The 142,671-nt window shown below is 47.2% G+C and overlaps 1 protein-coding gene across 1 annotated transcript; it reads left to right on the top strand.

Annotated features, from left to right (window-relative positions):
- Nucleotides 1–26,938: 26,938 nt before the first annotated feature.
- On the top strand, nucleotides 26,939–92,937 carry LOC147703687 (perforin-1-like). Its single transcript, XM_086932045.1, has 3 exons — nucleotides 26,939–27,151; nucleotides 35,412–36,026; nucleotides 89,929–92,937. The coding sequence occupies exons 2-3, from the start codon at nucleotides 35,452–35,454 to the stop codon at nucleotides 91,004–91,006; spliced, it is 1,653 nt and encodes a 550-aa protein (XP_086788171.1). The 5' UTR covers nucleotides 26,939–27,151; nucleotides 35,412–35,451; the 3' UTR covers nucleotides 91,007–92,937.
- Nucleotides 92,938–142,671: the final 49,734 nt, after the last annotated feature.

The raw sequence follows: 142,671 nt of genomic DNA, 5'->3' as shown, positions 1-142,671 counted from the left end.
GCCTGCATTTCATCCATCTGTCTCTGTAATGTGGATGTGTCCTCAACAAGAGAGGTCACTTTAATTTCCATGTCTTTCAATTGCGAGTTCATCAAGCGCATGTCTGCCCGAATAAGGGATACTTCAGTGGATACTGTGTCAATGCGCGATTCCAAGGATGTGCGGACTGCCGTGATGGCTTCAAGGATGTCTTGCAGCATTGGTTCCTTTTGTTTCCCGCCAGGATCTGGCTTGTCCAACGTGGCTGATCCTCCTTTTGTGCTTGCTCCAGGGCCCCCATCCCATGCGTATTTTGTTAACTTGGCCTGGAGGGCTGCTTTAGAGCTGCGGCCGCCAGCGTATGTGGCCCAGTTGGATGCGATTTAGGCCTGAAAGGGCAGGGAGACTGGGCCCGATAGAAGCCTGGTGACCACGACTATTGATCCTACTCTGCTAGGGCCCAGTGCAGCAAGATCGTGTTGAAGCGCTGTAGGCTGAGCACCAGTGGCAGGTTGTGTCTCTTTACAGGCGGATGTGGTGAACTGTGCATGCCAGGCCAGCTCTAGCACTCATAGACCCCCAGGGTAACAGGGTCCTACTCTCCCCAGCAGCGCTGCATCACTACATTGCATCACTATATTCTCTGGGCTCAATCTGGCCGCCAGGCACCTCGAGCACCGCCCCCAGCCATCGACAAAGCAAATGTCTCCATCCCCGGCGTAGGCAGCGTCCCTCCGGCCCGGCACCCAAAAGTCAACAGTGCTGTCCCTGGCCGGCAATCACGCGGATGGCGCAGCGCTACAGAAGGCTCAAAGGCCGTGGCTCACAGCGGGTGTCTCTCCGGGATCCAACACCGGCAGCGTGAAGCAGGACACAGTCCTCCTCGCGCCAGCCGAGCAGCTCCGCGTGGCTCCAGGCCTCACCCCGCCAAGCCCCCTCATCTTCAGCCCCAACAGGATAGCAACGATCCCCCAGTGTTAGTTGGGTCGGCAGAGTCACCGAAGGTGGTCCGGGCCGGGAGCACTGGCCGTGATGCAGGGAGGCCCAGGCTCCGAAGCAGGCAGCCGCCCTCAATGATGTGCGTCGGCAGTCCGAGCTCCGGATCCGCCAGTCGGGTTGAACCGAGACTTGGCTCCCCTAATCCCTTGAAAGTGCTCGGCTTGTATTTATGCCATCTGCCGGATTTCTAAAAGGTGGATTGTTAGAACTGGGGGTCTCTAGTTGGCAGAGGTAGGTACCACTGTCCAAATACGGACCCTTGCTTCTAGTCAGGGCAAGGAGATAACCCTCTGAGATAACCCCTGCTCACCCTCTAGGTAGCTTGGCACGAGCAGTCTAGGCTAACCAGAGGCAATGCGTAAAGTATTTGTACCAACACTCACAGTAACACAGTGAAAACACCACAAACTGATTCCACAACAGTTTAGGAAAATAAAGATATTTATTCTAAACTACACAGGACCAAAACGACAAAAAAAAATCCAACATACACAGTTCAAGAATATGGTTTCAAAAGAGTTCCTAAGGTTGTAATCAAAGTTCTTTAAGTTGCGATAAAATAATCCACAGATGCGTGAAAAGTTCACAGTTGCGCCACATTCACTCACAGTACCTTTTAGATGCAACAAAGTTCCAAACGCAGAAGCTGGTGCGGTGGAAAACAAGCGATGCGTTGCTCCTGAGACCCTGGGGAGGCGATGCGACAGCCCCGCTGCAGCAGCGGGCGTGTTGCGACGAATCCGGTCTGTATGGGGAGGAAGGCCACTTGTATGGATTCCGGTGCGTAGGTTCCGTAGGAAATTTGGTCTCGCAAAGGCACGATGCAACGATCTCGTAGGGGCTACGACGATTTCCGGGCGACGATGCGTGGTCCAATGATGATCCTCTCTCTCGCAGCTCCTCGATGCGATGGTTCTGCGACGATGCTCGCAGTGACGTGATGCGGTCCGGCGATCTCACCCAGTGACGACAGGCTCTGCGTCGACACTCGCAGCAATGTTCGGCGTCCCGCACCGATCGGGTGCGTCCCGCAAACGAAGGATGCAATGGCTCTGGCAGCGGCGTCAGGCGCTGCGACGATCTCGACCTTCGTAGCGGCGGGAAACTTCTCGCACTGTTGGGGATGCGCTCCGCAAGCGAGCGATGCAACACTTTTTAGATGCAAAAGTCTCTCAAGTTTAGTTTCAAGCTTCCCAGCACAGGTACAACTTCCAGAGGCCCCACAACTGGATCAAGCCCTCTAGGAAGGACAGAACTCTCTCAACAGAGTTCAGGGAAGTTGGGGTGAAGTCCCTTTGTTCCTGGGACTTCAGAACAGGGAGCCAGCTCTTCTCAGGCCCTTGGAGATTCCTTCAAGACAGGGGACACAGCACACAGCAAAGTCTTTCCCCTTTCCTTGGCAGCAAAGCAACAGCAGGTCAGTCCAGCAGAGCAACAACAGGACAGTCTTCCTTCTTCAGAGTCAGCTTTCTCCTTGGCAGAGGTTCCTTCTTGATTCCAGGATGATCTAATTTTCTGTTGTCAGGGGTCCTGTACTTATACCCCTAAAGTCTTTGTTCTCTTAGTGCATGTGGGCCCTGAGCCTTGTCTGAACCAGTTCTGGGTGGATCCTGAGTACTTTGTTTTGCTGGCTGCTTCTTTCCTTTCAGAGTGAGGGGCAGGGTCATCAGCCGCCCAGCAGGAGGTGGAGCCAGCATTGTGGCAGGCAGGCACAGCCCTATTCAGGCCCAGGTGCCTTCTCCTCCCACCATTCAGGTTGCAAATGCTGTCATTAAGCCTAGGGCTGACTCAGCCAGCCTCCTGGGGAATCCCCAGCCCCTGTCACTCACAAACCAGGCAGTCAATACACAAACAGGCCAAGGCACACAGAAGGGTCAGACAAGAGAACAGCAACTTTCTAAAAGTGCTGTTCTCAAACACACGATTTAAAAACAACCTTTCCTAAACGATGTGTTATCAAATTCTGAGTTCAGGGATACTAGATACTTATGTCCAATCTTGTTCCTATGGGAAGAAATGCTGGAAGCCACTGTAGCCAGAATCCCCCATGTTAACCAATGGAGCAAGATAGCCTTACAATAGTGAAAAACGAAAATGGCTGTAATTCACTACCAGAGCATGTCACCTGCACTAGTACATGCTCTACCTTTCACATACACTGCACCCTGCCCAGGGGGGTACCTTGGGCCTTCCATAGGGGTGACTGATGTGAACAAAAATGGAAGGGTTAGGCCTGGTCAGTGGGGACACTGACCAGGAGGACATGGCAGTTTCGAAACTGCCCATAGGCACTGCAGTGGCAGGCCTGTGACACCATTTTAGAGCTACTCCTGTGGGTGGCACAATCAGTGCCGCAGGCCCACTAGTAGAATTTGTCATCACCAGCCCTGGCACACCCTGTGCACTTTACTAGGGACTTCATGGTGACACAAATATGCCAAACATGTATATCCAATCAGCATAGCAATTTACATTGGGAGTACTTACACTCTGGCACTGATCAGCAGTGGCAGAGTGTCCAAAGCATCTAAACCAGGAAAAACGAAATCCAGAACAGCATATAAAATACAGGAGGTAGAGGCAAAAATATAGGGGGAAACCACGCCAAAGATGCCAGGTCTAACACGGATATTCACTTGTACGGGCGCGCTCGGACAGAGCCACCTCAAGAAGTGGCCATTATGCTCGGTGGTTGGCTAGCCCCTGTAGTTCCATTTTGAATGGTCTCTCATGGGTTGCATAATACATGCTTCAGCCAACGGGAGACCTCTGGGGTACCTATGCCCTGAATGCATGGGTACCATATACAAGGAACTGACAAGGGTACCCCAGTATCCAATCTGGGGTGTACCTAAGTACTGTACACAACAGTTTAAAGAGAAAGCAGAAAATTGGAATCCTGCTAATCAGGACCCCGTCAGACTAGTCAAAAACAGCATTGGATCCTACTTTCCTACAGCCACCAAACCTATACTCAACCTTCCATTATTTAATCTGCTAACATCCTACTCCTCTTTTTACGAGAAAAAAAACGCAACCCTTACATTTCACTCTATCACACATATTGCCTCTTCCAGGAATCATATGTAACACAAACACAACTCTTATCCATCCCCTCTCACATACCACAGACGCTCATTTTGAAAACACAGCACCACCCCATTTATCATTCACCTTCCACTCACCAACAATACTTTACATACAAATACCTCAGAAAACAACTACATAATCATCACATCTCATTACTCAAAATCAAAACATAACACATACCAGCACAACAAAATCTCACACACACACTACATCAGAATACTTTACATGACAAAATAGAAACGTATACCCACTTCCATCCTCCTGGCTACACAAAAAATACACACCCTGATATAATTGGGGGTTTCTAGTTGGCAAGGGCTTGCACCTTTGTCCAAGTAGGGACCCTTCTTCCTAGTCAGGATAAGGGAGTTACACTCCTAAATCAACCCCTGCTTACCCCCTTGGTAGCTTGGCACGAGCGGTCACGCTTATCTTAGAGGCAGTGAGTAAAGCATTTGCACATAACCATCAGTAATACAGTGAAAGCACTACAAAAGGACACCACACCAGTTTAGAAAAATATCCAATATTTTTATACACTTAAGACAAGACCAAAAATGATATAAATCCACAATACAGTACTTGGAGATCTTCAGTTATCAAAATAAACTTGAAATAAAGTTCCTTGATGTCGATATCTCTGTCCGGGACTATCACTGCATCGTGAACAACAAATTCCAAACAGTTCTGGCTGACCGCGGCGTCACAGGCCAGCTATGGGGTCGGGAAGACCCGCAAAACAGTACTTTTAGAAATGCTGGGTGTCAGCGACCTCTCGTTGAGCTCCGTTAGCACGGCGTCCACAGTCGTCAGTTCCGGAAGTCGATGCAGGAGTCGTCAGGCACTTGAAGTCACAAGCGTTGCAGATTGAACTCCTCGTGGTTGAAGTCTGGAGCGCTGGCGTCAACAGGGGTAGGGCGTTGTAGTGTAAAGTGCAGTGGCGCAGCGTTCTGAGCCCTCAGGTCACGGTGCAGGCAATAGTTCGAGACGGTCGTCCAGAGGCGTTGGTGAGACCCGGGCTGTGCTGCGAAGTGATGTGGTGCTCGTCATGGTGCTGGCAGGTCATGGTGCAAGCAGCGGCATCATGGTTGCAGAAGCGCTATCGTCGGCTGACGAACTGAAGTCAATGGCGCCGGCATGCCAAGGCTGCGGTGCATGATGAGGGCGGTGCATGGTGTAACTTAGGAGTGGTGCCCTCGAACCACAGTGCAAGCAGCGGCATCGATGTTGGCATGAAACGGTGTTATCGAGGATACCGTGGTGACAATGTGAAGCGAGGCTGTGCAGAATGTTGTGCCCACAGGTCGCGGTGCAAACAGCGCTCGGTGGCGGTGTCAGCAGGCGCCATCGTTGAGACCAGGATTGCGGTGCGGTGTTGCGGCGGTGCCCTCTGCAGTGCCCTCTGCAGTGCCTTCAGGACACGGAGTCGGCAGCAGCGTCGTAGACTGCGTCGGGTTGCTTTTTCTTCTGTTGCAGTACAAAACACTAAGTTCCCAATGCTGAAGGCAGAAGAACTTTAAAACACTAAGTTCCCAATGCTGAAGGCAGAAGAACTTTAAGTCTTTGATATTCCTGAGACTTCTTGAACAGGGGGCAAGCTCTACCTCAAGCCCTTGGAGAAACTCACAAAGATAGATTGCAGTAAGTTCAAGTCCAGTCCTTTCACTGCCCAAGAGACAAGCAGCCACTGCAGGCCAACACAGCAAAGCACACAGCGAAGTGGTAGTCCCTCCTCCCAGCTTCTCCAGCTCTTCTTGGCAGTCTTCTTGGTCTAAAAGAGTTCTAAAGTTCTGGGGTCAGGGCCCCAATATTTATACCACCAAATCCTTTGTTCTCTGAAGGCAGAGAGCGTCTGTACCCAGCCCAAACCAGTTCTGTCTGCACTGGTGCAGCTTCCTGGCAGGGGGTAGAGATGGCATTATGCAAGGCAGACCAGGTCCATTCAGGTACAAGGAAATCTCCTCCCAATACTCTAAATCCAGCCCTGACCCATCAGGCTCTCTGGTGCCCCTGCCCCCTCCAGCCCCTGTCATCCCAAAGCCAGACAGTCAGTCCAAACCCGAGCAGAGGCACACAGAGTGGCCAAGCAAGAAAATACCTACTTTCTGAAAGTGGTAATTTCAAACACCGAATGTAAAAATCTAATTTACTAAAAGATGCATCTTTAGATTCTGAATTCAGGTATACTAAACTTTATTTCTCTACCTTGTTCCCAGGGCCAGTTATGTTTATAAGATGTTATAAACAAACTCCCCATTCTGTCCTATGGGAACAGGTAGCCTTGCAACAGTGAGAAATGAAATACACTGTAATTCACCACCAGGACATGTCACACACATCAGTAAATGTCCTATCTTTAACACACACAGCACACTGCCCGCAGGGGTACCTTGGGCCTACCTTAGGGGTGATTGACATGTAGAAAAAGGAAAGGTTGGGGGCTGTCAAGTGGGTGTACTTGCTGGGTTGACATGGCAGTTACAAACTGCGTGCAGACTCTGCAGTGGCAGGTCTGAGTTACCTTTTCAGGGCTAAATCTGTGGGTGGCGCAATGCGTGCTGCAAGCCCACTAGTAAGATTTGATTTACTAGCCCTGGCACTCTCGGTGCACTTTACTAGGGCCTCACCCGTAAATCAAATATGCCAATCATGTAACACCAATCCATAACATAATTTACAACAGGACCACTTGCACTTTAACACTCAACAGCAGAGAGAAAGTGCGCAGAGACACTAAACCAGCAAAAACAGAGTCAAAACCGGGAGGTCAGAAAGCAAATCATCAGGGGAAACGCGCCAAAAGCTGCCACGTCTAACACATGTCCCTCCCAGCTGAAAGTAGGTACAACTACAGACCAAAAACAAATGGACTTTTCCTGGGTAAACTGGTAGAAAGAGCAGCATTCGTCCAGATGTCACAATTCATTGAAGATAATTCCATGCTTTCAAACATCCAAACAGGATTCCATGCAGGAAGAGGAACAGAACCTTCCCTCATTGTCATCTGGGATGACCCTAAGAATGCAGTTGACAAGAACAGGGTTGCTGGACTACTTCTCTCGGACCTCTCTGCTGCCTTAGAGTGTCATGGTCAACTGTGTCAAATACAAAAACTCTACAAAGCCAACATAGGATGTGATCCAGTTGAGAGCAGCTCCCTTCTATCTTCAAAACAGAACAAATGTCATCCATACCACCCCTTTCTCATCCAAACCAAACTTCACAAAAGCAGGGTGCTTCAAAGCTCTATCATCTCATCCATGCTTTCCAACATCTACATGAAGTCATTACTGGCACTGATCAATGATTTTCACCTCACATGCTATAATTATGCAGATGACACACAAATATTTCTTAACTGGAGAGCCCCTAACACATTGGGAGCCCCTAACACATTGGAAACTCACAAACATTCAGTTTTCCTCACAGCCGTGGATCAGTGGATGAAAAACAGAAATTTAAAATTGAATGATTTAAAAAAAGAAATACTCACATGTGGCAATCTGAAAAACAATCTTTACGGATCTGGGAGTAGAGAGACTGATAATTTAGGGTGGCTGTAGCGCGTGTGGAAGTTGTCAACTTGATCCTCATATACAGGATCGACTCCGTCTCCCAATTGAGTGGGACTGAGTGTATGAGAGCCTCTTTGGTATGGGGCTGTAGGGAAACCTCTAGGGTCTGCGATTTTGCAACGTTAACACGGAAACCCGAGGCCTCCGCAAATTTCCCAAGTTCAGCGAAAAATTCAGAAACAGAAGTACGAGGGTCCTCCAGCGTGACAGCCACATCGTCCACGTATAAACTGATAGTATGAGTAACCCCCTCACCCCCACCCGAAGCGGACTCCCGAGATTGATGGGCTCTCCCGCACCCTCTGGGCCATGGGTTCCATATAGAGTGCGAATAGGAGCAGGGAGAGTAGACAGCCCTGCCTTGTCTCCGGGTTATTGGGAAGGGATCAGAAGAATAGCCGCTCACCCGGAAAATGGCCATGAAACAACTGTAACCGCTAAAAATCCATTTACAAAATCGGTCGCCCACCCCAAACTGCGCAAGAGTAGCCTCTAGGTACTTCTAGTGTACTCAGTCGAATGCCTTCTGAACATCGACCAATATCATCATCGTATTATCACTGCACTGTATAGTGACCCCAAAGCCCGACTGGTCCAGGTCCACCATCCCCGGCATCATAGGTACCAGCCTTGCCGCTAGTATCCCCGTGAAAAGCTTCAGGTCAATATTCAGAAGAGGTATCGGCCTGTAAGAGGTGCACTGCCGGGCATCTTTCCCAGGCTTTGGAATCGCCACAATTGAGGCCATTATCATCATAAGGGGGATATCGGAGACTTCACATATCTCTCCGAGACAAGCGCTGCGAGGCCTCCGGGTAGCTATGCGCTATACAAGTGCAATTTTCATTTCATTTCATTGAAGAGCCTAGTGAGAACAGGTGCCAAGGTAGTACAGAATGTCTTATAAAAGATAGCGGAGAAGCCATCGTAGCCGGGGGACTTAAGCTTAAGGCAAGCAATTGCCAATACCACCTTCTCTATGCAGATTGAGCTGTCAAGACTATCTACCTGAACTGCTGTCAATTTTGATAGAGAGGCCCCCTGGATGTAAGCTAGGGAATTTGGTTTCGAAAGGTGTTGGACTGTGTATAGTTTTGTGTAGAAGTCTCGTAAGCTTGCGTTATGTCTGAGTTAGTAAAACATTCGCCACCTGTCTCATCATGTGGAAAGAAGACACTTGGAGCTGGACGCAAAGTTTATTCACCAGTAGGTCCCTGCACCTATCTCCTCCTTCGTAACCGGAATGGTGTAACCGAAGGGCAGCGTGTTCTGCCTTATCCAGATCTAGACCGCCCAATTGCCGGCGTACCATTTCTAATTTTCGACACACCCGAGGGGCCCCCGTCCTCTTATGGATGCGCTCCAGCTTCTGCACCTGCTTTGTAAGGTCTCCCCTTCTGTCCCTCCTAAGTTTATTATCCACTGCAGAAGTAGCAAGAAATTCCCCCCTAGCAAATGCTTTAAGCATCTCCCAAAGTGTAACGGTGGAGATGTCAGAGGTATCATTGAGGGACAGGAATTCTTTTAATGCAGCATTAAGGCGTTTTATCACCTCCGGGCAGTGGAGAAGTGTTTTGGCCAGTCTCCATGTATATGCTGGTCTGCCTGGGGAGGTAAGTGCCACCCAGAGGGTCAGCACAGTGTGATCGGAGTGGGAGTGAGGTACAATGTCTGATGCTTTTATGTTTTGAAGCAGCGAGCAGGACCCTATAAAGGAATCAATCCTGGCATATGTTTTATGTGCGTGGGAGTAAAATGTGTTGTCAGTGGATTGTGGACGTAATGTACGCCAAAAATCGACCAACCCCAGGTCCCTCAGCCACTTCCTCCCAGCCTGTTTAAGTGCACCTGCTTGCCCATATTGCTGCAAAACCCGGTCTAGCTGATTATCAAAGACCATATTTATGTCTCATCCCATTATAAGTTGACGATCTGGTGAGGTTGTTAGATCCATCACCGCCCGTTTCAGGAGTGTCTCCTGGACCTCATTCTGTGCATATGTGGAACCAATAGTGTAGGAGTGGCTGTCAGTAGTGAATGAGTAGGCCAGAAATCTCCCTTTGATTTCGGCTCGCTTCGCACCCACTTTACCCCTGAATGTGCGCAAGATGAGAATTGCGACCCCAGTCGATTTGGTGGTATGTGAGGAAAAATATTGTTACGGGAAAGCCCTCTAACTAAGTCTGTGCATGTCCTTGGTCATGAGATGGGTCTCCTATAGGAGACTTATTTGGGCTCCAGATTGCTCTAAATATGATAACACTGCCCTGCGCTTGATTGGGTTATTCAACCCCTTTACATTTAATGTAAGTATTTTGATGTTGGCCGTCGTCATTATGTAATGTGTCTCTAAAGCTAGATAAGGGGCAACCATTCCCCCATGAGCCTACCCTTCACAAGTACACCCGGAGAGGCCAAATGGCCAACCAAGTAGGAGGCAGCGCCAGCAGCTGTTACAATGGATTTATGGAGGCCAGGAGAAAGAGCCAACTAAAAAGAAAGAAACCCCCAACATTTAAACTTACATGGCAAAAGTCAACCTTATGGTGTAAACCATTGTCCGGAGTGAAGCTCAAAGGGAACAAACAGTGAACAGATACTAGTGTCTAGTATCTCCCAGCCCCCACCCAAACCAAACCCCTGCAAGTTATGATAGGAAACTATACGGTGGTCCTTGCTGCGTCTCTGCTATGACCTCCCTCTCGCTCCGCATTCATTCACTGGGAGGGTCCTTTGCGAGAGTCGCTAACACTGCTTGTCGTTCTGTAGCCATGGTGTTTTGGTCAGGGCCTGACAAGCTTTCTGGAAGTTTAATCACTGGCCACCCATGGCCGCTGTGTCGCCTTCTGTTTGGTTTACTTTGTTGCAGGTCTTCCTAGGAAGGGACTTCTATATTCAAAAGTCTACAAGCCTCGACAACCAAGGGGAGCTGTCAGAGCACGTCATTATGGGAGAAGATTAATCGGAAAGGGTGGCCCCACAAATAGGAGATGCCAGTTGATCTTAGGTGAGTAGTAACTGGTCAGAAAGCTTTGCATTTCAGCAGAGTTGAGGCAGCCAAGTCTTGATATAAGGTTGGTTTCTGGCCCTTGTACTTGAATGTGGACTCATCTCTGGTGCCACAAAGGATTCTCTCTTTGAGTTGGTAATCATGTACGCACATAAAGATGTCAGCTGGGGAGGCCAAGCTGGCCTCTGGGGATCTCATCATAAAATCTTTATTTCGGTACAAAATACCATAAAAGCACAGATTTATAATTTACAACCAAAGATTCTCATAGCAATTAATTGTCGCATTTCTAATAGTTTTTATAACAGTGGATAAAAACACCTAAGAGCGCGACAGAGATTGTAGATTGATTGATTAAAAAAAAGAAGAATACAACGCACAATGGATCATTAGGCACGCAGGCCAGGGTTAACCTTAGCCCATTAAAACTCTTCGAATGCGCCACATAGCAGCCAGAAAGTGCGAGACAGCAAATAAAATTGGTCCCGCGGTATCAGTTTTCAGTACTCTGAGCGCGTGCTCACACTGCCGGAAGCCAATATTATTGCAGAGCGTCTTGAGCCAGTACTTCCTCTTGTTTTGGTAGGCAGGACAAAAAAAGAATACATGTATCTCAGTCTCACTGCCATATTCACAAGAAGGGCAATTTTTCGGTGCTGACAATGTCCAGTTACATGTGAATGTCCTTAGAGGTAAAACAGCATGCCTCCATTGCACAAACAATTTTCTAGCTACAACAGGGTAGATAATATCTAAAAAGCGTTCAAAGCAGTAAAAACCTTTGACCAGCACGAAGGTAGCAATTCTCGAGCCGTTATTGGGGTTACTCAGAGCCATTTTTAGGTTCTCAGCTCGGTATATTTTCGTGAGCATGTTGCCTGAGATCTGTTTATAGCCCTCCTCTGGGTCTGTCCATAGGACAGGAATTCCCAACCTAATGCATTCCTCCTTAATGTGAGTGAGCCATAGAAAGTTGGATCTGCACGCGCAATTGAGTATTTCTCAGAGCTCCAGCCTGTAATTGGCCAACTCTGGCGTAGCCCATAACCTGCGCCAATACCTTAATGGTTTCAGGGCTAGCTCCTCGTCAATTGGCGTGATCCTCATATCAAATCTTAGTGGGAGCAACGGGGTGCTAGGGGGGAGGGCCAACAAGTGCCGCAGAAAGTTGTTCACCACCCTGATGATATGTGTTTGATCAAATTGTCCCCATAGCTCTCCACCATACATACTAGCGCCCCTGGCCTGGGATCTGTAAACCTCCATTGGCGGACCAAGAGGCTTAATTGTTGACAGATTGGATTGTCTGAGGATCCCACCCGATAGTTGTGCAAGTTTTAATTGGGATTTAATTTGCTGTGGGCCCCACGACATGCTCTCATTAATCATTACCCCTAGGTAAACAAAAGTGCTTACCCTTTCCAATCTTGCACTGCCTAGAGATGGATAAGGTCTTGTAATTCTAGGCGGGGTGAAGATAATGAATTTTGTTTTAATTGAATTGATCTTCAAACCCCGAATAGTACAGAAATCAACAAACCCATCCAGTATTCGCTGTAATACCATTGGGGTTCAGGAGAGCAATAGGGTGTCGTCAGCGAACATTATCGCCGGCACCCTATTCCCTGCCAGCTTGGGTGCATCATTATTCTGGACACCATTCAGGTGTGCGATTGCCCCGTTGACGTAGAGGCAAAACAGGGTTGGTGCAAGCACACAGCCCTGCCTTACCCCCCGGTCAACGGGGAATCTAGATGTCAGTTCGCCACTCCTCCCGCATCTAACTTGAGCACAGTTGGCCTCGTGGAGCCTCACCAGGACTGAAAAGAGATGGATGGGAACGCCCAGCTCAAAAAGGACACTCCAGAGTTTGCCCCTGGGTACAAGATCGAATGCAGAGCGGAGGTCGACGAACACCATTTAGAGGCTGCCACCCTCAATACACATCGTTTTCCTGTGCAAGAGCACTAAACAAATGATTTGGTCCACGGTGGAGGTGTTCTTTCTAAACCCGGCCTGAAAAGGGCTGAGTATCGCAAACTCCTCCATCCAGTCCTGTAACCAGTCCAACATAAGTCTTGCAAAGATCTTCTGTGGCACATCGATGAGACTTATGGTCTATAGTTGGATGGGAGCAGAGGTGAGCCCTTTTTAGGTCTCGCTGGAATAGCATCCGAAGGATGCGTCCAGCTGGAGACGTATAGCCGCCCGTCTGGGGGAATTAGGGACAAGAGGGTGTTACAAGCTTTTCTGCCGGATTTGGGTGCGCGAACGCGCACGTTCCGTCCCACGCCGTGCACATCCCTCCGATTTCTTGAAGTTGGCACACATGCGCGCGCATATACACACACAGACAGACACTCGCTCACACACACCCCCTCCCGCCCCACAGTCATCGGCCTCTTTTAAACACACACACACGCATACACACACGCATACACACAGACTCCAAGACACATACACACACACACACGCACGCTCACACACATACACAGCCCCCTCCGCCGCACGCGCACACACACATGCCCCCCGCCCTCGCAGCTCAGAAACAAGGCGAAGCCCCACTCACCGGCTTCCTTGGTGCGGCGGCTCTCCTCTCATCGGCAGCTGCAGGGCTCCTCTATGCCGGTTACCACGGGCTCTCCCTCACTCCTGGGAGCCTCGTGGAAGGCGCCGGCAGCAGGACTCTTCCTCCCTCCTTCTCAGGGTGAGTGCACCGGGGCGCAGGGTAGGCTCCTGCCTGCTCCGGTGCTCAAAACAGCCGCAGCTCTTCCGTGGGAGGCGGGGTAGGCTCCCGCCCTCCTACTTCCGGTTGTCCCGCCCGGCCTGCCTGACTTCCTGGTCGCAGGCCGGCGGCGATGTTCGGTTTGTACCGGGCTGCGGCGGTGATGCTGGGGGACACACGAGGGGTAGGCTCCCTCCAGAATTTAATTATAAAGCGAGGTTCAAGTTCAAGTTTATTTTATTTGCATAGTTTGTTAAAACTATTGCAACACAGAAATATTTCATTACAGTCCATTTTATGTATATAAAAGCTCCTTAGTTATAAAGGGGTAAAAGGTTTCTGTTAGATAACTGTACAATAAAATTCAAATGTTAAAAATCACTTATTCAGGCACATTGTAACCAGGAGTGCATGTCCCGTTATTTCCCCCACAATAATTCATGGGTATGGTACTTTGTTTGTAATTGCACTGATTAATTTAAAAAATGTAAAAGTTAGATTACAGCCAATGATTTGATTTCCGGTAATTTCTTTTGGCATGCTGTCAGAAATTTTACCAAAGCACAGTTTAGTTGAGGGTCACTTGGGGCAAGGCAAGCCAGAACTGCCTGCCTCCTAGTCCTAATTCCACGCTGATTGAATTTTGCTTTCAATATTTGTAGCCGTTCTTGTGAAAGTTGTTTGCAGGAGCATAATAGATGCAGTAGATCTTCCGATGCTGTCCCGCAAAGGTGACACCTAGGGTCCACCTTCTCCTTCAGCCAGGGTGGAGAGTGCTGAGAGCCTGGTAACAAGCCCAATCTGAACCTCATAAAGCTAATTTTTGTGTGCTTGGCATAACCCATGTTGAAATACTTCTGGGCCGTTTGCTGACAGTATGTGTTCAAAGTCATCCAGCCGTGAGACCTTTCGGCGAGTGAAGCTTTGTCCTCCAGCCATGATAGATATTTGACTGATTTCCAGACTAGTTTCTTAACTACGCCAGAGCTGGTGGGAGTTTCTCACAGTTGGTTCAGTCCCAATTCTTGTAATCCTTCTTTAAGGTATCTCGCTGCAGGTGATGAAGTATGTCTACTTATCTCTTTCCATAACTGTGCGTTAAGCGTCCCTGGGGCGGCTTTACGTATTTTATCCCACGTTATGATGTAAGCCCCATGTCTAGCAAGAGACTGCTTCTGGATGCCAAACTCAAGCCTTATTTGCGAAGGGGAAGTATATTTGGGTAACCCAAATATAATCCTAAAGTTGCTTGTAACTGTGGAGTCCAGTAGTTTGGCATCTCTTCCTCTCTGGGCTTCGCTACCATAAGTTATTTTTGGCAGTAACTTGGCACGAATCACCTCGACAATGGACGGGCCGGTTAATTTGGAATTCAAAGATTTTAGGGAGTTTGCCAGAGCGATTCCTTTATGCCTAATGCTGTTCTTTGTGCAAGGAATTGACCTCTTTTGTCGATTTTTACACCCAGGTATTTATATTCCGCTGTGCTCTCTATTCGGGTGTTGCCCCAAAACCATACTGAGGGTTTTTCCCTTTTTTTGCTCACGGTGATGGTTTTTGTTTTGTCAAGATTTTTCGTTAGACCGTTTTCTTTTGAGAAGTCTTGTGTGGCATTCAAAAGATGTTGGAGGCCTACTCTTGTTTTACTGATCAAGACTATATCGTCTGCATATAGGAGACATGGCACTAAGATGTCTCCCAATTTTGGGGCATGCGAGTTGCAGGTGTTTAATATTGGTACAAGGTCAGCTACAAACAGGTTGAAGAGTGTGGGAGCCAGTACGCAGCCTTGTTTAAGCCCTTTGTCCGTTGGAATGCGTCGCGACAAGTGTGTTCCGTCACCCAGCTTGATCTGTACCCAGGCGTTAGTATGTAGGTTTATCAGGAGGTTTAGGAGGGGTTGGGGGAGTCCCCAGTTATGTAATTTGGTCCATAGTCTGTTTCGTTTTACATGATCTAAAGCTGCTTTATAATCTATAAAGCACAAATGCAAGGAGCTCCCAGTCGTTTCCACCTTGTCGAAGAGCGTTGACATCGGTATTATATTTGTGGTCGTCCCCACGTTCTTTGCAAAGCCAGTCTGGTTCAGCGGGATGATAGATTTTGCTTCTGCCCAGGTCTGGAGCTCTTCCAGGAGCATTCCGGCAAAAAATTTTGCCTCATTGTCCAGTAATGCGACTAGCCGATAGTTCTGAGGCTCTGACCTATCCCCTGACTTATGAATTGGCGCAATGATGGATCCTCTCCATGATTCCGGCAGGATATTTGTCATCCTGATTTCCCAAAACAGTGGTTCTAGTGCTTCAGCCCAGAATGATGTTTCTTGCTTGTATAGCGCAGGTGGTATGCCGTTTGGGCCTGGGGCCCCTTCCCTCCTTCCCTTACCTATTTGCCTTTTTATGATCGTAATTCGACTGGTTGGTGAGTCAACAGATAAAGTGTCATTTTCAATTTTGCCTTGTATGGTCTGGTTGGTCCCTGCATATGCGGCACTGATTTTAAAACCTTTCAAAGCGCCAGGGTGGTTTTCCCCAATCATTGTGGACTCTGTGTCTTCTTGGAAATGAGACCCTAGATATTTTGTCCAGACTGCCTCCGAGATATTGGAGTTGATTCCCTCATTATTAGGATGAACAAATTTATTTATGGTTCTCCAGAAGTTAGCGCTGTTGTTTTGCTTAATGTCAGTGTGTAATTTGGCCCACAAGGAGTTCTCTTTGTCCCTTTTTGCATCCTTTTTTTGTTTTTTCAACAGAGCCTTTTGCTTTCGCAGTGAATTTAGTGATGTTGTGTCTTGAGAGTTCCACCGTAGCTCTCTCAGAGTGCGATAGATGGCTCTCTTTGTGGCCTTGATTTCTTTCAGTGCCGATTGTGATATCGATTCCGGACCTCTGATTCGTTGTTGGATATTTGGTTTAATTTTCGATGTGTAGGCTGCCATTGTATCAGTGAAACTTTCCCACTTTTTGACCTCGTCTGATCCGGCTCTCGATTCGAAGTGATCCTTTGCAATTCCCGCCATTCTGCAATGTATGGCTGGCCCAAACTTGATCCTCTTGAGATTAATAGTGTCACATGCTCCCTGTGCAGTCCGGCTTTCCTCGAACATGTGGACTGTTGTTCTAAGCTCAAATTCTTGTGGCTGGTGGTCGCTGTCCCCTTTGTCCCCTAAACGAAATAAGATGACTTTATGGAACAACTCAAGGGAGACAAAGGTATAGTCTAGTATAGTGTTTGTTCTATATGAGTAATATGTTGCCACAGGGGGATTATCTCCTCTTGTTCTGCCGTTTAATGCTCTTAAGTGCAAGTGTTCCAATTCCTCAAAAAGCCAAACGTCCCGCTTTTGTTTGTTTGCTCGAGAGTGGCTCCCCTTGCGCTGGAATGTTCCAGATTGTGTTTTGTATGAGCGTGTCGGCATCAGCGGAGGACCCCATTAGATTTAGGTTTAGATCTCCCGTGAGAATGAGCTCCACTGATGGTCCTTCTGAAACGTAAGTTTCTACCAGCTTGCACAATTCTTTTATTAATTTGCCTTTCCGTTTGGGTTGGATATAGGCGTTGATTATTGTGATGTTAAAATCCGTTGCTCGTGTTACGCCTGGAGAGCTTAAATTTACAGCAAGGACTGCAGGTGAAGGAGAGCCTAGGTCTCGGACAATAAAGTTGAGTCCACATGCGACATATATGGACAGGCCACCCTGTAGATGGCCGTGCTTTGCCTCACCTAGTGCTCTTGTGTAGAAGCGCAAAAATCCTTGCAATTGTGGAGGTTCGCTCAACCAAGTCTCTTGTAGAGCCACTATGTCAAAGGCCCTGATGTAATTGATGAAATCTGCATCCAACAGTTTACTTGCCAGGCCATTCACGTTCCATGAGCATATCCGTAGAGACCCCCTTATATTTGGTCTATTTTTTGTCCCTCTAAGTCGTCAGTCATTTTTCCTGTTGTTTATTGTTCTTGAGAACCATCTTATGTCAGTGATGGATGTTGTTGTGGGGTCTTGATGGCTTTCGTTTTCTGCCAGGGAGCCTTCTCAATTTGTTGTCCTTTGCACCCTGGCTCCTTTCAGTACCGAGGTGATGGGCCTGCCAACTGGTGCAGAGTTTTCAACTGTGTATTTTGGCCGCAGCGGGTCGGGATATCCTAGCTTAATGTGTGGAGTAATAGTTATCCCCCAGCTCTTAAATATATTCCTTTCTCTATGTATTCTTTGTGCAATGATAGATGAACCCCATGAGGCACGCGTTTTTTCCCCGGATGCAGAATCCTTGCAGTTAATAAATTCAATCGAGACTAGGTCGGTTGAGGTGATTTCAGACAAGGATGGTATGTGCAATAGCAAACGGAGAATGTTGCCGCGATTCATGATGTCGAACCTGCCCTTAGAGGTGTATTCTGGTGTGAACAGCAGTGTTGTCGTTTCCTGCCAGTTTATGTCATTGGAGGCCGTTTCTTGCATGTTTGTTTGAGCGGCAGCATAGTTCTGATGTTCCCCTGTTGTTCTGTGGTTCCCAGCTGCTCCTGTCAATTGGTTATGATTACTGGCTTTCATCAGTTGATTCTCGGTTTCTCACTGATGCAGTTCCATACTGGTGTGGTTGTGCTCTAAGGGTGCCTCATGGTGCTGTCCCCTACAGAGATCTATATTTGTAGAGGTTGGAGCTGATGTATCTGGTGTGGCCTTGCTTCGAGATTGGCAAGTGCATATCTTCTCTGTACCCGTATGAGTCCTAATTTGGTCGAGGTTCCGGTCCGTCTTTATAGTCGCTGAGTTTGTGCGTATTGTGTCTAGGTTGCATGAGTTCACATTGCTTCCCCTAGAGGCAGGACCGTTAGTATTTTTATTTTGCACAATTCCATGTGGTATGCCCTCCTGATTTAGGGCATGCTGCTGGCTTAGCCTCATGTTTTCTGTTTTAGTATTTTTACTGCCTTTTGTGGGGCTATTCCTTTCCAGAGATGGTTGTGCAGGCTCGATTTCCGGGTCCTCTTGTGGTTGCTCCATCGCTCTTGCTTCTGCATTTCGGAGGATGAGGTTACCACTTGATGCCTCCCTCGTAGAAAGGCCTCTGGTTTTAGATATCACTGGTATTGATGAATTTTCTTCATCAGGCTTGCTCTCAACTGGTGTAGTCCCGAATAAATGCATAAATCCATTTTTTGCGCAGATTTGTTTTTGATTGCGGCCTTTGCGTTTTTGTGCTCGTCTTTGTTTCGCATTCAGTTTGTTTTCCCATTTCCCTTCGTCTGAATTCTCTATCTCTTTATATTCATTCTTTGTGTTCTGTCCGAATATTACGTTGCTGTCAGTTTTTGTTTGTCTATTCGTAGTGAGGTCATTCTCACCATTTGTGAGTACTAGTTGGTGAGTTATCGTGTCTGTGTAGGTTCTAGTTAGGGGTTTTTCCATGGATGACTCAGTACGATAGTTGGGCGCACATTTTTTTACTTGTGCGCACAGATCGTTTAGCATTATTGGCAGAGTTGCTAGTTTATCTATGATTGGACTACAGCCGCAATTTTGGCTGTTGGCAAGGGCATATTCTTGAATGTTCTGTACAAAGGTATTCAGTGTTCCTAGCTTACTGTCAATTGCAACCACGAATACTGCTAAGGTGTTCATTAAAGTCAATTTGGAGTCCATTTTGTCGGACTGATATTGCAGGGCTTCTACCAAAAGATGTACTGTTTTTAATAAGCTTGCCCATGCATTCCCGTTCTCCGACTGGTTCGTATTTTCCAATTGTTTCTCAGGTGCGTTCTTTGGACTTCCTTGTGTGTTTGTTTTTGTTTGCAGGTCTTCTTGCGCCTCCACATTTGAGCCTGCTGTGGAGATGTTCCTACAGTGATCTTGAACGTGGATTTTTGGGAGGGCCTCCCATTCTTCCTTTTTAAAGCATTGTAAATTGTCCAAATTTTTGCTCACATCTGAGTTGCTCTGTCCACTTTGTTGGAGTGTCTGGAGATTATATTGAGATGGTGATATGACAGATAGTTTTTTATGTTCAAGACACTGGTTTTCATTAAGGTGCTCTGATCCGCCCTCTACCTTTTTTGTGATTTCCGTTGCTTTGGTGGGCAAATGAGGTCTTTCCTTTGCCTGTAGCTTTTCTTCATTACTATCCAACTCATAGATACTTAGAGATTCTAGTAAGACGCAGTTGCCCCTTCCGGCCTTATGTAGCGCTTTGCTCTCAGGAAGAGGAGTGTTTGAAGTGGCGTTTTCTTCAAGGCTCTGGGTCCCTTTTGTTTCCTCTGTGGATTCCCAATCATCTCCCATCATTGTCATTGAATACTTCTCCTTTATTAATTCCATGCCTTCTTCCATACATTTGTTTATTCCGGTATCGGTGCCATAGCTTAATAGAGATTGAGATTGAAATTGTATGGTTGTTGGTTCATTTGTTCTTTCAGTTGTTGGTGGAATGGGCGAGCTGTTTAGGCCCGTCGCATCCGCCGCAATACTTTGTTGTATAGCGCCGTCGCCCTCTCTGCTGCCGAAGTGGATTACGGGCTGTAGAGGGGTCAAAAGGCCAATTGACGGAGTGGGGCCTGAGAGAAGAGTGTCGCCAGCGTTTTTCAGATAACAGAATTTTGTATCTATTTTAGGCTGAAAAGAGAAGATCTTTGGGCCTTTTTCCCCTAAAGCTGACTTATTTGCGTTGCCAAAACTTTTAGTGTCTGGGGTAAGTTCGAGTATTCCATCAGGCATTTGAGTAGCTGGTCTGGTTTTGGGATGAGGTTCGCCGATGGAGCCAGCGGGTGTTTTCAGCTTCCTTTTCCGCTTGCTGGAATTATTAGTGAGTGTGACGCCAGTGCGCACGCGTCCTGACCTCATACTTGGGGATTATAGTGTAATGCAATTCCCACCAGGAAAGGGTTTTTCAGTGTTTTTGGTAATTTCGATGGTCGTGGAAACCCTCCTGCACCTGCTATACTCCCTCTCCCACTGCTCGCACTCGCCCCCACCAGAAACAGGGGTGTGACGCTTGCACCTCGTGGCTCTGCCTTAAGGATGCTGACAGGAGAAATGACCCCCAGGGGGAGGGGTGAAGCTGGCGGTCTGGCAGTTATGTTCTGCTGGGGCAGTATGTGGGCTGAGGGTGGGTGTAGTGGTAGTGGTAGCAGAGACCCCTAGCCTCATTGGCCCCAACTCGCCACCACGCTGCTCCCTGTTCCTCACTCACCAGCCTCCACTGCTTCTGCCTCTCCAGCTATCGCTCTTGCTTCGCTTTCCTGGAATCTCCTGGTCGGTTAAGCCTGAATGGGCGCCTTGCTCGCCTCCCGGTCAGTTGCAGGCTCAGCCCCAATGCAGCCTCCAGCGATCTCCGTGCCCCGAGTGCTCCGGCGTCCCGATGCTCTCCGCAGCACCGCGGGCCCCCACCGCACGGCTCCAGAACGGCTCCAAAACGGGCTCCAAATCTGATTCCGCCGATTTTGCTGGCTTTGCCGATAAGCGCTGATAAGGGTTTTCGCACGAAGGCGCTGCAGCAACCGCTCTCCCGTTTGCTTCCTTCCTCCTCCTCTTTGCTCTCGCAAGACCAGGACTGGATGCACAAGATGGGAATTCCTTTCGAGGTGACACTCGCTACAAGTGGAAATACGCCGCAATTTGGGGCAAATGCCGGGTGGGCACCGGCTTGGAGCACCACGCGCTTCAACGGCAAACACAACGCTCTCAAGCGCTAAGGAGGCAAATCCCGCGGCCAATGCCGGGTGGGCACTGGCCTCCTGCAACAAAGCGCTCCCAGGCGCTTCAGGGAAATGAAGCGCTCCCAAGCGCTAGGCAGGTGAATACAGCGCTCCCAAGCGCTATAAAACTTGTCGCTTCAGAGCCCCCACATCCTAAAAATCTCACCACACACTGGAAGGGAGCAGGCTCTGGGATCATCGGTCTAAAGCACTTTTCTAGTAAAAAGAATCTTCCACACAAACTGTCATCCAGAGACCCAGTACCCCTGATACTCTCCTGCAGCACTCTCACCACAGTGAGACTCGTGTGAAACCAATGACGTGTCAGAGGGAGAATGACATCAAAGGATGAAAGGCAGAGGCTGCCCAGCAGAGATGTGAATCTATAATCTGCAGAGAAACACACACACACACACACATACATACATACACACATACGTACATACATACACACATACGTACATACAAACACACACAAACAAACCCAAACACATAAACACACGCACACACACATACATATATGCACACGCACGCATGCACACAGTCACTGAAAAAAAGGACAAATTAACACTAGGTATCAATTACATTAAACAATGTTCCATGTGCACCGCTTAACACAAAAACGAATGAATAGCCCCTGACAACTATCCAACACTGCCAGCTCTTTCCTGTATACCCGAGCATATTGTATAATGCTATTAAAACAGAGACTTTTTAGGTCGATCCCGAGCAGCGCATGTGCTGCTCTTCAAAGCACGCTGTATTCAGGTATGGACTTGCTAAGATAAGTTTGCAGTTTTGTCCTATCGCTGAAGGTTGGTAGGTTGGGGAAGAAGTGTCTGGGGCGTCCTTTAAACAAGCATTTGGAATGCAATAGGTCTCACTTTTGCGAAAGTTTAAGCTATTAGCATTGTAAATGGCAATGCCTTTTATTTATGTTTTAAAAGCAAAAACATAAATAAAAGGCATTGCCATTTACAATGCCAATAGCTCTAACTTTAATAATGCGAGACCAATTGCATTGTAAATGCTTGTTAAAGATAGGAACTATCTCTGCTCCCAGCCAAGTAGTGGGGAGAGCAATTCCACTCAAAATTGCATTAAATAATACCTCAAGATACGGGCCCCATACTTCTGGTAGATGTTTAAAAAGGTCACCCAGGAGTTTATCCAGGTCCGGTGCTTTATTTGTGGCCAGTTTGTTAATTGCAAGAAACACCTCGGCCTCCGTGACCTCGCACTCCTCTGGTTGGGGGATAAACTGGGCTAAGGTAAAAGGGTTGGTGTGTTCGTCAGTGGAGACCACGCTAGAATAGAGAGCTCGAAAGTGGTCTTCCCATATTTGTGGCGCTAGATTGGGTTTGAGTGCTGCTTTTGGTTGTCCCGTACCTGTGTTGATAATGGACCAAAATGTTTTATAATCCTTAGTATCTAAAGCAGAAGATAAACTTGCCCACTTATCCTGGTCCCACTCGGCCTTTGCGTTCGTGATTCGCCTTTTATCGCAAGCCCTCCTTTCTTTTATTACTGCTCTATTATCCATAATGGCCATCAACAACTCAGATTTGGCCCTCCTGCATGCCTTGTTATACCAGGAGGAGCAGGAGACCCTCTTGCCTGTCTTGGTCGCCCTGGGATTCAGTACCTAAGCTAGGCTAGTAACCAGCTCCAGGTTCTCCACGGGGACCTGTGATAAGGAACCCACAGAGGATGGCAGGTTAACAAGGGCAGCAACCTCAGACAGAACTAGGAGTGCCAGATTATAAAGTTTCGCCATCTGCTCTGGGTTTTCTCTGAGGTTAGACCATCTGAGTCTACGCCTATTGTTTGTCAGGGTGAGTTTGCTGTTATCGCCATCACCCATCATGGTAATTCTGCTCACCCCGAGATTAGGCAGGGCCATTTCTAGAGTTAAGGCATTGTGGTCACTGTCCATTCTGGGGATTACGGTGAAATCAATCACCTTTGGCCACAGCCTAGTTTCCAATAAGATGTAGTCGAGGTGTGACGTCTGTCCCATTTTATTGTAAGTGCCTTTAGCTGGGGTGTCCGAAGGGGTACGACCATTACAAGCACGTAATGAGATAGTAAGAGCTGTGACCTGTACGGCTAGTGAAGACCATGCCCTAGTAAACAGAGCTTGGGTCATAGGTATCGACCAATGGTCATCCTCAGCCATTAGAACACCTTCATTGAGGCCCTCTAAAGGCTCCTAATGGCAGTTCAGATCGCCCCCTACCCCTGTATATCAGTCTTTGGGAATGGTAGGTATAAAAGTGGAAAGATCATTGATAGTGCCGGACTCTCTGCCTTCACTAAAGGCACGTGAATAGACGTTAACCACTACTAATGTATAAGCATTTGGCCAGGTAAGAACCACACATTGGATGTCTCCTGAATTAGTGTTGAGTACTGAGGCTTTATAACCCAGATGGATGCCCACCCATATTACAAGGCCTCCCGAAGGACGGCCTCTACCTCCCCAGACTGCCGGGACAAAGAAGGAAGCAAAACCCACCCTGAATTGCTCCTCTCTCGCCCAGGTCTCCTGGAACAGACGCACATCGTTTTCGTCCACAAAGGATCCCCAATCTGGACAGGAGAGTTTGTTGATTAGTCCTGTCAGGTTCCAGGATAATAATTGTATTGCCACTGCATTAGGGCCCTGAGCTCCCCTCTTTTTTAGATCGATATTTAACACCTCAGGCAAACCTATCACACCCACGGGAATCAGCGAGAGCTTGCCCCTCCCAGTGGGGACTAGCACAGGCTCCCGGGCATACGAACATTATCTTGCAGGAGCCAAGGTATCGCCCAGCCCCCGCCCAAACCAAACCCCTGCAAGTTATGATAGGAAACTATATGGAGGTCCTTGCTGCGCCTCTGCTATGCCCTCCCTCTCGCTCCGCATTCATTCACTGGGAGGGTCCTTTGCGAGAGTCGCAAACACTGCTTGTCGTTCTGTAGCCATGGTGTCTTGGTCAGGACGTGACAAGCTTGCTGGAGGTTTAATCACAGTCCACCCATGGCCACTATGTCGCCTTCTGTTTGGTTTACTTTGTTGCAGGTCTTCCTAGGAAGGGACTTCTATATTCAAAAGTCTACAAGCCTCGACAACCAAGGGGAGCTGTCCGAGCACGTCATTATGGGAGAAGATTAATCGGAAAGGGTGGCCCCACAAATAGGAGATGCCAGTTGATCTTAGGTGAGTAGTAACTGGTCAGAAAGCTTTCCATTTCAGCAGAGTTGAGGCAGCCAAGTCTTGATATAAGGTTGGTTTCTGGCCCTTGTACTTGAATGTGGACTCATCTCTGGTGCCACAAAGGATTCTCTCTTTGAGTTGGTAATCATGTACGCACATAAAGATGTCAGCTGGGGAGGCCAGGCTGGCCTCTGGGGATTTACTCTGTGAGTGTGGTCTAATTTGATACAAATGTCCTCTGACTCCCCCAGGAGCGCACAAAAGATGTCCGTCACCATGGCCTCGATATTAGTGTCGTCCATTCCTGATGCAATGCCACTGATGCGGATGTTACGCCGGTCCGATTTTCAAGGTCCTCCGTGTGCGCCTGGAGGTCAAGGTCTTGTTCTCTCAAATGGATAACTTCTTGATGTAAGCCCTCTAGCTCTTCAGCCCTGGTGGACTCGTGATCCTCTGAGTTTACTCTCTCTCCTATTGAGTCGATGTCGCAGAGCACCTCTCTGAGGTCTGCCGATAAGTCTCTTTTCAAGTGGTAAGATCTTCCCGGAGGGAAGCGAAGAGGGACTCCAGGAAGGAGCGGCTGACTGGACCCTCCGCATCTTCAGACCCTCCTGATTCTACTGATGGCTCCTAGGGTGCCATCCGAATGCGAGTGGTGCATTTTTAGGAGCTGTCCTTCACTGACCTGTACTTTTTTGGTCTTCCAGTAACCATGTCTGGTCTTGCGTTCTCTTCGGCGTGCTGTGTTTCACACCCCCCTCCCCTCCCCTCCCCGGGAGCAAGGATAGCAACCATTTCCTTCCAGGGCACCTTCTAATACCCCAAGGGTTTAGCACGTGCCTGCCCGCAGTCCACCCGTTTGCCGCTTCCATCACTTTTCTCTTTTGAGGGGAGTCCCAGGATGTCTTGACGACAGCCTCTCAGTGACGAAGAGGACTTGTGGCTATCTTGTAGGGGCGTAACTGGTGCTCCTGCCTGTGACCTTGCTCCCTAGTACAGGGGGCAAGTCTCCTGCCTCACACTCCCTCCACTTGCACCTACGCCCCTGGCCTTCTCGTTGTTATCTTCGCCCTTCCCCTTCTCAGGGCCCTGCCTCTGCCATGCGTTCCCAATGTTATGTGGCTGCTGCGATCTGTTATGGGCTCTGAAGTGGCTTATTTGGGGATCAACGAGCCAATCCTTCTCTCCTCGCTGCACTCACCCGCTGGGTTGTCGTGGGCTAGGCTCGATGTACCTGCAAGACCGCCTGATTTCCAGGGGTCGCAATCCTAGGTCTCTCTATTACCACCTTCAGTAACAGGGCCCAGGGGTGGTCGCCGTCTTGCAGGCCTGGGGGGGTTCCCGCCATCCCACACATGCCCACACCGCTCTCTAATCCAGTCTCCAGGAGAGCGAAACCATCCCCCGGTACACAATGCACCGTCCCAGGAGGTATCGGGTGCCACGTGCGATATCGCCAGTCCCCCCTGCGTATGCTCTCAAAGGGCCCCGCTTACTCTGCCAGCAAGGCCGCCCACGCCTCCTCTCTGCTCTGGCGCTGATCCGGCGGTTAACAATGCCACAGCCATTCTCTGCCTATTCGTATGTATATCTCTGGCTGCCCATTTCGCTGGTTGCTCAACTGTAGGGGGAGATTTCCCCACAGGAATTCGCCTCTGTCGGATCGCCGATCCGCTGCTGTGGACTAGGGCCTAGTTGAGCAAGCGCGGCAAGACGAAGGAGCGTGTCCCACCGCTCCGCCATCTTGGCCACGCCCTTGAAACTATTTTTAATGTTGTGCTCCAGACTAGTGTTGGATGTTATGTTTGGCACTGTCCTTGAAAATGTCAATGATTGCACTTCTTTGCAGCAGGACTGCTGTCTGTTGTAGCGCATGACACCACAATTTGCGGGAGTTTCCTGCTGGATTTGTTTTTCACCTCTGCTGCTGTCTGTAATAATCATAGTATACTTTTACCACATACATCTGGGGGTCCCTAGTTACATTGGAGGTTGAGGTTGCTGAAACAAAATGGGCTGTAACTTTTACTAGTTGTTATGGAGGCTAAAGTGCACCTTAGGTGCATGGTACAGTTTATTAAAAATACTAGACTTTAAGTTTTTTTTATTACTATTTGTGGGAACTAGAATATTAAGGGGAAAAAATAAACAACGGGTCTATATTTGTATTTATAGATGCATTAGGCTTTATTTTTTTATCCATATTAAGTATTAAAAAAAACCTGGAACTCATTTGTTAAGTGTGGCCTCAACCACAAGAAAGGTCTGTCTGTCTTTCGTCTCCCAAAGATCTGCCAGACAGAATGACTATGAATCCCCGTTATTGGTCCCCTGTCTAACTTGTAGTGCACGGATCCCCCTCGGTAATGTTTCCCTGTCTGGAGTGCGGAGTCCAACTCTCGGGTTATCTCTGGAGCAGCAAATAAAAGACCAAGAAAAACACGCTGGTTAAGTGGCCTTGCTACGACAGACTAAAGTCTATGGCCAGAGGCCCCATATGGGCCTCACGCAGCGGGCCTTACACATTCATAGGTAGCTGCTTCCACCAACAGAAGAACTTGATTAATTATTTACCACCCGAGTCCGGTGGGAGGGGCGCTGTCAACATGCTTCAAAAGAACGGGTCTACAGGTTAACCTAGGCTAATGTACATAAAGAGCGATTGGCTAAATGATCCTTCCTGGCCCAGGCAAGATCCCAGGTTGAAGGACACGGACGTACATACGTAAGATGACGTGAGGAATAAAGGCCGAGAAGTTCCAGGGCCTTCAGACTACTTTGCTACGGGAACAGTCGACAGTGGAAAACTTATTTGAGGAAAGAGACAGGGTGTGAGCAGGTTCTTTTAATACCAGCGCGGGTAATTGTTAGTAGGGTAAGTTATGTTTCCTTGTCTAGAGCTTAATTTGTAAAAATGAGTGTGGATATCCATTTTGTTTTTCTCAGTAGCCTGCAGGTGTTGTACAATGCCGGGGATGCTGAATACTAAGGCTGTCTAGATTTATTCCACCTCATGCCTTTTTCTGCCACCACCTTACCTACCCACACGTATTACTTAAGCAAGTTCTTCGTAAACCCTGCTTTCTCCTCGTGTCACTGTTTTTGTATCATTCTGTCCCCCTCCTTTTCCGTCTTATTCTTTGGAATAATTCTCCACCAGGCCAGGGGCTTCTTCTATAGATGAGTCGACAACGCAGGTCTAGGGCGGCTGGATCCAGTCCAGATTTACAGGGTGGGATAATAGTGCATACAACAAATCTAAATGGAACTCATTTGCCCAGCAAGTGGTTGTCATGTAAATGCCGGCTGAACTCGGCCCTCTGCGGATCACTCTTGCCCTATGCCATGAAGGAAAGAAGAGTGATGCCAGAGGAAAATAGCATAGCTCAGCTCCAAGCATTTATTAAGTGATTTCTGAGTTTCTTCTCTCATGTCAGTTACCTGCCTTATAGGGGCGTAGCTACCAACAGTGCAGCAGGTGCAGTGGCGCTGGGGCCCAACTAGGCTGAGGGGCCCACTGGTCCTGTCCCACCCATCCTATGGGTAGAAGTCCATTTTCCGCTGGTGAACGGTGGTATGCCAGCCTTGCTAAGGAGGCAGGACTATTCCCTTCTCGAAATAGTCCTTCGCTTAGAAGCCCATTTTTAATTTTAATAAATATAGCGTGATTTCCATTCAAAAATAGATATTTGTCCTCCAAAGTAGGTTCAGTGCTCGCAAAAACTAGACAGAGCCATATTCTCTTCAAGTACGAGGCACATCCATGCACAGTGTTCACTGAAACAGAAGAGGGCTGAGCAGAGGTGGGGCGGAAGTCTGGAGCTGGACCAGTCCTGGCCCGTGCCAACGCTCAAATATGTCATTACAAAGTGCAGATACTATCTCAGGCTACCCGTTTGGTGAGATGGGAAGGTACTCCTCTTTCACAATTGGTGAATACGTTTCAGAGGTGCTGGTACGCTTCTTTGTAAATTTAAAAAGTGCAGGTAGTCTCTGAGAGTTAATGGTTAGAGCGGCAGACCCTGATGCAGAGGTTTAGCCCGGGACCAGGGTTCAATTCCTCGCCTCGGCGGGTCTTGGGCTCAAAATTCCACGGACCTGATAATTCTCGCCTCGGTGCCTATTCTAATCATGGAGTCCCACTCTGCAACTCTGGGCAATAGCTTGCTTAATCTCCACAACGGCCCCCACAACGCTAAGGATGCCTGGCCTTCACCCTGGGGGTGCCCAGGAGTGGACGCCTCACAGGGAAAGCCAGGACGGGTTCCACAGCGGTATTCGTTCAAGCGCCTTGAGACCCTTGCGGGTGAGTAGTGCGCTATACAAGTATCAATTTACATTACATTACATTTTACATTACCTGCCCCCTTCAGCAAAGCCTGCTGCTGAGAGCTCTTGGGGCACACCAAAAGTCCATGCATCAAAAAAATGCACGGACCGGCGATGCTGCTGCCACTGTATCTGCATACCTCTAGGGGGCGTGGTTATCATTGGAGCATCAGGTTCAGTTGCACCGGGGCCCAGGGGCATGAGGGGGCCACTGCTCCAGCTGTTTCATCCTTAAGCGACAAGTGACACTGGTTACGACTTCCTTTTCATACAAACCAGCTAGCATGAGGACTCTTTTTAATACTTGTATACGAACCCAGGGCGACCTTGCTTCGTCACTTCCACACCTGTGCAGTCTAATCAGCTACTGGTAGCTCTCCATCTACCTGTAAGTAGCTCTCCAGTGTGTAGCCTACTAAATTTGAAGCTTTTGCTTGGTTGAATTAATACACCTATATCAAAATTGAGAGCATATATTTAAGATGAAATGTGTTTTTTTCCCCAGAACTCATAAGATAATATAAATGGAGAAAAATGGCTGACTTCTAAAATATATTTTAAGCGGATATTTGAGTGATACATCATATAGCACTGGAGAGACGTTTTGCAAATGTATCTACCTTGGTGCCAGAGGCATTGCAGCTATGGCTGATAGGTATTATCCATGTAGAGGCTTTTCAAATTGACAGTGCCTTTTTTGCAATACTGCAGGCAACATGGAGTAATCTTGCATATGGTGACCACTAACGTAAACGTGTCTGATGGGGACAGTATTGCAACACTAATAATATTAGTATCTCTCTTTGAGTTTGATTGAAATTAAGTAGCTCTTATTACAGAAAATGTTGGAAACCCCTGCTCTAACAGAATAAGCGTTAAAACAGCTGTGATTCCCCACACCCCCATTGCCATTACTCCTAATTTTATATATATTAGTCCACCCCCAGCCCCCGCTGCCACCGGGGTTGTATGGTTGGATTTGGGAACAATGCATCAGGTCAGGCCAGTGCAGGGGCGTAACAAAGGGCACTGCAGCCCCCGTGGTGTGGGGGGGGCCCGGCCCCCCACGCTCCTCCAGGGGCCCCCTCACTGTCTGCGGAGGGAGACAGCTGCAGTGCAAGTAAGCCCAGTGGCGTAACGAAACTTGAGGGGGCCCCCCTGCAAAGCACAAGGAGAACCCCCCCCCGGCGGCGCGGCCCACCATCTACCACTTTGCCCTACCATCCAGAAATCTAGCACATTTTGATTTGAAACCTGCAACATTTAAATGAAATGCCTCTATATTGTCTTTCTCTAACTTCTAATGAGAAAGTGGGAACCACTCTTAACATACAAGCTATGCCTTTTGTAACAATACTGTCAAAAGCAGATTATTTAACTGAAGCAGCAATCAGAACAATGCCAAAGAGTGATCCTATTGTCTCAGGAACTGCCTATGGCTGAAGAACAAAGAACAACTATGAAGGGTCTGAAATAGACATTGACAATACCTTGAAACTTTGAAACACAAACTCAGTATCCTGCGAAAGGCAAGAGAAATAGACTGGTAAATTATCTGCATGCCACACACTAGTGACTGTCAAGGGTTGTGCATGATAATAACATGAACTGAGGAAGCAATTTCAATCATAATGTATTTATTAGTAAACACTGCAAAACAGGCAGGCAAACAAGGCTGAGGAAGAAAACTGTTTTGATGCTTCAGAACATTGATGCAGATGTAACCCTTTCTTCCTCACCCTACATGCCACCCAAAACGTTTCATAGATCCCAGAGACTAAGCATGGGCGAATTTTGCGAATCTGGCGTTCGCGGATTTGCGTATTTGCGAACTCGCAATCCGCAAAATCCGCGAATTCTCGCGAATTTGCTGATTTTTTTTTGTGTTCGCAAGGGTTTCTGCCAGTTCGCGAGGGTTTTGTACCAGTTCGCAATTGCGAACTTACTTGTCGGCTCGCAACAGTCGCGACTTTGTTCTTTCTACGGCTGGTTCATCATCACAGGGTCACAGCACCCTCTGTTTCACCACTGCCACCCTCTGATTCACCCATGCGCCCCTCTGGTACATCACTGCCACCCTCTGATTCATCACTGTAGATTATCACTGTAGATTATGGGGGGGGAAAGCAAGCACACCTGCCCTGCTTCAACTGACATGAATTAATTTGGGGTTGATTAATGTGTCACTGAATTTAAACTTCCTGTCTGGCACCTGCTTCCTTATCTGTAATTTGCTTTCTGTTGCAGTGCAATTTTTTTCCCCAGGACCTTTGTGGCCTACTTGTAGCTATTCTATGAGCCTGCTGTGAGGGTCAGAGCAGGGTCATAGAATAGTTGCAAGTAGGCAACTGAACTCTGGAGGGGCGCCTCAGGAAGCACTAGTACTACAGGGAACGGTTACTAATGATGTCTTTGAACTTTTGCACCTGCTGAGTGCTTTCAGTTTTGCAAAACTCGTTTTTCTGCAGAACAGCAACTGTAATGCCCCAAACAAACGTAGGCAACTGAACTCTGGAGGGGCCCCTCAGGAAGCACTACAGGAATGGTTACTAATGATGAGTGAACTTTTGCACCTGCTGAGTGCTTTCAGTTTTGCAAAACTCGTTTTTCTGCAGAACAGCAACTGTAATGCCCTAAACAAACTTACTTGTGAAAGTTGATTTCTAATCCAAAAGTGATCCAAAGAAAGTCAAAAAGGCCTCAAATCCAAAAAAGTGCAGGCAAATGTCAACCTGAGGAGTTATTCTGATAAAAATCATCATTTTCCGAAGGTTTATGCTGCTTGCTGGTGGATTTCTTGTGCAGAATTGCAAATTTTGTAATTTCGCGAGTGCCAGATTGTTGCTGCCCGCTGCATCTACATGTTCGCAATTGCGAACTCTGGCGATGCGTTGCCAAACTCCTGCGGGATCCCGCAGCAAGATCCAAAATGGAGCAGCACTCGCAAAATATCGAGAAAAACAACCCGGCAAACGCTGAATGGCGGTAAGTGAACGCCGCACGCTGCAATATTGTATCACCAAGCAAAAAAATCCGCTGCGTGCAAATTTGCGGTAAATTGAAAAATAGTGGAAAACCTGCAGTGTGCAGTTATTTGCAAAGTTTGGAACGCTTTCCCAACCTTCATCTAGTAGAGGGTTTACACATGTTAAGGGTAGGAATAAATAGCTATCCAGTGTGGGGATGGGCAGGGAGCAACCGTTGATGTATTTGGAGAACATGAATTTGACATGGGCTTAAATTATCTATATCCAAATTGGGAATGTGGAAGGAACACCTAAATTTATGGGGCTAGGGGGGAGTTTCTACTTGGTTCCAAGAAAAGTTACACACTTTGTTCACTTGCCTTTAGTGTTCTAGTTATGTACTTGTTTTATCATTTTTGTATTTCCCTAACCAATTGCTAAGTAAACTTTGCACTTAGAGTAGGAGAGAGATGGAATTCACAGTATAAACATTCGGCTTAAAGACTGATGTGGGCAACTGTTAGGGGTGAATATTTGAGATGGATATTGGTGGGAGCTACACTGTGAGCCAACGGACCGTGAGGAGCGCTATGATAAAAAGGGTGATGGGTGATCCTGAATAGTGTCTGCTCATGGTCATAGGTTTCTTTGAATTACTTTTTCTTCAGTACCTTGTTGAGGATGAAAGTTTGGCGGTGACTTGAAGGATGTGGTGCAAGGAATTCCAAAAAGCACCCCCTGAGCTCTCACTGTTTTCCGCATGCCGCTTTCATCTGCATGTGGGTCTATTGGAGGACTAGTTCTGCTTGACCTCAGGTTGTTTCCTGATTTACATTTGGGGTCACGTTACAGAGATAGAAAGGACCATATACTTGAAATGATTTGTATACATTACCTTTGAATGTAATTCTTAGTTTATTGGAAAGCCTGTGCAGTTCCTTCAAGGCAGGAGGTATTAGACTATAATGATTAAATGATGCTCCTTGGAGACTTGTGTGGATGTCATTGTAGCTTATTGATATCATGCATTCATCATTAGGTAGCGCTGCCTTTTTGCCTGGCTGTGCATCAGGCAGTTTAGAGTCATATTTCTTTAAATTGCAGTTGATTTTTATCAGGGATGTGTCTTACACCTGTCTTTACTTACTGTCTTAAATTATCTTTGTTCTAAACTGACGTGAGCCCCATTGCCAGTCTGACAACTGGCATCAATAAATGAATTAACAGATGTTAGGGTTTATAAAGCAAGGTAATATTAAAATATTAATTGAGTTGTTAATTACATATGAGACCAGAACAAAACATTGCTAAATGATTTATGATAAACCCTTAGTGGGTGTCTGCTGCACTTCAGATGAAGCTGTGTACAGCTACGTAACAAGAGTGGGAGCAAAAAAGAGGGGTGGTGGTGCCTAAAGACAGAAAGGGGGAAAGGAGAGAGCAGAATGGAAGGAAGGACAGGTGGGGGGACGACGGTTAGGAGAGTAGAAGGGAGGGAGGAAGAAAGGAAAAGGGAGTGGTGGAGAGAAGAATGGAGGGTGGAAGGTAAGTATGGAAGAAAAGCTAGAAGAAATATAGAGATGTGGTAAAGCAGAAATGAAGGAAGGAGGGGAAGGAAGCTTGCAAGGAGATGGGGAGAGAGTGATAGGGCAAAGGAAGAAGACTGCAAGGGAGGAAGAGAAGGAACAAAGAAGGAAAAGAAGAATGGAGCTACAGAAAGGGTTGAGGGAGAAGGAAGAGAGGGGAAGAAATGGAAAGAGTGGAGAGTGAGAAGGGAAGGAAGGGAAGTAGGAAAGAAGTGAATAAGAAAGGAAATAAAAGAAAGGTTGGAAAGAATGAGCAAAGGTCGGAGGGAGTACATGTCAACCGTTTTCAGTTGCCCCTTGTGTAGCCTTAGTGTGGTAAGGGGTGATCCAAGGGCTAATCGAGCGTACTTGCATTTTCTAATGCTTATAAAGGCAGATTGAGGATCCTATCACCACAATATATGGTGGTCAGCAGGAAGCCCCCCCCCCAGGAGTCAGCAAGGATAGCCTCAGACATTGTAGCCGCCCTTAATGTGGTGGAGGTAGTTAGTTTTTTCCTGGCCGGCAGGGCTCAGCATGGTTTCATCTCCTAAGGCTGATAAAGGCAGATAGCAGGTCCTGTCGCCACAATGTCAGGGGTCAGCAGGATGGGGCCCACCCAGGAGTCAGCAAGGATAGCCTCAGACATTGTAGCCACCCTTAATGTGGTGGAGGTAGTTAGATTGTTCCTGGCTGGCAGGCCTCGGAATGTTTTCATATGCTAATGCTGATAAAGGCAGATACAATAGACTACATCAACACACTCAGCTGGTGAAGCTGGCATTCTGAGGGCTGAATAAACTGAGAACTACCAATTATGTGCCGTGCTGCTGTCCAACCAAATTGTGCCATGCTGCTGTCCTAACATATCTGTGCCATGCTGCTGGCCTAGCCTAAACAGTCAATGCCGGGTAAGCCTTTTTAATAATAATAGTAAGAAGAAGTTTTATGAAGCGCCTGGTTACGCCCATCGGCGTGTCCCCGCGCCAGTATGAGTGGGAGAGGCAGAGTCACAAAACCTAAGACGACGTAAGAGCGTAACTATTAATGTGAGAACAGATACGTTTTGAGATCCTTCCTAAATTTCATCTCAGATGACTCCAACGGAAGGTTAAGAGGGAGTTTATTCCAGCTCTGGGCCGCCAAAAGCCTGAAGGACCTACCACCCATCCTGGCCTTCTTAACCTTAGGGACTAACAGCAGGCCAGTCCCACTAGATCTAAGAGGCCGTGCAGGCAAATAGGAGGTAAGGAGACTCCGCAGGTACACAAGGCCAGTGCCGTGGATAATGCGATGGCACGTACAGAGAGCCTTTCCCTAAAAATGTAATTTGTTACTAATAATGAAAGTGGGAGTTGTTCTGGGAGGACATTGCAGAAGGCCAGGAGAATGCTAGAAGGAGCAGGGGTCTCTGGGATCTAGGAAACGTTTTGGGTGGCATGTAGGGGTGAGGAAGAAAGGGTTACATCTGCATCAATGTTCTGAAGCATCAAAACAGTTTTCTTCCTCAGCCTTTTTTGCCTGCCTGTTTTGCAGTGCTTACTAATAAATACATTATGATTTAAATTGCTTCCTCAGTTCATGTTATTATCATGCACAACCCTTGACAGTCACTAGTGTGTGGCATGCATATAATTTACCAGTCTATTTCTCTTGCCTTTCGCAGGATACTGAGTTTGTGTTTCAAAGTTTCAAGGTATTGTCAATGTCTATTTCAGACCCTTCATAGTTGTTCTTTGTTCTTCAGCCATAGGCAGTTCCTGAGACAATAGGATCCCTCCTTGGCATTGTTCTGACTGCTGCCTCAGTTAAATAATCTGCTTTTGACAGTATTGTTACAAATGGCATAGCTTGTATGTTAAGAGTGGTTCCCACTTTCTCATTAGAAGTTAGAGAAAGACAATATAGAGGCCTTTCATTTAAATGTCGGAGGTTTCAAATCAAAATGTGCTAGATTTCTGGATGGTAGGGCAAAGTGGTAGATGGTGGGCCGCGCCCCCGGGGCCCCCTCCATGTGCTTTGCAGGGGGGCCCCCTCAAGTTTTGTTACACCACTGGGCCAGTGAAAACATGGCAGATAAAGCCATCTCGAGTTCTAGGGTGCTTCTGTGGGTCAAGGGATGAGTCAAATAGAAGGTTAAATATATTTCAGAAGTCAACCATCCTCGGGCGACCTCGTTCTATTCAAAGTTGATATTTGAGTGATACATTTACGTCTCTCCAGTGCTATATGATGTAACATGACTGAACGCGTTCTGCATCTTTTTCTCTTGCAGGTTGAAGCTACAGTTTAAAATGACTGGAAGATACCGATGAATGTACAAAGCTCCCGAAGGACCGACGATGGGCTGTGACCGCCACTGGATCGTACTAATCAGTTACTGCTTCTTCATGCACAATCTTCCTGCTGTCCATCCTGAGTGCTTCACCGGCACCTACCAGGAGTGCCAGGGAGCCGATTTCATTCCAGGGCACGATTTGGCGGGAGCTGGCTTTGACATTACCACCTTGCGCCGGACCGTCGGCCGCATCACCCCGCTGGAGAGTGCCTTAAGCAGGGCCAAGACGTGCACCCTGTGCCCCAACCGGCTGCTGAATGGTCGCGCGCAGAAGCTGCCATTCGGCGTGGCAGAGTGGCGCTCCTTCCCCACCTGCGCCCTGCGAGTCTCCAACGAGATCTTCAAGTCGGCGTCGGCCTACGCTGATTGGCTGAGCGCCGAGATCGGCAGCGACTGGCGGGCCGGCCTGGGGGACCTTCCGCTGTCCGTGGGCCCCGACGCTGTGGTGGTGGCTGCCGCCTCTCGCGCCACCCTGGCTCAATTCACAATCAAAAGAGAACGCGACGGAGGGTACATCTTCGTCACGCGCGAAGTCGCCTGCGTCTATTACAGGTATGTACTAAGAGAAATAGTGTGGGGAATAATTAGCATATGGAAAGCACAGTAAAGCCACACGAAGTGATAAATAATTTTTGGCCTTATAATAGTCCTCCCTTTTAAAGTTAAGCAGGCCTGTTTCACAACACCACCATGTAAAAATACAGTTGTGCAAAACAACATGTTTTGGTTTGTTTGACTTTGTATGTTTTCTACATTTCGGTGTGCAGTTTAGCTCAGAAATTGCTGAAGGGGTCATTATTTTTAAACAAACACTGCAAATGCAATCCATCCCAAGTTCCACGTAACAGAGTAAACAAAATGTGGTTGTACTATTTTTTTTATACAGTCAAACTTGCTGTTCTTACATAGTCAAACTTGCTGTTCTTACATATTTGTGTTCTTTTCTTCAGCTTCAAAGCACACACGCACTTTAACATCGCCTGAAGATCTGCAAATGTAGAGTTAATGGTGTGAAGTTCCTTGCTACTTCTTAGATAAGACTTTGTCAGAGAGGCCCAGAGGGGTATTCTCTTTAAGATAGAATGAATGCTTCCAGCTGGAAGGAGGGATTAATAACACCCAGCTGCAGTGTTGGCGCACTTGGTTCCCATTATCCAAAGGAACCCGAGAGGTGCCACACCTCTCGGTTCTCATTATCCAAAGGAACCCGAGTGCCCTCTCTAAATATAGTGGGGGAACTCCCTACTACCGCGGCTACCTACGACTTGCACTCTTCGGTCGGTGGGACTCCCAGCATGTTCTCTCCTGTTCCCAACACGTCAATGAGTAATAGGCCTGGATATAGGACATCTTGATGAAGGCAAGCCCAGCTTTGACCGCACCAGTTCTTAATTTGTGTGTAAAAAGTGAAAAAAATAAGCAGAAGTCCAAAGTATTTTGCTTGAGCTTGTCAGTTTCGCTAATGAATGCTAGGATTGCTGGGGACTTCCACTGCCTAGCCTATATTCCTCCTGATACCTCTTGCTTCCAGCATCCTTCATTTCCTGTCTCTTTATCTCACTTTTGCAGGTTCTTTTTCATTCTCGCTTCTCATTGCGTTACTGGTTTCCTATCTTTCTCTACCCACTCCTTTTTTTCTGCCTTTTTCCCTTTTGTTCAGGATTAAAGTCTGGTGATAAAAATTAGTACCACTCCCCCAAAAATTGAGTTGCTGTGTAAATTAAGCACTGTTACTGATTTTTTTCCCATTTGAAAACAACATTTTTTTTGTTGGTATGCAAATGAAAATGCATAGAACATGGATTCCTTCTTCATGGCTCCCTGCATTGGAAAGTTCAAGGTGTGTGAGCGATAAAAGGAGTTAAGATCAACTAAATTTACCAATTACGTTCTAACCCATTTGGCCACACAGTAAAACTCAGAGTTGATTGATGGGATTAATTATAGATTGATTGAATCATATCAGCTTGGCTTGAATTTATAGTCACAGAAACATAGTATAAAAATACATAATCACTAAAGGATATCCAAAGCAATGGATAAAATTGATCCTCAATAACCGAAAACAAATGAGGAATTTGGTAGCTGCTATACACAGAATGAGAAATACAGTCTGATGTGCAGATTGAAAGTTTCGATCCTCTTGCCTACACATGAGGTTGTCCAAGAAGACCTACTAACCCGTATTCTAACTGGGAGTGAGAGAAACCCTATCAAATCTAGAAGCAGAGAAAAGGTGTCAATCATTGAGAACTTAGAATAGCAGAACATCTGTATAAGTATATTGTATAGAATGAAGCCACACAACAGAGATGTCACTAAGAGGTCTGTACCTCCTAGAGTCTAAAGGGAAATCTGAACACATCTAAAGTGCAATTCCTAATTATACCCACCAAAAGAACCTTGGAGAATTCCAGGTCACATGTCCAACTATGTCCCATCTTCAAACAGCAAACTTGGCAACTACACCTGAGATTTCTTTCCTTTGGTCTAAAAATTAAAATATCCTTGAATTCCTCCTGTCTCTTTATCCCGCTTGGGAAGTAGTCCTCCCTTCCTTCTTTAAGTCTTCTTATCCTTTACCAAGCAGTACTTCTTTCGAGGCCTCACTATCTCTTTCACACAATGTGCCTTTCATTGTCCATGAGCTAATGCACTTGCACCTGTAGAGGAAAGAGAAACATTGCATCCAAAGCAAGAATTCATGGTAAAATTAAACATGGCGAAAACCTTTGGTCACCTTTTGTACGGCAAGCAATTAAATACACAGTTAAGTGCATTATTACAGATACATATACAGTAACAATATAAGTGTAGAGAACTGTTCGAATGGATACATTTTGAGTTATAAAATAAATGGTGAGCATTATTTAAAGTAATGCATTAACATATAAGAAATACAATATTATTCAAACCACACAGATGTAGTTCTCACATACATCTATCTGCAACTCATTACTGTAAAGAGAACGTTAACATACACACATATAAGTGTCCAGATAACATAGTAGAGGCCAGTTCTGTAACTGTTCAAGTGCACTACATTATGTTAATAAGGTTATATCACACAAGTACATAAGGCCGCACGTACACATAGATGTGGCCTAAGTAAACATGAAAAGGTGAAGCCAAAATTACGTTGCTCCAGTCCCCCTTCTGATGGCAAATCCAGCCATCACAGATTACAGTCAGATGTTATCAGATAGACTATCTACAACCCTATAGTCTTTAGCCTAGAATCTTCTAAACATTTCATGTCATCACAATATTTACTCTCTCATCTAACTCCACATCGGCTCTCTTCCCTCTCCTTGTACCCTGTGCATACTAGTATCCCTTAAAGATTATGAATAGAAATATTGCACAAAGAGCAATTATCAAAAGGGGTTTAAAGATGCCACTCAAAATTCCACATCCCAGGTTTCCAAACCGTTTACCTACAACAGACAATCCATTTTCACTGGCTTCCGAAGCTCCTGTCCCTTTTAACAATTTCACTTTTTTTAACCCATATATATTCTGAATTTACTTCTCCAGATCCTGACTTTCACCTGAGATACAAGTACAACATTGCTGAAGTTTTAGCATCCTACAGACTCCGCCCTCCTTTGCTAGTAAAAGGACTAACACAAGACAGTTCTGTAAAATCATAGACCTTATCACAACCATCTCAGTATTAACAAACAGTAAAGACTTTGTATTACTAGTAGCCAGTTTATCCACTATTGTAGACAGCTTTCTAATTTTCAGATCATTCAGAATCACTCCTACAGTTGGAATTATAGTGCCAAAAATATCTCCTTCCACTTCGGCTGCACTAATACCTCACCTAGAGTTCTATTAGGATGGCGGGCAGACTTTAGTCTGGCCCGCCACCCTAGCGGTGCTGGGACCGGCCACCAGTGGAGCGCGGTGCCTGCCACCTTGGCCATGCCAATTTAGGGGGGTACCTATGGTACCCCCCTACATAGGCACCCCCAACACTCCCGTTGCCCTCAACGAGCCCCCACCTGCAGAATCCACGCGCCTTTCCATGGCGACAACGCCGCCAGAGAAAGGCAGATCTCCCCTCCATTTTAATATGGATGGCGGTGTCTTGCAGACACCGCCACCATATTGAGCTCCTTTTCCACCCAGTCGACTCATCTACGGGCATAAAAATGGCTGACGCTCTTTACGTCCGCTGGGGTCCCCCTGCCATCGTAATATGGTGGGCAGGCGGTGTAGATCCACCCGCTATTCTAATAGACCCCTAGTTCTAGATTTTGTTACCAAACAGGATCACTGAAATGTTCCTTGTGGTAAATTGTCAGGAAAACTATACCAAGATAACATGTGCAATGCTATCCATGGGGCAATTTAAAATATGCATACTGTCCACACTAAAAATACACTCCAGGAATCACAGGATCATTTCCTTCCAAGAAAAGGTCGCCCTTCACTCTCGCCTCAAAAATTTGTTCATAGTCATTTTGTCCTAAAAATAATGAGTCTATATTATCAGAGTCTTTATATCTTTAATCAACATGTATACACAGCTTTCCCTTATGTTGCCAATCTAAGGCCAAAGCAGGCCCATTTTCCTTCACCTGATGTTCAATTTCTTCACTATTCCACATATGTTGTTTATTAGGATCTTTATCACTTCCAAAATTGTACTCTGGATCTCTCCCTCTGTCTTCCGCGAGATTCAAGAAACTATTTGCCACATCTGACATGGAACAGGTCAAGTTATGTCTACGGGGGTATGCAGTGTCCAGTGACTTAAGAGATGAAAAATACTTGCTTGCAATCTCAGCCCCTTTGAAATAAGGATTCCTATTCAAATGGTTGAAAATAGGGACTTATGAAAAAACTTAAACATAGTTCAAAAAATAATATTGAAAATTACATTATCTATACGATAAGCTCAATAGAAGGCTGCAGGAAATTCCATTTGTTAAAGGGATATGATGGTAGGGTACACCCTCTGCAATAGACGCAGGCAACTCAGTTTACACAGAAAAATCTCTCAAATTCATACTGTCAAAATATTTCTACAGCAATCTAAAATAAGCATTTGAAGCACAATCTCCTCGTGATATAGTTGTGGGGGGGTTAAGAAACTGTGCACAGATCTAAGTTATTATCAGCAGGATGTGGTGTAGTATAGACAACAGTAGGCTTAACATCTACTGACTTGTATGTAGCTGGATATAACCCTATAAGCTCCATGATTAATACGACCACAACACCTATTAGAATGCCTGTTATAATGTATCTACTCCTAATGGAAGCCAATTCTAATACGATTTCTTTGTTCGAATCTAATCGTTGGTTGGAACATAGCAACTACAGAGAATGTTCTATTGGTTTCTACCTGAGTTCAAATGATATGCAGCAAAACTATATACAAAGATTCTGTTAATCTTCTTTCTTCTTTCCAAAGTCTATTTAAATGTCTCTAATGATCAATCGTTCATTTTGGTACTGATTGTCAGTGAACTTGAAGTGTCTCAGTTAATCAACTAGCACAGGGAACTCATTCACATCCAAGAAAGGAAACTTTGTCACATCCAGAATAAGATATTTCAAGTCACTAAATTTCACTAACAGAGGAAGTTCAAACATAGGATCAAACTGAAGATCAAGTTCACAAAGTTTCAGTTGAATTTTCACAATGATTCCATAATCCGTAGAACTCGTTCCCTTTGTCATTTGCAACAACGTAAGTTTATTAAGGGGAGGAGTACCTTCTCCTTCTGCGTTACTTAGCCTGCGGGACCTCTCTGCTGCCTTCTCAGCTAATGTTCTCCTGCTGACACCCTTAGTTGGGGTTAAAGTCTTGCTCAGTAACAACCACAGAACTAGCCCCTTTGTTTTCAACTTTGACAGCCAACTCTCCAGGCCCTCCAGGCCAAGCAAGTGCTGTTTCAGATTCTTGGTGGTCCCCAACACCTTTATTAACCTGCTCCCATTGCCTCTCTACCACCACTGGTGCTTCTGGGAGAGCTGCTGTTATATAACCAAGGGGACACAGAGTTCGCAACTGGGTGAATGCTGCCCAGGCTCGCCGAAGACCTCCGCACTTCACACCAGTCATGGCGACTAGGATCACCTGGTATTGCCCATGCCAATGAGGCTCCAGACATCTCTTTTGTATGTGTTTCTTCACCAGGATCCAGTCACCGGGACTGAAATAATGGCACTGCTCCTGGTGAATCTGGGCTGTAGCGACTTGTGGTGCGTTCTGTGCCTCATCAGACACATCAGCCAATCCTTTACTGATGATCTGATACTTGATTCCTTCAATGTTCACAAGCGCATCTGCAGGTACTGCTGGCAGCCTCATTGCCCTACCTATGATGATCTCATGGGGGGACTATCCTGTCCTTCGATCAGGTATGCTCTTGAGACTCATCGACACAAGCTGCAATGCATTAGACCATTTCAAGGAGGTAGAATCACACACTTTTGCAAGCCTGGATTTCAGTACATTGACCTTTTCCAGCAGACTCAAAGGCTCAGCTCCTCTGTTACTACAATGTAGTCTCTGTTCAACTTGAAATACAGAGGATGCTGTATGCTGCTTTACATTTTTAAAGTGCGTACTTTGGTCAGATTCCAAATATTTTGGGACGCCAAACCTAGCTGTTAACTTCCTCAATGAAAGCTTTGCTACTGTGAGTCTATTGTTTCTTCGTGTGGGATATGCCTTAACCCATCATGAAAAGAAACACACAACAACCAATACATACCTCAATCCATTGCACATAGGGAGGTCAGGAGGTCCTTTCAACAGGATGCAGTTGGATTTTATTGAGATGCCTATGTGACTCTGTTTTACTGCAGTCCTTCTCCCCACATTATTCTGTTGTCACCCAACACATCTGTGGCACAATGCCTCAGCCATCAAACTAAACCTTAGTCCGTTTGTTTAGGTAGACTTGGTTAAGTCTATCACATCCTTTCCCATGTGAGAAGGACCATAATAATGTCTGGCCATTGGGGGTAAAAGGCTGTTAGGCAACTCTGGTCTCCATCTTCTGAAATCCAAATCTCGTCCTCATCTATCTTGACACATCCTGCTTTGACCCAACTCTGATGTTCTGCCTCTGACACGTCTTTCTGCAACCTCTTGATTTCCTCCCAATCATCAGCTGTTGTTAACAAAAGGTTATAGTTTGTCTTGTCGGTTCCCTCATTTGTATACTCTCTATTAAAGGTACAAGCATTTTAAGCACAGTATCTGGCGACTTCGTCAGCATATCTGTTGCTGACAGTTACATCATCATCACCTTACAATGCACCACACACTTAACAACAGTAATTTCTGCAGGTATCTGCAATGCCAATAATATACTGAGTGTTTGGAGGGTCCAAGGGGAAACAGTTTATAGACACACTAGGTACCTTGTCCCCCAACTTATATAGCGAAACAACAATGGAGGTACCTACAGTCTGAATGAGAAAAAAGGACCCAAGTGGTGTCCAGCAAATGTGCATGCAGACCAGATGTTGATCTTACAAAGAGACAGTATTATGTCATGACAAAAAGAAAGTAGGAGAGGAGAAGTTACAAAGTCTGTTAAGACTGGAAAATAGTACCCATCAGCCCACTCAAAAGCGGAGTATCGTCATCTGGGTGGTAGGAGAAAAAGGTGTCCTTTAGGCTCACCCTCAGCCGGAGTCTAAGGTTGCCTGATCATGGACCCTTCAGGTCGGAGTATCCAACCCACAGACGACAGAATGTGAGAAGACAGGGCAGAAAGAAAAGGTTGCAGTGCAAGAAATGAAGGAAAAGTGCTCCTAATGTTTAAAAATGCCTAATTCAATGACATAAGGTAACTTTATTGGGTTTGACCATCAAATTGGCATGATTAAAAGCAGTAAGCTGATAGCATGAAAAAATAGTTTGCTATCTGTCGTGAGTGTTACTAGGTCGACATGTTTCAGCCTTTAACGGCTTTCTTCAGGACCAAAATGAGCTACCGCAACACATACTTATCGTGTATAACGACCAATGTCCCGTGGATTCAAGGGAAAAAGGTGTATCCTCTCCTGTATATATAGTGTGGGAAACAAAAAGACAAAACATCATGTTAAGAAATATACATAATGTGAATGCACATATCATAAAAAAAGAGACTTTTATGTTCAGCACTCACCCTAAATGCAGGGAGAGAAAACCTCACCTCGCCTGGCGACTGCTCAGGTAAGAAGGAGGCCACGCACTGTAAAAAAGTGCATGAAACAAAGTGGAAGTTAACTATACTTGAAAAAATACTTGTTCCAAACAGCAAAACCAAACAGGCGAATGAATGGGACCGGATCTATAAGAGAGTCCCATAGAAACCAAACTCAAAGAGAGAACCCTCTCTGAACATAAGGGTCGTTGTAAACCAAAAAGGGGTTTTATTAAACCATTGCAAAACTAGGCATTTAGGCGCTGAATACATGCCAGAAAAAAGCGCTGCACAAGCTTTAGCATTAAGAATCTACAAAGGCTCTACAAAGGTAAGTGCAGAGCTCCAAAAACCCTACCTCTCCGTCGTTGCCTCGGGTCTGTTGACTGAGCCGAGGGGGAGGTACCGAACTCTCAAAATGTGAGAATATTTAGAGAAAAGCGGCGGACCTGGGAGAAAACCTCACGTTTACACCCCTGCTATTGGAGGAGAGGCTGAGCCAATCGTGTGCGATGACTGCTGTGTAGACGTGATGGACACAGGTGACGCCTATCTGCCGGCTCTGGTCCTGTAGCGGACCTATGGGAGAGCTCTATGTCAATACATCGCTATTGGTTGACTGGGATGGGCCAATCAAGAAGCGATGTCGGCCGGGTAAACAGGAAGCGCGCGGGTGACGCTTTCTGCACGCAATGCGCTGTGAAAATAGCCGGGGAAAACCACCCACACTGTGTAGCGGAAATTTTAAAGGAGACGGTACTCTAAAAAAGAGAACAAGAAAAGAACATTGGTTGAATCAGTCAGCCAATGGTAGTGTGTCAAAAGACAACCATCGCATGCGATGCAGTGTGGCCCCAGACAGAAAACGAATACGCTTAAATATCTGCAACAAACCCAACCTGACCACTACTGCGGGAGTTATTTAGAATCATCAATGTGTGTCAAACAGTCCCACGAATACCGGGACGAATGTCAATTATACAGTGCATAGCAAACCTAGCATGGTTAAATATAACCACACTTCGGCTGTAGGTTGGCGAGAGATCATTTGACTCGTGCATGTGTACGGAGTACTTGCCCCTGAAAAGTGTCATATGTGAGTCATAGTACTAGTGGGTCATTCATGGCTGTCAGAGTCAAGCGGATGTGTCCCAAAAGCGGACATCACCCTTAAGTCATGGGCGGCGTATCTACACTGAATGTGTGCACAGGCGGTTGCAGACCTCCATCATCTATCCAAATGTTCAGAGACTTAAAGTTGCAGCCAGGGAATATCGTCATTGAGGCCTTCGCAGTCAGTGTGAAGTTTGAAAACCCACTTTTGCTCTTTCCTAAGGAGGAACAATGGAATATCAGTGATGTGGCTGGGTATGTAGGGTTGTTCCAAAATCAACCAACTCAGTTCATCCGGATGATGTTTTTGATCAATAAAATGAGTTGTGAGGCGGGTGGCCTGTTTGCTGCGTCTAATGGTGCTTTTATGCTCTTGGATGCGCACCTTGACTTTCCTTGTCGTCATGCCTATATACTTGAGGCCGCATGGACAAGTGATCTGGTAAATGACTTTGTCACTGTTACAGTTGGTATGGTGCCTCAGTATCCATGGGCGGTCGGTGCCGATGTCGACCTCAAGGGTCTTCTTGGTTTGGGCACAAACTGAACAATTTCCGCAGGGATGATGTCCCCGCACTGGAGGGAGATTCCACAGATTGAAAGTGGCTTCAGCTGGGATGTCCCGGGGTCTTGTATGTACCAGAGCATCTCTTAGGTTTGCTCCTCTCTTAAAGGAAAACATAGGTACCGGGATATGTTCTCCTGAGCTGTTAAGAATCCGCCATCTTTGTCTGATGATTTTCTGGATGGTGGACGAGGAGGTATTAAATGTGGTGACACATACCATACGATTAGTGGGTGGTTTAACCACTGGAGGTTCTAATAGAGCCTCACGGTGGTTATTGGCGGCACGCTTGAGGCTCCTGCGTACCAATGATTTTGGGTAGTGTCGTGCTCTCAATTTCTTGGAGAGATCACCAGCTTTAGCGCGAAAATCAGCCGGGTTGGAACAGTTCCTCCGGACCCTGAGGAACTGACCAAAAGGGAGGTTCTCCCTCAGGGAACGGGGGTGAAAGCTGTCAAACCTGAGCAGGGAATTACGTGCCATAGGTTTGCGGTATAACGAGCTAGCCAAATGTCCTTCATGTGGAAAAATTGTTAAATCCAGAAAAGGAAGTTCGGTTCTGCTGAACTCTAAGGTGAACCTGAGGTAAGGGTTCTGTGCATTTAGCCATTCCTGAAAAGACTGTAATGATTGTATATCTCCTCTCCAGACCACTATGATGTCATCTATGTATCGTTTCCACAATTTCAATTGATGAAAATGTGGATTGGTGTCATTCAGTACATGTTGGGTCTCGAAGCAATGGACATAAAGGTTCGCTAGACTTGGTGCGAATTTACTGCCCATAGACGTCCCCGAGATCTGTAAATACAGTGATTCCTCGAAGGCGAAAAAGTTTTCAGTCATGGCAATCCTAGCCAATTCCATGATAAATTGGACGGGAGTGGCACTATCCCTTGGAAAGTCTTCTAGGAGGGTTTTGACCGTCTCTAGTGTCTCCAATTGCGGTATACAGGTGTACAATGATTCGACATCAAAACTGGCTAAGATGTCTGTGTTGGTGTCGAAAGCAACATCAGGTAGTTTGCGCAAAATGTCTTTAGTGTCCTGTAGATATGTAGGCATTGTTTTGACAATTGGACTCAGAAAGACATCAACAAAAGTTGATAAAGGTTCCAACAAGGATCCAATGCCCGAAATAATGGGGCGGCCAGGAGGTGGTCTGGCCGGTTTGTGAACCTTCGGGAGAGTGTAAAAGTATGGAACCGTGGGACATTTGGTGACTAGAAAGTTGGCCTCTTGTGGAGTAATACAACCCTCCGTACTGGCTTCTTCCACTAGATATTTGATCTCACTCATGAGTCTAGCAGTGGGATTGGTGGTAAGAGGGATGTAAAATTGTGTGTTGGATAATTGTCTCAAACACTCAGTACGGTATGTGGTGGTATCTTGTACGACAATGGCTCCCCCCTTGTCTGCTGGTTTGATCACTATCGTGCTAGGTTTGCTATGCACTGTATAATTGACATTCGTCCCGGTATTCGTGGGACTGTTTGACACACATTGATGATTCTAAATAACTCCCGCAGTAGTGGTCAGGTTGGGTTTGTTGCAGATATTTAAGCGTATTCGTTTTCTGTCTGGGGCCACACTGCATCGCATGCGATGGTTGTCTTTTGACACACTACCATTGGCTGACTGATTCAACCAATGTTCTTTTCTTGTTCTCTTTTTTAGAGTACCGTCTCCTTTAAAATTTCCGCTACACAGTGTGGGTGGTTTTCCCCGGCTATTTTCACAGCGCATTGCGTGCAGAAAGCGTCACCCGCGCGCTTCCTGTTTACCCGGCCGACATCGCTTCTTGATTGGCCCATCCCAGTCAACCAATAGCGATGTATTGACATAGAGCTCTCCCATAGGTCCGCTACAGGACCAGAGCCGGCAGATAGGCGTCACCTGTGTCCATCACGTCTACACAGCAGTCATCGCACACGATTGGCTCAGCCTCTCCTCCAATAGCAGGGGTGTAAACGTGAGGTTTTCTCCCAGGTCCGCCGCTTTTCTCTAAATATTCTCACATTTTGAGAGTTCGGTACCTCCCCCTCGGCTCAGTCAACAGACCCGAGGCAACGACGGAGAGGTAGGGTTTTTGGAGCTCTGCACTTACCTTTGTAGAGCCTTTGTAGATTCTTAATGCTAAAGCTTGTGCAGCGCTTTTTTCTGGCATGTATTCAGCGCCTAAATGCCTAGTTTTGCAATGGTTTAATAAAACCCCTTTTTGGTTTACAACGACCCTTATGTTCAGAGAGGGTTCTCTCTTTGAGTTTGGTTTCTATGGGACTCTCTTATAGATCCGGTCCCATTCATTCGCCTGTTTGGTTTTGCTGTTTGGAACAAGTATTTTTTCAAGTATAGTTAACTTCCACTTTGTTTCATGCACTTTTTTACAGTGCGTGGCCTCCTTCTTACCTGAGCAGTCGCCAGGCGAGGTGAGGTTTTCTCTCCCTGCATTTAGGGTGAGTGCTGAACATAAAAGTCTCTTTTTTTATGATATGTGCATTCACATTATGTATATTTCTTAACATGATGTTTTGTCTTTTTGTTTCCCACACTATATATACAGGAGAGGATACACCTTTTTCCCTTGAATCCACGGGACATTGGTCGTTATACACGATAAGTATGTGTTGCGGTAGCTCATTTTGGTCCTGAAGAAAGCCGTTAAAGGCTGAAACATGTCGACCTAGTAACACTCACGACAGATAGCAAACTATTTTTTCATGCTATCAGCTTACTGCTTTTAATCATGCCAATTTGATGGTCAAACCCAATAAAGTTACCTTATGTCATTGAATTAGGCATTTTTAAACATTAGGAGCACTTTTCCTTCATTTCTTGCACTGCAACCTTTTCTTTCTGCCCTGTCTTCTCACATTCTGTCGTCTGTGGGTTGGATACTCCGACCTGAAGGGTCCATGATCAGGCAACCTTAGACTCCGGCTGAGGGTGAGCCTAAAGGACACCTTTTTCTCCTACCACCCAGATGACGATACTCCGCTTTTGAGTGGGCTGATGGGTACTATTTTCCAGTCTTAACAGACTTTGTAACTTCTCCTCTCCTACTTTCTTTTTGTCATGACATAATACTGTCTCTTTGTAAGATCAACATCTGGTCTGCATGCACATTTGCTGGACACCACTTGGGTCCTTTTTTCTCATTCAGACTGTAGGTACCTCCATTGTTGTTTCGGTATCTGCAATGCTTCAAGGAGTTTTTGAACTTGTTTGCCATTCTGAATGGGCTTGCCAGAGGAGGTCATGAAACCCCTCTGGGACCATAACTGCCCAATATCATGAACAACACCAAAGCCGTACTGAGTATCAGTGAAAATGGTCACTCTCTGCTGGTCTGAGATGCAGCATTCTCTAGTAAGAGCAATCAACTCATCCACTTATGCTGAGAATACTACCTGGAGTAAAAAAGCTTCTACTACTCCTGAAACTGTACAGACTGAATCTGATTTGTTTGTGGATGGCTCGTGTTTGAGAGTCCATGAAGGAAATGTATGAGCGGCTTATGCAGTCAGTGGCTCAGCTTGTATATCTGATTTCGGCTTGGTGCATACTTTAGTAACATTGAGAAAAGAATGCTCCACCTCATTTTCATCATTATCAGTCCCAGGAAGAGGCAGTAGGGTGACATAATTTAAAGCAGTATTTCACACAAAAGAGAAGGGGAGAGGGTCAACCACTCAGCTACCCCGAACCCTCTATTACAAGCTATATCAATCAATCAATCAAAGACATTTATAGAGCGCACTACTTACCCGTAGGGTCTCAAGGCGCTGGGGGGGGGGGGGGATGCCGTTACTGCTCGAACAGCCAGGTCTTCAGCTTCTTCCTGAAGGAGAGGTGGTCTTGGGTCAGGCGCAGGTCGGGAGGGAGGGAGTTCCAGGTCTTGGCGGCCAGGTAGGAGAAGGACCTTCCTCCTGTTGTCGCTCTTCGGATGCGGGGGACGGCGGCGAGGGCGTGGCTGGCTGATCGGAGGTGGCATTTGGGAGCGTAGAAGTTGATTCGGTTGTTGAGGTAGCTCGGGCCTTGGTCGTGTAGGGCTTTGTGTGCGTGGATGAGGAGACGGAAGGTGATTCTTTTGTTGACGGGGAGCCAATGCAGGTCTCTCAGATGTCCAGAGATGTGGCTGTTTCGTGGGATGTCGAGGATGAGTCTGGCTGAGGCGTTCTGGATCCGCTGGAGTCTCTTCTGGAGCTTGGCGGTGGTACCGGTGTAGAGGGCGTTGCCGTAGTCCAGTCGGCTGGTGACGAGGGCCTGGGTGACGGTCTTCCTGGTCTCGGTGGGGATCCACCAGAAGATCTTCCGTAGCATGCGTAGGATGTTGAAGCACGCCGAGGAGACGGCGTTGACTTGCCTGGTCATGGAGAGGGAGGAGTCCAGGATGAAGCCCAGGTTGCGTGCGTGGTCTGTCGGTTTGGGTGCGGTGCCCAGGGCGGGGGGCCACCAGGAGTCGTCCCAGGCGGAGGGCGAGGAGCCCAGAATGAGGACCTCCGTCTTGTCTGAGTTCAGTTTCAGGCGGCTGGTCGTCATCCACTCGGCTACATCTTTCATCCCTTCGTGCAGATTGGCTCTGGCGGCGGCGGGGTCGTTGGTCAGGGAGAGGATCAGCTGGGTGTCGTCGGCGTAGGAGATTATGTTGAGGTTGTGTTGGCGTGCGATGGCCGCGAGGGGGCTCATGTAGACGTTGAAGAGGGTGGGGCTCAGCGAGGATCCTTGAGGGACGCCGCAGATGACTTCGGTGGCCTCTGACTTGTACGGTGGTAGGCGGACTCTCTGTGATCTTCCATCGAGGAAGGAGATGATCCATTCCAGTGCCTTCTCCTGGATTCCGACGTTGCTGAGGCGCTGCACTAGGGTGCGGTGGCAGACCGTGTCGAATGCCATGGAGAGGTCCAGGAGGATGAGGGCCGCTGTGTCTCCGTTGTCCATCAGGGCTCGGATGTCGTCGGTGGCAGCGATGAGGGCGGTCTCGGTGCTGTGGTTGGCTCGGAAGCCAGACTGTGAGGGGTCGAGGGATCCATTCGTCTCGAGGAAGGCGGTCAGCTGCTTGTTGAAGGTCTTCTCGATGACTTTGGCTGGAAACGGGAGGAGCGAGATGGGGCGGTAATTCTTGAGTTCGGTGGGGTCCGCTGTGGGTTTCTTGAGTAGAGCGCTGAGTTTGGCGTGCTTCCAGCTCTCAGGGAAGGTGGCGGTGTCGAAGGAGGTGTTGATAATGTCCCGCAGGTGGGGTGCGATGACAGCGTCGGCCTTGTTGAAGACGTGGTGAGGGCAGGGGTCGGTCGGAGATCCGGAGTGGACAGAGTTCATCATGCGGACGGTGTCTTCGGTGCTGATCGGAGTCCAGGCGCGGAGGGTGGTGGTGGGGGGTGTTGCTGTGGTCGTGGCGTGCTTCGGTTGAATGCTGAAGCTGTTGTGTATGTCTGCGATCTTGTTGTGGAAGTAGGAGGCGAGGGAGTTGCAGAGGTCTTGCGATGGGGTGATGTCGTTGTATCCTGCGCTGGGGTTGGAGAGCTCTTTCACGATGTTGAAGAGTTCCTTGCAGTTGTGTGCATTGTTGTCCAGCCCGTCCTTGAATGAAGTTTTCTTGGCGGCGCGGATCAGTTGGTGGTGCTTCTGGGTGGCGAGCTTGAGGGTGGTCATGTTGTCCGGTGTTGGTTCCCTTCTCCAGACTTTCTCGAGGGCTCGGCAGTTCTTCTTGGAGCTCTTGAGTTCGTCGGTGAACCATGGGGCTTTCTTGCTGCCGGGTCTGCTGGGCGGGGTCCTCAGAGGGGCGAGTTCGTCCGCGCAGTTGCTGATCCACTTCGTGAGGTTGTCGGCGGCCTGGCTGGGGTTCGCTGAGCTGGCAGGAGGGTGCTGGCTCAGGGAGGCGGCGAGCTGGTCGGCTGTGATCTTGTTCCAGCTTCTACGGGCAACCTGTTGCTGGTGGTGGTGGATCGTCGTTCTTTTGAAGGTAAAGTGGACACAGCTGTGGTCCGTCCAGTGAAGTTCTGTGGCGTGGCTGAAGGCGATGTCTGTGCTGGATGAGAAGACGGCGTTGAGTGTGTGTCCGGCGAGGTGGGTGTGGGTGGACACCAGCTGCTTGAGTCCAAGGTTGGCGAGGTTGTCGAGCAGGGTGCTGGTGTTGCGGTCGTTGTTGTTCTCCAGGTGGAAGTTGAGGTCCCCCAGGAGAATGTAGTCAGCGGAGGGGAGGGCATGCGGGCTGACGAAGTCGGCGATGTCCTCGCTGAATTGAGTGCGTGGTCCCGGGGGTCGGTAGATCAGGGTGCCTCTGAGGGTGGTCTTCGGGTCGGTGTGGATCTGGAAATGCAGGTGTTCGGTGGTGGTTAGGGTGTTGTCGGTGCTGGTCGTGATACGGATGGTGTTCCTGTGGATGATGGCGATGCCTCCTCCCATCTGGTTGGCGGTGCGGTCCCTCCGGGTGATCTTGTAGCCTTCAGGGATGGCGATGGCGATGTCGGGCGCTGAAGAGGCGTTCATCCAGGTCTCCGTGAGGAAGGCAACGTCCGGGGCTGTGGTGTCTAGGAGGTTCCAGAGTTCGATGGCGTGTCTGTGGACGGAGCGGGTGTTGAGGAGGATGCACTTGAGGTGGTTGCTGCTGGTGTTCGGCTTGGCAGGTGCTGGTGGCGGGCAGGTCCGGATGCAGGTGAATTTGCAGGCGTGGCAGCTGAAGGGTCCGTGGGAGCGTTGTGGGGTGGCTCGGTAGCATCCTGGGAATCGGCCGGTGTTGAGTGCGATGAGGGTGGCGGCGGTGTACGTCAGGCGGGTCGGCCGGGGTCCTCGTGGGCCAGGGGTCCTGGCGCTGGGCGCGGTCCAGGCGCGGACGGGCGTAGACGGGCTTACCTTTGGCGCGCCTTCGGCGCACAATCGGCGCGCCCGCTGCGCGTGACCGCTGCGCGTACGCACGGTCGCCATATATGGCGAAGTGCGCGGGGGGCGGAGCCGCTGGGAGGCAGGAGCGGGGAGGGTACAGAAGGAAAAAAGGGGCGGGGTTAGCGGCGGGAAGCGGGGAGCTGGGAGGGAGGACGAACGGCAGCTAATAAACAGGCAATACAGAAAGGAAAATACAATTAACTGGAAACAGGCAATACAGAAAGACAAAATACAATTCTAAAACAGCAATGACAACAGGGGCAGGTCAGGCGAGCACGGACCACGCCGCTCGAAGGCAGGGGGCGTGGTCACGCGGCGTCAGCGAGGCAGTCAGGCGAGGAGGCACACGCAGCAGCTGGTGGCCGTGCGGCGCGGGGTTGTCCTAGAACTAGGTCACACTCACCTGCGTCGCACGGTCGCCATATATGGCCAAGTGCGCGGGGGGCGGAGCAGCTGGGAGGCGGGAGCGGGGAGGGTACAGAAGGAAAAAAAGGGGCGGGGTTAGCGGCGGTGGCGGGAAGCGGGGAGCGGGGAGGGAGGACGAAGGGCAGCTAATAATCAGGCAATACAGAAAGGAAAATACAATTAACTGGAAACAGGCAATACGGAAAGACAAAATACAATTCTAAAACAGCAATGACAACAGGGGCAGGTCAGGCGAGCACGGACCACGCCGCTCGAAGGCAGGGGGCGTGGTCACGCGGCGTCAGCGAGGCAGTCAGGCGGGGAGGCACACGCCAAGAGGGGTAGAGAGGGGTAGAGGAAAAAACAATACTAGACAAAGCATGCAGGGGCACAAACCAGGTTAGTAAAACTGCCCTCACTCACACACAAGCCTGTGTGTGACATGCTTCATCATCGGGTCTGCTTAAAAAACACCCTGGCATAGCCATGCACAGGATGGAGCATAGGGGAGGAGGAAACAACACAAACAAACAAAAACACAAAATGGGAACGTGCTACCAACCCTGACTGGGAACCGTGATAGAAATAAGTGCAGTGAGAGATAAGTCTAAAACTGCCTCTTGGGTACCGTGTCAAACCTTTTGTTCCTGGGTCCCACGGACAGGATTAAAAATAAAAAGGATGGGCTTTTTTGTGAGAAAGTGAAAAACTCACATCAACCCTCCTAGGACTGCTTAAGTCAACATGTTTCGACCAAATTTCAGTTTCAGTTTCAGTTTTTAACGTCTTTATTTCGAATTTTCTTCATAAAAGACATGTATAATAATACAAAACATATAACAGAAATATGAAAATTTTAAACAGACAAGGAAAAATTTGTTTAAAAAACTCAATTAAATGTACATAAGAAGACGTCTATAAAAAGTTTAAAACGTGTATATATAGAAAAACAATTCATTGATACTGCCCAAATATGATAGATAGGCTATAGCAGACTGTTTTAATTTTTTTTTTCTTCAGCTTGAAGTACTACGAACATACCTAGTTCTAATTAACCAGGCTCACCCAAGGAATTTTGCCAGCCCTATGGATAACCATTCGGCTGTGTTAAATCTCAGGATGATCAGTGCTTCTCTGCTCGCCCAGGTGTTTAGTCTATTACATATTGGCTTCAACCACTTATGGCGTGGTTCGTGATAAGCAGTACATACAAATAGAAAATGACCTATTGATTCTTTGCTTTCAGAACAACAGGGACAAGATGTGGACTCCGACTTCTGCCAACCACTAGTAAAATCCCTTAGTGGCAAAGTACCTATACGAAACTGATGGGATATTATCCTAAAAAGTTTAGACAGGAAACTTTACCAATAGGTCTCTGTATGTGGGACTACTTTATGAATCAAAAACAAGCCTGTCAGGTTAGGTTTCTTCGAAAGCACAACGTGTTCTTCTTTAACCATGGACCAGAAGAGAAGTTTAAAATCTTTCTTTGGTGGAAAGATGTGAGAACCTGGCTCGGATCAAAGCAAAGGAAGACCCATTCTAGTAAGAGTATTCTTAATAGACTTAAACCAGGATATTTCCCCAGCCCCCTGTTGTGCTCTTACATCCTGTATCTCCCGGGCAAACATGGCAAGTTCCGGGGTAGACAATATGCGTCTCCATAACGCCACCATCCTATATTGGGCTTGATGTTTAATAGAATAAAAGCCCATATCCATCATAAGTGGTAGTGCTGGCGTTGATGGAGGGAGACTGACTAAATTGCGGAAGAATTTGTTCTGAATCCTATCAAGGACAGCCAAATCCACACTCCTCCATATGTCAGCCCCATATAGTATGGCTGAGCTAATTTTGGCGCTATAAATTTTAAGCGCAGGTAAAACTCTTTTGGTCAAAGAACACCGTTGCTCCTTCACTAAGCAGCCAGATAAACGAGCAAATTTCAAACTAAGCGCCGCTATTTGTTCTTTCCAGCGTAACCTATAGTCCATTGTAACACCTAGGTATGTCATGACCTCAACCTGTTCTAGGCTAGACCCATTCATCGTTACATGACCCCTCAGTGGTCAATTTTTTGTCAGGACCATGAACTTGGTTTTAGAAATATTAATTTCGAGGTCATTTTCATTACAAAAGTCCACAAATTTGTTAATAGCCACCTGAAGACCCATCTGAGTTTTAGCCAAAATTAGGGTGTCATCAGCGAAGATTAAAAGGGGAAATTTGGTCCCACCCAGTGTTGGTGCATCTGTCGGGGTAGCTGAGAGGAATTTAACCACCTGGTTGATAAAAAGTATGAATAGGGTAGGGGCCAGGACACAGCCCTGTCTCACTCCACGGGTCACGGGGAAGGAGTCCGTTACCTGACCCTGGCGACCCCATCTAACTCTGGGGAAATTTTCCTCATGCATCCTAATTGTAAGTTCAAGGAGGGCAGTAGGAACACCCATCCTCCTTAGAGCTGCCCACATCTTTCCTCTGGGGACCAAATCAAACGCAGATTTGAGATCCACAAATGCTGCGAATACAGTGCCTCCTCTCAAAAACACAGTTTTCCAGTAGATCATAACAAATCTGAGTATTTGGTCAACTGTGCTAATATTAGCCCTGAAACCAGCCTGCAAAGGAGACAGAATGTCAACTTCCGTCATCCAGAGCTGGATTTTGCCTAGCAGCATTCTGGCGATTACCTTTTGTAGGGCGTCGATGAGGCTGATGGGTCGATAGTTTCCCGCATCAGTTCTATCCCCTTTTTTATACACGGGTAGTATCTCCGCCCCTTTCCACGAATCTGGTATCCTAACCCCTCTAGCTATGGCGTACGCTAAGATGGTTATATAAGGGACCCAGTGTGCTTGGGCAAACTTAAAAAGGTCCGCAGGGACACAGTCCATTCCAGGAGCTTTTCCATTCTGCACTTGTTTTAAAGCTTTAATAGCTTCCATTTCTGTAAAAACAATCTGATCAGGTGAGGGCACCACAGTCGGTACACTGGTATCTTCCCTAATATTAAGGGAGATCCGTTCCATGTTACTAAACTGTGCCGAGTAATGCTTGACCCATTGCTCTGCAGGGACATGATTGACAGGAACCTGCTGGTCCCCAGTCCCTCCCCATTTTACAACCTCCCAGAATTTTTGTTGGTTAGTAGAAGTACTTGCATTATATAAATCTAACCAACGTTGTTCATCCCAGTTTGTTTTTGCCTCTTTAAGCACCTTCTTGTAATTAACCCTTTCTAGTTTTATATCAATAGCTGACTTAGCTCCTTGATAGCTGCTATCAAATCTATGGGCAATGCGGCAAGTCTTATTATACCATTTCGCTCCTGTTTGAGCGGGGCCATTTTTCCTTCTTTTTACTGGTTCGATAAAAAATGTTTTAATTTTGTTAAAAAGGGACTCATGGATCATCCCAATTTGTTCCAGTGATGTACCTTCGTTTAATATGGGCACCATCAAGTTCGTAGCTGCTGAAACCTCTTCTGTAACCTTATCAATAATGGTGGGATTATCCAGAAACCTAGCCCAGCGTACCCTTCTACAATCGTTCGTGAGAACAGCCTCAGCAGTAACAAAGTTGGTTACAGTGTCTGTATGCGAATCCCCATTTATTAATAGGTTTATTACTAGAGGATTATGGTCACTTTCTGGCCTTGTGACTATTTCCATATCCTCCAGTAAGTTCCAGAACTCTATCCTAATTAAGAAATAATCAATACGGCTGGAATAAAGGGAGTTGTCAAATGTAGCATTTCCCATCAGATCTGATTTTGTCCTCCCATTCGCTGCTCGTAGATCCCATTCGAGGCAAAGACCTAACCACTGCATAGCAGCCTCTGTTACTTTTTTGAGGGTGGAATAGATACATGGGTAATGTTCCAAATTTGATCAACTTCCCCATATCCCCCATTTTCCAAATTGGGAATCGGTTCAAATGAACAATTGAAATCCCCCGCCACCATTACACATTTATCTCTGTCAATGTTATTCAGTAGGGAATCTAAATCATCTGCCGCTCTCATTGACTTCCCACCAGGTCGCCCTCTTGCGTATATATTAATCAGGATGATGTCTTGGTTATTTTTACTGGTTAATTTCAAGACTAATATGTCATTACTTGGAGTAGGAAGGTCTATGATTTTAAAACCTAAGGATTGTCTTATCCAAATAACAAGGCCTCCAGAGGGGCGACCTTTTAAACCTTTACAGGCTGGTTTATAATAATTAAGGTAACCAACCCGGTAAATGGCATCAGTTGACCAACTTTCCTGTAGTATAATTACATCGTGTAAATCCACAAAAGACCCCCAGTCAGCCTCTGACATTTTCCCCTTTAGCCCGCAATGTTCCATGATAGGACTGTGAGGGTATTTATTGGTTTCTTTGGCGGATTAGCAGATGGATCCACATTCTCCCCAAAGATCAAGGGTCTAGGAGTGTGATTTGAGGGTTTACCCCTTCCTATCCCCCCCTGGGTGCTTTCTCTATACTCTGGTGCAGTCCCTTCCGTAATCGATATAGGATTGTTGGGGGAACAATTCACTGCGGCTCTAGTCAACCCAGATACCAAAGGCTCATTATCCAGTCAGTCCACACCTTCCAGACCAGATAAGGGGGCAAACCGGTTCGAAAGGTGGGGCTGAAACAGTGGGTAGATAGGTGTTTCAAAGTGAAATCTTCCTCTGGGTCTTTCCCTTCTAAAGTGATGGAACGGTGTTTGGGCTCTATTAGAATATAGTGCGGGATAAAAATAATGCAGGGATAGAGTCTGTACATCCCCAACTCTGCCATATCTTGGTTCCCTACTAATGTATTCAGCAACCCATGGCTCTCTAAAACCAATTACCACACAATCCCCCTCAAGATCTTTTTTGCTGTAACCTACCCAGTCCACCCTCCTAACATTAAGAATTTCAATATTCGAGTTTGGAGGAAGTGGGCGATTTTTATTCAGCCAGAATGTTACCTTGTTGTAAAGATCCTTGTGTGTTTCTCTCTTACCATCTCCAAGGGGAGCCACGCCAGTTAAGATGGTGGTGTAAGGCAGTGACTCAGGGGGAGGTTCACACATTGTTTTCTTGGGACAGATTTAATCCTGGGCCGTGGATTTTGGTCATGATGACTGGTAGGGATTGGGTGTTTCTTAGCCGGGGGATGCGTTGTGACCTTTTGCTGGGGTATACTCTCGGTAATAGGTTTTTTCTTTGTGACAGGAACGGGTTTTTGCTGCGGTACTTTTGTGATAGATGGTGTCAGGTGCCCCACAAGTCTTACCTTCGCTTGTGACGCAATTCCGCAGAGATGACAAGAGCACCCGTCCCTGTACCCACCTGACCCTCGTGGAAAGCGATACCCAACAGGGATGAGATGGACACAGGGATGGGAGCCAGGGTGTAGGGTGGTGGATAGCGTGGAGCTGGCGGGGGCATCCGGGTGTCAACTCGAACCCAAAAGAGATAGTTCAGAGACAGGGTCAGACCCGGAAAGGAACCACCCCCCACATACACACACAGACCTTGTCACCCAGAAGAAAGCAGCTCCGGATGTGAATAGCGACGGTAAGGCGCTCCTGCGCGGTACTGTCAATGCCAAAACTAAAAGAAAGCGCTCCTGCGCATTCACCCAAGCTAAAACAAAAGAGTGCGCTCCTGCGCCAGTAGCAGTGAATGGTCACCTGTTATTCCACCAGTGGTATCCCTTTGGCGCTCCTGCGCGGTGGGACACAGCAGTACAAAACCCCCAAAACGCAACTCAGGTCCTCTAAACACCCTCAAAGTGCTCCTGCGCAATAAGGGCAAGGAAAACAAAAGAAACGGGCACGTTCCTGGAACCCCCCAGGAGAAGGAAATGAGCAAGCGTCTCTGAGTGACACAGACTTGAGGCAGGGCTGCGCTCCAGCGCGGGTTGCCTCCTAGATCCAAAACGAGTGAATGGAATCACTCCCACACGTGGCTGACGGAACAGCTGAGCAGCGCTCCAGCGCGGCTTGTCTCCGGAAAAGCAGGTCTCGGCAGTGTGATTCCCAGCAAGGAATCCGAAGCACCGAGCCGGCGGGAAACGCGCTGTTTAAGCGCTTCCCCCGGAAGTGCTTCCGTGCTCCCAAGCCGCTGCCCGGGACTAGACCGGGTACTCGACTTCCGGCCGGAAGTGAGTATCCCGGTTTCCGTGTGTGTATGCGGGGAGTGGCCGGCCGCGGCAACGCAGCGCACCGTGACAGCACCCCCCCCTAAAACAGAACCCCCTCCCCGAACAACCCCGGAACTCAGAAAAGAGAGACAGGGCGAGGGCTCAGGGGATGACTCAGATGGAATGCACGGACCAGAACAGGAGCGTGGCGCACATGGGACAAGGGTTCCCAGGACCGCTCATCAGGACCGTACCCCTTCCAGTCTACCAGGTAGAAGAGCTTGCCCCTGGTACGACGGAACCCCAGGATAGCCCTGACCTCATACTCAACCTGGCCCTCCACCACCACCGGAGAAGGGGGAGACGGTACAGAGCAACCAGACCGGACTGCACGCAGAAGGGAGACGTGGAAGACCGGATGGATTTTCATGTGCGGAGGAAGCGACAGCCTCATGGCCACAGGGTTGACCACCTTCTCGATAACAAAGGGACCCACAAAACGAGGCAGCAGCTTCTTGGGCCCATGCACGTTCGAGTGCCGAATGGAAAGCCACACCCTATCACCCACGCGATAAGTAGGTTCCTGTTGCGAGTGAGCGTCAGCATGCTCCTTGTCGGTGTCCTTCGCCTTGGCCAACTCGAATCGTGCCTGTTGCCAGATGTCGCAAAGCGTTTCGTGGTAAGATCGCACCGTAGGCAGCCGGCTATCTAGAGGCTCCTCCCAGGCAGTAGTGCGAGGGTGACGTCCCTGGAGGCAAAAGAAAGGGGACATGCCAATTGGCGAATGCTTGCTGTTATTGTAAGCGTACTCCGCCATCCATAGCACTTCGGACCACTCCTTCTCAACCGTGAGCAGCAAACAGTGGAGATACTGCTCCATGGTGTGGTTTGTTCGTTCAGCCTGACCGTCGGTCTGGGGGTGGTACGCTGAGGAGAGGCGTACGTCCACCTCGAGGATCCGGCACACCTCCCTCCAGAATCGAGACACAAATTGTGATCCCCGATCCGTTATGACCACAAACGGAATGCCATGGAGGCGAACCACCTCCTGCACGAAAATCAAGGCCAGTTCGGCCGCCGTGGGCAGTTTCGGCAAGGGTACGAAATGTGCCATCTTGGAGAGGTGGTTCACTATGGTGAGTACTGTGGTGTGTCCAGTCTTGGTGAGCGGGAGCTCAACCACGAAATCCATCGAGAGGGTATGCCATGCAAAAGGGGGTACCGGGATAGAACGCAACAAGCCAACTGATGGTTCGGATCTGTTCTTGCCGAGTAGGCAAACAGCGCAGTTCATCACATGATTCCTTGTATCTGTCACCATTGTGGGCCACCAAAACTGTCTTCGCACAAGATCGAGCGTTTTGTGGTAACCAGGATGGCCGGAGAGGATATGATCGTGACACGACTAAAGGGCCTTCCTCCGATCAAGCACCCCTGGAAGGTGTTTTTGGTCTCATGAGCGCCATGACCCGCTCCCACTTGCCCCGCCTTCCTCGTCCTCTGTCGGAACCACGGGTGCGGACCGTTTCATGTCTGTTTTTGCCTGGTAGACGGGAGCAATAGAAGCAATTATGCCCTGGAAGTGTTTCTCCGGTATGATGGAGACAGACTCGTGGTCTTCGGCGTCTTCTTCGGATTCGGCCAGCCGCGATAGTGCATCCGCCTTGGCGTTGTCTTTCCCTGGCCGGAAGGTTATCACGAAGTCGTACTCGTTGAAGAACAGGGTCCATCGAAGCTGTCGGGCTGTGAGGGCACGTGCTGATCGGAGGAATTGTAAGTTCCTGTGGTCAGTGTAGATGGTAACGGTGTGTTTCGAGTCCTTCAGGAAGTGGCGCCATTCCTCGAACGCGGTCTTGATGGCTAAGAGTTCCCGATCAGACACGGTGTAGTTGCGTTCAGCGGGTTGTAGCTTCTTGGAGTAAAAGGCTACAGGATGTAGTAGTCCCGTATTGATGTTTCGTTGTGATAACACTCCGCCTATGGCGTCCCTAGAGGCGTCTGCCTCCACTATGAAGGGCTGCTCGGTGTCGGTTTACCGTAGCCCCAGTCCTGGTGCACCCCGTCTTTTTAGTTCCTGGAAGGCGTCGTCTGCTTTTTGATCCCAACCAAAACGTACCCCCTTGCGCAACAAGCGCGTGATGGGGGCCACCATCTCTGAGAAACCGGTGATGAAACGTCGGTAATAGTTGGAAAAACCGAGGAACCTCTGGACCCCTTTCACGGACTCCGGGGTAGGCCAAGACAGGATGGCTTCTACTTTTTTGTTGTCCATTTGGATGCCCGCCGGAGTGATGATGTGCCCCAGGAACTCAACGGATATGACGTGAAAGACGCTCTTCTCCAACTTCACGTACAGGCGGTGTTTTTCCAACTGTTGCAGGACGGAACGTACGTGTTGAACGTGCTCTCTGGTGGTCTGAGAGTAAATCAGGATGTCGTCAATGTAGACGATACAAAAGACGTCGATGAAGTCTCTCAGCACTTCATCGATGAAGAACTGGAACGCGGCGGGGGCGTTGCAGAGTCCGGAAGGCATGACCTGGTATTCGAACAGGCCGAACTTCGTCCGGAAAGCGGTCTTCCATTCGTCACCCTTCCGGACTCTAACAAGGTGGTAAGCACCCCGTAGGTCCAGTTTCGTGTAGATGGAGGCGTTCTTGACCTGGTCCAAGAGATTAGGGATTAAAGGAAGCGGGTACCGGTTTTTTATGGTGATGGTGTTCATGGCGCGAAAGTCTATGCAGGTCCTCAGATCCCCTTCCTTCTTTGACACGAAGAAAAGAGGAGAGGACACCGGTGATCTGGAGTGACGAATAAACCCGTTGTCCAGGTATTCGTCCAGATACGAACGAAGGTGGATGTTTTCCTTCTCCGTGAGCGAATAGATCCGGATGCATGGCAACGTGGAGCCGGGAATCAGGTCAATGCGGCAGTCGAATGACCGGTGTGGCGGAAGAGTGTTGGCACCCTTCTTGTCGAACACTCCCGCTAGGTCCTAATATTCTTTCGGTATGGTTCCTTGGGTAACCATTCCCATGCATATTACAGGCAACGAGTGTGCCTGTATGAAACGAGGGCCTGGTAGGTCGTCCTTTGCGTAACAAGTGCTGCTGCAGTGTTCCGACTCAAGGTGGATGGTTCTGGTCACCCAATCAATGCGGGGATTGTGCTTCACCAACCACAGCAAACCCAAGATCACCTTGAATTGAGGGGCGTCGATAACGTCGAAACTGATGGACTCAGAGAACATGACGATGACCTTCCCAGACAACCACTCTGTTCGGTGTCTGATAGGGCCGGAAGTCAGGTCTGTTCCATCAACAGCCTTGACGGGTTCTGGTTGGGCCTTCGGTACTGTGTCGATGCCCAAGGCTCTGGAAAATGCGGTATCTATGAAACAGCCCGTCGCCCCTGAATCCAACATGGCGGTCACCATCCAGGTTCTGCCTGCCAGATTCCGTAAGGATACGTCCATGCCGACGTGATGACTACCGTCGTACATCAGCGATCCCTGTGGTATACAAGACGAAGCACTCAGAGGACGGATCCCTATGTCTACTGGGTTGTCTCGTTTCCCGTCTTGTCGCCCTTGCTGATGGGCAATGCGTACGGCCTTCTGCCTCGTGGTTTGGAGGGCTTAGCAGGGCATTCCCTCACGAAGTGTCCGCTTTTGCCGCAATATAGGCACTGGTTCTGCTTCCTCCTTTTTTACCTTTCTTGACTGGTCAAGGGTCCTCTCAAGCCTCCGATCTGCATGGGCTTGGACGCCTCTCCCTGGGGATTGGAGTCCTCTTTGGCTTTCTCGACGCCCTTGTCCCCTATAGGCAAGAGACGGTTGTTGTTGCCTTTTCCCCTGTCGGTCCTTCTTTCTCTTAGACGGAAGTTCATTTTTACCACCATGTCAATGAAAGGGCCTATAGCCTCAGGCGGATTGGGATATTGCGAGATAAGGTCCTTCAGGTCATCCCGTAAACCCCGATAGAACACAGACACCTTCTTATCCTCAGGCCAGTGGGCCTCGATGACAAGCCTGTTGAACATGGTGATGTAATGGAGCAAGTCCTGGTTACATCACCTGAATACAGCGTGTATACATCCGTACTCTAAAGAACTGTCCTACCGGTAAGTTTTCAAGGAGGGATTTTGGGTGGAAACTATCAAATGCTAGCAAAGAATTTTTATCAGTGGGCTTATGAAAGACTCTGAACCAAGAGAAGGGGTGCTTCACACCAATCAGGAGATCCAAAAAAGGTAACCCTGTTTTAGTAATGTTTTTTTTTTGTTTTTTTTGTGAAAACCTTTATTGAGGCAGTTATTAAATACACAGCTGTCATCGCCTACATCCTGCAGGGTGCAGGCCGGCAGCAATCACATAGTTCACAGTACAGAGTATTCATTGAGAGGGTCACATCTGACACAGCAAGCCGCCTACAACCCCTCAGGGCCTGCTGCGTTGAAGGCTATAGGGAGCTGTGTTTGGTAGCATTCAATAATGTTGGAGACAGCGACATACATAGAGCAGAGAATACATGAGGGTTTTTGATTTTTTTTTTCCTTTCCTATGAACAACAGTCAACTACAACTTAATTATGCGGTCTGACAATCTGGTGTGTCTAGCATGTCTGGTCTACCCTCCCTGCACCCACCCCTCCGTATCTTGAGGAGTGAAGAGGAGCTGCTAGGCGTGAGATCCAGCCTGATGAGTTTACCTACCTTGGCCATAGCACCCCTATGTCCTGTGGAGAAGTGTGTAGTACAGGGAGGAGAATGGATTGGGGAGGCGGAATCGAAAGCTAGGGAGCTAGAAGATGAAGCGTGGTCAGCAGTCTGTTGCCAGGTCTGCACTCGGCGGGTGCCGCGGAAGAGGCATATGAAACAGCTATATGGTGCGGAGTGTCATGGCACGCCATGCGCCCAGCCTAGAAATTGGGAATGAGATGCAAGTATGTCATATCGTACGGGCACGCTGAGCGCTATTGAATGTGGCACAGGTGAGTTAACAGGCAAGGGGCGCGGTCAGTAGAGCATGCTACGTGCATGATCCATGGACATAAGCGTGGTACGCCAGTGCTGTGCATTAGGAATGAAGTGCAGTGCATGGTGTTACAGAGGCGTCCCCCCTGTCCGGCGTGTCTGTGTCTGGCTGTGTAGCGGCTTGGAGACGTAGAAGGTATGCAGTAATTGGACCCCATACGTCTTTAGGCCTTGATTTATGGGGAAGGAGCTCTGCATAATTATGCAGTTGATCCTGCCAAGTGGACATTGTCATGAGCCAATCCTTAAACTTAGGTGCTCGTCCACATCCCCAGCGGCATGCCACCTGATGCTTTGCGAGAAGAATGCCTAAAGCAAAAAATGTACGGTGTGTTTGCAGCGCAGGGCACGACTGTCCCAGCAATGCGACTTTCGGGGTACACAGACAAAATATCGATTTTTAAATATCGATATACAAAAATATCGAAGTTTAAATATCGATGGGACAAAATATCGAAGGTAAGTAATATCGACAGTCTTAATATCGATATTGGTATGATATCAGTAATATCGAAGTTGTAAATATCGATGTCAATAATATCGAAATTAATAACTTTGATGTTACTAATATCAATTTTTAAATAAATTTAGTGTATATTATATTGTATTTATTATGTTTTATTATTTATTTTTAATGTAATTTAATTAAATATTGTCTTACTACTGTAGCGGGTTGTGGGTTTATAGGGGAAAACGGTGGGAAGTAATTTAATTATGTTAAATTAATTATTAATTAGTAGGAATTATTAATTAATTAATTGAGAAATAATTTTTAATTATTTTTAATTAATTGATAAATATGTTCTGTAGCGGGTTATGGGTTTATAGGGGAATAGGGTGGGAAGTAATTTAATAATAATTAATTAATTGATATATGTTTGTACATATTTTAATTAATAATTAATTGGTAATTAATTTCTATTAATTAGTTAATTAATTAATATAATTTTTGACATATTTATAATTATTAATTAGTTGGTAATTGATTAATATTAATTATTTAATTACATTAATTATAGTAATGTTTTTATATATAATGTATTGTTATTCTTAATTAATTGGGAAAAATAATATTAATTATTAAATTAAATTAATTACAGCAAATGTGCTAATATATTTACTTTATTGTTATTATTTAATTACCAATTAATTATTAATTAACAATATTAATTAATTTTGGGTAAAGGAGTATTTTTAGGGTTCAGGGTCAGTTTTCAGTTTTTGGGTAAAGGGGTATTTTTAGGGTTCTGGGTCAGTTTTCAGTTTTTGGGTAAAGGGGTATTTTTAGGGTTCAGGGTCAGTTTTCAGTTCATGGGTAAAGGGGTATTTTTAGGTTTCAGGGTCAGTTTGGGGTTTTTGGGGTACAGGGATATTTTTAGGGTTCAGGGTCAGTTTTGGGTTTTTGGGGTACAGGCGTACAGGGTAAAAACAAAAAAAAATTACATTAAATCAAATAAATTACATGAAAAAAATTAAAATTACTTTAAATTATTAAGTGTTTTATTTATTTTAAATGTATATGTATTAGTTTTAATTTTGTTTTAATATTTTTATTTAATAGTTGTAAAAATAAATTTAAAATGCATATAATTTTACATTATTATTAATACATTTAAATAAACGATATTTTTGATTCCGATATTTTTGTACTTCGATATTATTTTTTCGATATTTTTGTACTTACCTTAATGAAGATAGGATTCCGATATTTTTGCTGTCGATATTTTGTCTGTCGATATTATGTCAGACATTCGACTTTCGGGCAGGGTGACACGTCCACCCCACAACCATGTCCGATATAGCTGCGAATACTTCCTCCCAGTAAGCCGCCACTCTACGGCACGTCCACGCGAGATGGAAAAAATCTGCACCCTCGGCCCCGCAACGAGCACACCTGTCATCCTCCCGGAGTTGAAAGCGGTGCAGTTTGGCCGGCGTGTAGTAAAGTCTATGCAAAAACTTGTAGTGTATGAGTCTAAGGCGCGAGTTGCCTGTCACTGCCGAGTTGTGAGCGCAGCTTTCTTCCCATTGTTCGTCTGACATTTGGGCCTGTAGGTCACTGTCCCAGTCGCGTCTCGCTCTAAGGAAAGGTGGGAACGGAGCCACCTGCGTGTGTTTATAGAGCATTGAGACAACATGTTTTGGTGCGTCAGATTGAAGTAGAGAATGGAGGGGCTGTACCGTGTCCGGTTCGTCTGGGAAGGCAGGGGTGATCGCCTTTTCTATATGTGCGTCTGAGGCAGAATGTAAAGTATCCATAATGGACGGGGAGTCATCGCCAAAGAATTGTGCTGACGTTCGGAAAGTGCCTTGAAGGTACAGATCGCCCCACGTGTGGAGTGCCAACCTCGTAAGCATTTTACGGCCTATTTCCTCACAGGCGATACGGAGTCGAGGGTCATGAGCCAGCGTCATTAGTGGTGAGTATAAGAACGGTGTACCCAGAGTGTTCGCCAGGCGTCTCCAGGCGAGTACCGTACAGTCCACCGTACTGGGATCCCGGTCCACAATTTTGGAGTCAGTGTAGAGGTAACCCGACGGTGGCGTTGGCTTCATGTAGCCGTCTTCGACTGCCAGGTGAGCCATAAATGGGGGGATGAAGCCAGTATGCAGCAAAGTGGGCTTGCGCACAATCATAATATCTCCGGAAATTAGGGACGTCGAATCCTCCCTGATGGTAGGGGAGCATCAGTGTGTTCATGCCAATCCGTGGTTGCTTGCCACCCCATATCATTCTTGACATTTGTGAGGTAAGTGCTCGGAAAAAATGGGAGCCCGGGTTATACGGGATGTTAGTGAAAAGGTACAGCAGTTTAGGTAACACTACCATTTTGATCAGGGAAATACGCCCTGCCATTGATAGTGGGAGATGGATCCATCTGGTGACTTTTTCAGTCAACTTGTCCAGGACCGTACCGTAATTAGCTCTGATAAGAGTGTCACGGTGTGAGAAGCTGGCCTGATATAGTGCTCACTATTCTAGTGATCACTTTGTATCATTCCAAACAACCCTTATTGATGATTGGTTGTAAGTCAACCTTATAGACCAGCTATCCTAGTAGCATGGACAAGAGCAGTCTTTAGGCTAAACTCTAGAGGGCGTGTTAAGCCAGCTGTTATACCATCACATATACCCCTTGAACACCAAGTGAAAGGACACCACACAAGTTGTTATAAAAATAAAGCGTATTTATTAATAACAAGACTACCCTGAATTCTTTATGAGTCAGGGAGCTAAGCACAATACAAAACTCTTAAGAAAATACTGTAAGTTGGACAAATAACACAAATGCCCGAGGGGCACGAAAAACCATATACTCTAAAAATGGAATGCGAAATACTAGCAGGTAAGTAACATGATCCAGAGGCTTCAGGACCACTAGGACTACCTTACTGAACCCTTAGGTTAGGAGCAGGGGGCCTAGGGAACCCGCGTGCAGAGTGTGAACTCTTATGCGGGGTGCAGGACAAAATCTATGGATGCTAGTAATTCTAAAGTTACTGTTTCCGGACGAATCCGACTAGGTAGACTAAAAACGAAAAAGGATCTGGACACTAGGATAGTGAACCTGTGCTGGAGCACCAAAATGCTCGGGTTACCTAGCCCAGGGGCTGCGGCTGCATAGGGTTCAAATGACGTCGGGAATCCTCGTTGTAGTCTATGGAGCCTGAAAGAAGATGTTGCTGGCAGGCGACCAGTGAAGATGTTCGGTGTGATCCAAGGCTGGATCAGTGAAGAAGACGACCTGAAAGCAGAGGGGACTCAGTTCTCAATCACTAGCCAGTGACTTCATCCGGTGCCATCCTGGTGCCCACACAGTCACAGCGATCAGGTGAGTGGGTGACGCTGGACTCTGCAGCTACACGGACCAGGGGGCGTTGTCGGCGATCAGGCTGGAGGTGCGAGCTGTCCCACGATGGTGTCTGCTGTCGGCGATGCTGGGTCCAGGATTGGAGTAACAAGCCTTGGCAAAGGAAAGCCCACACGGTCGAATCAAAATGGCGTCTGGAGTGGACCAGGAGGGTCCAGGGCACTTCTTGTTGAACAAGGAGTGAGGGCCAGTCTAGAGGACCTAGACCAGCGGTGAAAACGTCGTGGTACGTCGTCAGGTGGGTCACTAGCCGACGGGCAAGTGACCGGACAACGTGGCAAACAGCAAGGCAGCAGAAGGGCCCCACGCAGATCTCGTGGACGCTGGGGGGCTGGACTTCGGTGCTGGAGCTGCTCAGGGTTGGGGCTTCTCAAACCCCAGTGCACCCACTAGAGGATCCCTCGGCGGTCGTGCTGGTTAAGCGTTGTGCAGGTCTGGAAGATAGCCGGTCCCACGGGTCTCGTCGCACCCACGAATCTCAGCTGGACTGATGATGCAGGTAGAGGTCAGAGATGGTAGGGAATCCGGGTCTCGTCGAGCTGGTCAGTCTTGATCCGGAGGATGGACGTGCAGCAAACCGCAAGCGCTTAGATGGTGCCTGCTGGTGCAGGGTGGCTACTCCTTAGCCACAAGGGAGAGTCTTCAGAGAATGACAAGAGTTCCTTTCGTGAAAATGTAGTTCAAGTTTCAAGATTATCCAATTTGGGAAGGGAGCCCGCTCCTACCTTTATTCTAAGAAAAGGGGCTGGCACGCGACTAGGTCCTGCCCATGGGTGGGACCAGGAGGGGGGTGGTTACACCCCTCTCCTTTGTCCGGTCTCTCCCCAGCTCAGGGGCTGGTGTGCCCCTGGAACTGGTTTGAGCCGGCATTTGCACAGTGAGCACCGACCGGGGTGCCACTTGCAGTCACCTTCCTCTCAGCCCTGCCTACCTGGGATACACAAAATCCTGTCTGGGATGGTGCTGGCACCGCCCCTGACAGGAAACCCTTTTTCCAGGCCTCCCTCGCTGGAAGGACTCCCAACAGCAGGAGGTCAGACTCGTGTCTCAGTGGTAGCATCCATTTTGTGGAGCTGAGGCTGTCTTTAACTTTAACCGGGGTTACAGCTACCAACATGTCGTCTCCCTCTAGAGGGGTGGAATGCTACCCCCGTCGCCAGAACTGGCGAGGGGGTAGTATTCCAAAGCGTATGACACCTTACACGACATGTTTAGATAATGTCAGACCAAAGTTACCATAACCGCGAGGATTATAAGGCACTTAAAAGTACATGGTCTGACGCTATCATGGAAACGGCTAAGGGATAGATCCCGAAGGCCGCAGACGGTGCTCTGGCATGAGCTGAGCCTATCTCACACGATTCCAAGCACTCTGCCTTCAGGATTGTTAAGGCCTGCCATAGGAGTGACTGATAGGAGATCTGTGTGCCCATTTTAGGTTTAGATATAGGTATACTATATCTAAAGAGAAGGGTGATTACACCAACTTGCCACAGCTGTCAAGCAGCCAGTTGTGTCTGTTTTGGATGGCCAGCCAGGGGTGGCATAATACATGCTGCAGCCCCTGGTAGGCCCTGGGTGCACCTATGCCCTGCGTACCTAAGGTACACTGTACAGGGGCTTATAAGGTGACACAGTATCCAATTAGGTATGTACCTAGGGTACATGGAATCCATTTTACAGAGAGAGCAGTGGGCCTGGGGTCCTGAATAGCAGGGCCCCAGGTCAACTAAGTCGAAAAACCAGCAAAACACCAGGCAAAAAAGTTGGGGGCAACCATAGTCAGATATCCACCTTCCTACACACGGTGTCTCGTCACATTTATGCCTAGGTACTTGATCTGTTCCGCCTCCCAGATTAGAGGGTAATCAAGGGGGAACTGCGTGGTGATGTCAGTCAGCGGGAACAGGGCTGATTTCGACCAGTTTATTTGTATCCCTGCGAAACCACCAAATTTGGTAATCTCTCGTAGCAGGGGGTTAAGATTCTCCTTAGGTTTATGTACATAGAGGGTCATTTCATCGGCGTAGAGTGCAATGAGCAATTGTCTATCCGGGTATATGAGGGGTTGGTGGTTGTGGTGCTGTCGCAGCTTGGCCGCTAAGGGTTCGATTGCGATTGCGAATAGGACCGGGGACAGTGGGCACCCCTACCGTGTTCCGCGGTGGATCTCGAAGGGGGGAGAACGGGAGCCATTCAGTAGCACTGAAGCCATCGGCTGACGATAAAGCAGTCGAATCCAGTCTAAGAAACTAAAAGGAAACCCCATCCGTTCGAGCAGCGCTAGTAGATAATCCCACTCTAATGAATCGAACGCCTTTGTGGCGTCTAGAAAAACGGCGGCTGCTTCACACATGGAGGTAATGTCTTGTATTACTGCCTGGAGCGTGCGCAGGTTATGGGAAGTAGTGCGATTTGGGACAAAGCCCGCTTGGTCTGGTAACACCAGCCGCTCCATCAGCAGATTAAGGTGCGATGCTAGCACCTTCGCCAGTATTTTTATGTCCGAGTTTAGTAGGGATAGGGGTCTGTACGAGTCACAGGACTCCGGCGGCTTGCCCGGCTTCAGCAGCGATGCTATGAGAGCTTCCCGCATAGGGGTCGGTAGGATACCCTCCTCCAGTGCTGCGTAATATACTTGGTGCAGTATCGGGGCAAGAATGTGCATGTAGGCCTTATAAAAGTCAATCGGTCAACCATCCGAACCCGGCGATTTTCCCGATTTCATGGACATGATAGCATCCGTGATCTCTTCCAGTTCAAGTATGTGATGTAGGAATTTTTGTTGAGATGGGCCTAACCACGAAAGCGCGGTGTCATCTAGGTAGGCATTTAGATTTATTGGGGTGGACCGCTGGGAAGTGTAGAGTGTGGAGTAATGGTCAGCTAGTATCCGAAGTTGTTCCGGTAAATCACGTTGGGGCGTGTTATGCTCATCTAGCAGTGTAGTGATATAATTATGATATCTAGGGGTGTTCACCGCGGATGCAAGCGCCTTGCCAGGCCTATCACCTTCACCGTAGCTGCGTGCTGCGTACGGCTTTCCTAGGAATTTACATTCTTTTTCTGATAGGTCTGAGTATTCGTTCAGCTTCTCACGAAGTTGAGCCCTAGCTGCATGGTTGGGTGTGGTACTATCCGCATCTTTTTCGAGCTGCTTCAGCTCTAGTTCAAGCTTTCGCAACTCGCCGTGAAGGGATCGGAGGACTCCGCCCCCTTTAAGGTTACCGTCCGGGGATGGTGTATTGCTAAAGGCCTCCCAGACTGTTGTTATGCTGGAAACCGAAGTTATGTTGCGATCGAAGAAATCTTTTATGTCTTGTTCCAGTTCAGCCTTAAAGGCCGAGTCGGTGAGGTGTGCTGGGTTCAGGCACCAATTCAAATAAGGAGATGCGTCTTGTGGGATGCGCAGCGCCACTAATACTGGGGAGTGGTCGGAGAAGGTGCGAGCTAGGTGGGATGCTGCAACAGACCAGGAGGAGAGCCCCGCGGAGCAGAATATGTAGTCTAAACGCGCCCAGGTGGAGTGTACCACAGAGTAGTGGGTGCCCTGTGCGTGCGTAGGGTGTATGTGCCTCCAGACATCAGTCAGGTGGTACTCTTCAACAATATTCGAGAGAGCGCATTGAGTATGCGTGTAGTGCATCGCCTGTGGGTGGGATCTGTCCATGGTGGGGCGAAGTGCTGTGTTGAAGTCCCCGCCTAAGACAACATGTGCAATCCCTAACGACTGGACCTTACCCCATAACATAAGAAGCATGGATGGGTCAGCCATATTGGGGCCATAGTAACAGGCAAAAAGAATCTTATGAGAGTATAGTCAGACTTGACTGGCAGGTTCTGCATGGCATGGGGCAATTTCAGTTCCTTCAAGGATAAAGCGTACTCCCCGTCTGACCAAAATCGTCACCCCTCTAGCGTAGTTGGAGTATGATGAGAACACTCTGCCGGAGGCCCAACGGGCCGCAAACAATGGAGAATTTCCCGACATTAAATGTGTTTCTTGGAGCATGGCAATGGAAACTCCCTGCCTAGTTAAGTAACCCAAAACTTGTCTCTTCTTCCGCGGGTTGTTGAGCCCACGGACATTCCACAACATCAAGTGCAGTTGTTGAATAGGCTGCGCCTCTGTTACGTCACCCATCTCAACAAGTGCAGAAATGTGCCCTGGACGACGCTATCTATGCACGTAAAGACATTCAATTCCAGTCTGACCACCTGACCCAGACCCATCACAAAGTTGCAATGATTATGACTGTGATTTGTCGAAACCCCATCCCACCCACGCCGGCCACCCCAACCCGCCGGGTAAAGAGCACCTCCCACCCCACCCAACAACCTGCAAAAACAAAATACAGTAAACCAACAGTTCAAAGCCATCTCTTCCCTGAGGGGGGAGAGGTTATAAAGGGGATCACCCATTGGGGAAGCAATTCTAGGGGCACCCGACCTGCCTCCCACCTCACAAGTCACACCCAACAGACGCCAGTCGACAACTGGGTCGCCCGTCTTGGGATGGAGGTGGGTTGTCGAGCCTAGACCATTGTCCAGACCGGTATAAAGAAAGTCTGGAAAAGTACCTCACCGGGAATGTAGTTTCTGGAGCAGCGAGGCGTGGACACATGAGCCGCCGTCCCACAGCATAGTCCAGGTCAGTTTCAGTCTTGTTGCTCCATTGGCGAGCGTGACCTGGAGCGGCGCCCCTCCTCGTCGCCCCCAGCTCGGTCGCGCCTCTGCTGCGTCAGGAAGTCCTCGACCTGCTGTGGGTTTGCGAAGATATATTGTTTGCCATGGCAGGAGATTTTCAGTTTCGCAGGGTAGAGCATGGCATAAGAAAGGTCCAGAGTTTGCAGTTTCTTTTTAACTGCAGTAAATTTACGTCGAGCTTCTTGCACTGTAGGGGTAAAGTCCGGGAAAAAGGACAAGGTGGCGTTGCCATAGGTCACTGTGCCAAGTTCACGGGCGCGGCGGAGCACCGCATCGCGGTCCCTGTAATCTAGGAAGCGCGCAATAATGGGCCTGGGAGCAGCTCCTGGGGGAGGTCGAGCAGCTAGGGACCTATGTGCCCGTTCGACTATGAGGTGTGGGGAAAATGATTCCTTCCCGAAGAGTTCAGTAACCAGGGTTTCCATGAAGGGTTCCATTTTCCCAGTGTTTGTCATTTCCGCCAGGCATAGGATGCGGACGTTGCTTCGCCAGGGACCTGGCTTCCAAGTCCTCATTCTTATCCGCAATGACTTTGAGGAGTCTGTCCATTTGGGAAGCTTGGCGATTCGCAGTGGCGGCTCCGTCCTCCAGTCCAGAGATTCTGTCCTCGGCCTCTTTGAGGCGGGTGTCATGTTGATCTATTTTCGCCCCAATCCCATCCATGCGAGAGTTTATATTGTCAATGTTGGCATCTATGCTGGAGTGGCTTTGTTTCATGTCCAAAAGTAGAGATTTCCAGTCCTCATCTGGCGGCGTGGAAGCGGTGGGGCTGTCGTCCGGCCCAGGTATCGTTATGGTCGTTTTCCTGACCTCAAACGGGATCTTCGATTGTTTGGCGTCGCCACGGCCCATGGCATGCCTCGGCATTCGTGATGCCACGATTTTGAGACCTTGTGGATGGCTAGGTTAGTGTCGAACCCTGGACAGGGAATGGGGGGGGCACGTGCCAGATAGGCCGCAATCAAGCACGTTGGGCCTACGATGTGCTGGTCCCCACAAAATGTCCGCTTTGGGGGGAAGGAGAATGGCCCCTACATGCTTCCCCCGGCAGGATTGCGCTGGGGGGAAAGGTGGTCGGGGGCCTTGTGGTGAGGAAGCAGGCTCCGGTGCGCTCCCCCTTCTGTCCGCTCAACAACTCCAGCAAGAGGCTCAGCCGTGTTGGAGCAGGAGATGACAGGACGGCTGGGTCTCCCTTCACGCCTAATGCCTGTGTCGATGTGGCAGCACCCGCAGTAGTGCTTCCGTGCGGGGCCGATAGGAGAGCGGCGCCCTTCAAATGCCTTCGGCGCTTGTTCGGGCAGGCAGCTCAAGTCCGTCGGGTAACGCTGGGTCCCACGCCGGGGGTGCGGATGTGGCAGCAGCTCGCAAGAAGTGGCGCCGAGCCACGTCTAAGTTTAGGCGGGGGAGGGTAGGGGAGGGGGTGGTCCGCGGGAGTTGCTGCCGATCGGGGGCCCCTCACCTCTGCAAGATTCCGCCGTTGAGGAGTCTGGAAGGTCCCACAGTTCGCCGGTGATACAGTTGTGACTAGGCCTCAAGTCCCCGGTGTCGCGTAGTTCGCCGCCGCAGAGGGGCCGGATCACAGATGAGCGCGAGGCACCGCTCGCCGGTTCAGCGGCAGTTATCTCCGGTTGTAGAGGCGCGTCTCCGGTCAGGATGGTGTTTAGGATCGTTGCAGGCTCGACCAGGCGAGAGCCTCACTACAGTGCGTCCATCTTGGTCTGGCGCCACCTAGCACCCCCCGTTTTAGTAATGGTTGAGGTAAAATCAAGTAGAGGATTCCTCATATTCAACCACTCCAAAAACTGGTGGACGAAGCTCTCATTTCCCTTCCAAATGACTAAAACGTTGTCAATATAACGACGCCAAAGTCTTATGTGGGAAGACCATGGACAGGTGATATCATAAATCATGGCTTTTTCAAAGGCTCCAACATAAAGCCCTGCCAAGCTTGGAGCAAAAACACTCCCCATGGAGGTACCATGGGTCTGCAAGTATAATGTCCCATCATATTCATAAAAATTCTTGGTCACGGCTATCTCCGCCAGATGTAAAATGACGGCTCTTGGAGTCTGATAGGGCCAGTCCTCTGCAAATAAAATGTCCTCCAGGACTCTGAGTTTCTCTTTGTGGGATGTTAGTATATAAGGCCTCGATATCAAGGCCTATGAGAAACTCAGTCCCAGGATCAAAAGGTAAATCCTTCAGATGTTGTAAGATGTCTAAAGTGTCTCTCAGGTACTACCGTAGCTTCTGGACCAAGGGTTTTAGGTAGAAGTCACAAAATTTGGACAAAGGTTTTAAAAGGGAACCTATCCCAGACACAATCGGCCTCCCAGGTGGAGGTCTGGTAAGTTTATGGATTTTTGGGAGGACATAAAAGTACGGCGTTCTTGGCTGCTTGTTCACCAGAAACTCCGCTTCATGATCTGAAATCCAATTGTTCGATTGAGCCTCCTCAACTAGGGTCACAATTTCTCTGGTTATTTCTTTGTGGGATCCCTAGATAGTTTCTGATAGTTACTTTCATCAGCAAGAAGGCGAGGGCATTCGTTGTCATAGGTGATTCTATCCAGAATCACTATCGCACCACCCTTATCGGCAGGTTTCAACACAATACTAGAATTTTCTTCTAGTTATTTCAAAGCTTTTTTCTCCACATTAGATAAGTAGGAAAACGCACAGGTTTCATTCTCATTTAGGTTTTCAAAATCACAAATGACTGCCTGTTCAAAAGTTCCCACCTCCAATGGTAGTACCGATAGCTGGGGTGTGAAGGTGGATTTAGGGTGCAGGGAAGTATCTCCCTTAGACAAATCAGTGTATTCCTTGTCTTGGAAAAAGATCTTCAATCTCAAATTCCTAAAGAAAGTAGTTAGATCTTGTCGCAGTTGGAAATAAGTCAGGTGATTTGTGGGGACAAAACCCAGCCCTTTATTGAGTAACTTGTCTTGGGCTTCTGATACTACAGTTGAGGACAGATTCACCACTAAGGAAGTTAGTGGCTGGTCCCTGGCACCATATTAGAGGCCATGCTCCTTGTGACCCCGCTGTGTGATCTCCTGGTCTTGATCTTCCCAGGTCACCCTCTGTTGTCCCCTCTGCTTCCCCCTGCCCTTGTTCTGGCCTCTCCCTAAAAAAGGACCCTGGAAATTTTGGAATTGGGCAGGTTGGAAATGGGGATTCTGAAAACGCGGGTCCTCAAACTGTGCATTCTGAAAAGTGGGATGTTGTTGGGGGAAACCCAACACTGGCCAATTATATGCATGATTTTGGTATTGTTGGAATGGGTGTTGGAACATTGGTGGTCTGGAACCCCGCCAAAAACCCCGTACTCTCCCCCTTCCCCTTCTCTTCTCCCACTGCCATCACTAGAGCTACTCGTGGTGTACTGACGTTGTCGTCCCTGCTTGTCCCCCTTATTGTTCTCTCTTAATTTAAACTGGACATACTCATCTGTGGTATAGGGATACACTCTCTCTCTAGAAAAATGTTTAAGGTCCTTCTGCAATTTTAATATCCTGGAGTTCATACGAAAATCCCTGTATTCCCACAATTCTGTATTGACTCGGTCTAGTTTATGATCAAACGTAGCCAATAATATATCAGTCCTCTGTGGTCTGAATCTGTATCAAGAGCGCATCAGCCAGCCTCTTGGCCGTGCTAATAATTAGCACTAGCCACTCCCTGGTGCATCGCCAGGCTACACAAGCCAAATCCCGTCTGAAGGCTTCATCCTCCAGAAAAATCAGCGGTTCATTGGTTACCAATAAACCACGTGGTGCTGCGTTTACGCTCAGGTATTCTGTTAGAATGGCCCCATGGAGTATGGTTTTAACTTAAGTTCTCTTAAGTTCCAAAAGGGTATCCCATCCTTCTCCTTGTACCAAAACCTGATTAACAGCAGAATCTCCCAACAATGATGGGCCTGCTAAAATCTCTGAGACAATAGCCCCACCAAAGGATAAACCCTGGATTAGTGCCATCTCAACCTATTCGGTATACTGTTTTTTTTTTTTAGATCGAGTGAAAATTGTGTCAAAGGTTTTCTTGGAGGTATCTGCAATGTGACAAAGCTCTTAACTGAAGACAGTGCCCAATTAGACACTACAAGATCCACAGCGTGCGTGTCCGTCATTTGGCCAACAACACCAAGTGCATTGAAATAGGCCTTACCTATCCCTGGATTCAGAGAACCCACATTAATTGTAATTCGGAGGGGGTTATTTACTTGCTTACATATCCCTGCATGAATAATATATATAGGGATGACCAACAGAAAAGTAAAAACCCGAATAATGGAGCATCGTAGCACTGTGAGATGCAACAGGTCTAATACCAAAGTAACGGCCCACTTTCTGGAAGCAGGACATACAACGGAATACGTGAGATGGGCTGTTATTGAAAAGTTACAGCATATCCCTGCTGGGGGTGATAAGAACAGGGCTCTGTTCTTGCGTGAACAAAAATGGGTGTGCTGCCTTAAGAGTCATCTAGTGGGACTAAATTATGAAATTCCCTGGCATGCAACTACTAGATGAGTGCTTTCTGGGGGTCTTTAACTAACATTAAAAAATAAGGGCAGGTAGACTGTCCTCAGACTTTAGTAGACTCCTAGTGAGATGACTGAAATAACATGTGGCCTTATTATGGTTGACTTAGGTACAGTAAGAGATGGAGCAGCGTAAAATGCATTCTATTGTTACTATTTAAACTGCAGAAATTTTCCTGTGGGGGGTCCTTTTGCCATTCTCCCCCGTGTAGGTGCCTGTGTGCCGTGTGATTACTTTTGGCATGGTCTGTATGTTGTGTTATAGGGTTTTTAATAAACCGTGGGGGGTTTTCAGTACCAGCGACCATTGTGACTATTTAGAGCACAGATCGGCTGAGAACATGGCCCGCTCGATCTTTTGAAAAATGTGCGTGAGACCGGATTCATCTATCTACAGTCTCTGCACGGAGTACTGATTCTCTGTTATTACTCGGCTTTCTGCAGCCTGGATAGGGGGCGGACCGGCGATTAGGTCATAAACGTACACACACGGACTGCTGACTCTGACGCTTACGTTACCCGACGTGATCGGGAGGCGTATACGAAAGTAGATTTAATGGCGGCCATGGCGGTCTGTGTGCTGACTATATGGCGGGTCCGAGGCAGGCCAACTGGGCAAGAACCACCTACGGGGCAGTAAGTGTGTCATTCAGGATTTCGGCATTGACGGGAACGCGAGGTTTGCATGGAGACTGCTCCCGGTCTTTCCATTTCTTTTCTTTCCTTTGGATCCATTAATGCGACCTATTGGTGCCTTTTAGTATCGGGGCATGTGAGTTGAACAAGGGGGCATTGGCTCAGATTGGTAACGCTTACAGGGCAGTAAGTGTGTGATTTAGGACTCTGGCAGTGACAGGGGTAGAAGGAATGCTGCTTGGAGATTGCTCCGGCTCTATACCTTTTCTTTTCTTCAGATTCATTGTCGCTAACGAACAAGTTACTTACCTTCGGTAACGCTTTTTCTGGTGGATACAGTATCTTCCTGTGGATTCCTCACCTTGTGAATATCCCCTGCACCAGCAACATTCGGAAACTTTTGTAACTCTCCACGCCGACGAGGACGTAAACGACGTCACAAAGGCACTACTCCGCTCGTGACCTTGCTGACGTCACTGGACCCATAAGAGAGCCTCGTCGGCGTGATGACATCAGTACCGCCCTTTTTTCGTGCCCCCGAGGCATACGGATGGACCAACATAAATAGGTACAGTATACACAGTACACAGTATTCAAACCAACACACATAGTGTGAAATCAATGCAAAAAGCATGAACAATTAAACATTTCCATTGGAAGAAACAACCATAACATAAAAAGATTGCAGGTATAGAAGAGTGGACAAACTGGGAGGTGGGTGCGTCAGTGAGTAATCCACAGGCAGATACTGTATCCACCAGAAAAAGAGTTACCGAAGGTAAGTAACTTGTTCTTCTGATGGATACATCTGCCATTGGATTCCTCACCTTGTGAATAGAATCCTACAGCAGTCCCCACTCTCGGAGGAGGGTGTCCACTCCCCTATACCAAGACATCCTGAAGGACAGAACGCGCAAAATGGCCATCCCTCCTCACCTCGGAATCCAAGAAGTAATGCTTCGCGAAGGTGTGGAGGGAGGCCCAAGTTGCCGCTCTACAAATGTCCTCAACAGGAACACCTCTAGATAAGGCAGATGTAGAAGAATTTGCCTAGGTAGAATGAGCTCTTACTCTTTGGCCGGTAAGGAACCTCCAGAAGATTTAACAAATCTTGATGCACAAGGCAATCCATCTGGAAAGTGTGCACTTGTGCACCGCTCTGTGGGCTTTGCTGGCTGCAGGAAAGGCAAACAGTTGGTCATCTACACGATAGTCTTTAGTTCTATCAAGGTAGAAGATCACCTCCCTCCTTGGATCCAAGCGGTGAAGCCGATCCTCCTCCTTGGAAGGGTGAGGGGGAAGATGAAAGGAAGGAAGGGTAATGGACTGCCCAGATGGAAAGGAGTTACCACCTTAGGCAGAAAAGCAGCCCTGGTCCTGAGTACCATTCTTTCAGCATTAATGGTCAAGAATGGTGGGTTCGAACTCAGAGCTTAAAGCTCACTTACCCACCTTGCCGAGGTAATTGCAACAAGAAAAACAGTCTTAAAAGACAGCACAAGTGTCTCATGAGATTACTAAGGTTCAAAAGGGAACCCATCAAGTAAGTTAAAACAAGATTTAAGTCCCATTGAGGCACAATAAAGGTGGTAGTAGGAAATCTTTTGGTAAGACCCTTAATAAAATGTAAAACAATAGGTGACTTAAACAAAGATGCTGGTCCGGCAAGCAAAGGAATGCCGACAAGGCCGATAAATAACCTTTTACAGTAGCCACAACAAAACCCTGCTGGGCTAGAGAAAGAGCAAACTGAAGTATGTTGGATAAACGGGCCCTTAAGGGGTCAATAGATTTCTCTCCACACCATGAAACAAATTTGGCCCACCTATAAGAATAAATTGACTTGGTTGTATGCCTCCTGGACGATAAAATAACATCCACCATGTCAGGGGGAGAGAGAAAGAATTCAGACTGCCCCGTTCAATCTCCAGGCATGAAGTTGTAAGCTCTGGAGGTGGGGGTGTCGGGCCTGCCCCTGCGACTGCGAGAGGAGGTCTGGACGGAGACGGAGTGGCTGGCACGAGGAGAGGTGGAGAAGATCTGTGTACCACACCCTTCTTGGCCAATCCAGGGCGATCAATATAACTTGGGCCCGGTCTTGGCGAATCTTCCTCAGAACCTGAGGAATTAAGGGTATGGGAGGAAACGCGTAAAGGAGTTGTGAGCCCCAACTCAACTGAACCTTGTCCCCCAATGCTCCCCACATCAGATACTGGAGACTTGAGAAAGCTCACTGCGCCTGTCATTCTGCAGAGTGGCAAACGGTTCGTTACGTCGTCCCGATGTGGGGAATTCTTTGGGTGGACCCACCTCCGGATGAAGCCTCCAATCGTGGTCTGCAGAGAACTGCCGACCGAGACTGTCTGCACGAACGTTCAGAACTCCGGCCAGATTTGCCATCAGACAAATCTGATGGTCCTGAACCCAGGACCAGAGTCGCAGAGCCTCTCTGCAGACACATTGCGACCCCATTCCTCCCTGCTTGTTGACATACAACATCGCGGTAGTGTTGTCCGTCAGGACTTGTACCGACTGAACGCGAAGGGAGGAAGGCCTTCAGAGCCAAACATATCGCCCATAACTCTAGAAGGTTGATATGAAGCAACCTCTCCTCTGGAGACCAAAGACCCTTGATCTCCAGATCCCCCAGATGAGCACCCCACCCTAGAGTGGATGCATCCGTAATCACTGTGGCCACCGATGGAGGAAGATGGAAGGGCTTTCCTGAGACCGATTGCCCTCCACGCGCCACCAAGACAGATCCGCAACAGCCTTTCTGGAGATCCTGATCGACTCCCTGAGATCTCCGTTGTGTTGATACCACGGTCTGCGGGGGCATCACTGGAGCGCCCTCATGTGCCAGCGTGCATGGTTGACCAACAGAATGCAGGAAGCAAACAGACTGAGCAGGCGAAGGACCTTCAGGACTGGAACAACCGCTCCATTGTAAAACAAGGGAATCATTTCCTGAATGTCGAGAATCCTTTGAGGTGGAGGGAATGCTCGTTAGACAGTAGTATCCAGTACTGCCCCTATAAACAGGTTGTACAAGTCTCACCTGGTGCCCTCTTAGCGCAGATTGGATTTTTTGATAAATGTGCCCAACAGCTGGGTTGTTACTTGCAGATGATGACAAACCCTCTCTGGAGACTCTGGATGACTGGCTGATCAAAGCAGATAGGGGAAAACTGGAATCCCCGATCAGCTGCCACAACTGCCATCACCTTGGTGAAGACCCGAGGTACAGTAGTAAATCAAACGGAAGGACCGCAAACTGATAACGTTGAGACCCTACCGTGAAACGGAGATACTTCCTGTGCGACTTCAGGATCGGGATATGAAAATACACGTCCTGCAAGTCGATCGACACCATCCAGTCCTCTTGCTGCAGTGCTTGAAGAACCTGCGCCAGGGTGAGCATCTTGAACTTTTCTTGCTTCAGAAAAAGATTCAAGATCCTGCGATCCAGGATTGGACGTAACCTGCCATCCTTCTTGGGTATCAGGAAATACCGGGAGTAGCATCCCTGACCCCTTTCCTGCTCTGGAACCACCTCTATTGTGCCTTTTCTCAATAAAGTCAGGACTTTCTCCTGCAGGAGAAGAAGGTGGTCCTCCGAGCAAGCCCCTTGGCACGGAGGGTAATTTGGAGGAAATTCCCGAAAGGGAAGAGCATACCCATTTTCTACAAGATCTAGAACCCAAAGGTCTGTAGTGACTGATGCCAAATCTTGTAGGGGGTAAGCTGACCCCCGACAGGACCAGCATGATCCAGAATGCTGAATCTAGGGCTGCTTTGCTGCGGTAAGAGGGGGAGAGGTAGAGGAGGAGGAGGGCTGATGATCTTGTGGGCGACCTCTGCTCCTGCCCCTATAAGATTTATATAGGGTGTTCTGCTGCTGCTGCTGAGGCTGCTTGTAGGTCCGAAAGGATGACCTTCCAAAGCCACTGTACCTTCTAAAAGAAGAACCCCTAGGCTGTGTCTGCAGACCCAGAGACTTAGCCGTAGCCTTGCTATCCTTAAACCTCTACAAAGCTGCATCCGGCTTCTTTCCAAAGAGACCTTAACCGTCAAATGGAAGGTCCAAAAGAGTTGCCTGGACATCTTGTGAAAACTCTGAAGATTTAAGCCATGCACTCCTCCTAGATGCCACCGAAGACCCCATTATCCTGGCTACAGAGTCCGCTGTATCAAGTCCACTCTGATGAAGTCTTGTCTGACACTCAGAAAGACCTTTGAACTGTTTTGCAGCTGCCTGTCTTCCTCTGACAACTTCGGGGCCAATTGACTTGCAGAATCCATTAAAGCATGGATATACCTTCCCAAAAGGCAATTGGCATTGGTGGATTTGAGAGCCATAGAAGCTGATGAAAATACCTTTTTAGCAGCCTGATCCAGTCTCTTAGACTCTCTATCACCAGGAGTCTGCGGAAAAGTTCCACCCGATTTCTTTGGTTATTCAAGCTGCATGCTCAAACTCTCAGGTGCAGGATGAGAAGTTAAAAACTCCGGATCACCTGGAGTCGTCCTATATCACCTGGCAACTGACCTTCAAACTGCAGGAGCAGAAAAGGGTTTTTGCCAAACATCCAAAATTGGCTCTGTGATTGCTTCCATTTAATGAAGCTAAGGCTCAATGACTAATATTCTGACGGAGGTGCTTCATTCTCCTTCTATAGACTTAAATTCTGTTGTAGGGAGTTGCAAATCCAAAATTTCAGCAGCCTTACGAATTACATGGTAAGGAACCACATCCTTGGAAGGAACATCAGAAGGAGGGGAAAGTTGCCATTCTGGAGATAGTTCCAAACCACTTGCCTCCCTTAGCTCTTCAAAAAGGCCTTCAGACTCATAAAGCTCTCCTTCCTCCATCTCATTTTCTTTATAATGCTGCTCCTCCAGCAACCTTTGGACCTCACCTTCGGGGCCAACAGACGTGAGGCACAAAGTCATACACAGATCTGACGGATTCGGAACCGGCGTAAAACTCTGATCCAGCGGCACCTTCGAAGTCGTGGCCTTTGATTTCCTCCGACCTCTCTTCTCTTTACGAACCTTTGCCATAAACAGCTTGGCTTCCCTTTCTTTCAGAGCCTTCGGGTTCATTTTCCTGCAGGAAGGACAATCCTCGACATCATGGTCAGATGACAAACACCATACACAATCGTTATGTCCATAACGGATCCACACATGTCCACCGCACTCCCTGCAAGTCTTAAATCCAGATTTTCTCAATTACATCTTTGAGAAGAGAGAAAAAGAGAGAACAGGATACAACTGGAAACACAAAGTAACAAGCTACGGAGAGTCCCAAATAACGTTGGCGTCGACGGTGCGGAATAAAGGGAACTGACGTCATCACGCCGACGAGGCTCTCTTATGGGTCCAGTGACGTCGGCGAGGTCGCGAGCGGAGTCCTGCCTTTGTTACGTCGTTTTTTTCCTCGTTGGCGTGGAGAACTACAAAAGTTTCCGAATGTTGGTGGTGCAGGGGATATTCACAAGGTGAGGAATCCACTGGCAGATGCATTCATCAGAATGTCACTGCCTTTCACTATTGGGGCATGTGAGGTAAATAGGGAGGCACTGTCTCAGATTGTTAACGCTTACCTCCCTTTTGCCTACTTTGCAGATTTTGTCATTAGGGGTTCTCCTTGCCCGCCGCCATTTCAAGCCCGTAACACTAGTAAACTCGGTGAGTGGGGCATGTTTAGAGAACTATGATGATACATAACATTTTAAGAATCAAGGCTATGTGTTGATGGAGGATTCTCGTGTTATGTGACAAGATCTCTCCATGATTATTAAGGATGAATGGTTGAGTACCATTTTTTGATTTTGGAGACTGAGACATACGAATTCTATATCCAGAGTGCACCCTGCTAATTTGGAGGAGGGAGGTGGATATATACACACTGTATTCAGGTGATGTATGTCAGTCCCTGGAGTGTGGTGTGTTTTAACAATATAAGGGGTGTGACGTATCTAAATGAGGGATTTATTTTAAATTTTTACTGTAATATACCCCTGGATATATGTATTTTGTTTTACAGTACATGTATCCCATGTCAGGGGAATTACCTCCACACGCCAGAACTACTGCATGTATGATCCCTGGGTATAAACCAGAATAAGGTAACGGGGAGCTTGACTGGGACTGGTAGGAGTCCTGAAGAAGACTGGCGTGACTCATTAAATTCGGCACATGAAATTCGGTCTAAACATGTTGACTTAAGCAGTCCTAGGAGGGTTGATATGAGTTCTTCACTTTCTCACAAATAAGCCCATCCTTTTCATTTTTAATACTGTCCGTGGGACCCAGGAATAAAAGGTTTGACAGGGTACCCATGAGGCAGTTTTAGACTTATCTCTCACTGCACTTATTTCCATCACGGATCCCAGTCAGGGTTGGTAGCACTTTGCACTTACACATTTTGTGTCTTTGTTTGTTTGTGTTGTTCCCCCCTCCCCTATGCTCCGTCCTTTGCGTGGCTACGCCAGGGTGATCTGTAAGCAGACCCGAAGATGAAACATGTCACACACAGGCTTGTGTGAGTGAGGGCTGTTTTACTAACTTGGTTTGTGCCCCTGCATGCTTTGTCTAGTTTTTTTTCCTCTATACCCCTTTTGGTGTGTATATAATTTAAAGCAGAACAGCTCTACAGAGTAACATTTTCAGCTGCTAGTACGATCTGCTCATATCAAGTAAGGCAGCTTTTTGTCAAATACTGTTTGCGAGCACGCATCAACAGCATTTCTACAGAGTGAGGCACGTACACCGTTAAAGAATGACCCATGACAATGGCTTCACACCGCTCTATGCTCATACCTACAGCCGCCACAGATTTAAGACATCCAGGCAAAGCTGCCGCTACTGGATCTAAAGTAGCCTAGAAGTACGCCACAGATCTACGGGCACTTCCATGTGTTTGTTTAAGCACTGAGAGAGCGCAGCAAAAATGTCAAAACACTTTGCTGCGCCCGGGAACTAGGTATGCCTGCTTATAGCAGAGACTTTCTCTCAACTCTAGGAAGGCAGCCAAACAATCATTGTCTCAAGGCACTGAATTCAACACATCTTTGAGTGCCAGCCTCTCTAAAGGCTTGGCCATTAGAGAAAAGTTGGGTATCCACTGGTGACATTAGCCCACCATTCCCAAAACATTCTGGCTTGCTGTGGAACACTTTGTCATTTCTCAGCCAAAGGGTTCAACAGTGCAATAGTGTCCGTTTTGCAAGCTTCTTGAGTATTTGACCCAACCAGCAGGTTGTCAATATGCTGTACCAGGACAGAGTTACAGGACATAACCAAAGACTCCAAATTATTTTCAAGGATCTGGTTGAAAATGGAAGACTCTCCATATACCCTTGTGGGAACTGGCAAAACACGATTGTTGAGCCTAAATGCAAAGAATATGGAGGAGAAAGCTTGGCATAAATCAAAAAAAGAGAACCTCTCAGCCTCACATTGAATTTTAAACAATATCACAGCAGGATTCTGTACCACCAGACAACAAGGAATCACTATATTGTTGATCTTGCGAAGGTCCCGCACTATGTGGTACTTACTTCTAGGCTGCTGCAGACCCATAATGGATGAGTTTCATGGACTCCCCATAATCTCTTTCAAAATGATTGGTTGAATCTTTGTCTCGATTATTGGAGTTATTCTGGAAATCATTTCAAGGGTTAGATTATACAGTGGTATTATGGGATATTTAGCATTTGGCTTTAGCATTATATGGTCAGGCTCAACACGTTTAATGAGTCCAATATCTTTTCCTGAAAAATCCCAAACTTCAAACCTCAAAGTATCTCTAAGATCCAGGGGAAATTCTTCACTTGTCATCATAAGGTACAGTGCAACAACCAGGATTTGATTAACAACTTTAAAAGCAACATCCTCGTCGTGGGTCTGGAACTCCACACCTGTCGGTTTGAGAGCAAGCTGGATTGCACCATTTACTGCACACAAAGGGGAGTGACCCTTCATTGCCGAAAGAAACAGGGTAATGTCACATTGACATGAACAAAAGGGAATCCTTCCATCGTTTTAATCACCCCTAAACCACACTTAGTCACTTGAGCTAAATGGATACGCACTAAAATAACAAACTGACTCAGTCTCTTAAAAATGCAAAACAGTTACTGTTTATTAATGAGAAAATAATACTGTTAAAAATAATCAATTACATCCACTGTGTGTTAAATGTTCTGCACAATTTTCAAAGAACATTTAAAAGTATTAATATACAATATTTGTACAATCTCTCATACCCTTCTAATTCACTTCAATTCAATCACCCCAGGAGATGTTTAAAATCATGTGACATGATAAAAAAAGTTAAGAATGTTTTTTTTTTTTTTGCAAATCGCATTGGTTTACACTCACAAATTAAAATACAATACAGAAAATAAATAGAGATTCTGTCCTACGCAGCGTTTCGGTGGTGTTTGGAATAGTTCACCCCCACCTTATTCAGGACAAATATTCAATACAATTCATTACATGTGTTCTTTATTTATCATGCTCAAAGGTCCAGGATATGATTTTTCTGTGAGGCCCCTTTAATTTAGTTTCTTTATATTAAGCCCAATGTGTTACTTCGTGGAAATCAAACCTCTTGTATTTCCTGATGAGGGAATAACTGTATTCTTATATGCACCTGGTTATTTAACCCGTAGATATCCTGGTCTTGTTTCGTTGGTATCCTTGGCAGTACGCCCGCTACTGCCTGTACTGAGGGCTCATGAAGATAGCAGCAGGAACAGAAATAATAAGCCTCTAATTCTCGCTTTTACTTTCTTAATTTCCAGAACTTGCACTTCCCTTAACCCAGCAGCAGTAAATAAGAGCCTGTTGAGAGAAAAAGGGATAGGCAAAATATGATATATGATATTGTCCCAAAAGTATTGAACAAAAACATAATCTGCACAAAAAATTGGCAAGAACAAACACATTGTGAATATAACAATGGGGATAAGCAGGTAAGTTAAGCGATTAAGCAAAGGTGTGTGTATATATATGTATATATATATATATATATATTGGTATAGAGATCTAGACATTATATATGTATATATATATATATATATACATATAAATATAGGTCTATATATGTGTATGTGTGTATATATATGTGTGTATGTAAATATATGTACATATTTACTTGTAGCTATATATAAAAGAATCAGTAGAGGAGAAGCCAGCAGGGCAAATTTCCCCAGTACAAAAAAAGTAGATGAGGCAACACTAACACGTAGTAGTAAAAATAGAAAACAAATCCAATATTGCCGCAAAACGTTTTTTAATTCAATATATGTGCAAAACAAAGGAAACTATAGGATACCTGAATTGCTTTCAGTTGTTAATCCCCGAGTTTGATAACTGAGTAATTAATGAATGCGAAATATAGCATGGAACTTGAGGCAAAGAGTCATCCTTGTAATGAAAGCTTATGTGAGGTCACTTCCGCTACCCCTGGCATTTTTGTGAATTGACGGTCGTGGGCCGAAAGTGAATTGCTGCCTCTTTGTGTGATCTCAACAGTAAACTAAATAATATATGACATCACTTACTCCATCACTATAATTTTGGTAAAATGTGGTAAATAAAATTACCATGCAATTTTTCCGTATAATTAATGACAGGTAAAAGAATAGCTCAATCAAAATGAGAGGCAGAGTCCGTGGTATCTGAGTCATACGGGCTTTAATTAAAATGGCTCGAGCCAGTGGAAATCAGATCCATCAATTAGACGTAAGACGCATACTATACGTCTCAGACCTAAATGCATCCAAGAGAGGCGACATTTTAATTGGATGCGCGCCTTTCATTTTTTCGCAATTTACAGGTGACGGATACTTGCCGTCTTGGCCAACTTGATGCCCATGAAGCGCTAATTACCGCTTCAAGTGTAAGCAATACAACAACTCTGGTCATTTTTTGAAAACATAATACACAGCTTTTCTGCGGCACTAGTCTATAGTTGCCGTTCACTTCCAGTAATGCCTGGGCGTGTTGTGACGCCGCACTAGCAGTGGCGATTGCTCTCCCACACCTCCCCCTCCCTTTTCACGTGTCCGAACAACTAGTATATGAACTAGATGCTGGATTCTCTCTTTTAACACATCCACGCTCCGGTAACTACCGCCTGAGCACTACTGTCTTGTACCACAGACAGTAGAACACCTAATATATCAGGTCGTACCCGTGGTCTACCACCTGAGTTTTGGTGAACCCACCTAGCACAGTATTTGTTAAGTGTGTACCCTTGTTTTGTCCTCCCCAGTACGTAAACCCAACCCTTTATGTTTTTCTTTTACAGGTTTTTCTCCTCACCCAGGAAAAAGCACATTTTTACACCAGACCATAATTTGTGGTCTGTATTTGAACGAGGGCTGGACGCGCCTTAGCGTGTGCGGACCACCCCGTTCAAGACACACGGTCCTGACGAAAACCAAAAAATTTTAACAGATGGTTGAAACATGTAGACCTACTTTTAACTAATTCACATAGCACACTTCGCTATTTTTAGAATTATCACACTTCTCAAGACACCAAAGCCTTCCTAAATAGGCAGTGGTGCCACATATATATTTTAATAGGGATCAAGCACTCAAGAATAAAGTCTTGGTGTGAGTAGTCTTGGCCCCTTTTTAACACACGTATCACAGTTATCTTTTGCACATATAAAAAAAACAAAGAAAACCCGCTCCACTGTAACCAGGTGTCGCAGCACACCCTATGGGCATTCGGCCTATGGGGTGGGACCCCAATGATGAAGCATGTCACCAACCAGGTTGGTGAGTGAGGGGTCTTCTCTAAGGACTACTACTGTCCTGTAAAGGGTGGGGCAATTTTTGCTAACCAGAGCCTTAAGCTCCAGATACAGAAGAAATTTCTTCTTTGCATTTTTCGCCTACAGGGGGTACTCCTCCATTGTTGTTTAAATTTAAAAAAAAAGAATAGCCTGCTTCACACAGACTAAGCATGTGAGCCTAACATGCCCTACAGACAGGCCATGTGGTGAGCTCATGACTTAAGCCAGTGGTTCCAAAACTGCACCGTGGCTCCCTGGGGAGCAGTCAAACCTAGCCAGGGGAGCCGCACACAAAGCACTTTAATGCATTTAATGTTGAAGGGGTTGTTGGCTTCAGTTAAACTAATTAGACTTAAATGTATGATGTCGATGATTTGTAAGTGACATGCCATCAATAATCACTACATTTACAGCTTTAGGCATGTCACAGGAGATGACTTCCATATTTCACTAGATCCCCACATTCCACCACTCCCAAAGTAAGCAGAAGATGCCTGATAGATTTGTTTTTTTCCAAATGCATTTAACAAAATAAAACACCAATGCAAATTATCAGGAAAGTACAGTTGTCCTGTCTATTGAACAGAGTCAAGTACTAATGTCAATACTTAATAATACTTAATCGTAGGTACTTCCAGTACACATTTCTTTCAGTACACACATATTTCTAGACAGGCCTGCTCTCTCCTTGAGCACAGGGAAGTAAAACACCATATACAGCATAATGCCAACATTTGGAAGCAAGAAGGAAGACGTTTAAAAAAAACATCAAATCAATGCAAGTAAAATACATTTCTCTGGAGGTCATTTTAGGGAGGAGACAGCTATAATAAAGCTGTATGTGGTTTAAAAAATCGTGAGTCACCTTGCTGAGACAGGTGTGTTGGCATATATGACATGGGTAGAAATAGAAGTGCATATAAATATTCTTCAAGTGCAGAAATACTTTGGCAATTGACATGCATGGGGTGCTATCTAGCACTGTAAGTGGGATAAAAACAGTTTGAGAGGGTACTCTAATAAAGTATTCCTAGTTACACTTCTTTGCCCATGCCTTTTTTAGAGGCACCGCCTTAGTAATACGAAACACCCGGCGTATATGATTAGGATAAACTTGATGACGGTATTATAATTATTTTCATGGAGAAAAATGCAAGTACTCCAGGGGCGGGGCTTACATCCCCACCAACCTCCCAAAAAAGTAACAGTGGGGAGCCACGGGCAATGGAGCCACAGGTTGAAAAAGTTTGGGAACCACTGGCTTAAGCTATTTACCCATTCAGTTGTGAGTAGTAGAGAAACCCAACATACCTTTTTACTACCCTCACACTGTGTTGACTACTAATTTACCCACCCGCCAATATTATTGGTTCATACCTACTATGATTACGTTGTTATGCTTTTTCTGTTAAATACTAATTTTCACACCTGAATTAGTTTCGTTTCTCACTTTTAAAATGGTATTGTTAGTGGCTGTACAGTGCTTCTATGCCACTTATTGTTAGGTGTTTGGTTGGTATTGTGGATTACTTTGTTGCTTGATTTAAAATTCAATCCTACTGGCTTTCAGATACCAGGTGGCAGACTGTCCGACTCCAGAAACCTACTTCTCTGATTGGCTGAAGCTCCTGCCGCCAGTGTATAGCCACAGCAGCAAGCCCCTCTTCTATTCGCTGATCAGCAAGTATGGCACCCACTACATCCGGACAGTGGAGCTTGGTGGGCGGGTCAGGGAAGTGACGGCGCTGAAGAACTGTGAGGTGAGTCTTGATGGTCTATCTGGTGAGGACATAAAGGACTGTCTAGGGATGGAGGCATTCGCCAGCATTAGCCCTGACCTGGCCGGCAAGGCAGATCACTGCCGTGGACTGCGTGACACTAATCTGTCCAACCAGACATTTTCAGAAAAGTACAGCGATAGAAAGTCGGAGACAATGGGAGGAAGTCCAGAGGCAGCACCCACCTTCCACATCTCAGAAAATGTACAGACCTATCAAAAATGGGCAGGTTCCTTGCACAAGGAGCCAGATGTGGTCTCCTACACCCTGGCCCCGCTGCATGAGCTTGTGACCTTCACTGGCCCCACAAAGGAGAACCTGAAGCAAGCAATCATGGACTACATTGTGGAGAGAGCAGTGCACATTCGCTGCCCGTCTTGTCCAGAGGGTGCTCTCTCAAGGCAGTCTGTTGAGTGCACGTGCCAGTGCACACCCAGCCCAGAGCTCACGAAGGACTGCTGCCCCAATCATCAGGGACTGGCGGCCATGTCCATCTTCGTGGAGAGCGGGGAAGGCCTGTATGGAGACACGGCAACTCAAACTGATGGCTATGTCCGGGCAACATTTGGCAAGGAAAGCAGGCGGACATCAGTTATTGACAACAACGACAACCCTCAATGGGATGAGAGCCTCGAGCTTGGTGCACTCCGACTTGCACCTGGCAAACTGCTGACCATAGAGGCCTGGGATGAAGATGGGTTGTTTGGCAATGACTTGCTAGGGAGCTGCGAGGTAGAAGCTGTGGCAGCTATGGGGTCCACATCACACGTCTGCGCTCTGAAGGATGGCAGCATATCTTTCAAAGTGAAGATTGAGTGCCTGCCTAGTCAGTATGGACGTTATTGCGAAATATATCGACCTGCGGCCTAAACAGGTAGCAGAACCGGGTTACCGTTCCCTGGTCTTGGGGGGCATCCACCATAAGGAAAAGTGTGAACATCACTTTTTATGCCTGAAGTCTGGAGTCAGTTCAATCTGTATAAATAATGTTGTACAAATTAACCATACAATGATTTGTTTAGCGCAGGCGGCACCTTTCTTGACGTCAGTAATAAAGAACAGGTTGCTGAGGATCAGCGGTAGGAGAGCAGAGTGTTTTCTCATAGTCTCGACCCTCATGTATCCTCCTCTCAGCACAGTAACACTCTCACTTCTGTGATGGGCAGCGCCATCTTTCTAATTGCGGAAGTTCAATACTTAACAGTGTTTTTCTTTTAACATGGGCTCCTACCTAATTCAAATCCGAGGTCCAGCCAATATCTTCAAAACAGGAGCCAAAACACCACTGCTGCCAAATGGGCCGGGTTTCCAGTTGCTAAGGCTGCCTGCCTAACCTTTTCTCCACCCCTTGTCTTTCACCCACCCCCAGTTTCCTGTATCAGCAATCTTGCTCTTGCAGATTCTTTTTAATGATTGCCTTCTCTCCCTTGTTACTGCTCTCTTATCTTTCTATTCTTCATCCTCTTCCCCTATACTCTCATCCTCTCCCTTACTGTGGGTGAAAGTAAAAAATGAGTCCCACCGCCTGCAACCATCCACAAAAATTAAGCAGTGAGTAATTAGCAATGTTTATAATATTCCCTCTGACTCTTACCCTCCAAAATCCCTTTTTAGTCATCCAAAAGCCTCCTCCTACTGCTATGACCTAAAAAAAGAAATAAGAAAAAAAGTCCTTCACTCTTCTATCCCTCCACTATCCTTTTCAATCAAAATAACAGACTAACATGTTCACTTCTCAAATTCCATATTCCACTATACTACCTCACCAGTAATCCTTTATGGGCTCCAGAGTAGCGTGCTACTCGCCAAAACATAGCTTCAAAACCCCATCAGGGGTAGCAAGCGCTATATAAATACAAACCTCTTTCCCTCTTCTATCCCACCGCCTACCCTTCTCTATCAAAATAACTGAATAACATTTCCACCACTCAAATTACTTCATATTTCACTATACTAATTTTCAACACTAATCCTTTATGGGTTCCGAAGTAGCATGCTACTCGCCAGAAAAGCGCTTCAACACCCATCAGGGGTAACATGTGCTATATGAATGCAAACCTTTTTTCTCCTTCTATCCCTCCACTATCATCCTCACTCCAAATAACTGACTAATGTCCACCACTCAAATTACTTTCATATTTCACCATACTAATTCACCACTAGTCCTTTATGGGTTTCCAGGGTAGCGTGCTTCAACATCCCATCAGGAGTAACAAGCGCTATATAAATACAAACCTTTGTCCTCCTCTATCCTTCTGCTATCCTTCCGAATCCAAATAACTGACTAACCTGTCCACCACTTAAAATTTACTTGTATGTTTCACTACACTAATTCATCACTAATCCTCTATGGGTCCCAGTGTAGCGTGCTACTTGCTGAAGAAAGCGCTTTAACGCCTCGTGAGGGGTAGTAAGCACCATGCAAATGCAATTACAATACAACTACAATTTAAAATATCTTTACGATAGCTTGGATGTAAATAATTTTCATTCAATGTAACTGAAATCACCAGTAAAAGTTATTTCGAGGCTGAATTTGGGTAAATTAATTTCTCAATCTCCTTGCAAGCATTTATAGTTAAGTCCTTTTGATTGCAATTAGATACGTTTAGATAAATATTCATTTGGAGAAGGCTGAAGGTTTGACAAAATGATATTGGCCTTGAAAGCAGTGGAGATGTATATCGAAAGACCGCACAGTCGTCTGCCATGATTCTGAGTTTTCATGGCTGAAATATGTCTTTTCCGATAATCCCTTTGGGGTAATGGAGCTGTACACCTTGGATCTTGAATGCCGAGTATGTCCGACTTTGACGATGCAACTTTGTTTGTATTAATTTGTAGTAGTTTTCTTAGTCCACGACATTCGAAGATAGGCTTCAGCTCCAGTCCTCTGACTTAACCGATGAGTTAGTTGGTCAAGGGTTGCAGTGCCCTTTGTTGTCCGTCGCTTGTGTGATAACATCCATTCCCAGCCTCGAGGGGCAAGTATCTGTGCCACCAAGGGTACTTTTTATGGTAGTTTGGGGGCCTGAATCTAATACAGCTACCTGTGCCAGTGGAGCTAATATTGCTGGATATTTTGTGGCCACTGTAATTTCCCATTGGTCAAATGTTTCTTGAAAAACGAAACTTCTGAGTTAGTCCGGAGTTTTAATGTGACCAGAGCTGCCCCCTCTCTGAAAACAGCCGTGATGTCATGAATTGTCATCTAACGTGATCAAGTTAGCAGTGATGAACTCTATATGTGATAACAAACAAAGGATGTTACTTTCGTGCAAAATATCTTCTCTCCTACATGATCCCTATTGTGGTGTAAATGTGGCCTTGGAACTGGAATAGATCAGAACACCAAGGAGACAAGTCTGGGATTCTGTTGATTACAAGTTCTACTGCTATTAGTGGGGGGATAACAGTGTTGAGGTTGTCTCGGACTTGTCATTGTAGGGAGGGTCTTGTCTCTGTGTGCCCTTGGTTAAAAACACGACTATGCCTTGTGCTATAATGAGCTATACAAAAGTTTGCAAAGTACTGTTCTTAAGAGGACTGTAATGTTTGCTTACCCTTTTTTCTATATGCTTTTTAGTGCCATTTGAATGGTCGTTCTTTATGTCATTTGGAGTGTGACCTGCAGAATAGACTTGTTGTTTTATACCAAAGTAGGTTTATGAACACAGTAATTTTAAGGGTTCTTGTATTAACAGAATGCTCTTCTGTCTGAATGATGGTCTGTATGTAGCCCGCTGGCTGCAGTTTCCTGCCGGGTCGCTCCTTTCACAAAATGCACTTTCATGCACATCGTTTAATTCTTTTTTTAATTTACTGCTCTAAGATGGGATACCCAGCATCTTGGAACATTAAATTAAAGAACACAATAAGAAAAATTAAATGGCAGCTGCATGAAGATGCATGTGCATGCACATGTCAAGGCATCATTATGAGGCCATCCTGACGTGTGCATTTGTGTGTCATGAAGCAGGCATGTGCACAAATAGAGGTGGGCGAGCCACAGAAGTCTTGTGCTAGACTCGAGCCAGATTCCTAGCTCTGGCTCAGCTTGAGTTCACTCTGGACCCTCAAGCCCAAATCTAGTCAACTCTTCATGAAGCTTCTCCCAGAAATAGCCCTCATACCTACTTTCTTGCAGTAGATGAGAAATGCCCCACCATTGTTCCCGTGCCTTTTTGTAGATGGGCCACCACTCCAGTCCAGATGAAGTTCTCATAGAGGGACATTGTGTTCATGGCTTTCAAAAGGTTTGGTGTAAAATATGATGTGCTGAAAAATCACTAGAATATTCTCTTTCTCCAAGCACTTTCTCGATATTCAGTGGCTAGAGCTGATGCAGCTGATTGGAGAGAGAGATGCCCTGCAGGCGGTGCATGGGTGAGCCCGGCAGCAGTAGCTTCCGACCTTCTCTTGGTACACTACCAGCCAGCATGCCTGGCAACCTGGAACTCTGCAAGCAGCATTTGGGTACAGCTGATTTATGGGTTTTTTGTGGTGATAAAATCATTCTCCCTTCAGCCAGGACCGGTGGTGTATCATCCTTAACTCCCCTGCACTTTCTTGAGGGAAGAGATAATCAAATTTGCTAGGGGCCAGTCACAGAAAGGGCCTACAATTCTCCCCTACTTCTCTAGTGTAGCTGCTAGTACCTCCGGTGCCTCCATCGCTGATTGTAAATTTTCTGCCCTCCTGCGTTCCCTTGGCCCCTGATAACCTTTCCGAAAACCCCATTCCAACTTATATCCTGTGATAGGTAGGTAGTTTATACCACCAGCCAGGGGCTCAACCATAACTGGTATAGGAGCCCTTATGCCCAGTTGGTCCCTGATGTTCCCTTCCCCTTGGCACCTGCCACTGTTCCGCTGATCTAGCCAAAGTGAAACACTGTATGATGGGGTCTCTCCCCTCAGATTTGGAACACTCATGTTTGAATTTGCAGGGGTGCCTGGAGCAGAAACGTTTATTAAAGTTCCAGCATGGCCCAAAATTGGGTCCTGTACATTTTGGCACATATCAACCCTTTCTTCCTTGTCCCGCCCAACAAGGGGGGGGTTATGTGTAGCCATATGAGTAGTGACTGTTGACTGCATCAAGGACATCCATAGCAGCCACTATTCACATTACGCATCCCCCATGGGTTTTCCCGGATTAAAGGTTATCCATATATTTGAAAAGCACAATTGCCCTGTCCGCATTTTAATTCTGTTTATTTTATTTATTTATAGAGTTTTATATAGCGCGAACATGACCCATCAGTGTATCAGAGCACTGCACATAGAGATCAGATCATTAAAACTAGAAACAGTAAAAATACAGATACAATATACCAATCGATCTTCATCGGGTTACCAAACCTAACAGGACAACAATCAAGTGGACAAGCTGAGTGACTTTAGGACTGCTCCTGAAGGAATCTGTTCATCAGAAGCATTTTTACTTCTATTTTTAAGGCAGAAGTAGAAGGGTTTGTCCTGGTTTCAGGTGGCAAAGTATTCCAAATTCTTGAGGCTAAACCCGAGAAGGAGCGGTTGTATGTTTTCTTTTTATTGAACTTCTGTGGTTTGAGCAGCAAGGAGTTGGTGCTTCTTAAGGACCTCCTCTCTGCAGCTAGATTGAGTTTTTGGGGGTGTTATGATGGAGGAACTTGTGAGTCATCGAAGCTATCTTCAACTGGATTCTTACCTCAAACAGGAGCCATTTTAGATGGTTTAGAGCTGGAATAATGTGATAGGCTTATCACTGAACTGAGTCGTTTGGATCTTATGGGTTCAAAGTCGCCTTCAATGTAGCAAGCTTTGCTTTGGGTAAGTCTGTAAGAGAAGTATTCCCTTAATCTAGTTGGGAGATGATTAGGACTTTATTTTCCTTAATGTGTTCAGGTGATTGTTGGCTACTCTAGTAGTTGCACTGAAATGATCTTGCATATTCAAGTATTTGTCTAACATAATAACATAACATGTGTATTTGTAAAGCGCACGTTTACCCCGTCGGGGTCTCTTGGTGCTAAATAACAGATGTTTACTGTTACCCAACTCAATGGTACTCATTTTATCCACTTCAGATGGACGAAAGGCTGAGTGGACTCGCCTGGATTTGAAACTGTGACCATGAGGTCGAACACATGACCCTGCAGTGGATGCATTAGTCCACTGAGCCCCCATGCCTGATCTGGGTTTTGTGGATTCAATAACATGGGGCGTATTAGAGAGCAGTGAATTATTTAAGCCACTCTTCTATAGGAGCTAAGGGGGTCATTAGGTTGGGTCGATCACGGTTCCGTTGGCCTCCACCTCACTACATCTATTTCCCCCAGTACTCCCAAAAGCACAAACTGGGGATTAAGTGGAACCTCTTGTCCCTAGCTCCTTCACTATTGTCAACCAGTATTTTGTATTTCCAAGCATTCCCATATGCTAAGTTAGAAGGGCCCCACATGTGTTCTACAGTGCGGACAGGTGAGGTATGGGATCTTTGCCATCTTCTGCAGTCTGTCCCAAGCAATGTAAAGCCTATGTAGGATTTTAAGCTGAACCAAGCGTTCACGCCCCAATGGTCACCCTACCGCAGGTGCATCACCGCTGCGTCCCAATCCACATTCTCCATCTCTCCCATGTCTCTCTCAGAGCACCACTTCTAGGCACCTCAAGGCAGGTTCACAGCTCTTACATAAGGCATCTAGAGACCCTCACCTGTGGGAAACTGGCTTTCATGCAGGCATCATCCTTGGTTGCACAGTAGTCTTTTGAGTTCTCTCTTCCAGTTCCCAGTCCCTTATAACCAAGAAATGGAGTGAGACACAAAGTGGGGTCGTTTGGAGGTTGTGTGTAAAAGTGGGGCTCAAACAATGGATGTGGATACATTGTCTCAAACTGCAGAACCGGTTTGTGTCTGTCCTTCTTTTATGTACCCTTTCCAGGCTGTTCTCCAGGTGCAAAAAATGCTTCTCACAGCATGGATTTCTAATAAAGACGCTGATTCTTTACTTTTTTTAATATTTCTAGATTCAGTCTGAAACCTGGAGAATGTGTCAGCAGTACCTCTGCATGCAGGCAGGAGGCACTGTGCAGCCCAGCACTGATGTTGCTCCTCTCCAGAAATGATGTGCAGAGCCTATATAATTGTCACTCCTATGCACTGTCAGTTCGCTTGGTTCCATGCCACCACCTGCAGCTCCCTCTTGTCTCTTTGAGACCTCTATTACCTCTAAAAGTTGTAAAACAATATACAAGGAATATTTCACCTCCAAAAATGGCAGGGTTTAAACTTTGTAGGGACTGAAGCAAACAAATGTCTGTGATAGACCATCACCAGATTTGCCTTTGTTGAATGGCCTTTGGGTTTATTCACACGCAACCACTGCAAGGATTAGATTTGTGACAACCCCAGGCAACAGAGTGCGGAGAAACTATACATTGTCAAGCGTCAGAAGACTCTGAACTTTCAACTTGGAGAGGTCCCTTTGCAATCCCAGTCTTGTTCAAGATCCAGAAATCACAGAAGTTGTTCGAAACAAAGAGCAACCCTTAGACCAAAGTCATCAGGTAAGTGAAATAAACACACATGAATTCTAAGTGGGACTCAGCCCCTTCCCGCCACTCTCACTCTCTAGAAGCTTGATCAAGAAGTATGACCCTCCCTGTGCGCCGTCTCTAAAGTCAGTCAAAATCTGAGGCTGTGCTGGACTGAGTTGCAGGATAGACTAAGATCTGTTTTGGTACAGCAAACAGTACCAACAACTAAGAGTTCTGAAAGGCCATGTTCCAACTCTTCAGATCCTTGCCAATTCCCTCTGGTACAGTCTTGGGGTCTGATGAAGGCTAGTAGTCCTCCATCCAGAATACCGCAGTCTGGTTCATTCTTGGTGTGAGTTGGATCCTGCAAGTCTATCACTGGGCCTCCTCTGACTCTAATTCTGACTCTCTTCCAGCGCTGAGGTCCACGCTGGTTTCTAAAACTTCGACACTGACTCCATTGATACTGGGAGCCAAGGTAACTATTGTACTCTCTGACTTTGAGTCTGCATTAGTTCTACCTCAACTGAAGCCACCTAATCAGTTGCAGGGGAATAGCTTCCTCCACCCAAGACTTCACAAGGGAGAACACACATTCTGCATTCCTTGTTTGCACATATTCAGATAACAATTGCGACATGGGTGATAAGTTTAGCCAGCCAAACCATGAAGAGAAATGGTATGACGCGTTATAAGAGGATAGTTACCTTGACACTTCCCCGGAGTCGGAGATCCTGCCACCCCCTGACCTTGGCACAAAGTTCTTGACCTCCAAATCTCCACCTTGAAGTTCAAAACTAATGTTTTTATGGAAGTCCTTCAGCTGAGGCAAATATCCACTGAGCCCCCTACCTTTTAATGCGGCCCTTACAATATGAAATCTCAAATGGGATAATTGTGAGAATAAGTGTGAAGAATGCTACAATTTCACATAATATAAGTCATGTAATATGAAAGGGTAAGACTTAAGGTCTTGAAGGCCGCAAGTAGTCTATGGTTTCAGATCAGACGTTTGGGCAGAAGCACAGTAGTAGGGTATCGCCACTAAATATGGGACTCCCGGGGACTCCTCCATGCCTTGTAGACAAAATGGCAATCCCACTAAAACAAGCCAGAATAAACAAATGGGGTCAACTTCTGCAAGAAAACTGACTAGTTCCATGGGAGTTACTACAGACGGACACCTCTCTAAATTTAAGTACTGTCAACTTCTGAGTTGGGCAAATAGTTGGCGTTCTTTTTCAAAGTCCCCATTATATTCTCCTGTTTTCTTTAAACTATCACTTCCTCAGGAAAATGAGGTTGCAAAATCGTACTGGGTAATGATTGAGGCAGGAGAAGAACCCTACTTAAAGCTGGAAGAGATTTGGAACAGGGACCTCCCTAGCTCAAATCTAGAAGACATATGGCTATGAGGACTACATTTTGCTCCACTGTGAAATCCGCGCCCCTCAAGGAAAACCATCTCTTTACAGTGCATAGAGCTTATTGGACACCATAGAAGTTGTCCAAACTTGGGGAAAAAGAACCAAAGAAGTGCCCGAAATGAGGAGAAGAAAGGGCAGATGACGTCCATATTGTCTGGCGGTGCTCTCTGATAGAATCCTTCTGGCTGGAAGTGGGTAAGATGGTTAAAGAGGTTATAAGTCTAAACATCAAAGTAAGCCTCCAAATCGTTATCTTTGGGGTAGAAGAGGGGGGGATAAATTATCCAGAAATCAAAAATTTCAGCGGTTTATACTAATGTTGTTGGCAAGGAGGTAAATCTGCATTAAATGGGTATTACCTACACCTCCAACTAAACTAGAGTGGGTATCGTCAATTCGCAGAATCAGGTCGCTAGAACGGGAGAGTTCACTGGAAAAAAGTAAAAATATCAAATTCTGGGAGAAATGGGAAGAGCTATAATTTGGAAATAGAGGTCTATAGTGGTCAAGAAAGAAATTGGTCCGATGATTTAAAATATCAATAGCTAAGTCTTGAGAGCGAATGTTTTACTCTAAAAAAAAAAAAAGACTTTGCAATCCTATTTTAGCCCCACGACCAACTTGCTATTTGCGAATTTCTACCCACGGTGGGGGAAAAGGTTGGTGTAATTGCCTACTTAATTTGCCAAATTCAAGCTCTAAATACCTTTATTGATGACTAGCAGCCCGTCCCGACATTGTCCGGGTATGAATTGCTGCCGGCCAGTAGTATATTGTTTTGTAGGATTTCGTTTTGATAGCATTTCTTGTCTGTAACTGGCCTGTGAAACGCTCCGATTCACAGTGCACCGCTGATGCACTTAAGAGTGCGCGTTCAGTAGTGCGTGAACTCGAGTTTCCCTACTTTATTTTTCCTTGCAACATTATATAGTGTGAACTCGTAAATTGTGCTCATGCCATGTTGTCATTACAGAAAAACACATTCATTTGTGGTAGGCACGGGGAGACAAAGCGATTTGCCTGGAATCACAGGATGTTGAGCTGATGCCGAGATTCGAACGTAGCTCCCCAGCTCTAAAGTTTGCAATTCTAGAACTCGTGGCGGGAGGTGTGTCTAAAAGGGTATGTCGGTGCAGGCCATCAATGAGAGAGACCTGTGCATTTTTCAAATGGGTGGTGAAAAAATATGAGTATGTTGCTTGAGATGTGGTCCGCCGTGCCACCAATGTACTTACCGGGGGAGGGTAAACACCCATTATTCCGCAACTTTCTTTCCGCAACTTTCTTTCCGCATACCATCACTCCACATACTTTCATTACGAAAGTGCCATGACTCCACAATGCCATTATAACACATGGCATTACATTTTATATGCTTTTACCACGCATGCATTTAAAACGAAATTCGTTGTAAATGCATGAATGGTAAAAGCATGTTTTTTAAAAATGTTTGGATAAGGTAAGTATGGGTATAGGGGTATATGTTTTGGGGTACTGAGGTATATGTTTTGGGTTGTTTGGGTATTTTAAGGGTTCAGATATAGTTTTGGGTTATGGGGTACAGGGGTAGTTTTAGGGTTCAGGGGTAGGTTTGCATTTTGGGGTACAGGGGTATTTTAAGGGTTCAGGGCTAGGTTTGGGTTTTGGGGTACAGGGGTTCTTTTAGGGTTCAGGGGTAGGTTTGCATTTTGGGGTACAGGGGTATTTTAAGGGTTCAGGGCTAGGTTTGGGTTTTGGGGTACAGGGGTATTTTAGGGTTCAGGGGTAGGTTTGGGGTACCGTGGTATTTTAAGGGTTCAGGGGTATTCTTAGGGTTCAGGGGTAGGTTTGGGTTTTGAGGTACTGGGGTATTTATGGGGTTCAGGGCTAGGTTCGGGATTTGGGGTACAGGGGTATTTTTAGGGTTAAGATGGGTTAGTGTTTAAGGGTGTTGGGGTATTTTAAGGAGTAAGGGTGGGTTATGGTTATGGCGTGCAGGGGTATTTAAAGGGAGCAGGGTGGGATTAGCACACAATATGAGACATGGCATGAAGGGCGGAACGTACCACACGCCCCCAGCGTTTGTCACGCCCCCAGCAAACGTCCACAGCACAACGCAGACACGCCCAAAAGGGACTACTTTGCTGGCACGGTTCTTTTACCTTTTAAATGTATATGGTGGGCGTCTGCATAGCCTATGTCCTTCTGCTGCAACTGCCCTTTCCAACGCTGTATTGGGTGTTGTGATTGGTGCTGTGGTTCCTGAGATTACCCGCCTCAAAGGTTTGGGCTCTCTCTTTATTATATTAGTATAGATATATGCGGACAAAAAAAATGGGTATAAGCAGTGCATGGAGAAGGTGTAAGTTGTACTCTGGCTAGCAAGTTGAGAACTGTGTGTACAGAGGTGCGCATGTTAAAGCAATTTAAGGTGGTGCATAAATTATACTTTTGTGGTATAACTGTAACTTTAAAATTTGAGATTTTTGTCTGATTCTAGTTTGGTTTGTATAGAAAGATTAAATGAAGTTTCCCTAACTATAGCTAATGTGTGACCTTTGTTTTTTTTCCACTGAATTTGAATCGTTTTTATTTTGTAATAAGAAAGTGTTTCAAATTGCAGAATGGAGTGTCGTTGAGTGTCATTAAGTGGACTGTCATAGAGTACAGTGGCATAGAGTGTTGTATGCCAGTCTACATCCCTCCACTCTATTCCATTCTACGACACTCCACCATACAACACATTTGAGTGGAGCAGAGTGTAATAGCATAGAGCAGAGTGGCGTACCATGGAGTGTCAAAGAATGGAGCGCCATAGTGGAGTCGCGTACAGTGTAGAGGCTTACAGTGTAGTGGTGTACAGTTTATTGGCATGCAGTGGAATTTGCTGCAGTGGAATAGCATAGAGTGGAATGGCGTAGAGTGGCATGGTGTAGAATGGAATAGTTCAGAGTAGAGTGGGGCGACAGAGTGAAGTGACAGTCGGTAGCACAGAGTGGAATACGGTAGAGAGGAGTGGTGTAGAGTTAAGCTGTTTGTCCATCATTAGTGTGACTGGAATAAACTTAAGACATGGGTGTTCGAATGTAATGATCTTTTGGAGTTAGATGGACAGCAGCATAGAATTGAATAGCATAGAGTGGAGTCTCCTATAGTGGAATACCATAGCGTGGAGTGGTGTAGGGTAGAGTGGCATAAAGTGGAATGGCGTGCAGTGTAATAGCATACATCTAGCATCAAAGGGATGTGAAAATGGTCCGTATATGACAAATTCAAGGTTTAATTCTGTTCCTTGTGACAGTGCAGGGAGTCAGGTTTCAATGTGGTCAGCTGACACAGTGCCCGGAGTCCGCGGACATCAGGGGAACGGACCAGCCAGTTGAAGGGGTTAATGCCGTGCTGTTGCCTTCTATACAGGCAAGTCTGGAGCCCTTTATCGAAAGCTCCTTGGAGGAGAGCTCGGAGGTGGGGCCAATGACGCTGTACTCTGCCGTCCAATCCAGTGAGGGATAGGACGGAATTAGAGAAGGGAGCCCCTGCACGTATGCGGCAGAACAATCCCAGGCGAGAGGAGAGCCGGAAGCAAGGAAATCAGAGAACGCAGACGGACGGAGAGAAGATGAGACAAGAGCCGTGGGACCCGCCGAAGATGTCAAGCCTGGAGGCCAATGGAACAGGGATCTGCCCAGCCACCCTCCAAGAGGAGGGTGGCTTACCAAGGTACAGGCAAAACTACAGGGTTCCAGGGCATGGGTAGGAGAGGGTGGTGAATGCAAGGGAGGTCACAGCTGGGTTTTCACGGTGTCGGCGGTTTGTGGGGACTCCTCCTTCACTCCCCGCTCCCCTGCATTGAAAGCATGTTGTTATCCCCCTGACGTGGTATTATTTTCTTTGTTTCCTGGGTTTAGTCACGTTCCGGTACCGGGACCATGGATCTGCTGTGAAGTCAGGACGCTGTTACAACCACCTCAAAGGGTCCCAAGTAGATGAAGCTGGTGAAAAAGGGTGTAGTCCAAACAAGAGGAGGACCCTAACATATTGGACTGTGCAAAAAAAGTAAACAAACTTGATAAAGCCTTCAAATCTGGCCTCATTACTGCCTGACATCCCCCCGATTAGAGCCCCTCTTAAACACACAGGGAATTTTGCACCACAGGGTGGGGCCACAGGATTGTAGCTGGCCACAATGTTGGTATAAACATGTTGAAGAAAACCACTTCTTTTTTCATTTGATTTTGGTTCACTTTCATTCAATTCTTGCATCCAATCGCCCACCTTTTTGCAACTGTGACAAGATGTCCAAATGCCAAATATGAATGCAATGGCAATACAGAATATGCAAGAATAAAGGCCATATAATGCTAATAATCCTCAAGCCCCAATGAGGCAACAAAACACGGTAAACAGAAGGTGGAGTTTAATTCAAACTCCACGATTCAGCAGAACCCTTTCATGGTTGCTGATCAGCTCCAACAGTTCCCAGTTTTTGACAGTCCCATCAAACCGAACCTTGATGAATCACAATGATGGTGCTTGAGAAGGGAGGCTGATTGTGTGCTTAGCGCAGTTCTAGAGGGAGGTCATATTGAGCCAGACATGGATAGAGAGGTGAATGGTTAACCCGTATAATTTCTGATCGATATTGGAGCTACTTGGTCTACTGTGTGAACAGTAGAGGTCCCAAACTTAACCCTCTCGGGGAAAACAGGTCCAAGTTGTATACATCTGCAACAAACGGAGTACAAACCCAGTTTCAGCTGATGTTGCTGTAAAAAATAAATCTGTGTTCGAGCTTGGCATTTTGAAGGAAGTGTTAGGGAGTCTTTGAAAATCACCCTAGAATGTGTTTGCAGAAACAAAATATAAAATGGATTAGTGTTTTGTGATGTCGGGGCCACATGGGTATACAGAGAGCCCTTCCATCTTTAATCAGTTACTGAAGAAAATTCTAGAGACCATGCAGCTGCATTGCAGTTTGGTTCTGGTACAATACATTGACAACCTACTGGTGGAGTATATAACTTGAGAATCTTGCAAGCAGGAACCATTGCTTTGGTCTTTACCTGGGACACCACGTTGAGAAACGAGTTAGGAGAGAGTTCCAAGAATGTATCTCCACACTTTTGAGAATGAATGCTCCCATGCCGCAGAGAGAGAAGTCAGGATGCTGCTGGGAATAGTGTGCTACTGTTGTCAGTGGATTTCCAACGTTTCTCCATAACAAAGCCCTACATGGGCTTGCACACAATGATGTGACTGATCCATCAGCCCGGGACAAAAAAAGCATAAGTGACTTTCTAGTGCTCAGATTTAAAACTCTGCCATGCATCATCACTAACAAAAGCCTTGTTGTAATCGGGCATTGTTTTGTACTGCCAGGAGCCTGAAGAATGCTCACTAATTCTGTTGACACAGACCTGTGCGGAAGCAAAATGGCCGGTGACTTATTTTTCTGCCTTATTTGATCCAGTGGCTGCAGCACTTTCTGAGTGACTCAAAGCTGAAGCTGCTGTTGATGTTAGCATACAGCAGTCTGGAGGCATAGAGTAAGTGGGTAGCCCATTACTATGTTCGTAAGATTTCAACTGAATGTGGGAATGTGGGACCAGCACATGATAAATTATAGACTCACTAAATATGAACAAGGGATTATGGCAGCAGAAAATGTTTAGCCTCCGAGGTGTAATGGAGCAAACCCTGCTTGTCTTTTGTTTCTTCTAGAAAGTGATTATTTTAAAGATGCTGGCCATGATTGCCTTGATGTTGCCAAGTTGTGCACCAATCCAAGATAGGGCATTCGAGATGTCCCTCTGGACCCGCCCAATTTTTCGTTGTTTGTGGACAGCTCTTGTTTAAGAAATGGACATAAAGAACAAGTTACTTACCTTCGGTAACGATATATCTGTAAGAAACATTAGTTAGTGTTAGATTCCTTACCTTAGAATATCCCCAGGCGTCAGTCTGGATCCGGAAACTTTTGCGTAGCAGTACCCCTGAACGTCGGTAGGCGTCGTCTGCAGGCGTCCCCTGCGGCTCCACGTCCGTCGTCGGCGTTGTGCGCCGTGATGACGTTGCTGGAGTATATAGATGCCGCCTCCGCGCGCTGACATCAGTTCTTTGTACACAGCTTTTCCGCGCCAGAACACGCAGAGCCATGTGAGAACCAACACTGGTGCCATTTGAATCTAGGGCCCTGAAAGGGATGTCCTTAACCCTAGGTATCAGTTCGCAGAACGGGGAGGATGGGTCGGTCGGTAAGGAATCTAACACTAACTAATGTTTCTTACAGATATATCGTTACCGAAGGTAAGTAACTTGTTCATCTGAAAGAAACACGTTAGTATTAGATTCCTTACCTTAGAATAGATACCCCAGTAATACCAACCCCGGTGGTGGCTCTGCGAACCAATACATTCCTACACCAGAAAGTCCTGGAGGACGGAACGGCCAAAGAAGCCATCCCTCCGGACTGGACTATCCAGGCAGTAGTGCCTCCCAAAGGTGTGCAGCGAGGCCCACGTAGCCGCCTGGCAAATGTCCTGCAAAGGGACTCCCCGGCCCAAGGCAGTAGTAGCCGCCGTGGCCCGAGTGGAATGGGCCCTCAGCCCAACAGGAGGCTCCTTCCAAGCCAGAGAGTAGCACGCTTTGATGCACAGAACGACCCACCGAGAGATGGTTCGTTTATGTACCGCCCGTCCCTTCTTCACACCCACGTAGCCAACAAACAGTTGGTCATCCACCCGGAACTGGCGTGTGCGATCCATATAAAATGAAAGCGCACGTTTTGGGTCCAGACGATGGAGCCGCTCTTCATCCTTTGAAGGGTGCGGAGGCGGGAAGGAGGGGAGGGTGATGGACTGCCCGATGTGAAAAGCAGAAACTACTTTGGGCAGGAAAGAAGGTCTAGTCCTGAGAACCACCTTGTCTGGATGAATGGACAAGAAAGGAGGTTTGACAGAAAGAGCCTGGAGCTCACTCACTCTCCTGGCAGAGGTGATGGCAACCAGGAAAGCCGTCTTTAAAGTCAGGAGACGGAGAGGACAGGAATGAAGTGGCTCAAAGGGAGCACACATCAAGAAGGTCAGAACCAGGTTCAAGTCCGACTGAGGCATCACAAACGGAACAGGTGGATACATGTGTGTGATGCCCTTCAAGAATCTCGTTACAATGGGGGACTTGAACAAAGAAGGCTGATCAGGAAGCCTTAGAAAGGCTGAAAGGGCCGAAAGGTAGCCCTTGATAGTGCCCAGAGCAGAGCCCTGCTGGGCAAGAGAGAGAAGAAAAAGAAGGACCTCGGAAAGAGGGGCAGAAAGAGGGTCCACAGCCTTTGCTGTGCACCATGCCACAAACCTGTTCCACCTGCAGGCGTATACCGACTTTGTGGAGGGACGCCTGGCTGCCAGAATGATGTTACAGACTTCAGGAGGCAAGTCAAATGGCCTCAACTGTCGCTGCTCAATCTCCAAGCATGGAGGTGGAGACTGGACAGGTTCGGGTGGAGGACCGTCCCCTGCTGCTGCGACAGAAGGTCCTCCTGAAGGGGCAGGCGGATCGGGGGACCGACTGACATGCTGAGTAGCTCGGGATACCAGTACCTTCGAGCCCAGTCCGGAGCCACAAGGATAACTTGGGCCCGGTCGCGCCTGATCTTCTTCAGCACTCTGGGCAGAAGTGTATAGGCGGAAAGGCGTATAACAGACCGCAACTCCACTCGCGCCGAAAGGCGTCGCTGTGCGAGTGCCGTCTTGGAAACTCCAACGCGCAGAACTGATGACATTGCGCGTTCTCTTCTGTGGCGAATAGATCTAACCAAGGCTCTCCCCATTGCAGAAAGATGCCTTGCGCCACGTCCGAGTTCAGACGCCATTCGTGATCCATCGAGCACCGACGGCTGAGTTCGTCCGCCCTGGCGTTCAGAGAACCTGCCAGGTGTTGAACCGTCAGAGTCACGCCCTGACGTTCCAGCCAGTGCCAGAGGCGCAGAGCCTCCTGGCAAAGGGTCCACGACCCCACTCCGCCCTGTTTGTTGCAGTACCACATGGCGGTGGTGTTGTCGGTGAACACCTGCACTACACTCCCGTTGACAAAGGGGAGGAATGCCTTCAGTGCTAGACGAATCGCCCGTAGCTCCAACAGGTTGATATGGAGCCGGGACTCCGCCGGAGACCAGATGCCTCTGATCTCCGCCTCTCCCAAGTGGCCACCCCAGCCCTGGAGGGACGCGTCCGTCACGACAACGTGCTCCGGTTGGGGAAGGGAGAGGGATCTGCCTCTGACCCAATCGCGGTCCGTAAGCCACCACTGCAGTTGTCTCGCAGTGCCCTCCGAGATCAAGACTTGGTCGGACAAGTTGCCCTGATGCTGGGCCCACTGAAACTTCAGGTCCCACTGCAGAGCCCGCATCCGCCACCGGGCGTGATGCACCAGAAGGATGCAGGAAGCCATCAGCCTCAACAGCCGCAGCGTCAACCTGACCGAAACCCGGGATAGCGGCTGAAAGATGGGAATCAAAGCCTGTATATCCCGGACCCGCCGTTCCGGAGGATAAACCCGAAACTGCGCCGAGTCCAGAACCGCTCCGATGAAAAGGAGCTTTTGAGAGGGACACAGGTGTGATTTCGGCACATTGATGGAGAACCCCAGGTCGTGCAAGAGGTCTGCCGTCATCTGAAGGTGGTGGACGACTGTCTGGGGCGAGCCCGCCTTCAACAACCAGTCGTCTAGGTAGGGGAAGACTGAAACCCCCAACCTGCGCAGATGGGCTGCGACCACCGCCATCACCTTTGTGAACACCCGTGGGGCGCTTGTAAGGCCGAAGGGGAGCACGATAAACTGAAAGTGCTCCTGGCCTACCGTGAACCGCAGGTAACGCCGGTGGGCCGGCAGGACGGGGATGTGAAAATACGCATCCTGCAAGTCCAACGCTACCATCCAGTCTTGCGGGTCTAGAGCAGCCAAGACCTGAGCTAACGTCAACATCTTGAACTTCTCCTTCCGGAGGAAGCCGTTGACGTTCCTTAGATCCAAGATAGGACGTAGGCCCCCTTTGTCCTTCTTGGGTACCAGAAAGTAGTGGGAATAGCAACCACGCCCTACTTCTGGCCCAGGAACGCGCTTGATGGCCCCCTTGGCCAAGAGGGCCGTAACTTCCTCCTGCAGAAGTGTCAAGTGGTCCCCCGACACACGGTGGTTCTGCGGTGGCATGGCTGGAGGATTCGTCTTGAAGGGGAGGGAGTAGCCCCTTCGGACGAGTTCCAGCACCCACCTGTCCGATGTGATTGCGCGCCAGCGGGCGTGGTGATGGCGAACCCTGCCACCCACTGGCGTCACATGGGCCTGAAAGCACGGACTAGGAGGATTTGGAGGCTGTTGCTGCTGGGGGAGGTGTGGCCTGACCCCGCCGTTGACCCCGACCGCCTCCACGGCGGATTCCACGGCCGCCACCGCGTTGATAGGATTGTTGCGGCGCGTGGCTGGCAGCACGTGTGGGGACGCCCCTTCCTTGGCCACGAAAGGAGCAAAACGAACCCGTTTGCTAAGTCCTTGGGTCTCTCGACCCAGCACCAGCAGTGACCCTGGAGTCCTTAAAGCGCTCCAGCGCGTGGTCCGCCTTGTCACCTAACAGGCGACAGCCATCAAACGGCATGTCCATCAAGGCATTCTGGACATCTGCCGAAAAGTTGGCGGATCTCAGCCAGGCGTGGCGACGAATCGCCACCGTCGTGGACATCGCTCTGCCCAGCGAGTCGGTCGTATCAATACCACACCGTATGGAATATTTTGCTGCATCTCGGCCCTCAGCCACAGCCTTGCCGAGCTTCGCCCGCACCTCCAAGGGGCATTCTGGCAGCAGTTCCGCGACCGTATCCCACACAGAGTGGGTGTAGCGGCCCAAGAGGCAAGCGGTGTTGCAAGACCGCAGTCCCAAACTCAGGGACGAGAAGACCTTCTTGCCATACTGGTCATACCTCTTAGATTCCCGGTCGGGCGGGACCGACGGGAATGCGGTCTGGGAAGTCGAGGCCTGAATCACCAGACTCTCAGGGATGGGATGGGTGGACAGGAACTTGGGGTCGTCCGGTGGCGTCTGGCCACGTTCCTATCAACAGGCGAACCTGAAGAGGGCCTGGACCACGTGCCCAAAAGAACGTCCGACAAGGCTTCGTTAAACGGCAGCAGTCGCTCCTGTGGGCATGACTGCGGTTTGAAGACCTCAGTGAGTCTGTTAGGCCTCACGGCCGCGACGGGGAGCTCAAGGTGTAAGGCCTTGGCAGCCCTCATCAACACCACTGAATAAGCAGCCCCCTCCTCCGATGCCACGGTAGGAGGCGAGACAAAGCCAGGGTTAGGAGAGTCGTCCAGACCACTGGCATCACCCAAATCACCTGTCCAGTCCACGTCGTACTGACACTCACGTGACAGAGGGTCCTCAGACCCCTCCCAACCCTCTCCGTACTCTACATCATCTCCATATTCGGAGTCAACAATGTAGACCGGCTCCTCGGGGTTCACAGGCCCCATCGGCGTCGAGCGACGCCGGTCCGACTCCGCGTCCGGATTCGGGGAGGGCATGGGGACGACGCCGCCCGGAGCCGGCACCGGAGAACCGGCGCCGCGCGGGGACGGCGCTGGGGGTAACCCCGATGGAATCGGCGCTGGGGGTAACCCCGATGGAATCGGCGCCGGAGAGGCCGGTAGACCAGCCGGCGTCGACCCCGAAGGCCCCTGCGGCGCCGGGGTCGGAGCCGTCGGCGGCACCGGGGCCGGAGCACCCGACGGCGTCGAGGCAGGGACACCCGAACCGCTAGGGCCCCCGGATGGTAGCACTGGGCCCGAAGGCGCCGTAGGCCCCGTCGGAGGAGTGAGCGCCCTCATGGCCATGAGGAACGCCTCAATCTCCTCGGGCGTCGCGCCTAGCCCAGGGACCGCAGGGTATGGAGCAGGCCGCGCCGGCGACTCTCGCGGAGCCGCGGGAGTGGGGTAACCCAAACCCCCGGCCGCGTTGCGCGAGCGTCGGGGGGAGTCGGAGGTACGATGACGATGCCCCGACTTCTTGTGCTTCCTACGTGAGGAGCCAGACGAATGGTGACGACTTCCGTAGCACTCGGCACGGCTCCGCGACCGCTCCCTCGAACGCTCCCTGGACCTCCGGCCGGACCGGGACCGCTCTCGACGCGGGGCCGACACCCGGAGCTCGAGCAGCTTGCGGGACCGCTCCCGTCTAGCCTTATTAGTCAAGGCCCGGCAATCGACACAAGTGTCCACGCCGTGGTCGGGGCCCAGGCACCGGAGGCAGAGTCGGTGATGGTCCGTGACCGACATCGTGCGGTCACAACCGTCACAATTCTTGAAACCGGGCATCCTACCGGCACCAAAAAAGTATAAAGAAGTTTACAAAACTTGGTCAAAAGACTGGAGTACTGCTCTTCGGATCTGCGCTTACTGGCGCGGAAAAAAGAAGAGCTGACGTCAGCGCGCGGAGGCGGCGTCTATATACTCCAGCGACGTCATCACGGCGCACGACGCCGACGACGGACGTGGAGCCGCAGGGGACGCCTGCAGACGATGCCTACCGACGCGCAGGGGTACTGCTACGCAAAAGTTTCCGGATCCAGACTGACGCCTGGGGATATTCTAAGGTAAGGAATCTAATACTAACGTGTTTCTTTCAGATTGGTGTAAACAGCGTAAGCTGCTTTCAAAATCTCGTTTTTGTAAAACATTTTTTATTGTTGAGAAATAAACATCAGCAATACAATGACATTTCAGAGGAAGTAGTACATTAGGCACCATGGGTACAGTAGGTAAAGCACAGTATACATAAATAGAGAGTGGAAAGTCTAGGGTGAAGGGGGATCTTCGACATTAGGAGTCTTCATACAATGGCTCAATCTATGTGACGAAAATCTAGTGTTCACTGCACACTACAGTAATGTAGAAATTGAATTTCTAGATATCATGCTAAAACACGAAAATCATGCCCTCTATGTGGATCTCTATATCAAGCCCAAAGCTCGTAACACCATATTACATCACAGCAGCTTCCACCCTTTGAAACAAAAAAACGCAATTCCATTTGGGCAATTCCTACGACTTCGTCGTAATTGCACTAAAATCAGCGATTACGACATCCGTAGTGAAGATATGAAAATCAAATTTAAAAATCGAGGCTATCCACATCGAGTCATTCGAGATGCATATAAGAGAGCACGTTTCTTTGATCGCCAACACCTGCTATCAAAGACAACTATACCTGCGAAAAATAGTCTGATTTTTGTCACACGACATTCCATCCTTAACAAACAAATTAGGCAAATTATCAGTTCACACTGGTATTTGTGTCCTATTTATATTAAGCAATCAGAACAAATACAAAAACCCATGTTCGCGTATAGAAAGAATAAAAACATTAAGGATATTGTAGTACGGTCGAGGATGCCCTCCCCCAAACCAATACTACAACGTGGTATCTTTGACTCTCGCCCCATAAATGGAAACTTCAAATGCGGCGGATGCAAGTCCTGTGTTCAATGCATAGAGGATAATTCAATAACCTATAATGGCATTACTGTGACAAGCAAAGGTATAAGTAACTGTAAAACAAAGAATCTGATATACCTGTTGCTATGCCCATGCAAGAAAGCCTATGTTGGGGAAACCTCCAGATCTCTGAATACCCGCCTAACAGAACATAGATCTGCAATACGCACTCAGAATTTTTCCGCACCGCTAGTATCACATTTTGTAGAAAACAATCACACTCCGGATGATGCTAAGTGGTTTATATTGGAAAAAATCACTCCCACAGTAGGGCTCTGCTGTGATAAAGTACGCAAAAAGCGGGAAGTCTATTACATATTTATGTTCAATACTGTTTCCAATGGCCTTAACTCAGAAATCCAGTGGGCTGACGCCATAATATAATTTAGTCGGCCTATCTAACTAACACTGGAATCATTAGTTTCACATATGGAGACACACCTATTATGGATTGATAGTTTATACTCTTACCGGAAATGGTCCAAGTGCAAATAACTGTTAGACTAGCAGATCCCTGTTAAAATTAGAAGGAAGTAATGATCATGAAAATACTTGATTTTAATCGCAATTACTTTATGTAAATCATCACTGTATATACCTCTGTCTGGTGTAAATGAGCACATCTTGTAATTTGCATCGGTGTATATGGGCAATGTATAAGTATCCAGTCATCCTATGATATGCCACCTTATTCCTTTATCGGGACTGATATTTTCATCCTATACACAATACCAGATGATAATCTCTAATACCCAGATACACTGGGTAGAATCGCCCAGGTAGAATCTCGGTTTGCAGCTTCAGGGTTTCTGTATATATCATAAAATCTGAATATACACAATCATTGTGTCTGTGTACATAATTTCCCTTCCTTATCCTTGGTTTATAATTTCGTCTTTAAATTATTTATTTCACTTCTTTTCAATAAAATAACAAGACATTGCTCCCCTTGGCTGCACAATAACGCGTAATGCTTTTTGGACCACGTCTGCAGCTATTCGTCTTTTATTCAATTTATTTATGGTATTTTGATTTTCCACGTTAAGCCATGCAGCACTGATTGGTATCCTTGTTTTTTCTACGTACTAAGCCAGCGCGAGCAGAACGACCCGCAGCCCTATCTTTATTATTATCTTTGTCGAATGCGGTTCTCTGACCTAGCGCGTGCAGAACGACCCGCAGTCCTATCTTTATGATTAACCTTATCGACCGCGGTTTTTTGACCTAGCTATAAAAGGCGTTCCTATACCTTTAACCGGTTGCAGACGCCCTTCTACGCCGACCGCCACGTTCACGAGAGCCATATCCTGCGCTTTCCTTTTGAAACTACGGTAAGCCTTTCTGAGCCGACCCTCATTAAGATCCCGCACGGGCATACGGATACAACTGTAACTTGTTTTGCTGTCTCGGTTCTTAACGTATCTCTTGTGTCTGTCATGTTATTTCAGACTACAAGAATTATTCACTGCCTCAGACTTCTGACCCTCGGAAGCAAGCTTTATGAGCCCATCAGGTAATTAATGGCTACCGTTACCTATGTTATATGTTAGTTCAACAATGGCCCTCATTAGATTCTCTAGGGCACACGGATATAGCAATAATCCCTTTGGTCTTCCTTGCTTTATCAATTTCGCAAATCACAACATTTATCCTTTGCCTAAGACTTCTGTATTTAGGAAACACACCATATGTGCCTATCAGAATGTCTCATGGCTACTTCTCTTTATATATAATTTTTTGTCAGTTTCACAACAACCTCTTCTCTCTTTTTTTGTAAAAATCCTTAAGCAATGTTAAGATTGCGAACTTTCATACAAGAGCCCCCTACAGGCCACTATAAACGCTAGTCTCTATGACTTTATACAATGCGTTTTTTTGCACCACTAATGCCACTTATTTGTAAAGTACTCTACCCATTGTACTTATACCATTGTTATATATCCATTTCAGGCATTTATCCATACATGTATCCATACGTTCTGGTTACCTCTGCTGCATAGCTGACTCCGCTCTGTATGACCATCCTCTGAATATCCAACCCAGCGAACATGCCATAAAATGGTACCTATATAAAGCCTGTTATTCAGGTAAACTTAAAATACAAATTGCCCTCTCTTTTCCTAGTATCTTCATGCATTTGTATGGAACTCTAATTTCTACATAAATTATTCTGTTATATTTCAGTATCAAATTTTATGAATGAAGAAGAAATACCTTCAAAGGATTATATAACCTTAACCAATCATGTAAAGTCGTGTGGACGGAATAATATATACAAAAAAATGTGTACCTTGGGGGATAAGTCCCTATGATTGCAAAAACACAAATGTTCATTTATTTATACCAGCTTTCTATCCTTCCCTTTTGTACATATTAGATATCTATCTTACACTCCAGCCCATAAAGGACGTTTAGTTTTTCCTGCAACTGTACTTTAGGTAAGCACTTTTTGATTCAAGCTTACAATTTGTATAGGACATCTGCCATTATTTATGGACATCTTCACTCCCATCTGCTTTAAATCTATGTTCATACATATTAACATCTTTTTATGTACTTTGCATCAGGCCTCTATATGGGCAATTTATATCTAATATGAGTGCTTACTTTTATGGCAGTCACTATCCATGGTTTATCTGAATATGAAATGTAAACATAGATGTATACGTAGGAAACACAACTAGGTAAGACCTAAATATAAATGCCTATGCTATCCATGAAATATCTGAGTGTGAAATGTAAATATAGATGTATACTTGGGTTGTCCAAGATATTGGATGCCATAGGATTGCACACAGGTTTCTGTGTCTCATGTGTCTTTCATCACGATATATACTGTATAGCTAGACTGTATACAAAAAATGTTGTTCTGTTTATAACTGTTACGAAACACTGTTTGTTTAATGTCACCCATGTAAAAATATGCACATATGTCTAAACTCTCACTCACAATGTTTCTCTTAACATTTCATTGCAATATATGGCCACCTGAAGAAGGCTAGCCAGCCGAAACACGCGTTGTGACCTATCTTGCCATATTGCATTATCACGTGTTTTGTTATGTCTGTCTTTCAATGGATTTTAATATTTAGACACTATTAAGAATTTGATGTAAAATATATATCTGTATACAATGAATATATTCAAAAAAATCAAAAAAATGAAAACAAATTCTTAGGATAAAATAATCTTATACAAAAGAACACCTATTATCTTGTGAGTGGTGAGTTCATCTGTTAGTATATGTTGGTTATTACATTATTTGTGGTTTATTACATTTGTGTTGTCACTTGACTATAGACCTTTACCAAATAATTGAAGGGGGATCTTCGACATTAGGAGTCAGGGGAGGTTCACATATATCTCCCCAATAGGGGTTCCACAAGCCCCAAATACGAGACCCTTTTTTGGGACATCCACGGGCCACATACACAGTTTTTTCTCTAAACATTGCCCAATCCAAGTCTTTTTCCCAGTCACGAACTATAGGTGCGAGCGGCGCTCCCCATCGCTGGGCAATATTTCTCTTGGCTAGCATTAGTCCCAACGTGACCCATTGTATCAAGCAGATATTTAAATAAGTCGGTTCCCAGATGTTTAACAGACACCTACCGGCTTCCACAAGGAGTTGTACGGACAAGACAGTATTAATGATATTATGAATGTTGAGCCAATAGGGTTGGATTGACTCGCATTCCCAGACTATGTGAAGAAAGGTTCCCAGCTGTCCACATCCCCTTCTACAGGCACCCCCGTCTGCCCTCCACATCCGTACCAATTGAGACCCCATTACATATACCCTGTGTAGGAATTTTAGTTGGACAAGTCGGAGACGAGCTGGTATCGCCACCACCCTGGGAGAGGAGGTAGCCTCCTGTCACTCCTCGTCTGTCTCTTTGCCATCTCTGGTCCACTTCTCTCGGAGGGCCTGGAGAGGATCTGAGATGTTGTTGACCAGTTTTTTGTATATCAGTGAAATGGTGCTGTCAGGAATATGTTTGATATATTTAATCCGGGGGACTGAGAGTGTCTCTTGCCCTCTCTCTCTAATTGTTATCAAACAAAAAAAGAGTGTTATGCGCAAAAAGGTATGTGTATGAACACTGAGGCAGAGACTGGAAAGAATTCCCTTCTAAGAACACACTGGAAATCTTTTAGCGATTTTTTGGAAGCCCTCACTCACCAACCTGGCTGGTGACATGCTTCATCATCGGGCCCACCAGGAGAAGCCGAATGCCTCCCTGGTGTGCTACAACGCCAGGTTACTGCGGAGCTGGTTTTTCGTGACAGTGATGTGAAAAAAAGAAATGTGGTTTAAAAATGTCTGAAACTGTACCAAACAAAAAATGTATTCACTGGTCAGTCAGACATGGTTTAAAGATATGTGTGGGAGAACTACCATAAATTATGATGGAAGTTTCCACTTATAAACGGGCAGAAACATGTCGACCCCACTATGTGTATAATTTACTGGGCATTCTTCAGGACCATGTTACGTGTACCTCGGCGGTATGGGCGCGCTAAGGCCCACCCTGACCAGAGGATGTGAAAGTTAAAATAAAGATACTTGTGTAAAAATTAGTGCAAGAAAACAAACCACAAGTTGTGAGAATTACCTCTGATATGAGGAACCTGTGTAGTCTGGAAAAACAAAGAGAGACATACAAACATATAAGACAGATGTATACATTATGCTCTCGGTATTAGAATATTTTCTGCTAGGTCAGTCTCTGTATCAAAGTGCTGTATTCTTATCTGGAATTGACTCATGTACCATAAGTTATATATTAGTGCAAGAAAACGCTGTATAATTGCCCAGGGTGGCATTACAGGCGTGTGGGCATGCACTATGGCAAAAGGGAATGGGGCCACAAGACAGAGTGGCTAGTTATACATCACTCGTGAATAGCGATCAATGGGCCAAGAATGTACGGCCAAAAGTGCTAGCATTGACTCTAAAGTAACACGCTGAACAAATATATAAGGCATGTTAATTTCACTTGTAGTTTAAAAGATCCATGCCCCATAGGTCTCGGGAGGGGGTTGAGGCTACAATGGCACACCCTGTAGGGGGACATCAGATAGAGGAAAGCCAGGTAAAAATGACGCGCCAAAATGGTAGCGAATAAATAGGTTACTTAGCTCTTTGTGAATGGTGAGAAGAAATCTTACGCCTGAAACGCCTGGCACCCGCTCGGCACGTAGCTTCTCCTGTAACCGGACCTCGTGGATGTGAGCTGCTTTCAAAATCTCGTCAACCACCAAGTCACATGGGCCCAGTAGGGAACAACACCCGAAGCAAAACACCAATACCGGGAAAAAGTGCCCAGGGAGTTTAATAACCAATCTCTCTAACAAAATACTTAACCCGATGGAAGTCAAGGTTCTTGAGAAAGACCTTTGGTTTGTTCCCACTATTCAAACTCCACTGTGAGTTAGCAGAATTTTTCAGGAAACTAAAATTAAAAGCATTCTTTGAGTCTAAAGAAGACCCGACAATAGATCTCCCTATTTCTGACACCAACTTGAGGTTAAAATCAACCTTTGTCCCAACCCCGCACACCATCACGGCAGAGATTACGGCATTTGAACAGGCAGTGTTCAATGATATGGAATCCCTACCTACACCGACACCTTTTAAGAACTTTTCAACCTCTGAATATCAAGCCCTCGCAAGTCTTAAGAGTGACAAAGAAATTACCATCAAACCTGCGGATAAGGGTGGTGGCATAGTGATCCAAAACACCTCAGACTATGATAAAGTATGTATGGACCTCCTAAATAACAGAACCAATTACACTCCTCTGACAGAAGGCCCGACATCTGAATTGAGGACACGGATTCACAACCTTGTGAAAGAAGAAGAAGCGAACGATTTTGTCTCCAAAAATGAGGCGGCCTTTCTGACGGCCGGTGGCACGACAATTCCATACTTCTATACCTTGCCAAAGACTCACAAAAATACAATCCCACCACCAGGTAGCCCTATTGTGTCAGGGATTGGTTCCCTCCTCGAACCCCTGTAAATTTCTGTGATCACTACTTAAAACCTCTGATACAGAAAACTACGACGTATCTTAATTATCCTAGTAACAGGTTCTTTGTATCTTTGAGTCTTCCTCGAAAGTTACTTGTTCGAGTAATTGTGACGCTTGAAATTCAGAGTCTTTACACCATTATCCCCCAAGATGACACCCTGAGAGTTCTAGCGACAGCTTTGAACTCAATAGAGTGGGAATACCAAACTCTTTCATACTACAATGCGCTACGATGGCCTTAAAAGAAAACTATTTTGAACATAAAGGCAAATTATACCTCCAGAGTACTGGAACTTCGATGGGCAGCACATTTTCTCCCAGCATAGCGGGCCTGTATGTCCACAATTTTGAGTCCAGACATATTATACCATCCAGCAAACCGTTTGCCTCCTCCATAATCCTATGGAGGAGGTACACGATGACATCTTCCTAATCTGGAAAGGTGACCAAACATCCTTGGAGCTATTTCTGAGCTGGGTTAATACCTTAGACTCATATTTAAAATTTACACACAGCTTCAGCAAGAAAGAAGTGATGTTCCTGGATGTGGTAATCACAGTAAGTGGTACAACTCTAACAACAAAAACGCATTACAAGCCAACAGCAAAGAATAACTTATTGGAGTTTTCGAGCTTCCATCCAAGACCACTCAGGGAGAATCTACCCTATGGCCAGTACCTCAGGATACGGAGAAACTGCAGTAACATCAATGATTATAAGACCCAGGCAGTTGACCTCACACAGAGACTAAAATCAAGATGTTACCCTTTTCAAGGATTTTGACAGGGTATCCAACGAGCAAGAAACCAACCACGTGAGGCACTTCTGGAGGACACCATCAGGGAGCCTACAGAGATACCACTAACGTGCGTTACAACTTACAGCAGTCTATCAAAGGATATGAAAAAATCAGTGAACAGGCACTGGAGGATAATCACGAGTAACAAAAGAAACTGGCAAAAACCGCTTTTCTCTTTTAAAAAGGCCACAAGCCTCAAGGACTCTCTGGTCCACACACAACCAAAAACTGACTAACCCTACCCCCACAATGACAGAGCAATCACTAGTGCATGGGGTCTGCCCCGATCGTTGGACATTATCCTTGTTCAAATTGTAGTGTGTGCCACTTAACGACACACACAAAACAACTCTACCTTGAACCAGGAAAAACCTGGATACAAAAGAAACAGACGACGTTCGTGGAGTTGCAGTTTGTATATCTCGTTACCTGCACCTGCGGGAAAAGAAACGTTGGAATGACCACCCACAAAAGTAAACAACGCATCTGCGAACACCGCAGTAACATCAGATGCCGCAAAGTAACCACCAAGTTGAGTGAACATTTCCTTCAACAGAATCACACCCCCAACGACCTTCAGTGGACCATTATTGAGCAAATTGACTCAGAGAGAAACATCACTAGTGTGCTGTATGCGAAAGAACTTGTTATAGAACAGGGGTTGACCCAAATTAGTCAAAGGGCCTGGGTATTTGATAATATAGAAAACAGTTGGTCCTCGACGAAGATTCACCATATAAAACAATTATTGTATTTGGTTAAGTCAATTTTTTGTCAAAACAAGAGTAAATCTGTACTGTTGGTTAAATAGGTATACTAGCCCACATTGTCAAAACATTATACAGAAAGCACCAAAAACCTTGGGATTTGAAAAGAATCCAATCGGATTAACTTGTTTAATATACAATTCAAAAAAGAAAGAATTTAGCATGTCTTTATACACATATTTACATTAATAATAAACAAAGATATATTCCTACGATAAAAGAGAGGCGTGCACAGAGAAAGATCAAAGTATGTGCTCAAGTGAATGATCAAGGAGATCAGAGAAATAAAGTGCAGATTATTTATATACAAGAATTGAGCCTGCCCTAGAGAATGCTTGCAAAAAAAGTACTTATTTTTCACTAGCTTGTAGTTATACAAAATTCCGTTGTCCTTAATTTGCACAATTGGCAAAGGGATTTGGAAATGGGGCGAGGGGGCAGGGATTAATAGGTGCAGGCTCCCACAGGGAATTGTCGACGTTTCGACCCAACCATAAAAGCGGGTAGTTCAAATCCTCAACACAGGGTCTTCATCAGGACGGGATATGGGGAGGGGGCGCAAAAAGTCTTTCAGAGTGCACGCAGGTTAAAAACCATTGTCATTGGGCACCTGTAATAATAAATGAAAAAATGGGGCTAAGTATCACTAATTCATACCAAACGAAAAAGTTAATTACATGGTGGGCATGGAATTGCACTCACCCTTCTGTAGTGTATCAACATCCGTGCGACGTTTTGTCCGCACTCAAAAATTTGTTGTTCACAGATTGACACTGTAAATGAAGGAGAAGGTAGCCATTAGTGCTACTACAATCTTCCCATATGGTTATATTGTATAGTACATGCGGAAAGATCTCACTTTGAGATCTCTCTCTAAATAAATGATGTAATGTCACTCATGAATTGCATCATTTACCAAGAGATTCCAGCAGGTAGTGGAAGGAGAACCCACTACAGCGTATTATTAATTTGTGCTGGGGACTTAGTGTTGCCAAGTTGATTGTTAACTGCACATGTAGCCCGAGCATAAACAACGAATTCATCTGAAGTGTTTCTTTCTTTTTTGAATTGTATATTAAACAAGTTAATCCGATTGGATTCTTTTCAAATCCCAAGGTTTTTGGTGCTTTCTGTATAATGTTTTGACAATGTGGGCTAGTATACCTATTTAACCAACAGTACAGATTTACTCTTGTTTTGACAAAAAAATTGACTTAACCAAATACAATAATTGTTTTATATGGTGAATCTTCGTCGAGTATGCGAAAGAACAACACTGGGTGTACAGACTTGGCACTCATCTGCATGGGCTTAATGACCAGATTCCCTGGTCTACAGTATGGAAACGCTGACCATTCTCTTCTTTTTCAATATATATGGCATCAACCATACAGTCATTCCAGTGAAGTACTGCTAGATTAAAGGTTGTTGTTCTCAGGCAGCATGTACCAAAGTCCGTGATCTACATTAATTCATTTACCCTGGGCTGATTATCCATCTAACACTTCCCAGACCTTTTGGTATTATTTGGTTTTATTCATAGGAGACGTGTTACATATGTTCTGCACACTCCAGAGTAACCATTTATTACGGACCAATGTATCTTGGGCGGAGGACTCTTTAGCCACCTACTGTCCCCTTGACCTTCCTTCTAATTCGGGTTTTGTTTTTGTTTTGTTCAGTTTTTCTACCGAGTGCATCATTAAAAATAAAAATAACAATAATAGTTTTAAATTCACAAAATTCTCCTAATTTCTTCCATTTTAGCGCCCAACTCCTATCTAACATTTAGGAGATGCCTGACACCGGCCAGAGCGACTCGGCCTACCAGTGTCTGCTCATTAATTTTCCCCGGAAAAAAGCTCTGTAGTTTCCAATACGGCTTGAGTTTCAAGCCTTCCTCTGGAACGGGCCCAATGATTGGCAATTGCCTAGGCTTGCTTTCCAAGCCTCGATCCCAGAGCAGCTCTCTGATTGGCTGCCGCACGCCGCACGTCATCCGGCCCCCACCGGCACTCCACATTAGCCTTCTCCGTGCTCCGGCTCACATCCACGAGGTCCGGTTACAGGAGAAGCTAGGTGCTGAGCGGGTGCCAGGCATTGCGGGCGTAAGATTTCTTCTCACCATTTACACAGAGCTAAGTAACCTATTTCTTCGCTACCATTTTGGCGTGTAATTTTTACCTGTCTTTCCTCTATCGGATGTCCTCCTACAGGGTTTGCCATTGTCGCCTCCAGCCCCTCCCGAGACCTATGGGGCGTGGATCTTTAAACTACAAGTGAGATTAACATGCCTTATATATTTGTTCAGCGTGTTACTTTAGAGTCAATGCTAGCACTTTTGGCCGTACATTCATGGCCCATTGATCGCTTTTCACGAGTGATGTATAACTAGCCACTCTGTCTTGTGGCCCCATTCCCTTTTGCCATAGTGCATGCCCACATGCCTGTAATGCCCCCCTGGGTAATTATACAGCGTTTTCTTGCACTAACATATAACTTATGGCACATGGGTCACTTCCAGACTAGAATACAGCACTTTGATACAGAGACTGACCTAGCAGAAAACATTCTTATACCGAGAGCATAATGTATACGTCTGTCTTATATGTTTGTATGTCTTTCTTTGTTTTTCCAGACTACACAGGTTCCTTATATCAGAGGTAATTCCCACAACTTGTGGTTTGTTTTCTTGCACTAATTTTTACACAAGTATCTTTATTTTAACTTTTACATCCTCTGGTCAGGGTGGGCCTTAGCTCGCCCATACCGCCGAGGTACATGTAACACGGTCCTGAAGAATGCCCAGTAAATTATACACATAAACAGGCAGAAACATGTCGACCCCACTATAAGTGGAAACTTCCATCATAATTTATGTTAGTTCACCCACACATATCTTTCAACCATGTCTGAAACTGACCAGTGAATACATTTTTTGTTTGGTACAGTTTCAGACATTTTTAAACCACACTTCCTTTTTTCACATCACTGTCATGAAAAACCAGCTCCGCAGTAACCTGGCGTTGTAGCACACCAGGGAGGCATTATGCTTCATCATCAAGCCCACCAGGAGAAGCCGGTCACCAACCAGGTTGGTGAGTGAGGGCTTCCAAAAAATCCCTTAAAGATTTCCAGTGTGTTCTTAGGAATATGGCCATCTAATATTCTGACAGCGACTGGAAAGAATTCCCTTCTATCTTCCAGCTGGGATGATTCCGGTAGCGTGATCCTGGGCTGTAGGTGGGTGCGAAGTGCATGTCGAACCTGCGTGTAGCTGAAGTGTTCCGAATCGGCCAATTTGTACTGTTGATTCAATGTGGCGAATGACTTAAAGTCCGATTCTATATGGGTAATACCTATGAGATCCCATTTGTGAAACCCCTTACTTCTCCACAGATTGCCCAGTTGTTCGGAATCCCATAGCGGTGTTGCAAGTGTTAGCTTGCAGCCCCAACGAAGGCGTTTGGTGGCCACATGCCAGATGTGCACTACTTGTTTAGTGGGGGCCGTAAACTGATAGCGCCGGGGCCTGGAGTAAAGGGCTCTGTTGAAGTTCCCTAAAAGAGAGGAGCCATCTACCCATTTTTTTTTAAACCGTTTGAAATGCTATGTAATTGGATCTGCAATAAAATCGGGAGAAGTAGCATTAATGTGGAGTCCTCCCTCCCGTAATCATGTACCCGCATACTGTACACAGCCTTTCAGCCCATAACCCGGAGGTCGGGCGGCAAAATCACAAGTTAGTTAAGTCCTTACATTCGTCAGTCGCTGTGTAGGGCATTTGGGGAGGTCCACTGTCTGCTTTTAATTTTGTTAACCCTTCCCACTCCCCCACGTGGTGCCTTATAAGTGATCGCTTCAACTATACTACCGGTAATAAGAGTCCCCCCCCCCCCGTTTCCTTCAGATCCCCCCTCCCCCCAAGTGTCATCATTCGCTCCCGGCCAAGAATGTGCGAGGAGCCATCTATCCATGCTATAACCTGGGTCTCTAGGTTGGCGTAAGTGCAGTGGTTAATGGAGGACAGACGAGACGCCCAATAGTAAAATTTATTATTGGGAAGGCTAATACCTCCATCATACCAGTTCAAAGAAAGCTTGCCAAGAGCGATACGAGGCTTGTCATTCCATAATAGATCCCTTTGGAGGCTCTCGACTTCCCTTAAACATGACACGGGTATCGGGTCCATGGAGTTCTGGAGGGCATACAAGAACCGGGTGGAGACATCATTTTGAAGAGGGCAGCCTTCCCCTAGCAGGGAGAGGGGGAGCGACTTCCATCTATTAATATCTTTACGTAGCCGAAGCAAGGGGGGGGCAGAGGTTGTGAGAATAACAGAGAGAGGGATCCAGCGAGAGGTAGATACTCAGATATTTTAATCCTTCAGTACACTGCTGTGTGGGACACACATGTGGCAGAATCGGCGGTTCACCAGCTATCACGAACAGGAGGGACTTACTCCGGCTACTCCATAAACTGGAGCATCTACCAAAGATCGTAAGGCTATCTAGAACCACTATCAAGGATCTTCTCGGAGAGATCAGATACAGAAGAATGTCTTCAGCGTAAAGGGAAATACAGTCCTCCCAGTCTGGAGACCAGCGCATGCCCCTAATCATCGGGTCCTTGCGCGTATCCAAGCTGCCAAACGGTTCCAGTGCCAGGGCAAACAGGAGAGGGGATAGGGGGCAACCCTGACGGGTCCCATACCCAACTCAAAGGCGGCTGATATTCTATTGTTAACCACAACATGGGCCATAGGCCGAGAGTACAGTAGCTGCACCCATTGTATGTCAATATAACCGAATAAAGTCTTTTTGAATTGATTGATTTGTCATAGATAACCATAAAAGTTCATAAAATTACAACAAATATAACAACAATTATTACACAGTTAATAATACATACTACATACATTAAAATGCCATTGCTCAAAAACTAATTAAATCAGATAACAATGGTTTTCCATGAATAAAATACATTTTTAAGAAAGGCAGATACAGACGCCACAGAGAATATGTCATCTAACTTCTGAATTGCTAAAAACGCAGGCCGACATTGCCTTAGATTTAGATACCTTAAAATGGGCATAATACACCTTTTCCTTGGTACAGAATAAAATTTACAAAAAAATAAAATGTGAATATCAGATTGGGTGGACAGGTCGTCACAAGGACATTTACAGATGCCACTTTTCCAGTTGTTAGTAGTAGGAAAACTCAGGTTCCTAATTATCCGCTTTAGATTTGGTATCCTTTTTAGGCTCCTGTCATGATCCATCATCTGCAAGGTTAAATAAGGTTGAATAACCTGCGGGGTGAGTATCAATTGGAGCTTACAAAAAAATCTGTGATCTCTCACCGTTATCTCCCTACATTGCACTAAATAAGTTCTACATAACTTTTTCAGCTCTTTTCTCTGGATCTGATACATTGATCACCCTGAGTATTTTGACGACCCTCTTTCAATGTTAACAAAAAGTGACTTAATGTATCTAAGCCATTTCACCCGATGAACACAATCCAATTTCAAGTCGTCTCCCAAAATTAGACGATTCAGATGGCATTCTTCTGTGGTCCACACCCTATGCCACAGAAGGACCGGTTGTACCTTGATGATATCTTCTAGGTAGAGTAAACCCAGTTCAGTGTGACAGTTGTATGTGGACGTACTTTCGGGTATGGATAAAAGATATCTGAGAAAGCCATTATCGGTTAACTGTAGAGTTGAGACGTTAGCATCCCCCCAGATACCCGCACCGTAGGTTGCAACTGTAACACAGCTAGCTTTGTATATAACTAGAGCTCCTTTACTGGTTTATTTCCCAGAGTTTTACTAAACAGTTTAAGGGCCATTATTGACTTGGCAAATAATACATTTCTGCTTTTAACTGCACTGCCCCACTGTCCAGTACAGTCAAAGAGAATTCCTAAATATGGGAAAGTTTGAGTATGGTCTAGTGGTTTGGAGTTGAAAAAAAGAACTATGTACATCAAGTTGGCTCCTCTACCACAGTTCATACTAAAAGTTTTAGTACAATTAACCTTCATTCACCATCTTCATGACCAATCTGGACCTGATGATATCATTGTTTGCATAGCTAATGGGGTCCTTGCCAGCAGGACAGCATCATCTGCATAAATAAGTGCAGGTATTGATCGATTTTGTGCCGTAGGCATATCTTGACAGTCTTGCAGCAAGATTTTCTCCAGATCATCAATATAGATGGTAAATAAGAAAGGGGCAAGGATGCATCCTTGCCTCACTCCCCTCACTAAATTAAACATTCTTGTACATTCCCCTCTTTTACCCTATCTAATCGTGGCCCTAGCACCATTATACAACTCTCTGAGGAATAAAATTATATTGTTCTCAACACCCACCTAACTAAAATTGACCATAATTTGCTGTGAGTAACACAACCTTTGTGGATCTGACATCCGCTTTTGACTAAGAACAACCTACCTCCCTTGGCCTTGGTGTATTTCTCCAGGACAATAAATAAATTTAGACACTGGTCTATTGTCCCGATACCTTCTCTAAAGCCATATGGTAGGTCGCTGATAATCTTGTGCTCCTCAGCCCATAACTGTAGCCTATTTAAAATAACCAGCCCGATAATTTTAATTGTTGAGTCAAGCAACGATATCGGGCGTTACCACACACGGCTAGCCCTATCGCCTTTTTTAAAAATGGGTACAATAATCGATTCATACCATGAGCTAACTAGTCCCACCGAGTCAGCAGCATTAAATAATCTTGTAAGCAGTGGCGCCCATACAGCTATGTTATTTTTAAAGACATCCACTGGGACTCCATCAGGCCCTGGTGCCTTACCACCCTTACTAGAATTAATACCACTAGTTACCTCTTCTAAAGTAAATTCCAGCTCCTCTTTGCTCTTAATCATAATATTTGTATCCGTCTCTGTCATCTCACTCAGTGAATCTTCAGTAATAACCGGAGAGCTATAAAGAGTTTCAAAATGGCTCACCCAGTCATCTTGACTGATGGCAATCTCCATCCTTGCCTTAGTATTATCCTTAAAATACGGTGCATTGACAGCCTTCCAAAAGGTTGTCATATCTTTCTGTTGGGAAGCTTCAATTAAAGCCTACCAAGCTTCCCTCCTCATCACCTCCCTCCTGTTTTTTTGTGCTGTCTTATATGCTTTGCGCAGCTCCCTGATCTGCGTCTAATCTCAAGCGGGCCCTGAGCAGTCAAGTCCGGGATCAGAGTATGCCTTGGTGCACGCTGAATCAAACCAGCCCTTATTTTTGCTTATAGGGTTCTTTACTTCTACCCGAAGGCTATTTTTAATGCACGTTATTTGCCTAAAATTAGTAATTATTTCTGTGTTGTCAGCGCCCATGTCCAGACAAATACTGAAACTTGTTTTACAGGCCTTGATGATCTTACATAAAAACTCTTCAGGCACCACCTTAGGCCACTTCAAAGTATATCCATTTTGTCTTGAGATATCAATATCTCTCGAATGTACCCTGATTAAATTATCATCAATAGAATCATCTTGTGGATCTACTATTTCCACCCTGATGGGAACATCCCTTAGCGATCACTACCCTAACGCGGAGTAATTGAAAATACTGTCTTTACATCTTGATCTCTTCATGTTATAATCAGTTACCAAGGATAACCCTCTACCCATAAAAGTAGCAGAAAATGGAACCTTGGGCTAACATAACTTATTGGCAAAGCCTAGATCATTTATGAACATAATTTCACTAAGAATATCCCCCATTACTTAGTGTTCAAAATGAGCCAATATTGACTCCCTATCCAACGTTAAACCACAGTTCCCCTTTTCTGCTCCCTTACAAAAGGCACAGTTAAAGTCACCTCCCCATATGACAAAAAACTCCTTCCTTTCATTACAGGTTAAACTGTTGAGTTCAGATTTCAGGGCCTTAAAGACTGCTAGTAGGTCTGCTGGAGGGACATTGTTATAAAGGTTCACAATCAAGATACAAACAGTATTGTTCAAATGCAACCCCACTATGTGATAAAAACGATTATTATAAAAGGTCTCCATACTTTTACATTTAAGAGAATTTGAAACATAAGTGCAGAGCCCTCCTTTAGCTCTGCCGTGTGTTGAGGCAATGGCTGGGGTCAATATAGTTTTAAAACCATTCAGGTGGTACGCTTCCTTGGACCATGTCTCTTGTAAACATATGACATCATTTTCATTAATTAGTTTAAGCCAAAGTGGGTTATCAAATTTAGCTCTAAGGCCAGCTATGTTCCAAGAGATAATAGACCATTTATTATTTTTCGTACCAATATCCTCCTTCGCAAAAGACACATTTCCCATGTAAACAGCTGTTGTCTCCTCATTCAAACTTGAGTCCGGCATAATTGTTCTACCGATTGCTCATCCCAATGTGATTGATATAATCTCCTTACCAACATAGGTTAGAGATGCTAACTCAGTTAGGGATAAACAGGCGAATCCAGATCCTCCTAACTAGGGAGAGAGTAATTCATCATTAAGGGTCTTTGGTGTATCACATATTGGTCAATCCACCCCACCAAGTCGAGACAGGGATTCAAAACGATTGCAAATAGGCACATTGTAATGATCCCCATCTGGAAGGTAGTTACCGCCGTGATGTAAGTTACGAGGCAAAAAGCCTCTGTACATGATCGGTGCTGGGGGGGGTGTGAAATTGATATCCTGGACGCAAGTTGTTGCTTCCAAAGAAAGGGTTGTTAAACCTTGGCCCGCTAGTAACATCTGAAGCTGGTGGGCAAAAGTAACTTAAATCGAGAGAGAAAATACCAGTAACAACTGAAGCTGGTGGGTAAAAGTAGCTTAAATCGAGAGAGAAAATACCAGTAACAACTGAAGCTGGTGGGTAAAAGTAGCTTAAATCGAGAGAGAAAATACCGCCAGGATTATCATAGTTCGTAAAGTTACTTATAGTTAATTTTAGAGATCCCCGAGTGGTACAGTTTATGATACAGTCTCCATTAATGTCCTTGGATTTGTGACCCACCCAGCTTACTCTGCGCACATATAAGATTTCCCCTTGCATGTCTGGTCTAAGCGGTCTATTTCTTCCTAGCCAGAATATAACTTTATTTTTTTGTTCATATTAGGATTCGTCCTTGTCTTGCTTCCATTCTGGGACACCTACTAGCACAACCACATATGGATAAGAATCCGGGGGGAGATCAATTCTCTTCCTAATCCCTATTTGACTGGTTATCGCTCCTTTGTCTATTTCAGGGGTAGTTTCTGCTTTCTCAAGTCTCTTAACTGGTCTATCTTTATGGCTCTCAACATGTCCTCCATTTACCTCCGAACTGGCCGTGTGGGATGCCTTGCCGATAGTTTTGCCAATAGCTTGCTTGGGTATTTCTCTCCCTCTTTGCCCTAACTTCCCTTTAAGTAATGCTGCCTGTTTATCAGGAAGTGTTGTGATAGTGCAATTTAGCTGAGATTTAGTCTCTGCCACCTTTTGTAACATTACAGAGTTTGCCTGAGTGATTTCCTCAAGTATCCCTAGCTTCTCGCTTATCGTTATAGTACGTTCCACTAAAGGTAGAAATAAAGATCTAACTAAGTGTTCTATATTTTCGAACATGCACTCTTTGGACCTTGTTTCGTTGTATATTGATTCAGATGAAGCATCGGATGAGCAATTATGCTTAGACTTAAACCGGCTGGGAATATTAGTTCTGTCAGGCCTGTCCACAGCTGCCTTATCGTTACTTTTAGGTGAGGCGACTTTGGTCTTCTTAGATCGTCCGCCCTTCTGTTGATTGTCACCTCGCTTACGCTTTAAATTAATGCCTGAATCCAGCACATGTTCAGGAGGATTTACTTCGATGGGTGCTTTATTAATCACTTGCGTGCTTTTACTAGGGGCTGGATCTACTTTAGGAAAAACCATAAAAGAATCTAAGCTTGGGTCAGGTCCACTTGTATCTAAAATTATTGATAGATCTTGTTGGCGCTGAGTTGCGATTTCATGCTGTGAAGTTATAATTACTGTCTGTTCAGGTGAGAGTACTAAGGCAATCCCCCTAGTGATGATCTTCTTTGAAACATAGACTTAACCGAACGGCGCTTATCCCTCGATCCTATCTCCTTTTCCAGTGCTGACACAGCCCTGGTGATAAAGGCATCTATGGTGCCAGTTACCCCATCCCCCCGCCCTGTTTCCTGGTTTATTCCCTTTGGGGTTTTGGGTGCCAGTGACTTCGCTAATGCCTGTGTTATGCCAAGATTCTTTGATATAGCTAATTTTATATATGTGTTTAAAAAAATTAAAGAGTTACAATTACAGTCTTACTGATATTGGGAAAAACAAAGGGGGTGGCCTAATCCAGTCTCTTCCTGTCTCTGATGGGCTCAGACGGGCCAGCCTTGGACCGGGCTTTGCCCGGCTCGTCCCGCGATACGCTGTGCTGGTGCAGGATTTAAAGCACCTGTGGAGGGTGTGGCAGGAAGGTGCCTCCTGGCCTCAATGTTTTGTGGGTGATGCAGTTTTAGCCTCTCTTTTGGCCACCATTCCCCCAAACAGCGAGCGTTTGCCCACCTCTCGCGTTTCCCGCTCCGTGGGAGATAACAAAAGTCAGATGGTACTGCAATGACTGGGAGCGTGGTTCTCCTCCTTATCGTGGCCCCCACTGTACAAAGAACAGTCTAAATCCTGCACCAGCACTGCATATCACAGGAAACTCTTGCTGCTGCTGTTGCGAATTGAAGCACCTGTGGAGGGCGTGGCGGGAAGCTGCCTCCTGGCCCCGATGTTTTGTGCCGATGTAGTTTTAGCCTCTCTTTTGGCCACCAGCCCCCAAACAGCGAGCGTTTCCCGCAGAGCGGGAAACACCAGAGGTGGGCAGATAACAAAAGTCAGATGGCGATGCAATGACGTGGAGCGTGGTTCCCCTCCTTATCGTGGCCCCCGCTGTACAAAGAACAGACCAATTCGCAACAGCAGCTGCACCCATTGTATGTATTTCGGGCCACACCCCATTATCTCTAATACTGCCATCAAATATGGCCATTCGATGGTGTCAAACGCCATGGCAGCGTCTAAAGAGACCATAGCCGCCGGCTCCAAGATGGAGGCCGACCTGTCTAGAACCCCATGAACCCTACGCAAGTTCAGTGCGGTGTTGCTGTGGGGTATAAAACCAGACTGGTCCGGGTGAACCAGGGTCTCAACCATTGTCAAAAGCCGGTTAGCAAGGAGCTTAGCCAGAATCTTGGGCTCCGCGTTCAACAGGGATATCGTCCTATAACGCCCGCATTCAGTTTTAGACTTCCCCTCCTTGTGGATGGTAACAATAGTGGCCGTCCGTTGGTCAAAGGGCAGGAGTCCAGAGTGTCTTGATTCCTCGTACATAACCCTCAAGTATGGGGCCAATCTGTCCGGCATGAGTTTGTACAGTTCAATCGGCAACTTATTCGGGCCAGAGGTTTTGCTCGGTGTAAGGAATCGTATTGCTGCTGCTATTTCTTCATTGGATATATTACTCTCCATGAAGTCATTGTTATACCCAGACTGTTGGTTGTTGACCATATCAGTGAGCATCTGGCTGGAATCGTCTGTGGAATAGGGTGCAGCCGAGGTGTAGACTGCCTCAAAGTGGGCTGCGGAACGGTCCAAAGTGACTTGTGGCTCCATTAGGGACTCACCCTCATGCCCTTGATCTCAGGTACTAATCTACTTGCCCAGTCTCTTTTATCCAGCCAGGCTAATAGTTTCCCATCTTTGTCGCCCACCTCATACAACCGCCCTTGCGCCGCTCTCCCCAAGGCCTTAGCCTGGTCCGTTGCCAACGCCCTATAGTCCTGCTGTTTGCGTTTGAGAAGGTGGAGTTTATCAGGTGTGACATCTGAGTCTAAGTCTGCTTCTAATCGCCCCACCTCCTCCTCCAGGGCCACCAGCTCCCTCCGTTATTCTTTCTTCTTCCCCGAGGTCGAGGAAAGGGCCTGGCCCCGAATCACCGTCTTAAAGGCCTCCCAAAGTATCTGTGGGGATTCCACCGAGCCCTCATTTCACTGAAATAATTATCAATGGTCGCGAGGAGTTCACGGCGGATAAGGGGATCCCGAAATTACCAAGGGTTAATGGCGGCCACTCACCCCACCTGTTTATAGTTAAGCGCCACATGCAGCCAGACCTGTAAGTGATGCCTCTAGCTTGATGTTTTACTTCCCGGACATGGGTAATTTGAGATGGGGGACCAAAAAATAGTCAATTCTAGATAGGCTCCCATGTGCCCCGGAATGAAAGGTGTATTGAAGAGTGTCTGGGTGAAAGGCCCTCCAGCTACCTACCAGCCCCATGGAGTCTAGGAAATCAGGCAGCCAGCATGATGAACGAGCGAGATTGCGTGGAGGATGACGATCTAAGCCACCGGAGACCACAGAATTCAAATCCCCACCCAACACCAATAGGCTCTCAGGAATATTCAACAACAGCGTACCCAGGTCCCTAAACATGACAGCCTGGAGGCCCGGGGGCAAATATATCAAAAGGAAAGTGACAGGATGCCCCGCCCCAAGTGCCCAAGACCCCAACGTACCGCCCTCTTTCGTCCGACCAGGTGTTCTGCACTACCAGGGGGAAGGACTTTTTCATCAGTATGCCAACTCTTCTGGAGCCCGTGGTGAAACCTGCATGGGCCAGCAATACGCAATCCCCTTGGTAATGCATGTAGGGCATTGCACAAACTAGATGAGTTTCTTGAAGTAGGATAACATCGGGGCATGACGTTTTATATAATGAAGAGCAACACTACGTTTGATTTTGTCCCCCAGTCAATTGACATTCCAACTTAACAATTTAACCCCACTGTCCCAACCTGATGCCATTGCAAAGTATACAATTTGAGATTACAGAACGTGTTGCCACTCCCCCAATCAATGTTGCAATAGTAGTTGCTGATGTGATAAACGCTTCAAAAACATAACAAAACACCCCCGACCCCGCTGCCCTGAACTCTGCAAGTTTTTCATGGGCAGTTCCAAGCCCAGAGTGCCTGTCGCCCTAGAAAAATATTAAAGAAAGAAAGGAGAAGGAAATAGGGGGTATTAAAGCACACCCTTCCCAGGCCCCGAAAAGACAAACATAAACACACCCAAAAGCAGTTACATCAGGTCTAATTCAGTCCACAAACCCAAAGGCTACGAAGATAGAGATCCACCCACCCATCCAGGCCCGCCTCCCCACAACCCTGTCTACTTAGTCCAAACTCAACCGGCCTGAGGTTGTGTCCCGTGCAGTGGCTGACTGTTCTCGTTGTCACCACTGCCACGGTTGGCCGGGCTCATGGATCCAGTCTGCTGCAGCCTCGGGAGGCTCAAAGAACCACACTCTTCCCTCCGTCTCAATCCGAAGATGGGCCGGAAACAGCATGGAATATTTCAGTCCCCGCTCCCTGAGGTCATACTTGACCGATAGAAACAACCATCTCTGCCGTTGCACACTCTGCGTAAAATCCGGCAAGAAGGAAATGTCCGAGTTTTCGTACTGCAGGGGCACACCAGCCCTGGAGTTCTGAAGGATAATGTCTCTGTCGCGGGAATTCAAAACCCGCGCCAACATGGGCTGCAGAGGAGCGACGGTTTGGGGCGGCCGCCCCGGACCCTATGGCGCATTCGATGACAAAGAACTTACTGAGGCATTTGGGTTGCAAGTGTTTCAGAATGAGGTCCTCGATCAAAAGATCTGGGGTTGGTCCCTCTGATTTCTCCGGAACCCCCAGGATGCGCAGGTTATTGCGGCCTTCGTAGTTGTCCAGCTTGAGGTCAGTAAGTTTGCGGAAGTCCTGGTGGTCGCAAATCTCTCACTGGAGCTGTGGAATAACCCCCAACGAGACTGGTGGTCGTAAGTTCAACTTGCTTTACCTTCTTGTTCAGTTTGCCCATATTGGCCCTGATGAGGTTGACATCGATTGCCACTGTATCCAAAGAAGCCTTACCACTAGTGATGGCACCATTACGTCTTTCAGCGAGATTTCTTGCTCCTCCTCACCCAAACCCCCTGAGACTGAGTCCCCGGCGTCCGGGATAGTTGCATGTCCTTAAGGACAGTATAACGGTCTAATTTGTAGGACTGCATAGCCCTAGATCCACGGGCCCCTGCGGCCTTGACACTTTCCATCATGACCACCTCCATGCTCCACTAGTCCGGCCACAGGTTCCCCAGCGAAGCGGTAACACCACCTCCAGTCACAAACCAGGAGCCGGCGGACGCAGCGGGTGTCCCTGTGCGCCATGAATTGGGCCTCTGCAGGGCTATTTAAAGAAGGAGGTCTTGCCCCCGTGTCGGCCGCGAGAGCGGCGGCAGCACAAGCGGTCCTGCCGAATGATCAAAGTCCATGTGCCCTCACTGAGGCTCCCGGAGGTCGCGGACCTTACTCACCCCCGTGCAATGGGCCCGCAGGTTACACCCTGACAACGTGGAGGCCCTGGAGTCCCATGTATGCTCCCTCGGAGGCAGCGCCAGCCCCACGGAGGGCCGCGTCGGTGCAGTCAAGGGTCCCCTGAAGGTTGCGTGTCTTTGCTGCGACCTCCGGCACCGTCCGTAACTCTGGGGGAGGGTATGGGGGGAGGAATAATCCACTACGGGCGCCCGCAGCACCCGAGACCGCCTCAGGGTAAGAGTCTGGCAGTAATGCGGAGCAGTTCGCTGCACACCTACTTCTCCTGAGGTAGTCCCAGGCCGTCCTCATATACCGCAGGGTTAAAAGGCCCGGTCCGGCAAGGTGGGAACGTTCTTTACATAACGGCAGCGGCGCCCTCCAAAAGCAGTGCCACCGCAAGTGCAGGCCAAGTCCTGTGGAGCTCCGTCTCGGCCCCATGCCGCACTGTGGGCCCCTACACAAGTTCAGACACCAGTCCCCACCTCTGCAGCAAGGGTGGGGGGAGCAATGCACTACAGGCGCCCGCAGCACCCGAGAGCGCCAAAAGGTAAAAGTGAAGCAGTAATGCGGGGCAGTTGAGCGGCCCGTATACGTCTCCTGAGGCATTCCCGGGCCGTCCCTATAAGCCGCAGGGTCAAGGGGCCCCGGTCCGGCAAGGCAGGAACTTCTTTGCGCCCTCCAGACGCGGCTCCACCGCGAGTGCTGGCCAAGTCCTGTGGCGCTCCGTCTAGGCCCCACTCAGCACAAGCCCAGACACTAGGCCCCACCTCCGTAGCGAGCGGATCTTCAGTCTCCGATGTCGGAGACAAACCAGAGTTAGCGGGTTCGTGTCCGCTGGTCTTCCGATGCACAAAGCTGTGATCAGGCAGGCCAGATCGTCGACAGGATAGGCGGTGGGATGGGGCTGGTCCCGGAGCTGCAACTTACGTGGCCATCTTGCCTCGCTGCCTGGCCACACCCCCGCTGTTTGCACCATTGATAGCGTTGTAGAAGCTTCCTATTTGTGCAGTGTAACATTCACACAGGGGACTAAACTAATCACACTTACTAGAGCATGCTGTGTTTTCGATAGTTTGAGTGTTACCATTTGTACTGACAGACTCTTGAGTCCTGTACATTTAATCAGAATGAGCAATGTGAAAAACATGTTACTGTATTCTGTAAATATATATGATGAGTTTAGAAAAATACAGAATGAAATGAAAGAACCTGAGAAAGAAAAATTAGTGAGTACTGGATGTGTGAAGAATCAGAATCAGATCTGGGTTTCATGGGATGGATGACCTGTTGCACCTGATGCCTTGCTGTCTCCAATGGGCAGGAATATCCAATACTCTAACCGTGAAGGAAGAGACACCATAGTTCTCACTCTCGGTAATTACTGGTTCAATCCCCATTTCAGCATATTTGCTGAGAATTAGTGTTACAAGTGCGTTACTTGCCAACAGTTAAATGCAGGCTAAAGAACAGCTGTGACTATGGACTTCTCTATGTGGCTCAATTATCCCTTTAATCACATGCAGTTAGAGTTTGTAGAAATTAGTATCCACAATGGAATTTGGTACATTTTAATAATAGTTGGTTTCTTCTGACATTGGGTTGAAGCGTACTCGACCAGGAAGTGTAATAGTTGACAAAATATTATTAGGAGAATTAAATCTGCTACTGCAATTCGGTCTTTTGGTAGTAAGATCGTGGAACACATTTCATGAATGAGGTAATGAAACTGTTGTGTACAATTGTTAGAAATGGGGGTCTCTAGTTAGCAAGGATTTGCACCTTTGTCCAAGTAGGGACCCTTCCTTCTTGTCAGGATAAGGGAGTTACACTGCTAAAATAACCCCTGCTCACCCCTTGGTAGCTTGGCAGGAGCAGTCAGGCTTATCATAGAGGCAGTGTGTATAGCATTTGCACATAACCAATAGTAATACAGCGAAAGCACTACAGAAGGATACCACACCAGTTTAGAAAAATATCCAATATTTTTGTATAGCCAGAACAAGACCAAAAACGATAAAAATCCACCATACAGTTCTCAGAAATCTTCAATAATCAAAAATAGACTTGAAATACAGTTTCTTGAAGTTGATAGCCAGAACTGTTTGGATTTGTTGTTCACAACGCTATGATAGCCCCAGATGGAGCGGACTGTAGCATTGCGGGCCAGCTACGGTGTTGGCAAGACCCGCAAAACAGTACCTTTAGAAATACTAGTAGAAATGGAGGCGGTGGCGACCTCTCGATGAGCCCCGAAGGGCCGGCGTCCGCAGGCGTCTGGAACTGACCTCCGGAACAGAGTCGTCGGGCCCTTGAAGTCACACGCTTCTCGCGGTTGAAGTCAGGAGTGCCGGCATCGGCGGACGTCAGGGCTTCGGTGTGAAGTGCAGTGTTTTGTGTCCTCAGGTTGCGGTGCAGGCAGCAGCTTGGTGACAGTCATCCAGCGGCATCAGTGAGACCAGGGCTGCGGTGCGAAGTGCTGCAGTGCTCGTCGCAGTACTCTTCGCAGTACTGGCATGTCATGGTGCAAGAGGTAGCATCGTTGTTGCTGAAGTGCTGTTGTCGGCTGATGAACTGGACTCGATGGCTGCGGTGTGGGATGAAGCCGGTGCGTCGTGTAACTTACGAGCGGTGCCCTTGAACCACGGTGCAACCAGCCGCGTCAATGTCAGCGTGCAGCAAAGCCATCGGTGATACCAGGGCGGCGGTACGAAGCAAAGCAGTGCGGAGTGCGGTGCCCACAAGTCGCAGTGCAAGCAGTGGCTTGAAGCAAGAACATACCTACTTTCTAAAAGTGGTATTTTCAAACACAGAATGTAAAAATCACCTTTACTAAAAGATGCATCTTTAGGTACTGAGTTCGAGCATACTAAACTTTATTTTTCTATCTGGTCCCAATGGGAAGATATATTTATAACATGTTATAAATGAACTCCCATGCTTTCCTATGGGCATGATAGCCTTTCAATAGTGAATAACAAAATTGGCTGTATTTCACTATCAGGATATGCTACACACATCAGGGCATGTCCTACCTTTTACATACACTGCACCCTGCCCACATTGGTAACTTGGGTCTACCTTAGTCGTGACTCACATGTAAGAAACGGGAAGGTTAGGCCCTGGCAAGTGGGTGCACTTGCCATGTCGACATGGCATACTAGACTGCACACAGACACTGCAGTGGCAGGTCTGAGTTACCTTTGAAGGGCAGCTTGTGTGGGTTGCACAACCAGTGCTGCAAGCCCACTATCCGCGTTTGATTTACAGGCCCTGGGCACACACAGTGCACTGTACTAGGGCCTGACTAGTAAATAAAATAACAAATAATGGAATCACAAATCCATAACAACAATGTACAACATCAGTGAGAAAGTGCGCAGAGACACTAAACCAGACAAAACCCGGAGGTCAGAAAGGAAAAAAGACCGGGGAAACATGCAAAAAGATGCCAAGTCAAACAGTAACTTTAAAGACTGATTAAAGATTCTACTGTAGTTATCAACGAGAAGCTTCCTGCATTGTGGAGCAACTCGAGGATACCACGAAAACCAAGATGGCGAAGGAATGTGCCTCTCTCTCTTTTAAATGCCAGATGCTCTTCTCTTTTTTCTGATGAACTTTCGAAGCACTCCTAATCGAAAGACGGCATCAGGGTTTCATGCGAGGAGAGTGCAGAGACTCATGAGAATTACATCAATGGTTCTTGACTACTGCAAAGGTTTGGCTAATTAGGTGCTTTCTGTTTTTCATCAGGTTGACTGGGCAACCGCATATAAAATACAAGAGCTGCATCATGACCTAAGAGCAGGTGACTGTGTCCAGGAGAAGAAACACATCATGAAAATGCACTTTAAACCCCGTTGGAGGGGACCCTTTCCAGTCACCCTTGTGACGAAATTGTTGTGTGGACGATTTCTAACTGGATTACTGCCTTGCATAGCAAGATAGTGAGACAATTTGGTGAAGAAGTGGTGACAACAGCTTCCAATTCACAGAGTCAAACTCAAGCACAGAACAGATGTTCAGAGGGAGGAGAAGATTGCACTCCAGGGTCCCAAAATCAGACTGTGGCAATTGAACCGAGAGTAACAACAAGAATCAGACGAAGTTGCAATCTCAGCTGCTTATCTCAGTTGCTTCACTAACTGATGCACACTGTCAAACTCTTCAGATGATAAAGTGCAGTGAGAAGAGAAGTGGCCGAAAAGTGGAGCGACACTGAGAAAAGTCTTCACTGAAGAACAAATTCCGTAGACGATTGAGCCAGAGCAAACAGAACAGAGTTGTTGTGACAGCGAACAACTAGATTTCTGAAGATCTAGGAGGTAAAGCACAAGTTACTACTTATGTCTCTTACAGATATATCGTTACACTAGTTAGTGATAGATTCCTTACCTTAGAATATCCCCAGGCGTCAGACTGGATCCGGAAACTTTTGCGTAGCAGTACGCTTGCGCGTCGGTAGGCGTCGTCTGCGGCTCCGCGTCTGTCGTCGGCGCCGTGATGACGTCGTCGGAGTACTTAGACGCCGCCTCCGCGTGCTGACGTCAGTTCTTAGACACAGCTTTTCCGCGCCAGAAGCGCAGAGCCATGCCAAAACCAACACTGGTGCCATGACACTAGGGCCCTGAAAGGGGATGACCTTAACCCTAGATATCGGTTCGCAGAACGGGGAGGATGGGTGGGTAGGTAAGGAATCTATCACTAACTAATGTCTCTTACAGATATATCGTTACCCATTAGTAACTTGTGCATCTGAAAGAGACACGTAAGTGATGGATTCCTTACCTTAGAATAGATACCCCAGGAATTACATCCCCGTGGTGGTGAGTCTGCGAACCAATAATCACACCAGAAAGTCCTGGAGGACGGAACGGCCAAAGTAGCCGTCCCTCCGGACTTGACTGCTAGACACTATTGCCTGGACAAACGTGTGCAGCGAGGCCCACATAGCCGCCTGGCAAATGTCCTGCAAGGGCACACCTCGGCCCAAGGCAGTTGTAGTGGCCGTGGCTCGAGTGGAATGAGCCCTCAGCCCAACAGGGGGTTCCTTCTTAGCCAAGGAATAACACGCCTGGATGCACAAGATAATCCACCGGGAGATGGTCCGCTTGTGCACCGCTTTCCCTTTCTTAGCGCCCGCGTACCCAACAAAGAGTTGATCATCCACCCGGAACTGTTGTGTGCGATTCAGATAAAATGAGAGCGCACGTTTTGGGTCCAGACGGTGGAGCCTCTCCTCCTCTCTCGAGGGGTGCGTAGGCGGAAAGACGGTGGGCAAGGTGATGGATTGCCCAATGTGGAAGGCCATGCCTACCTTGGGTAGGAAGGAGGTCCTTGTCCAAGGCACAACCTTGTCCGGATGGACTGAAAGGAAAGGAGGCTTACAAGATAGAGCCTGGAGCTCACTCACTCTCCTGGCAGAGGTGATGGCTACCAGGAAGGCAGTCTTCAAAGAAAGAAGGCGAAGAGGACAGTTGTGAAGTGGCTCAAAGGGAGCGCACATCAGAAACGTAGAAACTAGGTTCAAGTCCCACTGAGGCATCACGAAGGGAACAGGAGGGAACGTATGAGTGATGCCCTTCAGGAATCGATTAATGATAGGGGACTTGAACAAAGAAGGTTGGTCAGGCAGCCTCAGAAAGGCTGAAAGAGCTGAAAGATAGCCCTTGACAGTGCTAAGAGCAGAGCCCTGCTGGGCAAGAGAGAGAAGAAAGAGGAGAACCTCAGAAAGAGGGGCATTGAGGGGATCCACAGCCTTTGCTGTGCACCATGCCACAAACCTGTTCCACCTGCAGGCGTATACCGACTTTGTGGAGGGACGCCTGGCTGCCAGAATGATGTTACAGACTTCAGGAGGCAAGTCAAATGGCCTCAACTGTCGCCGCTCAATCTCCAAGCATGGAGGTGGAGACTGGACAGGTTCGGGTGGAGGACCGTCCCCTGCTGCTGCGACAGAAGGTCCTCCTGAAGAGGCAGACGAACCGGTGGATCGACCGACATACCGAGTAGCTCCGGACTGGGCACGAAGGTACTGGTATCCCGAGCCACAAGGATGACTTGTGCCCGGTCACGCTTGATCTTCTTCAGCACTCTGGGCAGAAGTGGTATAGGCGGAAAGGCGTACAACAGACCGCAGCTCCACTCGCGATGAAAAGCGTCTCCGAGCGAGTGCTGCCTTGGAAATTACAACGCGCAGAACTGATGACATTGCGCGTTCTCTTCGGTGGCGAATAGATCTAACCAAGGCCCTCCCCACTGCTGAAAGAGGCCTTGCGCCACGTCCGAGTTCAGACGCCATTAGTGAATCATCGAGTACCGTCGGCTGAGTTCGTCCGCCCTGGCGTTCAGAGAACCTGCCAGGTGTTGAACCATCAGAGTCACGCCCTGATGTTCCAGCCATTGCCAGAGGCGCAGAGCCTCCTGGCAGAGGGTCCACGACCCCACCCCGCCCTGTTTGTTGCAGTACCACATGGCGGTGGTGTTGTCCGTGAACACTTGGCATTCCTCCCGTCTGTCCGAGGGAGTGTAGTGCTTCAGTGCTAGACGAATCGCCCGCAGCTCCAGCAGATTGATATGGAGCCTGGACTCCGCTGGAGACCAGAGGCCTCTGATCTCCGCCTCTCCCAAGTGGCCTCCCCAGCCCTGGAGGGACGCGTCCGTCACAACTTCGTGCTCCGGTTGGGGAAGGGAGAGGGATCTGCCGTTGACCCAATCACGGTCCGTGAGCCACCACTGCAGCTGTCTCGCAGTGCCCTCCGAGATCAGGACATGGTCGGACAGGTTGCCCTGATGCTGGGCCCACTGAAACTTCAGGTCCCACTGCAGAGCCCGCATCCGCCACCGTGTGTGATGCACCAGAAGGATGCAGGAGGCCATCAGCCCCAGAAGCCGCAGCGTCAACCTGACCGAAACTCGGCATAAAGGCCGGAAGATCGGAATCAGAGCCTGTATATCCCAAACCTGCTGTTCGGGCGGGTAAACCCGAAACTGCGCCGAGTTGAGAACCGCTCCGATGAAAAGGAGCTTCTGAGAGGGGCACAGGTGTGACTTCGGCACATTGATGTAAAATCCCAGCTGGTGCAGGAGATCCGCCGTAGTCTGGAGGTGGCTGACGACTGGTTGTTGAAGGCGGGCTCGCCCCAGACAGTCGTCTAGGTAGGGGAAGACTGACACCCCTAACCTGCGCAGATGAGCTGCGACCACCGCCATCACCTTCCTGAACACCCGTGGGGCGCTGGTAAGGCCGAAGGGGAGCACGGTAAACTGAAAGTGCTCGTGGCCTACCAAGAACCGCAGGTAAAGCCGGTGGGCCGGCAGGACGGGGATGTGGAAATACGCGTCCTGCAAGTCCAACGCTACCATCCAGTCTCCTGGGTCTAGGGCAGCTAAGACCTGAGCCACAGTCAGCATTTTGAACTTCTCCTTCCGGAGGAAGCCGTTGACGTTCCTCAGATCCAAGATAGGGCGTAGGCACCCTTTGCCCTTCTTGGGTACCAGAAAGTAGTGGGAGTAGCAACCACGTCCTACTTCTGGCCCAGGAACGCGCTCGATGGCCCCCTTGGCCAAGAGGGCCGAAACTTCCTCCTGCAGGAGCCGCAAGTGATCCTCCGATACGCGGTGGTGTTGCGGTGGCATGGCTTGAGGGGTCGTCTCGAAGGGGAGGGAGTAGCCCCTCCGGAAGATCTGCAGCACCCACCTGTCCGAAGTGACAGGGTTCGCCATCACCACTCTCACTGGCGTACTGCCTCCCACTGGCGTCACATGGGCCGAAAAGCAGGGACTAGGAGAGTTGAGAGGTGGATGCCGCGGGGGCAGGTGTGGACTGACTGCGCCTGGTTCCCCGACCGCCTCCGCGGCGGTTTCCACATCCGCCGCCGCGCTGGACGACAGTCTGCGGCGAGTGGCTGGCGGCACGTGTGGGGGCGATCCCTTCCCTGGCCACGAAAGGAGCGAAAGGCACCCGTTTGCTGGCGCGGGGCCGAGAGGCCCAAGGAATTGGCCGTAGCCCTGGAGTCCTTAAAGCGCTCAAGCGCGTGGTCTGCCTTGTCGTCAAAGAGGCGACGGCCATCGAACGGCATGTCCATAAGAGTATTTTGGACATCTGCAGAAAAATTGGTGGATCTCAGCCAGGCGTGGCGTCTCACCGCGACTGTCGTAGCCATCGCTCTGCCCAGCGAGTCGGTAGTATCCAGCCCACACCTGATGGAATACTTGGCTGCGTCACAAGGGCTTGGCCGAGTTTAGCCCGTACCTCCAATGGGCACTCTGTGGGAGACGGTGGCGGAAGTGCTGCCAGAGAGTGGGCGTAGCGGCCCAAGAGGCATGCAGTGTTGGAAGACCGCAGTCCCAAACTAAGGGACGAGAATATCTTCTTTCCATAATTCTCGTACCTCTTGGATTCCCTGTCCGGCGGGGCCGTCGGGAATGCGGTCTGGGAATTAGAGGCCTGGATGACCAGACTCTCGGGGGTGGGGTGGGAGGACAGGAAACATGGGTCGCCCTGAGCCGGGCGGTGGCATATGGCCACGTTCCTATCTACGGGCGAACCCGTAGCGGGCCTCGACCAGGTGCCCAACAGAACTTCGGTCAAGGCCTCATTAAACGGCAGCAGAGGCTCCATGGAGCATGACTGCGGCTTAAGGACCTCTGTGAGGAGGTTAGTCCTCACGGCCGCGACGGGGAGCTCAAGGCCCAAGGCCTTGGCAGCCCTCGTCAACACCACACCATAGGTAGCCCCTTCCTCCGAAGCCACGGTAGGAGGAGAGACAAATCCAGTGTCTGAAGAGGTTTCCAGGCCACTGGCCTCCCCAAGGTCTCCTGCCCAGTCCATATTAGACTGACACTCCTTGGTCAGAGGGTCCTCAGACCCCTCCCAATCGTCCTCAGACCCCTCCCAATCCTCTTCATCACCCATCTCCTGAGATTCAGGGTCGTAGTTGTATGAGGTCAGTTCGTAGAAGTAAAAATCTCCAAACGGCGTTGGATGCGGCGCCGACAGGCGCCGTCCCGACGTCGAAACCGAAGTAAAGGAGGTATCGGGGACGGCGCCG

The sequence above is a fragment of the Lissotriton vulgaris genome, chromosome 7, assembly GCF_964263255.1.
Source record: "Lissotriton vulgaris chromosome 7, aLisVul1.2, whole genome shotgun sequence".
Classification (NCBI taxonomy): Eukaryota; Metazoa; Chordata; class Amphibia; order Caudata; family Salamandridae; genus Lissotriton; species Lissotriton vulgaris.
This window is presented reverse-complemented; position numbering and strand designations above follow the sequence as displayed.

Coding starts and splice junctions, on each gene's coding strand:
- LOC147703687 (XM_086932045.1), top strand. CDS start 35,452: ATGTACAAAGCTCCCGAAGGACCGACGATGGGCTGTGACCGCCACTGG. Junction 36,027..89,928: donor GTCGCCTGCGTCTATTACAG/GTATGTACTAAG, acceptor ACTGGCTTTCAG/ATACCAGGTGGCAGACTGTC.